General features: G+C 41.8%; 1 protein-coding gene across 3 annotated transcripts; it reads left to right on the top strand.

Annotated features, from left to right (window-relative positions):
• Positions 1-45,275: 45,275 nt before the first annotated feature.
• On the top strand, positions 45,276-121,138 carry RB1CC1 (RB1 inducible coiled-coil 1). 3 transcript variants are annotated; one of them, XM_080646351.1, is made up of 24 exons: positions 45,276-45,652; positions 62,342-62,453; positions 63,786-63,907; positions 65,206-65,332; positions 65,513-65,683; positions 69,459-69,661; positions 71,290-71,704; positions 73,891-74,061; positions 81,394-81,578; positions 81,710-81,896; positions 81,981-82,062; positions 82,334-82,395; positions 87,444-87,547; positions 88,201-88,327; positions 88,417-90,317; positions 104,261-104,426; positions 105,924-106,032; positions 106,133-106,373; positions 108,584-108,638; positions 109,829-109,876; positions 110,820-110,878; positions 115,053-115,180; positions 118,696-118,766; positions 119,740-121,138. In XM_080646351.1, the coding sequence occupies exons 3-24, from the start codon at positions 63,837-63,839 to the stop codon at positions 119,815-119,817; spliced, it is 4,761 nt and encodes a 1,586-aa protein (XP_080502477.1). In that variant the 5' UTR covers positions 45,276-45,652; positions 62,342-62,453; positions 63,786-63,836; the 3' UTR covers positions 119,818-121,138. The 3 variants fall into 3 exon arrangements, with proteins under 3 accessions (XP_080502477.1, XP_080502476.1, XP_080502478.1); XM_080646350.1 differs by having other exon boundaries at positions 115,053-115,189; XM_080646352.1 differs by lacking the exons at positions 45,276-45,652; positions 62,342-62,453; positions 65,206-65,332 and having other exon boundaries at positions 63,805-63,907; positions 115,053-115,189.
• The last annotated feature ends 23,041 nt before the right edge of the window (positions 121,139-144,179 follow it).

Genomic DNA, 144,179 nt, shown 5'->3' with positions numbered 1-144,179 from the left:
CCGAGTTGTGGACTTGATCCCCAGAAGGGGGCATGCAGAAGGCAGCTGATTGACGTTTCTCTCTCATCAATGTCACTATCTGTCTATCTTCTCTCTAAAATCAATAAAAACATATTAAAAAGTATATGTGTGTATGTATGTTTCCATAGACATAATTATATGCAAGTGTGTATAATTATAAAAGGATATACATCAAGATGTATTTCAATAGGATATGGGTTTGGCCATTTCATTTTCTTTGCACTTTTCTGTCTTTTCAAAACTTTTGTATAATGAAGATATATTACTTTTGTAATAGTAAAAAACATATTTATAAAAACTAGGGTCATGAAATACTACTGAAAAGAAATTAACTATAGATAAGGACGTTATTTCTTTCAGCACTTGTGAAATTACTACAATCACAAAAAATAGTGAATACATAGATATGTAAAATATACAGTATATTTACATAGAAAACATACCTTATATACTCTGAAGTCTACCCACAACATTACCAAACAGATATTTCCAATTGCAGTTTGTACTGCTTTAACCAATTTATTTTTTTTAAAAAATATGTTTTTATTGATTTTTAGAGAGATAGGAAGGGAAGAGGATGGAGAGATAGAAACATCGATGAGATTGACTGGCTACCTCCTGCACACCCCCTATTAGGGATCTAGCCTGCAACCCGGGCATGTGCCTCACTGGAAGTGAACTGTGACTGCCTGGTTCATAGGTCAATGCTCAACCACTGAGCCACACCAGCCGGCCAGCATTCACTTTATAGTTGTTGAAATGATCAGCAATATATTTGTTTCTGTGTATTCAGTTATGATCATATACGGTAGTTGTAGACTTGGAAAGCGATTTTATATTTAAAAATTTTACTTTTGCAGGAAGGCAAATGACATTGACATCTTGATTTTGAAAGTTTTAGCAAAATACATTACAATTTACATGGAAATATGTTTACATTATTATATTAAGTTGCAATAAATTCTATGCCACCAAAGGATGTTGAGGGTGAAGTGTTTAATAGTTTTCAGATCATTGGTCTGCGGGTTCACCTTTTCTATGATTGCTGGCATTTTTCTGAAGGTTACAGAGGGAACAGTTCTTAAAAATAAAGTTAATGAGCCCTCAAAAGGAAAGTGAGACTGTTTGCCAGTTTTAATGACAATCGACCTGCCTTGTAAAGAGACAGTTAAAGGTAATGTGCCCTCCTCATCATGCAGGCTTTTGACTGGTTAGCTACTGACCTTCTGAGCAGCTTTGAGACAATCAGGGAGAGGTCCATCCAACAGTATTTTCATCTCTCGTCCTTTAGGTCACTACATGTAAGCCCATATCTTGACATTTACTTTAAAGGTGTTACCTACAACATCCTGTCATTAATTTGATCAAAATAAAGTTCTTATTTTAATGGGCACATTTTGGCCTTAGCATCTCCATCACATAACTGTTTTCAAGTGAGTCACAGATGAAAAAAGGTAGAGGAAAACTGACTTCTCCATTGTAACTTTATTGAAGTCACCATCATTTATTGAGCACTCACTATACTGTGGTTGCTGCACTAGGTAGGTCGCTTTCTCCAACTCCCACTTTTTATTTTTATTTTTTTAAAATATATTTTATTGATTTTTTACAGAGAGGAAGGGAGAGGGATAGAGAGTTAGAACCATAGATGAGAGAGAAACATCGATCAGCTACTTCTTGCACACCCCCTACTGGGGATGTGCCCGCAACCAAGGTACATGCCCTTAACCGGAATCGAACCTGGGACCCTTGAGTCTGCAGGTCGATGCTCTATCCACTGAGCCAAACCGGTTAGGGCTCCCACTTTTTATTTTATTGAGATATAATTAACATATCCCAACAGACAATCTCATCATTTGCCCCCATAAAAGGGCTCTTCTTTCTATATTTTCAACTCAATGAAACCACCATGGAAATGATCCTTGTTTACTCTCCCCAGCATCTACATCTGATCAATTACCAGGGCATGCTGATCTTCTCAAATTCCTTGTCTTCTCTCCAACCAAACTACCCACACTCAGGCCTGATCTACTACAAAGGCTTTATTATCCTTCTTTTGGCCATCAGACTTGTCCTGCTTAACTCTGGCCTTCACACAAGTCCCAGAGTCATCAGCATAATTGCCACTGTCCTTCAGCCACCCTTCCAGGGTGTGGCATCAGCTACTCGGTCAGGGCGGCTTAGCCACAGGCAATGCCTCTTTGACAGGAACTCGTTATTCTACTGCTTCCAGGCTCACTTCAAGCTTCACACCGCCAAAAGACTGGTAGTTTTCTGTACAAATCATGCTGTTTTTCACTTCATTCATTCACTCATTCATTCATTCAGAACTATTTATTAAGCTATCTACTTTGTACAAGGCTGAAAATGTAATGGTGAACTAACAGTCTAGTGGACTCTTCTAAAAATCCCATGTTCTCCCAATCCAGATGAATTTTACTCATTCTTAGGCAGCACCCTCTGGAAGAAACTTCTCACCAACCAAGCTCTCAGGCCCCCACCTACTTCATACCTGTTTCTTCCCCTGAATGAATAGCTCTGCTCTCAAAGACCTTATAATCGGTGGGAGAAGAAATATGTACATGTCCCCCATACAAATGCAGAGAGCAATTGGGGGAACAAGTATCTCTGTATTACAAAAGGGAGACATTACTTCAAGAAACATTCCCTGAGTACCTGGTGAGAACTGTGCTTGGAGATGAGAGGAGGAAACAATGGTCCACACATTTGAGAAAATCATTGAATAACATGGGAGTCAGGAAATTCCATGGGAAGGATGCATTTGACATGGGGAGAATTTTCACAAAAGACAGTGAGGAAAGGAAGAACATTCTAGGCATAAACAAATATAAGTAAACTAGAGACCCGGTGCACGAAATTTGTGCACGGGGGTGTGTGTCCCTTATCCCAGCCTGCACCCTCTCCAATCTGGGATTCCTCTCACAATCCAAGACTGCTGGCTCCCAACTGCTCACCTGCCTGCCTTCCTGATTGCCCCTAACCGCTTCTGCCTGCCAGCCTGATCACCCTCTAACCACTCCCCTGCCAGCCTGATTGATGCCTAACTGCTCCCCTGCCAGCCTGTTTGCCCCTAACTGCCCTCCCCTGCAGGCCTGGTCACCCCCAACTTCCCTCCTCTGCCGGCCTGGTCACCCCTAACTGCCCTCCCCTGCAGGCCTGGTTCCCCCCAACTGCTCTCCCCTGCAGGCCTGGGTCCCCCACAACTGCCCTTCCTTGCAGGCCTGGTCGCTCCCAACTTCCTCCTCTGCTGGCCTGGTCACCCTTAACTGCCCTCCCCTGCAGGCTTGACAGCCCCCAACTGCCCTTTCTTGCAGGCCTGGTTCCTCCAACTGCCCTCCCTTGCAGGCCTGATCCCTCCTAACTGCCCTTCCCTGCCGGCCATCTTGTGGCGGCCATCTTGTGTCCACATGGGGGCAGCCATCTTTGACCACATGGGGCAGCCATCTTGTGTGTTGGAGTGATGGTCAGTTTGCATATTACTCTTTTATTAGATAGGAAGACATAAAATGATAAAGATAAAAGCTGAACTCAATGAAGAAGTTGCATAACCTATTGATGATCTATGGGCAAGAAGAAGAAAGAAAAACAACAATGGAAATCAACAAGCCAAAAAAATTGATGTTGAAACAGTAACATGGACAACATTTTAATTAGGTTTATCAAGAAAAGAACCCACAATTAGGCAATATCGAGATGCAGTGTCTTCTTTATCATTGTAAAATGTCCATCATTATCTCTTGTTACCTTTGTTATCTTGAAATCTATTTTGTCAGATATACGTATGTCTACATCTGCTTTTCTGTGAATGCTATTTTTCACCCTTTCACTTTGAGTCCAACTTTGCCTTTGCAGCTTAAATGTGTCTTCTGAAGACAACATATGGTTTGGTTTATTTTTTTTGATCCAATCTGCTACTCTGTGCCACTTTATTGGTTAATTCAGTCCATTTAAGTAATCATTGATGTATGAGGATTTCCTATAGCTATTTTATATTTTGTTTTCTGGTAGCTCTGTGCCTCTATTGGATTTTTTTCCATTGTGTTCTGTCTGTTGTTTTCATTTGATGGTATTTCATACTTTTTTCTCTTTCTTTAGCTATATGTTTCAGTTTTTTTTTTTAAATATATTTTATTGATTTTTTACAGAGAGGAAGGGAGAGGGATAGAGAGTTAGAAACATCGATGAGAGAGAGACATCGATCAGCTGCCTCCTGCACACCCCCCACTGGGGACGTGCCCGCAACCCAGGTACATGCCCTTGACCGGAATCGAACCTGGGACCCTTCAGTCCGCAGGCTGACGCTCTATCCACTGAGCCAAACCGGTTTCGGCTGTTTCAGTTTTTTTAAAAAAATATATTTTATTGATTTTTTACAGAGAGGAAGGGAGAGGAATAGAGAGCCAGAAACATCGAAGAAAGAGAAACATCAATCAGCTGCCTCTTGCACACCCCCTACTGGGGATGTGCCTGCAACCAAGGTACATGCCCTTGACCAGAATTGAACCTGGGACTCTTGAGTCTGCAGGCCGACGCTCTATCTACTGAGCCAAATGGGCCAGGTCAGTTTGTTTTGTTTTTGTCTGTGGTTACTATTAGGCTAAGAAAAAGAAAGTTTCATATATAAAGTAGTCCTTCTTCTTTTCTTTTTTTAAAGATATATTTTATTGACTTTTTACAGAGAGGAAGGGAGAGGAATAGAGAGTTAGAATCATCGATCAGCTGCTTCCTGCACACCTCCTACTGGGATGTGCCCGCAACCAAGGTACATGCCCTTGACCAGAATTGAACCTGGGACCTTTCAGTCCGCAGGCCAACACTCTATCCACTGAGCCAAACCAGTTAGGGCAAGTCCTTTTTCTTTTGAATGCATCTGATTTCCATCCTTCTTTACAAACAGACCTTCCCTTCCTCCCTTTTATGTTTTTGTTGTCCCTGTTTATGCTGTAAGTTGGTGATCTTACTCATAGTTTTGTGATCTTCTGTTCTTTGTTTCAGGTAGAAAAAACCCCCTTGAGTGTTTTCTGTAATGGAGGTCTTCTGGTGATAAATTCCCTCAGCTTCTGTATGTCTGGGAAAGTCTTTATTTCTCCTTCATATTTAAAGGATAACTTTGATGGATATATTATTCTGGCTGGTAATTTCTCTCTTTCAGTAGTTTGAATATTTGGTTCCACTGTCTTCTAGCTGGTAGAGTTTATGCTGGGAACTCTGCTGATAATCTACTGGGTTTTCCTTTAAAGGTTATTTTCTTCTTTTCTCGGGCTGCCTTGAGAAAAAGAAAAGAAGGAAAATATGCAAAACTGGAGAGATTCTTGTAGTTGCCTCTACTCTACAACATATGTAATAAAATTTAAACAATTTTATTCAACCAACAGAAACATTTTCACATTATATTTTTAAAATGTCTCTCTTCATCAATCTTACCTCTGCTATAAATCACACTATCTCTAATCCATCTCTTATTTCAACTTTGTTCTAATTTTATTCCAAAGAATGTGATGACTTTTACTGACATGCATTGTTTATTGCAACCCATGTATGACTACTTCACCAGATTGCAAAGTACCACTTTCTATTTCTTTTGTTTATGTCATAGGATATAGCACATTAATTAATAATTCTATCTGGAATCAGATTATTATCAGATTTCTGATAATACATTGATATGAGGCCATGCTGATATGGTAAAGAAGAGATATCTATGCATTGAAATATTTTAATTAAGGAGAAACCATGAAGACATAGATTAAAAAGTTTATTTTTATCTTCCTTCCCATTAATACTTTACCAAATCCTCTAAAGAGTACAAAATTGACTGGCTGAGGATTTACCTGCCAGCCCTATCAGGTACAATTAGTAAATGTTTTAAAATAGAGGTGAAACCTAAGAGGAAAGGCAGTGGCCCTGGATAATCTCCAAAGTGAATAATCAGCAATCCTTAAAAGGCATCTTAGTTGCTTCATTGCCTTTGCCAGTCGCTAGCTGCCTGACCTTTGACAGGCTACCAGCCTGTCTGGGCCTCAATTTCTTCATGAGAGTAAAAATAGAGCCTCCAGTTTTAAAGCTCCATAACTCTGTCTCAGCATAACAACATTAGTGTCATTCAGAGCAGTCTTTGAGGTTCTATGTGAGTAAATTCCATTTTTGCATATATATTTTTAAACTCAGATCATCATTCTTATATTCAGACTTGACACTTTTGGCAGTTTTACTTCCCAGTACCCTTATTCTCTATGCAAATGGTTGATGCATAGAGGTACTGAACTGATGTGACATGGTTGGATTGTTACATGCAGGGAATACTCAAATATTTACATCTTTCTCTTCTTCCCCAGAAATATTACATTCAGAAGATTTACTAATAGCAAAGGACTATTGCACCTAACAGTCATGAGCACAGAAATAGTGACCTTGTCCCCCAGGGGCCTCCAGGGGCTATAGCATGAAATGAAATGCTTAGATTGCTCTTCCAGCAAAGGGATCCTAAATAAAATATTTCAAGCTCTGACTATTGATGTAGCAGAGCTGAAAGAAAATCAAATAAAAATGAAACAGAAACTCATTACAGGTGAAAGGCATTAGATGAAGGTATTTTTGCCCTTCAGAAAAACATAACAAAAGGCAGCTGCATCGTTTATAAGCATTTCCTTTTCTTGTGAAATAAGATAAAAAACACAGCACATAAAAATGCAAATGAGCCCTCCAGGACAACAGAAATCTGAAGAAAGATCAATGTTGGCTTTCAAATTGTCATTAGCTGTCAGAAAGTATTTATTACCAAAAATGGCAAACCACTATTTTGCCTAGCACTGTTAAGAAATAGCTTAACAAGGTTGAAAGGCAGTTTCACTATGCCCACACTCTGCTAGGCACTAAGAAAGGATTCAGGCTCCATCATGAGCAAAACAGAAAGTGCTGGGTAGTCTTCACTTGTGGGGTAGAACATGACTCATATTAACAACAAACATATCATCTGTTTATAGATGAGGAGTTAAAGCTCCTAACAGAGAGAAACCAAGATGGCGGCATAGGTAAACACCTGAACTTGCTGCCTCGCACAACAACTTCAAAACTACAACTAAAAGACAAAACAGACATCTTTCAGAACCACAGGAAGGCTGGCTGAGTGGAAATTCTACAACTGGAAGGGAAGAGAAAAGCACACTAAGACTCAGAGGAGGTGTGGAAGTAAAGTACAGAGGTATGGAGGCACGCGTGCGCGTGGAGAGGGCTGGCAACTGAGTACGCAGCTGGCTTTTTCAAGTGGGAGGGAGACACAAGCTCCCTACTGCTCTGAACTCCAGTTCCGGGCGAGACTCTGGGGACCCAGACTCATTTGGGGAGAAACTGGACTGTCTGGCAGCGGGCGGAACGTGAGGGCGGCTTTCTCTCAGAGGTGCTTGCAGTGATTACCAAGGGACACTGAGATTCGGGGGCCTCTTAGGGCAGGGCTGATGGGAAGCCATTGCTGTTTGCTCCTCCCTGAGACTCCTCCCCATCCAAGCTGTGTGCAGAGGCTTTTGCATATGAATGGCCTGGTCCTTTGAAATCTAAACTTACCTAACAAACTGCAGCTGAGTCAGAGAGACCCAGAACATCCAAAAGAAGGCCCAAGGCCCCACAGCAGCTTGCATTGCTTCACAGCTGGGCCTCATCTGGGCACCTCCAAAACCCAAACAAAGAAGAGGAATCTGCAGATATCTCCATAGCTCCTGCTGGGTAGCCTCAGGCAGAGGCTAAATTAGCACCTCCTTGGAGATCCAAGAGCCAGGTGTCAGAGTAAGACCATCCAGATTACAACTCCTCAGATCCATAAGGGACACACTCAGGGGGCAGACTCAGTGAGCACCAAAGCCCCACTGAAGCAAGTCTTGCCCCATAAGGGTGTCTCCAGCACAGAAGTTCTCCCATTGTAGACACAGCTGATCCTCACAGCCAACTGGCCTGGAGGTCAATTCCTTCCAGTGATACCAACAACAATCAAGGCTTAACTACAACAAGACTGTGCACACAGCCCACAAAAGGGTGCACCAAGAGTGTCCACCTCAGGTAACTGGAGAGGCTGAGCCACTAGGCACTATAGGACACCTAGCACACAAAGCCGCTCCATCAACTCAAGGAAGCAGCCAAAATGCAGAGACAAAGAATAAGATCACAAATGAAAAAAATGGAGGAAAGCAAACTACTGGATATAGAGTTCAAAACCACGGTTATAAGGTTTTTCAAGAATTTTCTAGAAAAGGCCAATGAATTTAGTGAGACCCTCAAGGATATGAAAAAGGACCAACTAGAAATTAAACATACACTGACTGAAATAAAAAATATTATACAGAGACCCAACAGCAGACTAGAGGAATGCAAGAATCAAGTCAAAGATTTGAAATACAAAGAAGCAAAAAACACCCAACCAGAAAAGCAAAAAGAAAAAAGAATCCAAAAATATGAAGACAGTGTAAGGAGTCTCTGGGACAACTTCAAGCGTACCAACATCAGAATTATGGGGGTGCCAGAAGAAGAGAGAGAGCAAGATACTGAAAACCTATTTGAAGAAATAATGACAGAAAACTTCCCCCACCTGGTGAAAGAAATAGACTTACAAGTCCAGGAAGAGCACAGAACCTCAAACAAAAGGAATCCAAAGAGGACCACACCAAGACACATCATTATTAAAATGCCAAGAGCAAAAGACAAAGAAAGACTATTAAAAGCAGCAAGACAAAAACAGTTATTTACCTACAAGGGAGCACCCATATGACTGTCAGCGGATTTCTCAACAGAAACTATGCAGGCCAGACGGAAGTGGCAAGAAATATTCAAAGTGATGAATAGCAAGAACCTACAACCAAGATTACTCTACCCAGCAAAGCTATCATTCAGAATTGAAGGGCAGATAAAGAGCTTCACAGATAAGAAAAAGCTAAAGGAGTTCATCACCGCCAAACCAGTATTATATGAAATGCTGAAAGGTATTCTTTAAGAAGAGGAAGAAGAAGAAAAAGGTAAAGATAAAAAATATGAACAACAAATACATATCTATCAACAAGTGAATCTAAAAATCAAGTGAATAAAAAATCTGATGAACAGAATAAACTGGTGAATATAATAGAATCGGGGGCATAGAAAGGGAGTGGACTGATAATTCTCAGGGGGAAAGGGTGTGGGGTGTGCAGGAAGAGACTGGACAAAAATCGTTCACCTATGGATGAGGACAGTGGCGGGGAGGTAAGGGCAGAGGGTGGGATGGGAACCAGGTGGAGGGGAACTATGGGGGAAAGAAAGGGGAACAATTGTAATAATCTGAACAATAAAGATTTATTTAAAAAAAAAGAAGAAGTGAAGGCTATGTTTCAAAATAAACAATGCAAGATGAGGAGGAAAGGACTCAAGAGGTAGTGGTCCAGAGATGGGCAAAGAAGCCCATGGATACATGAGACCCCAAGGAAGAGAGCAAAGCACAGACCAATAGTATAAGTGTAATTCAAGAAAATGTTCCTGGAAGAAGAAAAACCTCTTGAAAATATATATGAAAGCAAGTGCATCGCCCAGCCGGCATGGCTCAGTGGTTGAACATCACCCTGGAGATCACAGTTCGATTCCTGGTCAGGGCACATGCCTGGGTTGCCAGCTCCATCCCCAATGTGGGGCGTGCAGGAGGCAGCCAATTAACAATTCTCTCTCATCATTGATGTTTCTCTCTCTCTCTCTCTCTCTCTCTCTCTCTCTCTCTCTCTCTCTTCCTCTGTGAAATAAATAAAAATATATATTTTTAAAAAATAAATAAAGCTTCTAAAATATCTATGCCATTTAAATATTTATAATGAACTTGATAGATATTTAATCATTAATTCAATACAACATTTGTTGAGTGCTTGTGATGTTCTGGCTCTTTATAAGACACTAGTGACCCAGTGCATGGATTTGTGCACATTAAAAGGAAATTAATTAGAAGGTGGTTATCAGGGCAGGACTGGGCGAGATGTGCCGGACATGCCCTGGAGCCAACCTTCTGCTGTCCCTCCCAGGCCGGCCACACCTGGGGTGGTGCTGGGACTCAAAGGGCGTCTGGGGAGTGGGTGGGGTCCCTCGGCCTGACCTGTGGGGATTGAGCCGAAACCAGCTCTCCAACATCCCCCGAGGGGTCCTGGAGTGTGAGTGGGCACTCTGCAAAATTGCTGTCATACAGGGTGTGGAACGCAAACGCAAGTGTGCAGTAAGCCAGATTTGGAGCCGACAGTGCCCCAGTAACAACATAACCCTCTGCCAAAGGTAGAATCACGTGGCCCCATGAGGAATCAGGCTCCCTCCTCTCTGGTTTGGGGCTGTGTCACCCAAGAACCACCACTGCCAAGTCACTGCAGCTCAGCAACTTCTGGGTTGAGCGTCTACCCCCTGGTGGTCAGTGCACGTCATAGCTACCGGTCAGACAGGCAGAGGGATACTTATCATATAAGCCTTTTATATATATAGACTAGGGCAGTGGTCGGCAAACCGCAGCTCACGAGCCACATGCAGCTTGCGAGCCGTGGTTTGCCGCTCTGTTGACTAATGAGTTTGCCGACCACTGGACTAGGGAAGCAGTGATGAATTAGATGAGCAAGGCCATTATCCTTGGAGAGTTGACAGGACAAGTGTTCAGACCAGCTTAGCAGAGTGAGCATTCTTGTCCACAACTTACAGAGAAAGAAATTGGTAGGCCAGAGTCAAGACTTAAATTCAGGCCTTCTGATTCCAAGGCCAGAACAACTTACAATAGATGTGAAAGGCAGACCAGGTGTCGAAACAACACCAGCGAGAGTTAAGAAACAAGTTTACACAACAAAGTTTGCAGTGTGACTTTGATGACTATGCCTCATGTACAGTCAGGGCTGAGTCTAGCGAGGCTCTCCGTAGTGTGGCCGAAAAGGGGCCACATGCTAAACCTGACAAGCTCGGGGGAGGCCAAATCATATAGGCATGCAGGAAGCTGCCGTTCAGACGCATGCCCAGTAAAGTCTAGGTGACAAAGGGAAGGTACTTGCCTGTTAATCACCCCTGGAAACAGGTCATTGGCCAGAGTAGACGTGGCCACTGCAAGCACGGGAAGATGTGAGAAACGAAGGAGTTTGCTGTTTTGTGCTCTTGCACTCTTCTGCTCCTGGTTTCTCGGGGGCTCTCACACTCCTGCATTCACCCACATGTCCCAGAGCCACGTGGACCCCACACACAGTGGATTAATGGACTGTAACTAGTCTGACGCTGCACCGGACCCAGCTCCGCCATGGAATGGAGAATCTGGGCACTGGTTTTGCTTCTAGTTCTGCTGAACTCCCAGCGGCACATCTTCCAGGACTGGATTAAGGGAAATGGTACTGTGTAAACCAAAGGATGTAATTCCTTGGGACTAAAGCTTTCTACCACATCTCCTCCTCCAGTGGGGGCCTCCAGAAATGCTTAGTCCAACGGTACCCCAAGAATCCCACTCCCACTAGCAACAGAGAAAGGCAATCCACACAATTCTCTGATAATAAAATGTCACAAGGGTTTATTGCTGAGAGACAAGGAGGCAACACAACTTCCCCGTGTGTGTGTGAATTAGGTAACAGGGCTCAGTAACCCGTCACTGACCGATTTTGAAAGGTGTGATGTGATCAGATTTGTTATTTGTGTACTGTGTGCATTGAAGAACTCGCAGCTGAATTTGTCCTTTATCCAGTTACTCACAGGTAACGTATCGTGATGACTGAAATGTTAACAATGTTATTGGGGGACTGGTGTAGTAAACTAAGCTGTGGTAACTAAAAATTCCTGCGTATTGAACCAAGCAAAACAAGGACTGCCTGTTTTTATTTTTGACTTGCATATGCCAGTAACTTGGAGAATCTTGGGGAGATAATAGTATCTAATCCCCACCTTCTGTGTCCTGTTTCTGTGCAAAATCTTCACCAGCTTGCCATAGTAGCTAGAATTCCACTGACGGTCAGCCATCCCTTGGTGTTAGTACATTGCCACATTTGAGTTTTTACTGTTCTATGAGCAAGGAATATAGTGGGAAACAGGGAGAAATGGCCCTTGCCAGATGGAGCTTACAGTCCAATAGAGAGAGTCAAAAAACCACAATTGCCCGAACCCATTTGGCTCAGTGGATAGAGCGTCGGCCTGCGGACTGAAGGGTCCCGGGTTCAATTCCGGTCAAGGGCATGTACCTTGGTTGCGGGCACATCCCCAGTAGGGGGTGTGCAGGAGGCAGCTGATCGATGTTTCTCTCTCATCGATGTTTCTAGCTCTCTATCCCTCGCCCCTCCTCTCTGTAAAAAATCAATAAAATATATTAAAAACAACAACAACAACAAAAAAAAAACAACCACAATTAACAAATCTAAAGCATGACTTCTGACCTTTCCAAAAAAAAGGGTGATGTGATAAAACTGAAGCTGACATGGATGGGGAAGATACCATCTAAGGGTGAAGGTGAGCAAGGGCTCCTTTGAGATTTCAAATGAGCTGAGCCCTGATGGTGAGAAGGAACCAGGTTACAGCAAATGCCAGGTTACAGCCAATGAAAATGAGTTTGGAGTGTTTGAGAATGATCAAGGCGCTGGCTCCCAAGAGTGAGGAAAGGAGTAATGAGACATGAAATGGGAGAGCTGGGCCAGATCACATAAGACCTTGTATTCTAATTACAATGGGAAAATATTGAACATTTTTATGCAAAGGGCTGGCACGGTAAGAACTTCGTTAAGATGGAAATGTATCTGAGAAGGATGACAAGTTGCCGGCAGTTGGAAATGGAAATGATAATTCTGTAGAGGAGGAGAGAGGAATCAGTTTGGATGATGGGTGCCAGCCACATTGAGTTAGGCTAACTGGAACCCCACAGTGCAGGGAGGGAAATGCTGCAGGGGCCAAGAGTCAGCATGAAGACAATAGTCACCTTCAGGCAGGAGGCAGAAATACACAGCCAATTTCCTGTCCCAGCTGGGTGATCTTGGCCAACGCCATCACTGTACTAGAGGCATAGATACTTCCTACCAGAAATGGCACTTTTGCTGCCCTGAAGGTTACTGCCTGTCATTGCTTTTTTCATTTTGTATCTATTACCGCTAAGCCAGGTCCCCTTTACTAAACAGAAATAGGAGGTAGTCAAGAAATAAAGTCGATGCAATAATAAGAGACAAGTGAAATTATTACTTAACTGTGTTTCCAAAATCTCTGAAGGAAGTTGAATCTTTCCCTAAAGTTTGAGGTCCAGAAAGTAAATGTGGAGTTCTTTAAACTTGAAAGAAATCAGACAGGATCTCTTGTTAGTGGAACCTGTGTGGGTTGGGTGATGGAATGAAGTTAGTCAGGCTCAGATTCAAATTCCATGGATAAATCATTTCATTTCTTTGAACCTCAACTTCCTATTTGTATCAAAAATGGGTTGTTATGGGCTGGCACCATTTTGGAGCTCAGCCCATCTGGTCTCCAGGTGACCTAATAAATTGATAATCCCTTACCCCCAAAAGTGGGTATTATGATCATACTGACCCCACATGTCCCTCTGAAGATTAATTTGAGGCAAATATATATGAAAATCCATGACACATAATGAGTGTTAAATAAATATTTAATGCCTGAAATATGTAACATATGAAAATTCCTGCCACCTAATAAGTGCTCAGATTTATCGTCTTTCTCCCTCCTTCATTCCTCTTCTTCTCCTCTTTCCCTGGAATGGGATGCATGTCAGGCCCAGACTATTACACCAAATTTCTTCAGTATTAAAATATGATTATAAGGTGCTAGAATATTTTTTAAAAAAATTAGAAACTCAACAGAAACATCCAACTTTGAGCAGTTCTGGGGGAGCAGGGAGAAGATCCAATCAATATACCTCTTCTCTCACTGTTTTGTGGCAGAATATGCAGCAGTTTGTTACAATGATGGCTGTCGCATTCAACCCTGCCCCGGCCCTGCAGCACTAGTAGTCAATCCCATATGCACAGCGCACTTGGGTGCAGATGTTCTGTGAACTGAATGGGGGAAGAGGGCCCTCCAGGCAGGCTCATGAAAACATTCTGAACTGTTTGAAAGATCAAATGAATGTAAATCGTGTTGAATGTGAAAATTAGAGTGGCAAGTTAGAAATGAATCTCGAATGGTCATCCTGCTAATTTCTTTGTCTTTTATCCAAAACTAGAGGCCCAGTGCACAAAATTCGTGCACTCAGGCATGTCCCTTAGCCCCAACCTGCACCCTCTTGCAGTCCGGGAGCCCTGGGGGATTGTCTGACTGACGGCAGTCGGTCATCCTTAGCGCTGCAGCAGAGGCAGGAGAGGCTCCCGCCACCGCTGCTGCACTTGCCAGTCATGAACCTGGCTTCTGTCTGAGTGGCACTACCCCTGTGGGAGCTCACTGATCACCAGGGGGCAGCTCCTGTGTTGAGCGTCTGCCCCCTGGTGGTCAGTGTGCATCCTAGCAACAGGTCATTCCGCTGTTCGGTTGATTTGCATATTAGCCTTTTATTATATAGACTAGAGGCCCGGTGCATGAAATTCGTGCATGGGAGGGGGCGTCCCTCAGCCCAGCCTGCACCCTCTTCAATCTGGGACCCCTCGAGGGATGTCCGACTGCCCGTTTAGGCCCAATCCCAATCCAGGACTGCTGGCTCCCAACTGCTCACCTGCTTGCCTTACTGATTGCCCCTAACCGCTTTTGCCTGCCAGCCTGATCACCCCCTAACCACTCTCCTGCCAGCCTGATTGATGCCTAACTGCTCCCCTGCCAGCCTGTTTGCCCCTAACTGCCTTCCCCTGCAGGCCTGGTCACCCCTAACTGCCCTCCCCTGCAGGACTGGTCACCGCTAACTGCCCTCCCCTGCAGGCCTGGCACCCCCCAAATGCTCTCCCCTGCAGGCCTGGGTCCCCCCCAATTGCCCTTCCCTGCAGACCCAGTCACCCCCAACTTCCCTCCTCTGCTGGCCAGGTCACCCCTAACTGCCCTACCAAGCAGGCTTGATCACCCCCAACTGCCCTCCCTTACAGGCCTGGTCCCTCCCAACTGCCCTCCCCTGCTGGCCATCTTGTGTCCACATGGGGGCAGGATCTTTGACCACATGGGGGCAGCCATGTGGTTGGCCACATCCCCCAGCGACCCAAGCAGAGGCCCTGGGATCTGGGATTTATTTATCTTCTATAATTGAAACTTTGTAGCCTTAAGCAGAGGCCAAAGCAGGCCAGGGCTGCAGAAGCTTGGCTTCCTCCATTGCGGCAGGCAACCCTAGCCTCCTGCTCTCTCCAGCTCCATGGCTGCCACCATTTCTGTTGGGATATATTTATTTTTTTTTAATTTAATAAATCTTTATTGTTCAGATTATTACAATTTTTTCTCCTTTTTCCCCCCATAGCTCCCCTCCACCCGGTTCCCACCCCACCCTCTGCCCTTACCTCCCTGCCACTGTCCTCATCCATAGGTGTATGATTTTTGTCCAGTCTCTTCCCGTCTCCCCCACACCCTTTTCTCCCTGAGAATTATCAATCCACTCCCATGCTATGCCCCCAATTCTATTATATTCACCAGTTTATTCTGTTCATCAGATTTTTTATTCACTTGATTTTTAGATTCATTTGTTGATAGATATGTATTTGTTGTTCATAATTTTTATCTTTACCTTTTTTCTTCTTCTTCCTCTTCTTAAAGAATACCTTTCAGCATTTCATATAATACTGGTTTGGTGGTAATGAACTCCTTTAGCTCTTTCTTACCTGTGAAGCTCTTTATTGGACCTTCAATTCTGAATGATAGCTTTGCTGGGTAGAGTAATCTTGGTTGTAGGTTCTTGCTATTCATCACTTTGAATATTTCTTGCCACCCCCATCTGGCCTGCATAGTTTCTGTTGAGAAATCAGCTGATAATCATATGGGTGCTCCCTTTTAGGTAATTAACTGTTTTTGTCTTGCTGCTTTTAATATTCTCTCTTTGTCTTTTGCTCTTGGCATTTTAATAATGATGTGTCTTGGTGTGGTCCTCTTTGGATTCCTTTTGTTTGGGGTTCTGTGCGCTTCCTGGACTTGTAAGTCTATTTCTTTCACCAGGTGGGGGAAGTTTTCGGTCATTATTTCTTCAAATAGGTTTTCAGTATCTTGCTCTCTGTCTTCTTCTGGCACCTCCATAATTCTGATGTTGGTACGCTTGAAGCTGTCCCAGAGGCTTCTTACACTATCTTCTTATTTTTGGATTGTTTTTTCTTTTTGCTTTTCTGGTTGAGTGTTTTTTCTTCTTTGTATTTCAAATCTTTGACTTGATTCTTGCATTCCTCTAGTCTGATGTTGGGTCTCTGTATAATATTTTTTATTTCAGTCAGTGTATGTTTAATTTCTAGTTGGTCCTTTTTCATATCCTCGAGGGTCTCGTTAAATTTATCGGCCTTTTCTAGGAAATTCTTGAAAAACCTTATAACCGTGGTTTTGGACTCTATATCCAGTCGTTTGTTTTCCTCCATTTCTTTCATTTGTGATCTGTTTCTTTGTCTCTGCATTTTGGATGCTTCCCTGAGTTGGTAGGGTGGCTTTGTGTGCTAGGTGTCCTATATGGCCCAGTAGGTGGGCCTCCCAGTTACCTGAGGTGGACACTCTTGGTGCATCCCTTTGTGGACTGTGTGTACAGCCTTGTTGTAGTTAAATCTTGATTGTTGTTGGTGTCACTGGGAGGAATTGACCCTCCAGGCCAATTGGCTGTGAGGACCCACTGTGTCTATAATGGAAGAACTGCTGTGCTAGAGACACGCTTATGGGGCAGGACTTGTTTCAGTGGGGCTTCGGTGCTCACTGAGTCTGCCTCTTGAATGTGTCACCTATGGATGTGAGTAGTTGAAATCTGGTGTCTTCTCACACTGACCACTATATACACTGGCTTCTGGATCTCCAATGGGGTGCAGGTCAGCTACTGTCTGAGGCCACCCAGCAGGAGCTATAGCGAGAAGTACAGTTTTCTCCTCTTTGCTTGGGGTTTGGAGGTTTTGGAGCTGTCTGACCAGAGCTGCAGTTTGTTAGGTTAAGCTGAGATAGGGCAGGCCATTTATATACAAAAGCCGCTGTGTGGAGCTTGGGTGGGTTTGTAGATTGTGCGGGGAGGGGTCTCAGGGAGTCACTCAGCTAGGGTGTGGCAAACAGTGATGTCTGCCAGTCAGCCGTCTCTGCATTTCCGTGTTTCCAAGTCCTTGCGTCCCGCACCCCAGCGCAGTAAACAATGATTGCTGGGTGCACCTCTCAAAGAAAGTCACCCTCACTTTCCAACCCGATGGCAGACAGTCCAGCTTCTCCCTGTAGGAGTTTGGGTCCCCAGCGTCTCCCCAGAAACTGGAGTTCAGAGTAATCGGGAGCTTATCTCCCTTCGGGTTGAAAAAAGCAGTGCACCCAGTCGCCCGCTGCCAGCCCGATTTGCGCGCCTCCGTACCTCAGCTGCTCAGCGCTTGTGCACGTCTCAATGCTCTTTTCTCTTTTCTTCTAGTTGTAGAACTTCCACTCAGCCAGCTTTCCCATGGTTCTGGGTGATAGACGTTTTGTCTTTTAGTTGTAGTTTTGAAATTGTTGTGCGAGGCAGCAGTTTAGGTGTTTACCTATGTCGCCATCTTGGTTTCTCCTATTTATCTTCTATAATTGAAACTTTGTAGCATTGAGTGGAGGCCTGGGCCGGCAAGGGCAGGCAGAAAGCTTGGCTTCCTCCATTGCCAGGGAAACCCAAGCCTCCCTCATGCTCTCTGTGGCTGCAGCCATCTTGGTTGGGTTTATTTGCATATTCCCTCCTGATTGGCTGGTGGGCGTAGCGGAGGTATGGTCAATTTGCATATTACTCTTTCATTAGATAGGATAGGAAAGACCTCCCCCCCCCCCAGATCAATGACATTCAACTTAACTAGTTATTAACATACGTACTATATTCTAGATACCAAGCTAGGCAGCAAGATTACACAGATGAGTGTATACAATGGGAAAAAGTTTATAAATGTCCGATAATGGACTGCTTTTTCACTTAATAATTCTTGGTCAAATGGTCTCAGACCCCTTTGTCCCAGAATAGAGAAAGGCCAGTAATGACCTCTGTTGTAGGAATACTGTAGGCATTTAAAGACAGATTCTAAGCTGGTTTCAAACTGTTGTCCCTAACAAACAAGGCAGATAAGTAGAAGAGACGGTATCAAATTTCAAACTTTTTGTGTCTCACAAAACATACTTCATATATATATTTGGACACACTAGGGAGATGTTTCCAGGAAAATAAAAAATTAATCTCTTTAGAACTAGTTAACTAGCCTACTAGCCTAGGCTAAACAAACTCTTGTCTTACGTGTATGCCTGTAATTTGTGTAATATGAATATAAATTCTGCCTGATTTAGAGGCAAATCTTATTTTTTGAAAAAGCGGGATTGAAATGGAATTGAAATCAATTAGTTCTCCCTCTGGTTTATAATTTATTTCCATTTTCGTTCTAAGTTTGAGTTATTCAGACAAATGTCATGCATTCTTGATGTCAAAGAGGCAAGAATCAAAAGAGAAAATAATATTAAGATTATCTCAGATTTACTAAGGGAAATTGGCAAACTGGGATAGGGTAGGAATCTTGAGGTTAAAACCCACCCAGGCTCAGAAGTTTTCATTTATATTTGAGTCAGATAGCTTTTTATTCTATTGTTATCATTCTTGGGTAAGAACTATAGTAGAATTGGTAAAAGAAATATACAAAATCTTTCATGTTCAATTTCTCATTCTTTTATTATAAGAAGTTTCAAATATATAGAAAATTTGAAAGAACTATAAAAATTGGAGTTTGGTCAAGATTGTGGCATACGTAAATATGGTATTCAAAACCTCCCATAACCACATTAAAATTACAACTAAAATGAAAAATAACCATCATTCAGAACACCTGAAATCTAGCTAAACAGAAGAATATAACTAAGAATATAAAGAAGCCACATCGGGACTGGTGGGAGCAGAAACATTGAACAGACTGGCCCCACACCCATCTGTGGTGGTTAAATACTGGGAGGGCCCTCGCTGGTTTGGCTCAGTGGATAGAGCGTCTGCCTGTGGACTGAAGGGTTCCGGGTTTGATTCCAGTCAAGGGCATGTACCTCAGTTACAGGTTCCTGGGCCCTTGTTGGCCTGTGTGTAGGAAGCAACCAATCAATGTGTCTCTCTCACATTGATGTTTCTCTGTCTCTCCCTCTCCCACTCTCTCTAAAAATCAATGGAAAAATATCCTCGGATGAGGATTAACCAAAAATAATAAATAAAATAAAATAAAATCGCTACAATTAAAACAAAATTGGGAGGGATATGTCGGCTGCAGAGGCCCCAATAAGGAACGATGGGTCTGGTCCAACATCAGCACCCTCACAGCTCAGGGCTGGGAAGAGAAGTCCCCATAACTTTTGTCTGTAAAATCCAGTGAGCCCTAGCCGGTGTGGCTCAGTGGATAGAGCATCGGCCTGCGGACTCAAGGGTCCCAGATTCGATTCCGGTCAGGGCATGTACCTTGGTTGTGGGCACATACCCGGTAGGGAATGTGCAGGAGGCAGCTGATCGATGTTTCTCTCTCATCGATATTTCTAACTCTCTATCCATCTCCCTTCCTCTCTGTAAAAAATCAATAAAATATATTTAAAAAAAAATTGGGAGGGATATCTCGGCTGCAGAGGCCCCACTAAGGAACGATGGGTCTAGTCCAACATCAGCACCCTCACAGCTCAGGGCTGGAAGAGAAGTCCCCATAACTTTTGTCTGTAAAAGCCAGTGAGCCCTAGCTGGTGTGGCTCAGTGGATAGAGTGTCGGCCTGGGGACTGAAGGGTCCCAGGTTCGATTCTGGTCAAGGGCACATGCCTGGGTTGCAGGCTCGATACCCAGTAAGGGGTGTGCAGGAGGCAGCCTACCAATGATCCTCTCTTATCATTGATGTTTCTATCTCCCTCTCCCTTCCTCTCTGAAATCAATAAAAATATATATTTTAAAAAAGCCAGTGAGATGGGGGGCTGCTGGAGTCCCAGGCAATCCTCTTAGAGGCCCATGCCTAGACTTAGTCAAACTCACCTTGAGATAGGCTGGTGAGCCAGGACAAATGGAATAGGGAAACTGAGACAGATAATTAAATAGCCAAGTAGTTTACAGCCACCCAATTGGCGCTAATTGGGTTTCTGCTATCTATCTCCCTAAGTAGGATGAATTAAGCTATTTACCTTCTGATTAGGAAGAAGTATAAACCATTTACTCTTAAGTGTCCTTGGTTAGGGAACTGAAACGAACTCATAGAGAACATGTTGATGGTTGCCAGAGGGGAGAAAGGGGAGGAAATGCAAGAAAAGGGTGGAGAAATTTAGAAGTACAATTGGTAGTTACAGAATAGTGACAGGGAGGTGAAGTACTGGGAATATAGTACTGGTGAAGTCACAGGGAACAGAGTAATATTGTAATAACTATATATGGCATTGCTATTGGTGGAAGTGAGTTATCCCTTTCCCCACTGAGTGCTTGGGGTGGGGGGCTTATGTATCTCCAGAAAAAGAATTTTCTGAGACTCATACAGGAGGATGAATGATTTTTAAAAAATATATTTTTATTGATTTCAGAGAGGAAGGGAGAGGGAGAGAGATAGAAACATCAATAATGAGAATCATTGATCGACTGCCTCCTGCACACCCCTACTGGAGATCAAGCCCACAACCTGGGCATGTGGCCTTGGCCGGAACCAAACCCAGGATCCTTCAGTCCGTAGGCTAATGCTTTATCCACCGAGCCAAACCAGCCAGGGCCAGGCACTCCTTTTTATATTACATAGTTCATTTTCTTCACATACATGTGCTCTATACTGTATTCAAATCTGTTAAGAGGCATCATGGATTATTATTGATCATGCCTCCATCTTCAATGTTCTTTTTTTTTTTTATGTTCTTTTTGAAACCACATACTTTTCAATCTTCCACTCTTACCCCCAAACCAGAGCTGTGGGCTTTCCATGGCTATTTACCATGTCTGATTTCTGCACCGAGGGTGGGAAATAGCAGTCTTTTGATTGGTCAGTAGCTGGCTTGTTTGCCTAATTTTAACACATCATATCACGATTATTTTTAGACCCATAACTTTTTCAACCAGCAGGTACCTTACACACCAGATGGCTCCCTGCTCCTGCTTTTTTCAACAGGATCTTTTAATGAAACCATTATATGGCTTGCTTATGGTATCACAATTAGTTAGAAGTAAAATGAAGAGAGAAACCAGGCCTGATTTCACAAAGGCCCTTCTAGTTAGTGCCCAGGCATCTCAGTTATCTTACTTAATCTCATTTTTAAAAGTTGCCTGAATGTGACTAATTTAGACAGTATAAATATTATTTCAATGGTTATTTGTGGAAATAATGTTTTATGGGAACACTTTACTTTATTATCTTATAAGGCACAACAGGGTTTCTGTGTGGTTAGAAGGCTGGGTGTCTGCTCGCCCACAAAAGTTATTAGAAGAAATCAAATAGTCTGAATGCCAACAGACAGGAGCCATTAGGCTTCTTAGATGAATAGCCTTGGGTGGGGTGGAAAGAGTCAGATATGTGAGGAGGAGAAGGAGGAGGGAGTAGAATAATGAAAATGAGATTAGACCTGTACTGGAGTATTTTTTTCTATAATTCTATAATGTTGAAATGCTATCTTATTAATGACCACGAGCCCTGTCTCAGAAGATTCCACAACTCTCCCTACTCTAGTATTTCAAAGACAATTTTGAATGTGAATTCAGACATTCTCTGAGAGACTCTGAAGAGAGCCCTGTCTGGCAGAAAGGCCCACCACCATTACCCATGCCTCCACTCGGGCTACAGCAATTGAAATGATAATCCTAGCATTCTCATGCGGCTTCTGTCTTTCCTTTAGAACACACGCACCATCTGTCAATCCGTTCCATTGGTTCCTATCAAATCTACTTTCTACAGTGAACAGTCTTATCTCTATCTTTGGGATGTATCACATTTATTGATTTTCGGATATTGAACCATCCTTGCATTCCTGGGATAAACCCTACTTGGTCATGGTGTATGATCTTTCTGATGTACTGCTGGATTTATCTCTATCTTTGGTCTCTTTCCTCTTCACTTATCACATTCGTGTAAATGTATTTTTTTTTTTTTTTCTGAAGGGTTTAGGACAAAAGAAGCAACAGTGGAGAGATTGGGTGGGGCTGCTTTGGCTCTCTAGAAACTATGGAAAAGAAGTGAGCCCAGGAGGGGCTGCTGAGGCTCGCTGGAGAGTCAGAGAAAAGGGGGCCTTGGAGACAGATTCAGGAAGTTAACCCGGGATGAGCTGCCACTGCCCATTGTTCCCCTGGTTGTGAGTCTCACGGAGTCTCTTAGAGTTCAGGAGATGCATGCCTGTGGGGGAAGAAGTGGGAGGAGGGAAAGTCACAAGCATGTTCCTGCGAGGAGAGTGAACTAAACATGATTTTCAATAGGCCTGTTCTCCTGGACCATTCCTTACTTTGACTAATTCTTTTTTTTTAATAATATATATTTTCATTGACTTCAGAGAGGAAGGGAGAGGGAGAAAGAGACAGAAACATCAATGATGAGAGAGAACCACCTATCGGCTATCTCCCGCACGCCCCCACTGGGGACCGAGCCCAAAACCTGGGCATGTGCCCTTGGCCCAAATTGAACCTGGGACCCTTCAGTCCCCAGGCTGGCACTCTATCCACTGAGCCAAATCGGCTAGAGCTTGACTAATTCTTTACATTATACCTTACTCCCTTATAATAATAATGCCCATTTTTTTTTTTTACCTTAGACCCTTGTTTCCCTGACATATTTCCATCACTTTAGCTATTGGTATTCACATAGTTATTCATACGTTCCTGTCTCTTTCCTCATTGTTGTGATCTACTAACCCTGTGGACAAGAGCACACATTGATATAGGGATTCATGATATAAGGAAAAGAACACTGAACCTGGAATCAGAAGACTAGCTCATCTCTTGACTCAGCCTCTTACTATATGGGTGGCTTTGAAAAATGCACAACCTGTTTCATTTCTCAAGAGAGAAATAATATTTCTGCCATTGTCTCAGAGTTATCCTGATGGTCAAATGACAAAATATTTGTTAATTAGTTTGCATTTCCCCTTGTGCAGACTGAGACAAGGATTCAAATGCAAGGAGTTTATTAAGAAGGTTCTGGAGGGGACTCTTCCTCCTCCCTGCGTGGGAGTCAGTTCTGGGGGACTCTTCCATCTCCCTAGGTGGGAGTCTGTACTTGTTCTTCAATAAATTTCCACTTTCATTATACGAAAAAAAAAAAAAAAAAGGAAGGTTCTAGAGCCTGGTGTGGCTCAGTGGTTGAGTGTCAACTGTGTCAACCCATGAACCAAGAGGTCACTGGTTCAATTCCTGGTCAGGGCACATGCCTGGGTTTCAAGCTCAATTCCCAGTGGGGGGCTTGTGGGAGGCAGCTGACCAATGAATGCATAAATACCATATTAGTAAGCAGAACAACAAATCAATGTTTCTCTCCCTTCCTCACTCTCTCTAAAATCGACCAATAAATAAAAATTTCTTTAAAACCTTCAATGGCTTTCCCTAATAAGTCAGTGTCTCTAACTTGTCATAAAATAATTTCACAGTCTTGACTCAGTTTACTTTTCCCTTAATCTCATGCCTTTGTTTACTACACTCTCTAAACTTCAAATTCTCAGCTGCCATAACAGTATTCATATCCTCTTTCCCTTGCTGGCCTTGGGCTTTCGCCAACACTGACTCTTAGCCTGGGGATGTGGGAGAAAGAGGAGGGCCTTTCTTCCCCACGGCCAGATTCTCTGGCTTATCTTTCTCTTATTCAGAGAAATAGCTTCCCAAATCTCTTGGCTAACTGCCCTCTCCCTACACTTTGTTTTACCTCCAAGTCATTGTCCAGGGCAATGCCTCTCCTGAGATCGCGCAGCTATCCAGAGCTGTTTGTGCACATGCAGCACTTGCCACACTGAATGGTAATGGCACCTCAACAGTTGACTTAACACTCTTTTCCCCAAGGCTATAAGTTCTTTGAGGACAAAACCTGGTCTGGTAGGATTTTAAAAAAATATTTCTAGCCCTAGCTGGTTTGGCTCAGTGGATAGAGCGTAGGTCCGCGGGCTGAAGGGTCCCAGGTTCGATTCTGGTCAAGGGCACGTACCTTGGTTGCAGGTTCCCTGGCCCTGGTCCGGGTGCATGCAGGAGGCAACCAATCAATGTGTCTCTCTCACATTGATGCTCCTGTCTGTCTGTCTCTCCCTCTCCCTTTCCACTCTCTCTAAAAATCAATGGAAAAATAACCTAGGGTGCAGATTAACCAAAGAACAAGCAAAAAACAAAAACCAAAACATTTCTAGTGCCTACTACTGCCTGGGACAAACGAGGGACCCAAAAACTAGGAACTGAAATAATGAATTAATCTCATTTATTATAGCATAGAACTTGATGACAGTCTCACAAAATTCCACAAGGGAAGGTTGTCTCCTGGGATAAATCTCTATCTTATCTCCTCAGAGACTTAAGTAACTGTTCCTGAAGATCAAAGGATCTTTTTTCTTCTTTTAAATTTAAATTAGATGGCCAGAGATAAGATAATGCGTAAGTATGCCCAGGAGAATTTAAAGAAGATCTGTGAATTTACTCGGGACGTTTCTGCAATAGTTGCTGTTCTTCTGCGGTTCACCTCTGCCAGGAGAAGGTGAGTGGGGTTGGATTTTTAAAATGTAACTGGGACACTTTTTCCAATTGCTTTTTATTTCAAACAAAAAGTACTGAATTTGTTTCTTGCCAGCAACGAAGTGAAATAGTTCAGTCATTTTTTAGCACTTAGTTTGTTATTAAACCAAATGAACTGGAAGAAAAGGTAACTATTTAAAAAACAGTTTCCATGTGGATTATTCTACTTAAATGCTAATTAAATGTTTTCCTTTTTTGTATTTTATTTATTTATTTTTATTTTTTCATCACCACTTATTCCCTAAATAATTTTCAAATAAAAATGTTTATTTGTTGAATGTGAAAACTGATCAAGCTTTCAGTTAAAAACACCTTCAAAATAAAATTAGCATCTGCATGGTCTTTGTACAAACCTGAAGGTAAAACAAAGATAAATTTTTCTTATAGAATAGCTTTTTAAAAAACTATATTTTTATTGATTTCAGAGAGGAAGGGAGAGAGAGAGAAAAATAGAATCATGGATTGGCTGCCTTCTCCACATGCCCAACTGAGGATTGAGCCCACAACTTGGGCATGTGCCCTTGACCAGAATCGAACCCAGGACCCTTCAGTCCGTAGGCCAACGCTCTATCCACTGAACCAAACCGGCCAGGGCAGAAGAATAGCTTTTAGTGGGAATGTATTTTGCACTGAGAAATTGGAAGAATTTTGACAATTTATTTTTTATCTTATCCTCATCCAAGGATATTTTTTTCCAATGATTTTTAGAGAGAGTCGAAGGGAGAGGGAGAGACAGTGAGAAACACCGATGTGAGAGAAACACATCGATTGGTTGCCTCCTGCACACCCCAACCAGGGCTGGGGATCCAGCCTGCAACCAAGGTACGTGCCCTTGACCAGAATCAAACCCGGGACCCTTCAGTCTATAGGCTGCTGCTCTATCCACTGAGCAAACTGCCTAGGGCAGAATTTTGACAGTTGAAATACATTTTCCTGATGGCGATATGCATTTTATTGATTTCAGAGAGGAAGGGAGAGGGGGAGTGAGATAGGAACATCAATGGTGAGAGAGAATCATTGATCGGCTGCCTCCTTCACGCCCCACACTGGTGATGGAACCTACAACCCTGGTATGTGCTCGAGCAGAAATCAAACTGTGACCACCCCCCTCCCCCCCCCCCCCCCCCCCCGGTCATACAAGAGGTGCTTTACAGGTCAATGCTCAACTGAGCCATGCCAGCCAGGCTGCAATATGTATTTCCAAGTTGCTTTGGTTATCCTGTGCTGAGTGATTTCCCAGTCCTTCCATGTGTCTGTATGGGTAGGCAAACATACACAGGCATGTCTTATTGGTAAACTTCTTTCAAGCAACAAATAAGAGAGTCTATGGAACCGGTTTATTCCAGTAAAATAAGCTGTTGTGAGTTAGACTTCGTAACTGTCAAAAGCAGTCACTCTTAGGCTTGTTCTTAGCCTATTAACTGTTCCCAAAAGCAGTGCTGTCCGGTTCTCTGAGACGTGCAATGCTAAGTTATCCTTAAATCATTGACTCAGTAGAGTGTCTGAAGAAAGGCAGCATGCTTACCTTGAACATTATTTAAAGCTTATTAATGTTTTAATCCAAATGTTTGTGAATACTCTTAGGAGAGTGTGTTTGAAGGAAATGTGCCATGAGCTAGTGGTTCAAGTCTTTACACTTTCTGTAATGGCATTTCAGCTCTTTGTATTTCCAATTACTGTACTTCTTTCCCAAAAATTTGCTAAATTGTCATGATCTACTTGGCAGTGCTCCCAAGAACTCAAGGGATCTCTTTCCCCCTTCTCTGCCCTATGCCTCACAGAACACATTTACCCTCTTCTGCCATCCTTACGTTGTAGGCGGCGGAAAGGCACCTGGTATCTGACCCATGAGATCAGACCAAACCCGGATTCAGCAACCTAGGTACTTGGGTTCTGGCTAGGAAAGAATTCAGAGCCAAGACCCAAACTCTTAGAGAACATTTATTGGTTAAATTACAGAGGTAGGAGCGGTAATTCCTAGAAGAAATGGGCTTAGCAAACAAGTTCTAGAGATAAAGGAAGGGCCCTAGGAGCTTGGGAGTGAGGAAGCTAACGGTGACGTTGGGGCAGGGAGGAGGCGGAGGAAGGAGAAGGGGAAGGAAAGAGAAAGGCCCTGGCATGCTCCTGGGCGGGAGAGTGCCCTGGGCCCCCCTTCCTAAGAGTTCTAAGGGTGGAGATTTGAGGGGAGGTCTGTCAATATCCTATTGACAGACTATTCAGCAGTTTTCCAGGTGTATCCTTTCAGGGTTGTGGCCTCCACTGATGGGTTGGTGCCAGGGCAAGGGGTCATTAGTCAGTGCAGCTGGTTCTGAGGGCAGCCCTGGGGTTGCTGGTCTGGTTTTGTTGCCTTTCTGGACCTGGAGCTGAAATACAACAAGGCCTAAATGTTATCTGTAGGGAGGGTATGCTCCCTAGAGGTCAGTGATGTGCTAGTAGAAGAAAGGTCACCGGGGGCAAGGTCCCACCCTACTATTTTTTTTCCCCACCCTACAATTGTCATTTGCTGGGCACCCAGAACTTTCCACCCTGGTGACCTTTTGTGCCTGGTCCATCGTCCTTGCTCTGCTTAAGTCTAACTGCCGACCGTAAGTAGGAGTTAACAAACTCTGCTTCACCCTGTGTTATCACCCTAGTGTTAATGTAAAAAACATTCAAACCTGTAAAGAATTTTTGTGAGTTTATTTGAGCCAAACTGTTGACAATTGCTGGGAAGCAGGATCTCAACATATGGAGATGGTGCTTCAGAGAATTGGTTTTTTTCACCTTGCTTTATACATTACAATCAAAGGAGGAGACTTAAGTGGGTTATATGAAATCCACTGGTGATTGATTAGGGAGGGAAAACAAAATAAAATGATACACACATACTTTTACATAGGTGGGTACAGGATAGTTAACAGTCAACAAGATAACTAACAATGAGGGAATTTGTGGTCTGCCCTTGGCACCATTGGATGTACCCTGAGAGGTCTGGAAAAAGGGAAGTTACAAGTGACTCTGACATTCCACAGGTGTGTTATGTTACATGCAAACTGTAAAGATCAAAGTTGATCTTTGTCAGGGAAGATACTGGCCTAGGACATGACTACCCACTGTAAACTGCCTTTTAATTAAAAGGTTTTAATTTCAGACCACCCTTTGTGGTTACTGTAGGTCCCTTGAGTTTGCAAGGCCATCATGCAGGCCTTCCCTGAGTTAGTCAGGTTAGCATGTGGCCCTTTTTCGTCCACACTTGCAACAGAGCAGTGGTTTTCCGTCTCAGCCTCAGTATCTCACTAGTGCTTCAGAGCAAGCACTCCTCATAGATTTCAGATCCCACTTTGTTTTTCCCCATTCTGTTTGTTAGCATAGCTTCAGGGATATTCTTTCACTCTGGCTTTGATCGGCTGTGATTTACAAGACATAGAACACACCAGTTTTACATGGATAGTTCGATGTTAACAGATATATACCGTCTTGTAAGTGCCACCCAAAGTGTGATCTAAAGTAAGTCCATCATTTCAGACAGTTTCTTTGTATTCTTTTCAAATCAGTTTTCTCCCCCAACCCCTGGGACCCACTGATCAGCTTTCTGTCACTGTGGTTTAACATTTCTAGAATGTTACAGAAGTGGAACCTTATAGTCATTTTTAAAAAAACAAACTTGTTTTTCTTTAGTGCTATTTATTTATTGATTTCAGAGAGGAAGGGAGACTGAGAGAGGGACGAAACATCAATGATGAGAGAGAATCATTGATCAGCTGCCTCTGGCACCCCTCCTACTGAGGATCGAACCTGCAACTCCAGCATTACCCTTGACTGGAATCGAACCCGGGACCCTAAAGTCTGCAGGCTCTATCTACTGAGCCAAGACTCGATTCCAATAATTACAGGCTGTTGTTGTTCTTTGTGATTAAGCCCCTAGCCTAGGGCATAGTAATTTTTTGTCAGGAATAGTGAGGAATAGTGTGAGGGGAGTGCTTTTGTGACTGACCTTCACTTAACATAATGCTTTTGACATTCTTCTGCCTTGTTGCCTGAATCTTTAGTTTGATCCTTGCTATTGCCAAATCCATTAAATGGCTATACCATAATTCATTCACTCACCTATTGATAGACATAGAGTTGTTTCTAGTTTTTGTTTGTTATCAGTAAAGCTGCTTTAAAGATGGGCTGTATTAGTCTTGGTGTGGACATAGCAATGTATTTCTCATGGCTACATATAACAGTGGATTACTGAGAGGTATGTAAGCATTTAATTTTATATGACTTTACACTTTCTAAATTGTACCATATTACATTCCTACCCAAAATGAGTGAGAGTTGCTTTATATCTTTGCCAACATTTTGTATTGGAAGTCTTTAATTTTATCATTATTGGGTATAAAGTGGTGGTTCAGTATGATTTAAATTTAATTTCCCTCGTAACAAATAATTATGAGCATCTTTTCATGTGCTAATTTGCCATTTAAGTCTTAGTGAGATATGCTTGGTTGTGTTTATTTTCCTGTTTGTTTTTTTTGTTGTTGTTGTTGTTTTTACCTGGGATGTGTTGAGCGTTGATCTGTTGGTTTATAGTTTTCAAACATGGCAAATATTCAGCCATTGTTTCTTCAAATAATTTTGTCTGAACAGAAAGTCCAACCCTTCCTTTCTGAGACTCAATTATATTATTATGTATTTTAGGCCATATTATGTTGCTTGATTTATTTAAAAAGAAAACTGTTCTTCTGAGCTGGATTTTAAAAAATATATATTTTTTTATTGATTTAAGAGAGGAAGGGAGAGGGAGAGAGAGAAACATCAATAATGAGAGAATCATTGATTGGCTGCCTCCTGCACGCTCCACACTGGGGATCTAGCCTGCAACCTGGGTGTGTGCCCTGACCAGGAATTGAACCATGACCTCCTGGTTCATAGATCAATGCTTCATAGGTTGCACTCAACCACTGAGCCACGCTGGCTGGGCTAAAGTGTATTTTTTTTTTTAAGTAATTGATTTATTTTAAATATTTATTGTTGAAAGTATTACATATGTCCCCTTATTTCCCCATCGACCCCCTCCAGCCCACCTGTACCCCTCCACCACCGGCCCTAACCACCCCATTGTCTGAGTCCATGGGTTATGCATGTATGCATACAAGGTTATTTTAATGTCTCATCTGCTGATTGTATTGACTGTTTCATATTTAGCTCTGTGTCTTGTTTTTTTTCCTCTTGGTGTTGAAATATGTTTTGCTGTTTATTTGTATGCCTGGTAATTTATGATTAGATGCCAGTGTCAATTTTATGTTATTGAATGTTGGGCTTTTTGTATTGCTTTCAATATTTTTAGGTTTTAGTTCTAAAATGCAAGTAAATTATTTGAAACCCATTTGATACTTTTGAGGTATACTTTAGTTTTCTTAGGGCAGGCCTGAGGTGGAAATCCATCCAGAATCCTTGTTGATAGCAGCTCTCTCAGGCCTTCTCTGGACAAAAACTTTACAGCTTATCACACCATTCCTTAACAAGCCAGATCATTTTGCCACAAAACCAAGCATAAAACAGATAATACTGAATGGTAGCTAAGGGTTTCTGAAATGATTCAGACTTGGTTTAGTTGTAAATATAAGTATACTAGTATTTTTAATGCCTACACTGATAGTAGGCACTGAGGACAACACAGTGGTGAAAAAACCCCAACAATATCCAGTTAGACAAACTCAAGTATTTCCCCTCTTCATTCCCACTCCCACCTCCTTAGTTTCCATGGGTACTTCCTGTGTCTGTTAATTTATTCCTCAAACGCCAGAGCAATTTTCCAAAAAGCCAAATCTGATTCTGCCAGTCTGCTTAAAAGCCCTAAATAAGTCCTTCAAGATAAAGTTTAAACAGTTTATCTTGACTTTATCTATATCCCACTTCTTTACCCTTATGTGGTCACTCCCTAAGTCCCACAAATTTTGCATACAAATTATTTCCTGGGGTGTTGGGAACATTTTAAATATCTTTTCTATTTAAACAATTTTTTCTTTAGTTAATTAATATCATTGTCCTCTTTAATAGAGTGTAAACTTCTTAAGACCTGAATCTAAGTCACTGTAGTCAATTTAGTGGTCAATTTTTGACCAATGTTTAAAAATAAGTATAATAGGAGTTTTTGAAGTTTGGACTCCAAAATGTATCACTTACATCACACAATCTTGGTGCTCATGACACTGCATTACATTTACCAGCTGTTTTCCCTGAGCTGCAGGCTGGCTGAAATCTGCAGGAGGAAGATGGCCTTGTTTATATTGTACTAGAGGCCCAGTGCATGAATTCGTGCACCAGTGGGGTTCCTCGGCCTGGCCTGTGGGATTGGGCTGAAACTGGCTCTCTGACATCCCCCGAGGGGTCCCAGATTGCAAGAGGGCACAGGCCAGGCCGAGGGACCCCACTGGTGCATGATCCAGGCTGGGGAGGGACTTGGGAGGTTGGCCAGCTGGGGAGGGACCATGGGAGGGCTCCAGGGCGTATCCGGCCCATCTCACTCAGTCCTGATTGGCTGGACCCCAACAGCAAGCTAACCTACCAGTCAGAGTGTCTGGCCCCTGGTGGCCAGTGCATATCATAGTGAGCAGTTGAGCAGCCTTAGCATATCATTAGCATATTATGCTTTAATTGGTTGAACAGCTGACCGGATGACTGGACACTTAGCATATTAGGCTTTTATTATATAGGATTCCTAGTGGTGTCACTGTGTCAGGCACATATTTCAAACTACAGAAAAGTATTAAAAAGTGAAAAAAAGAGCTCTCTATCCAACCCCAAATATCCTGTTCTACTCCTTGGCATTAACCACTGTTAGCAGTTCAGTATGTATCCTTTCATACTTTTTCTCATTTAATTATTTCCCTGACCATTTGATTGAGATTTAATTGACACATAACATTGTATTACTTGTATTTTTTTAAAAATGTATTTTTATTGATTTCAGAGGAAGGGACAGGGAGAGAGAGATAGAAACATCAATGATGAGAGAGAATCATTGATCAGCTGCCTCCTTCATACCCCACACTGGGGATCGAGCCCCCAACCCAGGCATGTGCCCTGACCGGGAATTGAACCGTGATCTCCTGGTTCATAGGTCGACACTCAACCACAGAGCCACCCCAGCCAGGCTTGTATTACTTTTAGGTATATGGAAAGCAAGGGTTTTGGGAAGTAGGACTGGTTTAAGCAAAGGTTGGAGAAATTTGAGGCTATGGCTGAAAGCAACCCAAAGAAGTCCCGTAAAGCCCCTGGTTCAAGACCTTGACATAGAAAAACACTTCACTGATTGGCTTGTGTGTGTCTGAAGGAGTGTTGGAGAGGTGAGGCTAACCTCATGTTGGTGGGGAAAGGAGTTACACAGGATTCAATTAAGTTGAGACTGAGATATGTGTGAACATGATCTGAAGGAAACCAAAAGGCTGCCTGGAGATTTGGTTGTTTTCAAGGAGAGAACTTAGGTTTGTCTTGTATGGTAGAGAATCCCAGAACCGTCTCTTATTTAGATATTTAGATCTCTAAAATAGCCCTACATCTCATTCTGTCTTCCCCCAGGCCTGTACTTAAACAAAGTGGTCGTCCAGGAGCATGAGTAAAGTTCTGTGACCTTCTGTATAGTATAAAATACTTAAATCAATAGGTAGTTCAAGTTTAAGTATGTCATTACAAAACGATAAGCTGGATAGGATCTTAGAAGTCATCTAACCTAGTCTCTTCCTAACACAGGGATGTTTAGGCAGAAAGATATTACATGCAGCAAAGTAAAAAAATGTAGCTTTATATCATACTTTTTTTTTTTCTGGAGAAAAAAGTATTTCCAACATTCTTAGAAGTATAACACTTTGTCATGTTGATCTGATTGTGACAGTGCTTATGAAAAATAAAGAGTTTTTATTTTCAGTTGAATTAAATTTGGACAGTTAGAATGAAGCATCCATCTTATATAAAACTGCTGTTTGAAATTGTAACCCTGCTATTTTGGCTTCTGTAAATGCTTGCTTGCTTAAACAATAAGGAAAATAAGACTACTCCAGAGAGGCCATAAACATTCCCCAGACGAAGTTATCAGTGCTGGCGCCAGGCCAAGCCTTTGGTCGAGGTCTCTAAGCCCCAGCACATAGGGCTCTTTAAGAACTTGCAAAGGGGACCGGAAACACCCCATATTTGGGAGACAAAGAAGGTAAAACATATAAATAGGTAAAGTTCCTCCATGTTGGGGCCCAGAATTTGAAATACAGTTTTCTCTCGGCCCGCCGTAATAATAAAGTGTAACTCCATCTCTTTAAGCGTTGCTTGGTTCTTCTCCGGTTTTCTGTAACAAGAAGATGATTGAAACTAATATGGGCCATTAGGAAGGAAAGCAGAGATTTTAAAACGTGTCACCAACAAACAAGTATTCAAATAAAAATCATGTGATCAGCATTAACAACATTTTCAAACATGTATGAAGTTTTCTAGCTTACAGTGACCCCTGGTGTTATTTTGAAAATATGCAGTATATTATTTTTAAACAAAAACCTTTGAGACCGAAAATTGTCCTGAAAGAGTTTATTGCTTTTGAACTGTGTGTTTTTTCAATTTTCATTAATAACCTAAATCATCAGTTAATCAAAGAAATAGTATACATCAAGGATAATTTCTCTATTTTTAAATGTAAACAGCACCTCATTAGTCATCTTTTGAATTTTAGAGACACACCCAGCTGGCTAAGGGCCACCACACCCTGTCTATATTTACTGAACAAAGAATAAATATTGCTAGGTTGCTATAATGTTAAAAGAACAGACTAATTATTTAAAGCTCAAGTTTAAGTTCATATATTCTGATTCCTCAGTTGGTTTTCATATCATGACAAGGGGCAGCTTCCACTGACAGCAAGTACTGGCATAGGACAGTACTTAATAATTGAGTATGATGCATTTTGTGGCTGGGGCAAAGGAGCACTTAATGTGGTTAATTTTACTGAGGCCATGCTTAGAAATTTCACGCTTAGAAAAATGCCACACATACTACCTCCTGGTATTTAGCTTTCTATCTGATATTTAGAATTTAACTCCAAAAGTTTACAACTGTAGATATGAAAGAACGTTTTGTGAATATTTTAAAAGATTCTAGCTTTCTTCCTGTGCTATGTTTTAGGCTAGGGCTTATCTTAATAATTCTACCTCCTAATTATTTATCTGTCATTCAAATTAAAATTGTGCATCGAGGCTTTGCTGATTGAGACATTTCTGGACAATTTTTTCTTTGAGCCGACTTCATGTTGATTAAGCTATGGACTTAATACAGTATTTATTCAAAAAGGGTTAATTAAATGCACAGCACAAGACAGGATCTACTAGAGATAGAAGTACTTATGTCTAAAATGTCCCTTTTAAAATGTATGCATATACTAATAGTTCCATAACTTGGGACAGTAGTCTTGCCATGAAGCATACTAATGTCCTGGAAAGGAATTCTTATTAAATTAATACTTAACAAATGTGCCAAGTTTAAAAGTTATGTACTAATTATATTACGACTAGAGGCCCGGTGCAGGAAATTTGTGCACTTGGGGGGGCGGTCCCCCAGCCTGGCCTGTGCCCTCTCACAGTGCGGGAGCCCCACGATCGATCTCCTCAAAGAGGTAGGCCCTGCCCACCCATCCAGGGCTCCTCAGATGGATTGCCCCAAAGAGGTAGGCTGGAGCTGGGGGTCCCACCTGGCTGCAGGATCCCCAGGCCTTGCTTCACGGAGCCACCGGGACCTGCCTCCATGCCACATACACAGCTTCAAGTCCCCGCCCACCCGTGCATGCCTCCTGGTGATGGATCGTGACGATGTGAGGGTGTGACGACCATTTTCATATTAGCTCTATTATATTGGATAGCCAAGACATGGAAACAACTGTGTTTGTCTATGGATGAATGGATAAAGGAAATGTGGCATGTATACACAATGAAATACCATTCAGCCATACAAAAGAAGGAAACCTTGTCATTTGCAACAACAGAGAAAGGCAAATATTAAACGCTAGAGACCCGATGCACGAAATTTGTGCATGGGGGTGTGTGTCCCTCAGCCCAGCCTGCACCCTCTCCAATCTGGGACCCCTTGAGGGATGTCCGACTGCCCGTTTAGGATCGGGCCTAAACAGGCAGTCGGACATCCCTCTCACAATCCAGGACTGCTGGCTCCCAACTGCTCCCCTGCCTGCCTTCCTGATTGCCCCTAACCACTCCCCTGCCAGCCTGATTGATGCCTAACTGCTCCTCTGCCAGCCTGATTGCCCCTAACTGCCCTCCCTGCAGGCCTGGTCATCCCTAACTGCCCTCCCCTGCAGGCCTGGTCCCCCCCAACTGCCCTCCCCTGCTGGCCATCTTGTGGTAGCCATCTTGTGTCCACATGGGGGCAGGATCTTTGACAAGATGGGGGCAGCCATCTTGTGTGTTGGAGTGATGGTCAATCTGCATATTACTCTTTTATTAGATAGGATAGAGGCCTGGTGCACGGGTGGGAGCTGGCTGGTTTGCCCTGAAGCGTGTCCCGGATCACGGTAGGGGTTCTCTTGGGGCATGGGGTGGCCTGGGCGAGGGGCCTGTGGTGGTTTGCAGGCTGGCCACGCCCCCCGGTGGCCCAAGCAGAGGACCTGGGATCTGGGATTTATTTATCTTCTATAATTGAAACTTTGTAGCCTTGAGTGGAGGCCAGGGCAGGCCAGGAAGTTTGGCTTCCTCCATCACCGGGGAAACCCAAGCCTCCTGTTTGCTCCATGGCTGCAGCCATTTTTGTTGGGATTTATTTATCTTCTATAATTGAAACTTTGTAGCCTTGAGCGGAGGCCAGGGCTGGCCAGAGCAGGCGGAAAGCTTGGCTTCCATTGCCAAGCCTCCTGCTCACTCGGTAGCCGGGTGCCATCTTGGTTGGGTTAATTTGCATACTCACTCCTGATTGGCTGGTGGGCATGGCTTGTGGGTGTAGTGGAGGTATGGTCAATTTGCATGTTTCTCTTTTATTAGTGTAGACTATATGATCTCACTTATACATGGAATCTAAAAAACCAAAACAAAACATAAAATTATTTTATTTAAAAATATTTTTATTGATTTCAGAGATGAAGGGGGGAGAGAGAGATAGAAACATCAATGATGAGGGAGAATCATTGATTGGCTGCCTCCTGCACACCCCACACTGGGGATCGACCCCCCAACTTGGGCATGTGCCCTGACTATGGAATTGAACCATGACCTCCTGGTTCATAAGTTGACGTTCAACCATCGAGCCACACCAGCTGGGCCAAAATTCACCATTTTAAAGTGTACCATTCAGTGTTTTTTAGGATATTCATAAGGTTGTGTAATCATCACCATTATCTAATTTCAGAACACTTTCACCATATTCTAAAGAAACCTCCTGCCCAGCCCTAACCGGTTTGGCTCAGTGGATAGAGCATCGACCTGCGGACTCAAGGGTCCCGGGTTCGATTCTGGTCAAGGGCATGTGCCTTGGTTGTGGGCATATACCCAGTGGGGAGTGTGCAGGAGGCAGCTGATCGATGTTTCTAGCTCTCTATCCCTCTCCCTTCCTCTCTGTAAAAAAAATCAATAAAATATATTAAAAAAAAAAAAAAAAAGAAACCTCCTGCCCATTAGCAGTCATATCCCATTTTCCCAGACCTTGACAACCACTAATCCACTTTCTGTCTAGGAATTTGTCTATTCTAGACCTTTCATATAAGCGGAATCATAGCGTATGATGTGGCTTTTTGCTGACTAGCTTCTTTCACTTAGTGTGTTTCCTTGGTTCATCCATGTTGTACCACGTGTCAGTACTTTCCTTTTCTTTTAAATATTTTTTATTTATTTATATATTTTATTGATTTTTTACAGAGAGGAAGGGAGAAGTATAGAGAGTCAGAAACATCGATGAGAGAGAAACATCGATCAGCTGCCCCCTGCACACTCCCCACTGGGTATGTGCCTCAACCAAGGTACATGCCCTTGGCCGGAATCGAACCTGGGACCCTTGAGTCCGCAGGCCGACGCTCTATCCACTGAGCCAAACCGGTTAGGGTAGTACTTTCCTTTTCATTGCCAGACAATATTCCAGTGTATGGATAGGCCACACTTGGTTTATTCATTCATCAGTTGATATTTGGGTCTCTTTCTTCCTTTTTTTTTTTTTTACTAAGAATGCTGCTATGAACATTTTTGACTGGACATACATTTTTGTTTAGACATACATTTTTAATCCTCTTGAAGTAGAATTCTCTTGAAGTACAACCTAGGAATAGAATTGCTGGGCCATATACTAGTAGTAATACTGTTTATTAAGAAACTGAAATTCTTGCTTCACATAATATTCTGAGACCCAGCCACATTACGGTTATCCATTGATCAGTTGACATAAGGATTGTTTTCACTTTAGCTGTATGAATAACTCAGTTATGAACATTTGTGTACAAGTGTTTGCAGACATGTTTTTATTTCTCTAAGAGTGTAATTGTGGGCTATGTGATAACTGTTGAAACTTTTGAGAAACTGCCAATCTGTTTTCCAAAGTGGCTGCTCCACTTTACAATCTCACCATCAATATATTAAGAGTTCCAACTTCTCCACATCTTTGTTATCATATTTGAAAATTAGTAGAAACCTGATAGGGCTATTAAGGCAACTAAATAGGTTTATAAATGTAGAGCCCATATTTGGCCTCTAATGTTTCATGGGATTCAGTTAGGTTATCCTTTTTAAAAATAAACATATCAAAAACTTTACCATTGTGGGATGCCACTAAAAAAGGGGGTGGAAGCCACTAATGGAAATAATACTAGGAGCAAAGATTCTCAAGGTTTGGGACCTTTTATTGAATGTAATGTCTTTCAAGCCATTAGAGGGTGGTAAAATCAATTTAGTGGGTTGGAAAATTTACTAGCATTGGAAAAAATAGAATAAAAAACATCAGAGTACATCACAAGCAGTAAGTGCTTTTTCATAAAATATGGTTTTATTGCTAGAGGCATGACCCAGGTCACAGTGTTAAAATGTACTTCTTTTATATATATGTACAAATAGATATTTTATTGATTTCAGAGAGGAAGGGAGAGGGAGAGAGAGAGAAACAATGAGAGAGAATCATCTTTCAGCTGCCTCCTATAAACATCCCACTACAGATTGAACCTGCAACCCGGGCATGTGCCCTTGACAGGAATTGAATCAGGACCCTTCAGTCTGCAGGCCGATGCTGAGCAAAACCAGCTAGGGCAAAATGTATTTCTTTTCCTTTTTTTTTTAAAAAAAATATTTTTATTGATTTAAGAGAGGAAGGGAGAGGGAGCGAGAGATAGAAACATCAATGATGGGAGAGAATCATTGATTGGCTGCCTCTTGCACGGCCCCTACTGGGATTGAGCCCACAACCGGGGCACATGCCCTTGACCAGAATTGAACCCGGGACCCTTCAGTCCGCAGGCCGACGCTCTATCCACTGAGCCAAACCAGCTAGGGTGCAAAATGTATTTCTTAATGTGGGTCACAGTCAAAGAAGCACCTGAAGTCCAACTACCACTTGCTGTTTGAATCCAATCCACAGCTGTATCTGTAGGATTGTAAGTTTCTGATTTAAGACATTCCAGCTATAGTTTTGGACATTTTGCTGGGAAGCTTTTCTTCAAAATAATGAAAAACAGAACACAAAAAATGCTTTGTCTCAATCTGTTGGTTTAAATCTTTTGGAAAATGAAGCATGCTGAAAGTATGTTCTTGTATGTGTTGCCGCATTAGAAACATCATTACTCAGAAGCTCATCACTGGCTTTGAAGGTAGTCACTCATAAGTTAACTACCATTATCATTAATAATATGTGAGTATCAACACACCAACTGAGTAGGGCAGTTTTAAGGTCTGTAAATACTACTAAAAATATTAACTTATAATCATAGTGGCAGAAGCCTTAGTGTGTAGGACCATATTTTACAACCAAATTAGCTATGATCTTAAAAACAAAGTACAAAACTTAAAAAAGGGGGTTAACCTTCAAAAATGAAAAATTGCGATTCATACTTTGAAAAGTCAAATTATGTCAATCATGGTTGCTGACTGTTTAAACACAACCTAAAAGAAAATCAGGGTAGTGACACTAGGTTGAGAAATATCTACTACATATGCAGAATGAAATCTCAAATCAGGTCGTTAAAATAGCATGTATACCATGATCTTTTCAATATCCTGATGTACAGTTGGCCCTCCATATCTTTTGAGTTTATCATCTGTAGATTCAACCAATCACAGATTGTAATATTAAAAAGTTAGGTTGTGGCTGATGTGTACTATGTAGTTAGGGCTACAGTGGCTGGGTCTGTGCCGAACATGTACACTTCTTCCTTGTCATTATTCCCTAAATAACACAGTATAACAACTCTGCATAGTATTTACATTGTCTTAGGTATCATAAGTACTCTACAGATGATTTAAAGTATGTATGGATATGCATAGGTTATGTGAAAATATGCTATTTTATATTAGGGACTTAAGCATTGCAGACTTTGGTGTCCATGGAGGTGGGGGAAGGTATCCGGGAACCAATTCCCCCAAGGATACAGAGAAGACTATCATATAAACTTGTCATTACAATGATTTTTTTAAAAATACATTTTTATTGATTTTTTACAGAGAGGAAGGGAGAGGGATAGAGAGTTAGAAACATTGATGAGAGAGAAACATCAATCAACTGCCTCCTGCACACCTCCTACTTGGGATGTGCCTGCACCAAGGTACATGCCCTTGACTGGAATCGAACCTGGGACCTAGTCCGCAGGCTGACGCTCTATCCACTGAGCTAAACCAGTTAGAGCTAAACTTTTTATTCTTATTACAATGACTTTTTAAAAAAATATATTTTATTGATTTTTTACAGAGAGGAAGGGAGAGAGATAGAGAGTTAGAAACATCGATGAGAGAGAAACATCGATCAGCTGCCTCCTGCACACCTCCTACTGGGGATGTGCCCACAACCAAGGTACGTGCCCTCTACCGGAATCGAACCTGGGACCTTTCAGTCCACAGGCTGACACTCTATCCACTGAGCAAAACCGGTTTCGGCTACAATGACTTTTTAAATATATTTTTTTATTGATTTCAAAGGACGGGAGAGGGAGAGATAGAAACATCAATGATGAGAATCCCGTTAACGTGGGCATGTGCCCTGACAGGAATCGAACTGTGATGTCCTGGTTCATAGGTCCATAGGTTGATGCTCAACCACTGAGCCATGTCAGATGAGCTACAATGATTTTTTTAATGGTCCCTGTATGAGATTTTTGAGGGCATGAATTTCCCACTGTAACTTATCTACTTGGCCTTCAATATTTGCCGAATTTATTATATTCAAATAGATTAATTACTATGTGTCAAGCTCTATGAAGTTCTAGGAACTTAGACCTGGATAGAGTTCCTAATCTTATCGGTTTCACACTTAGAGGGGAAACAAACATTTACAGTAGTGTGATATGGAGCAGCACTACATTGTCTAGCAGTTAAAAGCTGGCTAATGGCCCTAACCAGTTTGGCTCAGTGGATAGCGCATCAGCCTGTGGACTGAAAGGTCCCAGGTTCGATTCCAGTTAAGGGCATGTACCTGGGATGCGGACACATCCCCAGTAGGAGGTGTGCAGGAGGCAGCTGATCGATGTTTCTCTCTCATCGATGTTTCTAACTATCCCTCTCCCTTCCTCTCTGTAAAAATCAATAAAATATATTAAAAAAAAAAAGCTGGCTAATGTCGAAGATGTTTTAAGGGATGACTTTGAAAGGTGAGCAAGAGGGAACTGGATGAGGAAACTCATATAAGGCACATGCAAAGGGAAAAACTGCGGGAAGATACAGGGGGTGGGCAAAAGTAGGTTTATAGTTGTTTGTAAGGAAAATAATACAATAATATAAGAATAAACTCTTGTTTTGCATATTCACAACTGTAAACCTATTTTGCCCACCCCTGGAAAGATGGGTGGTACCTAAGATTCTTACGCTATGTTTCGAAGTTTATATTTTATCTAATATACAAAACAAGACCAGGGAAGGTTGTAAGCCGGGAAAAGACATGATCAGATTAGTTTTGGGAGAGATAGAAACATCAATGATAAGAATCCAGTAAGAGACTAGTTGGGAAGTGAGTTGAGCTATAAATTAAAGGCCTTAAAAAGGTGTAGGGCACTGTCAACAAATGTTTGAGTATACACTACTATACACAGGTATTGGGAAAATAGTTCCTCTATTAAAAAAGGACTTACATTTTTAGCAGGTTAGACAGACACTTATATAACATAAGAATCTAGGTGAACTATGGATGTGTTAGGAAAGGATTCCCTGAGAAAGTGACATTAAAGTTGAGACCTGAAGGAAAAATATGATTTTAAAGATTGAAACTAATTTGAAGTACTTATTCCTACATATTCCTCTGAAAGAGAACCAATTTCTTTTGCCCACACTATAAATCTAACTAAGAACCTAAAAGTTTATTAAGAAATCAATGCGATGAGGACAAGATTAACTCTTTCTTGTCTATTCTCCCATAGTATCTTATCTATCTATATAATAGAGGAATATGCAAATTAGCCAGGATGCCCTAATGTCATGACTGAACAGCAGGGACCTGAGGCTGCATGGCGCCTGGTGAGAGCGAGGGACCTCAGGCCACGCCCCCTTACCCCGTGGGGCTTGATAGGGGACCTCAGGCCATGTCCCATGCTCGGAGGGGCTTGACGGGGACCTCAGGTCGTGCCCCTTGCCTGGTGGGGCTTGACGGGGGACTTCAGGCCACAGCCCCCGCCCGGCGGGGCTTGACGGGGGACCTCAGGCCATGCCCCCTGCCCCGGCGCTGGGCTGAGGGACCTGAGGCTGAACCCCCTACCTGGAGGGGCTCAACAGGGGTGGGGCCAGCTGAGTCTGGGTCTCACCCAATGGGGGTGGAGCCAGCTGGGTGTGGGTCTCCTGTGTTTTCAAAGCACATGTTGTAGGTGGGCGGGGACTTGACTCTAGGTCCCGCAGCGTGCCCCAGACTCTGACAGGAGGGAGATTTTCATATACATTTTACTAATTTTCTTTCATCTCTGACACTTCTATTATAAAGGGCAAATAGCAATATTAAAATATTTTCTCTAATTAATTCCCTTTTAATGTGCATGAATTTCATGCACTGGGCCACTAGTCTATAATAATAAAAGTGTAATATGCTAATTAGACCAGACGTCCTTTTGGACAAAGCTGGGGCTGCGAGGGAAGCCCGGGTCCCAGTTGCCAAAGGGAAGCTGGTGCCGGCAGCCGAGGGAAGGAAGGCCTACTCTTGCACGAATTTCGTGCATTGGGCCTCTAGTCTATATAATAAAAGCCTAAGTGACTATTATGACAGAATGACCAGTTGATGTACACTGACCACCAGGGGGCAGACGCTCAATGCAGGAGCTGTCCCCTGGTGATCAGTGTGCTCCCACAGGGGGAGTGCCGCTCAGCCAGAAGCCCAGCTCACGGCTGGCTAGCACAGTGGCGGTGGCGGGAGCCTCTCCTGCCTCTGTGGCAGAGCTAAGGAGCGAGGGGTCCTGGACTGTGAGAGGGATGTCCACCGGCTGACCTAGGGGGCCTAAGCTGGCAGGCGGACATCCCCCAAGTGGTCCTGGGCTGCGAGAGCGCAGGCTGGGCTGAGGAACCCCCTCTCCCCCCCCAGTGCACAAATTTCATGCACCAGGCCTCTAGTATTTGTATAATTTGCACTGTGTTGAGAATTCAGAAGAGGAACAAATAAAAGTACAGATTAAAAAAAATGTATTTAAATTGATTTCAGAGAGGGAGAGGGAGATAGAAACATCAATGATGAGAATCACTGATTGGCTGCCTCCTGCACACTCCCTACTGTGGATGGAACCATGACCTCCTGGTTCTAGGTCGATGCTCAACTACTGAGCCGGAACTGCCAGGCAAAAGGTCAGATTTAAGAGCCAAGAGATACTACAAAAGAAAAGGGGGAGATAAAAAGATTAATTAAAAATGGCAAATGCCTTAGAATGTTCAAAGACTCAGAATTGTCCATTTTTTTAAAAAAAATATATTTTATTGCCGAAACCGGTTTGGCTCAGTGGATAGAGCGTCGGCCTGCGGACTGAAAGGTCCCAGGTTCGATTCCGGTCAAGGGCATGTACCTTGGTTGCGGGCACATCCCCAGTGGGAGGTGTGCAGGAGGCAGCTGATCGATGTTTCTCTCCCATCGATGTTTCTAACTCTCTATCCCTCTCCCTTCCTCTCTGTAAAAAAATCAATAAAATATATTTTTAATAAAAAAAAATATATATATATATATTTTATTGATATTTTACAGAGAGGAAAGGAGAGGGATAGAAAGCCAGAAACATCGATGAGAAACATCGATCAGCTGCCTCCTGCACACCTCCCACTGGGGATGTGCCCGCAACCAAGGTACATGCCCTTGACCGGAATCGAACCCGGGACCCTTCAGTCCGCAGGCCGACGCTCTATCCACTGAGCCAAACCGGTTTCGGCCAGAATTGTCCATTTAACACAATAATTTGGAGGTCCCTCCTAACATGTAATTTCAGTCAGAAAAGCACAGTAAGTGAAAATGAGACTTCCTATAAAGAAGCTTGCTTGAGAAGTAATGCTCATGAGGGTTTTTTGTTTGTTCTTGTTTTTATTTATTAAGGAAGAATGCAGAGGGTTTCCAATATCCTTGTTTGAAGGAAAATGCCACTTTCTGAAACATTACTATGGACACATGGTTTTATCAACTTGTGTTGGTACCTCCTCTAGATTCCTGCCTATATATAAAAGAATGCTAATACATTTTCACTTATCACTAGGAAAGAACATGAGGTGCATAAACACTCTTAACATTTATGCTTTGGAGAAGGTGTAAATCTGTAAGGTATGACCCAATCACTTCTGATCATTTCTTCCAGCCTATGACTAAGAGAGAAGATGAGGAATACAATATTTCTTTTTTTCCCAAAGAAAGAGGTCAGAGAGACAAGTAACATTTAAAACATTTTATTATTTATCACATTGTCACTGGCACATCCCAGTGATGCTTTTACATTCCAAGTTGTATTTGTAACTATGAATGTCACTGATAACTAAGGGGACAGTCACGCACCAATATACTCTTTAGAGGCCTAATAGTGCTGTATTTTGCTTACCAATTTTCTGGTTAAATCCCTTTTCACCACGTTATTTTCTGCGTGCTGATTACTATGCTATTCCTAAAAAAATCAGTTCATATCTTCCTCCAACGCATAACAACCTTTTAGTCTTACTTTTCACTTCTCTGCTATGTCTTGCTGGGGTGGTGTAATAAAATTGCAGCTTGAAACAAAAAACAACAAAATACCTAAAGTAAAATGACTTGATCTCTCTGCAATACATAGGAATAGAAAATTAAAAACAAAGTGGTAAAAATAATAGTTCTTTTCAAACTTAACTTTCAGGTACCAGGTCAGGGTGATGAAAACGTAAAATCCCTAATGCTTACCAGTTGGTTCAATGTGCTTTTTGTGTGTGTTTGTTAAAAATCAGTTTCCACCATGACAAATGAAGGATTGCACACTATTTTCTAATAGTATTTGTTCAGTTTTGGTGCCCTTGAAAAGGGTGGTAATTATTTTTATGAAACACAACTCAAAAGCCCTCTGATGACTTAGTGGTGACACCGCTAAGCTTACTTGTACCAGACATTCCTGGATATAAAGGGTATTTAAAATGTCACACAATTTTTCTATATGTAACTTCTCAGATTTTTAATACTCCCAGCCTGTGGCTTCAAGTCATTGCCTGTGAATGCTGGTGAATGCTCATCTTCTCAATCGGGATTCCCCTTTCTGATCGAGTTCAGTACTCATGCTATAACTAGAGAAATCAGTATTGATAAAGTCGAGGAGTGGTGGCCGCGGCGTCGCGCTTTCATCTCCATCCCAATCGACCGCGCCTTGTCTCTCTTCCCTGTCGGATGTTTTCTTAGCCTTACCTGGTCTGAAAACACTGTGCCGTCCCCACCTGCAGACACTGGTCAGCCGCTGGGAGTCCAGGCCCTCTGGGATGTGGTGGGGGTGGGGATGGCAGCCTAGCCCCAGCCCGCCGGCCCACAGCCCTTCAGGCCCCTCGTCCTCTAACACGCGGGCAGCCCAGCGGGCAGGTGACCTGGGCAGGAGACAAGACCCCGACCCAGGCTGGCCCCGCTCCTCCGCGATAGGCTGAGAGACGAGCCCTTTCACCTGGAGCTGACCCAGACTTCCGCAGGGTCCACCTAGCTCAGGCCAGCTCGCTGTGGCAGGGAAGGTCAAGTTCACCTTGCGTGAATGCGCGCCGGACCGCGGCTACAGCACCCAGGCCGCCCAGCCCAGTCTCCCAGGTCAGGAGAGGACAGCGCCGCCGGCCGACTCCTCCCCTTTCCCGGCAGGCCTCCGACTTCCGGACCTGCGCGCCGCCCCTCTGCGCCGCCGGGCCGCCCCTCCCCCGCCCGCCGACTCCCGGCATGCTCCGCGGAGGAAGGGACGGAGTCGACAATAACAAACCCTGCCGCGGCCGTGTCCGCGGCCCTGACGAAGCCCCGGCGCTGCCTCAGAGTCCTCCTGTCGCCACGGCCCCTCGGCTCTGACGGGCCGCGGTCCCCTTTCCTCCGGCCCCCGACGCAGAGCCGAGGGGCCTGACCGCGTCCCTTCTCCGCCCGGACCCCTCCCTCCCGCCCGGAGTTCGGGGCCGCGGCCGGCACCGGGACGCCGGCGATTGTGTCGGTTGGCAGAGCCGGATGGGCGGTTGGTAGTCGCCGCCGAGGACGAGGCGGCGGCGGAAGATGGTGCCAGGGGCTGCCGACTCTGCTGCTGTCGCCGACGGAGGAGGTGCTGCCAGGTGGGTGCTGTCGCCGCCCGTGTCCTCTTCCTCCATCTGGCCCCGCGGCCGCGCTGGGCCCGGGCACCGGGGTCCGGCAGGGCTGGAGCGCCGCCCGCGCACAGGTGTGAGCCCGCGGGCCCCGCGCCGCCGGTCCCTGCAGGTGTTGCCTGGCGGTCGCCTCCAAACACCACAGCACCTGTGCCAACAGGGCTCCTCTGAAGCCTCACTGGGCTGCGGGAGGTGTGGGGTGGGCTCGCTCGGCCGGGCTTGCCTGGGCTTCCTCCGACGGGGCCCCCAGGATGCCTGCCTGTCTGGACGCGCCTCTGGCAGCCTTGCGGGAGTGGCGGACGGGGAGAGACGCCCGAACCTACCGGGACGCATCCTCACTCGTTGTCACTCCTGCTGGGCTCAGCCCTAATGGTGCCTTTGACTTGAGAAACCCGAGAGTGGAATTGGGCCGAGGCCGAACTAAACGTACAGAGGGAGAAACGGAGAGAGACGTCTTTGTCCCGACCCCGGAGTTCGAGGATTGGTATAAAGTTTCTCCTAGGAATGACTCAGCCCCTGCCCGCCCCACTGATAGATTTGGGATGGAGTATTTATGCGGATTTCACAACTTCCTTGGTAGAAACAGAACAACAGGAGAAATGGCAGCTTCTCGGAACATCATTATAGTTTCTTCCACTGCCTGGTGGATGTGCTTTGTTTGTTTACAGTTTCATAATCTCGTCTTCTCCATCATGACTCTAGTGTGGTCACACCACAAAGTGATGTGGGCCTGAGTGCCAAGGAAGACTGATATGCTTACTCTTGATAGAGCCACGTTACTACAAGACATTAAGCTAGATAGGAATGTTCGCCTTCTGTCTACTAGACATGGAGCTGTGATTTGGGCCATATGAAAATGTGTCTGTATTGCTAATCACTTTATTGCATAGTTTGCAGTGTGTGTGTGTGCATGGTGCTTGAATGGTTTATCCCAAGGATTGGAAGGTTAGCAATTAAGGCAACTATTTTTAATTTAACAAGACAACTCTGGGTTTAATGGAGAATCTCCTTATTGTATTTCGCTATTTGATACAAAAAGGGTCCTCCTTCCAATGCTGATATTACTATGAGAAGCAGAAGGACCACCGAGTAAGGTGGTTGATGTAATTTTTGAGAGGTTATTTGATCTGTAAGTAGACCATTGCTAAGGATGTGAAGATACTTTGCTTTCTGTTATTTAATGTGACAGAATATGGCCTGAATGAACATATTTTCTCAGAAATAATTTATGTCATGGTTTTATTTTAGTATTTTTCTTTCTTTCTTTTTTTTTTTTTGATTAATCCTCACCTGAGGATATTTTTCTGTCCATTGTTTTAGAGAGTGGAAGGGAGGAGGAGAGATGGAGAGAGAGAAACCTGGATGTGAGAGAGACAGTGATTGGTTGCCTCCTGCAAGGCTGGCCAGGGCTGGGGATTGAGCCTGCAACGCCCTGCAACAGGCACGTACCCTTAACAGGAATGGAACCGGGACTGTGGGCCCACTCTATCCACTGGGCCAAACTGGCTAGGGCTACATAGTGTTTTAAAACCTAGATGTTGATAAATGTTTGTTAATAAATATCTGATGATGGAAATTGGATATGGACTCAGACCATTTTTTTTTTAAAATATATTTTATTGATATTTTACAGAGAGGAAGGGAGAGGGATAGAGAGCTAGAAACATCGATGAGAGAGAAACATCGATCAGCTGCCTCCTGCACACTCCCCACTGGGGATGTGCCCGCAACCACAGTACATGCCCTTGACCGGAATCGAACCTGGGACCCTTGAGTCCGCAGGCCGACGCTCTATCCACTGAGCCAAACCGGTTTCGGCTCAGACCATTTTTTAAAAGTAATTTTATTTAGTCTACTTTGAATCTTTTATGTTAGTTTACATTAGGATTAGTTATTGGCCTAATTATTTTTTTAATTTAATTTTTAAATGTCTTTATTGTTGAAAGTACTACATATGTCTCCCTTTTTCCCCCATTTGACCCCCTCCAGCTCACCCCCAACCCCCGCCCCAGGCCTTCACCACCCTATTGTCTGTGCCCATGGGGTATGCCTATATGTATACAAGGTCTTTAGTTGATTACCTCCCACCCACCCATCCTCCCCCGCCTTCCTTCTGAGATTCCGCACTCTGTTCCATGCTTCCATGTCTCTGGATCCACTCATTCATCAGTTTATTTTGTTAATTAGATTCCACATACAAGAGAGATCATGTGATACTTGTCTTTCTCTGACTTATTTCACTTAGCATGATACTCTCCAGGCCCCTCCATGTTGTCTCAAAGGTTAAGAGATTCTTCTTTTTTACTGCTGCATAGTATTCATGGTGTAAATGTACCACAGCGTTTTTATTCACTTATCTACTGATGGACACTTGGGCTGTTTCCAGATCTTACCTATTGCAAATTGTGCTGCTATGAACATAGGTTGCATATATTCTTTCTGATTGGTGTTTTGGGTTTCTTAGGATATATTCCTACAAGTGGGATCAGTGGGTCAAATGGCAGTTCCATATTTATTTTTTTGAGGAAACTCCATCCTGTTTCCATAATGGCTGCACCAGTCTGCGTTCCCACCAGCCGTGTACTAGCGTTCCCTTTTTTCTATATCCTTGCCAGCACTTGTCATTTGTTGGTTTGTTGATGGTAGCCATTCTGATGGGTGTGAGGTGATACCTCATTGTCGTTTTAACTTGCATCTCTCTATTCGCCTAATTCTTATATGCTGTTATTGGATAACAGGAAAGACAATGGAGGTAGTATTCTTGTCGTTTGAGAAAATTTTTGTGACACTTGCTAACAAGCACAAAGTTGGAATGCCTGGCAGATTGACTTTTTAGTAAATCAAATTCATAAAGTCCGAAAGGGCAGAGGACACAAGACCTTTGTTCTTGAAAAGCCATACTTGAACCTGAACGGTTATTATGTAATCTTGAGAAGAGCTTTATTTGGCTTCTGAGTTTGAGAATTTCACGCATTCAGCCAATGTTGAAGCACCTAGATGCTTTACATTGCAAATGTGTATAACTTATTAATTTTTTAAAAAAGGAATGGTTAGTAAAATTTTCTCATTTAGGTAATACTATTCTCTAACCCCAATTAAGCTTTTCTTATGTACTACAGAAAATACTGGTTCAAAAAACTTGTGAAAAATCTAGCAGTTCCTTTCCACACACATTCATTCCTACAGTTACTTACCACAGACCATTGAACCAGTTACTGTGAGAAATATAAGAATGTGTAAGAAAGTATTCTTGCCTTATAAAAGAAAATTGGAGCTCTGTATAAAAATAATTATAATTGAGCATTCTTGGAAATTTGAAGAAAATATACTGAAGGCATTTGGGCTTTTATGGAGTAGGGTATTTCTAGGAGAAGAAAAAGAATGATAGGACATGGATAAGTCACTGTTTCTCTTTATTTTTTTATCTTTATTTTTGAGAATATTACAGATGTCCCTCCCCCCCTCCCATTGCCCTCCTCCACCCATTTGGTTAGTAATTATTCAGACTGTTGAAATTTTTTATATATATATATATATATACACATATATATGTATATATATGTATATATGTATATATGTATATATATATGTGTGTATACACACACACACACACACAAACATGTTAGGCCAGTGGTCGGCAAACGGTTTGCCGCTCTGTTCACTAATGAGTTTGTCGACCACTGGACTAGACTAAATGTTACCGAGTAGTTGGAAGTTGTGAGGATTAGGCAATTGTGGCATATTGTGTGCAAAGAGGTAAAGGGTAGTATATGACAGTGGTCGGCAAACTCATTAGTCAACAGAGCAACAAACGGCGGCTTGGGCTCGTGAGCCGTGGTTTGCCGACCACTGAGTTAGGTGAACTTGAGGAATTAAAAAAACCAGAATTCACATTTAAAGGAAGTGTCACAATTTGATTTTGCTATTCTTTAACAATTATACCATACACAGCTCTGGGGGTCATACCCCAGTTGGTTATAGTAATGTAGGAAAAATAGCTGTGAGTTCCTTACTTGGTATGCTTTGAAGGTAGGAGAGATATTTTGTAGTAGACTTGACTTAAATTCATTTTAATGGTTCTTTTGAGTCTTTGTTAAACAGAAGCTGTCAAATGATATGCTATACATGAAAAAAATGAAACAATAATACTAATTCAAAATGACAAAGTCTGATGATATTCTTAATTGGGATAACTGTTTTTCAGATTGCTTACTTACTAACATTTCCAAAGTTAAATGATCTTTGTTGAGCATTATACATAATTTTATGAATGTCAGACATCAGTTCAAATAAGTTGTATAGTGGTATGTATGATGTTATTTCACTTTTATAAAACCAAACTGTCTGTATACACAAGTATTTCCTGTATACATAGGAAAAAACTCTGAAGGACACACTTCAAACTATTAAAAGGTATTCCTGTTATATGGCCTTTCTTTTGGTGCTGTTCTTATATGAAGATATTAGTTTAGTTGTAGGCAAGACATTCATTTATCAGGCTCTGAACCTCTATGGAAAGGTTCTCTTTGGGGGAATACTCTGCCTAAGACTGAATGTGTTGGCCAGCCAATACAGGTTGCGGGCTCGATCCCCAGTAGGGGGCGTGCAGGAGGCAGCCAATCAGTGATTCTCATCATTAATGCTTCTCTCTCTCTCCCTCTCCCTTCCTCTCTGAAATCAATAAAAATACATAAAAAAGACAGAATGTGTTCAGTTTGGGGTGTCAGAAAATGTCACTGGGAATTTTTCCCTTTGTTCTCCCCATATAAAGAAGCTAATTCTAAAATTTGAATATGTTAGATTATCTCACAGTAAGCTGGAATGACCTACCTAATCATTATGGTGGTAATCTTTCAAAGAGGAAATTGTAAATTATTCTCCAATTGGTAAATTGGTTAGACATTTATTTATGAGCATAAGAGATGCTTTCTTGTTCTTTTCCTTATGTCCAGTTGTAACCCCTGTATATTTGGGAATCAGTGCATTGGAGTCAATATTTTAAAACATACATCCCCCCCATTTTTAGCAGACTGTATCCCAGAAGGGTCCTTGAGGAACAAATGTCCTTTTGTTATTGGAAGATTGCACAGGTGGGATTTCTCCATTGCTAGTGGAGTGGGTTGTCCCTTTCCCACTGGGAGCTGGAGGTCTGGTTCTTGTGATATCTTGAGAAAGAATTTTCTAAGACTTGCGTGGGAGAATGAGATGTGGTAGAAAGGTGTATTTGTGCGAAATTATATCCCTCAGTTTCCAAAGTGCCATATCCCTTAAATCAGTCCTGGGAAATGTGCAGCTGGGACTTCAGCAGAGCTAGAAGCAAAGCCACTGTCCAGAGTTTCCGTTCCATGTTGAAATTGAGTCAGGTCCCACATGGCTGTGGGAGCGTGCCCCCTGCAACAGGAGAGCCAGGAGTGCAAGAGGGCCAAGAGAGCAAACTTCGTTTGTTCAGGAGCTTATGTATCTCAGATTTTCCACCCTTGCAGTGCCCCATGTCTGTTCTGGCCAATGTCCTGTTCCCAGGTGTGACTGACAGGTAATCACCTTTTCTGTATTACCTACCAGGGGTCCTCAAACTTTTTAAACAGGGGGCCAGTTCACTGTCCCTCAGACCGTTGGAGGGCCGGACTATAGTTTAAAAAAAAACTATGAACAAATTCCTATGCTGGGATAGGCCCTGGGAGGGCCGCATGTGGCCCGCGGGCCATAGTTTGAGGACGCCTGATAGACCTCACTGGGTATGCATCTATTGTCCTGGCTCTTCCTCCAGCAATCTGAGGAGAACACACCTGGAGAGTGTTAAATTGCAGCTTTCTGGCAAAGCTGTACAAATGGCATGCCTATATTATCTGGCCTTCTCTTTACTCCTTTCCTGTTAATTAATAACCAGGTTATTACATTGGTATCACTTTGATATGAAATCTCCTCCCCTCCCCACATAATTGATATTACCTCTATAGTTAGTTAAGAGCTCTGTAAGTTCAGAAGTGGGGAAAAGAATACTGTGGGCCACTACCTGTGATTAGGGAAGACTTCCCAGAAGTGCTAGGAGGACCATTCTTGGATGAGTAAAATTTAGATAGTAAAAATGGTGGAGATTTTATCTGGCAGGATTGTGTAAAGTGAGAGTATAGGTTTTTTGTAGTGGATTAGTTGGAGATAACTTGTATAAATATAAACGGGTTAATTATTAAGTCCTTGAATGTTGGAGTTAAAGTTATAATTGCTACCATTTTTAAAGCGTTACAGTTTTCTTTGCATTGTGAACGAATCCGAAGTACATTATTTCTATCCCTCTTATCCATTCTGTAAAAGGTAATATTTCAGTTTATAGATGGTAAACTGTTGTGTAAAGGTTATCTGAACCTCATTGGGAGAGATTAGACTTGCCCCCAAATCTGCCATTATAATGCTAATCTAGTTTTATGCCAGAGATGGCAAATTTACTTGCTTCAAGGGGCAAGCAGATAATGAAATTAAGTGAAACCATCTGGGTACTGAACTGAGGTCAGGAGAGATAGCTGCAAAGAAACAAGCCAGTAGAGCAGGGCACGCCATTGGTTTGTGGCCTCTGTGGGCAACAGTGAGGCTCTAGGGAAGAGACTCGAGGAGGAAGCAGCCTGACTACCAGGGTTGTAACTGGTAAGTGTTCAGGAAGGGCTGGAGAAGGCTGGAGGCTTAAAGGCATTTGCAGGCTCTAAAATAAGGGTAATGTCATTTGAAATGAGGGATTGGATTATGAAGGAAAAAAATGGATAGGATTTAAATAAAAATAACAAGTTTTGAGTAAATAACAAGTTAGGTTTTGTTGACAAAAGAAGTTAGGGAATAGTTTTAAAGGAAAAGCACTGAATTGAAATTGGGACATGATGAGTTTGAAGTAACAGGATGACTTCTACTTGGAGATATTTAGCATCAGCTGAGTTCAGGACACTGATCTGGATTAGTTAATAATAGTAACTGATGTTTGTATTGCACGTTAGTTTGCATCGCTCTTCCATATATGTGTAGATGTTTTACTTCCTCACAATAAGCTTATGAGATACAGATAGTTTCTTTCCTTTTTGTAATCAAAATAATTTGTTAAATAAGGCCAGTCAGGGTCACAAAGTCAAATAGTGGGGGCAGGACTTGAATTAATGGATCTTCTGATTCCAAAACTCATGTTCTTTCCACATTCTGTTCTCCATTTTATGTATACATAAAGTAACAGTTGGAGCCCTGGCCAGGCTCATTTGGGTGGAGTGCCATCCTTTACACTGAAAGGTTATGGGTTCAATTCCTGGACAGGGCACATATCCAGGTTGTGCGTTTCCATCCCTGGTCCAGACCCTCATGGGAGGCAACTGATCACGTTTCTCTCCCACATTGATGTTTCTCTATCCCTTTCCCTTCCCCTCTCTCTAAAATCAATAAATACATATCCTCAGGTGAGGATTAAAAGATAACAACTGGAGAACTAAATATAAATGACTAGTGAAGACAAGTAGAATGGTAGGGGGGAGGAGGGGGAGGCAGATCTCCACTGGGACATCACATTGGAGGCCAGAATGGGGACTGCAGATGAGGATAATTGTCTTGCTCTCTGAGTTGGATCCACTCTTCTAGGGCAGCATGTTCAGGCTCTATTTTTTTTTCTTTTTAAAAATATATCTATATTGATTTCAGAGAAGAGAGAGGGAGAGAGAGAGATAGAATCATCAATGATGAGAGAGAATCATTGATTGGCTGCCTCCTGCACGTCCCCACTGGGGATCGGGCCACAACCCAGGCATGTGCCCTTGACTGGAATTGAACCTGCAGGCTAACCCTCTATCCACTGAGCCAAACCGGCTAGGGCGAACTGTTTCTTATAGTCAACATCAGATGAAGAGATGGTGTTTGTTTGAATAAATGCACACAGTAGCTGCTACAGCTTATCAGTTTCCTTCATTTATTGTAAGTATTATGGAACAGGGGAATGCACTTAGGTCATTTTTACTCTTTAATAATTTCTAAAGCCTCTGTTGGATTGTGAGCATTATTGCCCCAGATCATGAAAAGAAAGATTGATAGACTGTTCCAGAATGAAGGAGAGTGAATATATTTTATAACTAAATGCAATATATGATCCTGAATTGGTCCCTAGATAGGGGGGGAACACTGTAAAAGATATTATTGGAGTAATAATTTGCATATGGACTATGAATCCTATATAATCCTATATAATAAAAGCATAATATGCAAATTGACCGAACGGTGACCATCTGGGACCACGCTATGACACCCGCTGGACCCAGGCTAGCCAAGGTGATGCGATGCGATTGGTTGGGGCCCAGCCATCGCCCCACAGAGGGAGTCCCAGGCCACTGGCCAGCGGGGCCATCAATCGGGGGGCTCCACAATCACCCCAAAGAAGGAGGCCCAGGCCACCGACCAGTGGGCTGTGGCGGGTGGGCAAGGCCTCTCTCAGTGAGGGAAGCCCGGGTCCTGGGTGCTGGCAGCCGGAAGAAAGCCCGGGTCCCAGGTGCTGGAGGAAGCCAGTGCTGGCATCTGGGGGAAGGAAGGCCTACTCTTGCACGAATTTCGTGCATCGGGCCTCTAGTTAGATAATAATGTTGCATCACTTTTAAATTTGATGATTGGATAACGTACTTTGGTTATATATGAGAAAATCCTGGCTGTTAGTAAACAACATATTCCAAGTATTTATGGATAAAGAGACATCTATCTGCAAATTGCTTTCAAGTAGTTCAGGGGAAATACGTAGATGTATGGGGCACAAAGTGGCTGAAATGATAAAGCAAATGGTGCACAATGTACACAGTTGGTGAATCTGGGTAGAAGATACAAGGAAGTTCTTTGTACTATTATAACTTTTCTGTAAGTGTGAAATTATATCAAGGCAAGAAAGGTAAACTATTTAAAAGGAAACAAGAAAACACTTAGAATAATATAGTGATTATTAAATGGTTAGTATTACAGAAATGTGCCTTCTTGTACTGCTTTATTCCACCTTTGCAGGGCAGGTCTTTTCTCATCCCCTATGACATTGTTTGACTATAACCCACATAGAAGTGTATTTTGATCAGCCAAATATAAAGGAGGACCTCCTTCATGCCCACTCTTCTTTCATGGCATTTATTACATCTTTTTTTATTTTTTATTTTTAATGCCTTTTTCTCCTTCAAGACTGAACTCCATCAGGGCAAAGATCATGTCTGTTTTGTTCACAGAATACCCAGTCCTGCCCTGACCGCTTTGGCTCAGTGGATAGAGCGTCGGCCTGTGGACTAAAGGGTCCCAGGTTCGATTCCGGTCAAGGGCATGTACCTTGGTTTCAGGCACATCCCCAGTAGGGGGTGTGCAGGAGGCAGCTGATCGATGTTTCTCTCTCATCGATGTTTCTAACTCTCTATCCCTCTCCCTTCCTCTCTGTAAAAAATCAATAAAATATATTAAAAAAAAAAAAGAATACCCAGTCTTGGCAAAAAAGCTCAATAAGTGTTTGTTCAATTTGGATGAATGGATTTATTAGTCACTAGTATTCCTTCTATGTTAGTTAGCATCCTTTTACTTGCCTAATCCTTCAGAAAAAAAAGATGACTTCCTTTTAACCAATCTATTTAATCCTTCACTCATCAAGCCTTTATTGAGTACAGTCATGTGATTCCCTGCTCATCTGGCTAGCTTCCTCTCTTGACAGCTTCTCTCAGATCTGCATGCCCTTTCTGGTGATGCACCCTCTGTTTACTCTTGTCAATACAAGTGCCTTGTATATTTTCCTCTCTGTACACTTCTTAGAAAGTATCATGTTTATATGCCTACTTTTCCTGACTGCAGATATCACAACTTCCCCCCATTATTTTTATATTTATAATCCCTAGCACATGAATGTACAAATTGTGTTTATTGAATACATTTTATTGAGTGCTTGTATTAGGCATTGTGATGGGTGCCATATATATGTTGTCCTCTTTAATTTATAAGCTAACCCTATAAGATAGGAACTTCATTCTTCCTGGTAATTTGAGTTCAATGTAGTCCTGGGACTACTGATCATATACACTGAGTGGCCAGATTATTATGATCTCTGAATGCATAATAATCTGGCCACTCAGTGTATATCTAATATAATAAAAGGCTAATATGCAAATTGACCCCTCAACCAGGAGTTAGACCAGCAGGCAGGCCAGCCAACTGCCCATGTTCCCTCTTCCTGGCCAGGCTGGCTGGACCCCACTCATGCACGAATTCATGCACCGGGCCTCTACTACTACTACTACTACTACTACTACTACTACGCGCGTGCGCGTGCGCGCGCGCGCGCGCACACACACACACACACACACACACACACACACAGAGTGGCCAGATTATTATGCGTTCAGAGATCAGAATAATCTGGCCACTCAGTGTATACTACTAGAGGCACGGTGCACGAAATTCGTGCACTGGGGGGGAGTTTCCTCAGCCCACCCTGTGCCCTCTCACAGTCCAGGACCCCTCTGTCCTTACTGCCCACCTGCTTACTGCTCCTTACTGCTCGGCTCGCTGCTCCTTAGTGCTGCCGTGGAGGTGGGGGAGGCTCCTGCTACCACCGTTGCACTTGCCAGCTGTGAGCCAGCTTCTGGCTGAGCGGTGCTCTCCCTGTGGGAGTGCACTGACCACCAGGGGGCAACTCCTGCGTTGAGCGTCTGCCCCCTCGTGGTCAGTGCGCATCATAGTGACCGGTCATTGTGCTGTTTGGTCTATTTGCATATTAGGCTTTTATTATAGGATTACATTCTATCTCTAATATAGTGCATGATATACAGTAGGCAATCTGGGAATGAATAAAGTTACAACTCAGTAATAATCAAAGACAGTTTTTAAATATAAAATAAATATTAGCAAACATGTAAAAATATGATATTAAAAGGATGTAGTCAACTGGTTGACTAAATATATTGCCTGAGGAGTATAAATTGGTAAAGGAATCAATCTCCTAATAGCCTTAAAATATTTGAATTTTTTGACCCAGCAGTTTTACTTCTATAAATCTACTTTATGAAAATAATCATAAGCATAAGAAAAAAAGTATATCTGTGAGATAGTAAGTATTAAGTTATGGTGAATTCACAAGTTGGAATGCTTTTTGGCCATTAATATTTATGAACCATCCTATATAATAAAGAGGTAATATGCAAATTGACCATCACTCCAACACACAAGATGGCCGCTCTCAGGTGGTCAAAGATGGCCGTCCCCATGTGGACACAAGATGGCCGCCACAAGATGGCCAGCAGGGGAGGGCAGTTGTGAGCGATCAGGCCAGCAGGGGAGGGCAGTTGGGAGGGACCAGGCCTGAAAGGGAGGGCAGTTGGGGGTGATCAGGCTTGCAGGGGAGGGCAGTTAGGGGTGACCGGGCCGGCAGAGGAGGGAAGTTGGGGGGCGACCAGGCCTGCAGGGGAGGACAGTTGGGGGGGACCCAGGTCTGTAGGGGAGGGCAGTTGGGGGGCGGGTCTGTAGGGAAGAACAGTTGGGGGGAACCAGTCCTGCAGGGGAGGACACTTGGGGGCGACCAGGCCAGCAGGGGAGGGCAGTTGGGAGAGACCAGGTCTGCAGGGGAGGGCAGTTGGGGGCGACCGGGCTGGCAGGGGAGGACAGTTAGGGGCAACCGGGCCTGCAGGGGAGGGCAGTTAGGGGCAATTGGGCCGGCAGGGGAGGGCAGTTAGGGGCGGCCAGGCCAACAAGGGAGGGAAGTTAGGGGTGACCGGGCCAGCAGGGGAGGGCAGTTGGGGGCGACCAGGCCTGCAGGGGAGGGCAGTTAGGGGCAACCAGGCCTGCAGGGGAGGGCAGTTAGGGGTGACCAGGCCGGCAGGGGAGGGCAGTTAGGGGCAATCGGGCCAGCAGGGGAGCAGTTAGGTGTCAATCAGGCTGGCAGGGGAGTAGTTAGGGAGTGATCAGGCTGGCAGGCTGAAGCAGTTAGGGGCAATCAGGCAGGCTGCCAGGCAAGCTGTTGGGAGCCAGCAGTCCTGGATTGTGAGAGGGATGTCCGACTGCCCTTGAGGGGTCCCAGATTGGAGAGAGTGCAGGCTGGGTTGTGGGGGACACGGACACACACACACACACACACACACACACACACACACACCTGTGCACGAATTTTGTGCACCGGGTCTCTAATTTGTAATAATGTGGAAAGATGATTAAGTGAAAGACAAGTAATATAAATGAGGATATACTGGTCACGGTCTGGTATGAAATACTCAAACTTTTAGTGACTTAAATTTATTTTATTAATTTTTTTATTAGAGAAATGTTCATTTGTTGTTCTATTTATTTATGCATTCATTCATTGGTTGATTCTTGAATGTGCCCTTGGAGTATCAGGGTGATATTCTAAACAACTGAGCTACCCAGCCAGTGTGTTTTAGTGACTTTTAGCAAATAGTTTTGGCAGAGGACCTTGCTTATTGTTACTCACCCAAGGATCTAGCTCTGTTACTTGGAGGCTCTGATAATCAACTATATTTGTTACTTTTAATCTGTTGGCTTCCTAGTCACTTCGTTATATTCATTAAAAGATTTGGTGCTAATCTGTAGTATAACAGTGACATATATCTTAGCTAAGTAGAACTTGAGTATCTGTTTGTTGGACCAATTCATTGTCAAGTATTTGAATGGTAGTGGTGGGCTGATGAGTGAAATGGAGCCTATTGTCACGGAGATAATGATGTTGGAAAATCTAGGGATCTTTCTTTGAGAACAACCTGAAGAAATTCTGTGATCAAAGTCAAGCATGTGACTTAACAGTCTTTACAAGGATATAGAATAATCCTTTACTAGTATAGAATTATTCATTTTTATTTAGACATGTTTCAGAACTAGTTCCCAGGAATGCACAGTCCTTGTTTTAAAGAAGCTTGCTAGTCAGTAGAAGTGTGAAATATGAATAGAAACATCAAAATATATGCAAGCATAGAAAGACAGTACATAGTTAGATATTGTGATTAAATCTGTGAAAGGAAGTGTGGGGCTTGAGAGTAGGGCAAGGGGGAGGGAGTAATAATAGCAGGTAGAGAAAGGAGGATTTTAGATAGGGAAAACAGCTCTGATGACTCAGAGACTTTTTACAGGAGTTTAAGTGTGTGAGTGGGAATTGTGAGGAGGATGAGGATGGTAGGTTGTGGTGGAAAGGAAGCAGCCATATAATGTTTGCTGTCTTATTGGATATTTTTGTACTGGTTAAAGGGTTGAGAAGGTACAATTGGTCCTTAATTAACTCTTAGTTTTTAATCTATAAAATGAGGATGGTAATATGTGCCTACCACAAGGATTCTTGTGAGGATCAAATGTAAGAATTTTATTTAACAAAACATTTAGAGTAGTTGTCTAGAATATAGCAAATTCTCATAAATGGTAGCTGCCGTAAAAATAATAATCACAGCTGGTTTAAAGCAGCATAAAACTTTATTAGCCTAGCATTTAGAATGGTTTTTTGAAGGTAGTGTGGAGGTTGGTGGACTAGGGATAGAGGAGATATGGAGCAGGTTGTAAAAGCTTTTGTAAAATTCCAGAAATCACTGAGGGCCTGATTAAGGCAGTAGCAATAGGAATAGTAATAGATAGTAAATATCTGTGTTAGAATCAACTAGATTTAAGTACTTAACTGTTGTGTGTGTTTATGTATATGTATGTGTGTGTGTGTGTATATATATATATACACACACACACACACACACACACATACATACACTAGAGGCCCGGTACACGAAATTCGTGCACGGGGGTGTGTGTTCCTCAGCCCAGCCTGCATCCTCTCCAATCTGGGACCCCTCAAGGGATGTCCGACTGCCCTCTCACAATCCAGGACTGCTGGCTCCCAACTGCTCGCCTGCCTGCCTTCCTGATTGCCCTTAACTGCTTCTGCCTGCCAGCCTGATCACCCCCTAACCACTGCCCTGCCAGCCTGATTGATGCCTAACTGCCCTCCCCTGCCAGCCTGATTGCCCCTAATTGCCCTCCCCTGCAGGCCTGGTCACCCCTAACTGCCCTCCCCTGCAGGCCTGGTTACCCCTAACTGCCCTCCCCTGAAGGCCTGGTCACCCCTAACTGCCCTTTCCTGCAGACCTGGTCGCCCCCAACTTCCCTCCTCTGCCAGCCTGGTCACCCCTAACTGCCGTCCCCTGCAGGCTTGATCATCCCCAACTGTCCACCCTTGCAGGCCTGGTCCCTCCCAACTGCCCTCCCCTGCTGGCCATTTTGTGGCAGCCATCTTGTGTCCACATGGGGGCAGGATCTTTGACCACATGGGGGCAGCCATCTTGTGTGTTGGAGTGATGGCCAATCTGCATATTACTCTTTTATTAGATAGGATAATCTGAGAAATAGGATAGCACTTGAGAGACTGGCTCAATGTAGACCCATCAACAGAAAGAAACAGTTGAAAAGTGAGTGGGTTAGGAGGGAGAAAAAAAAAAGAGCTTAGTTTTAGAAATAATAATAATGAAATGCATATGGGAAAATTGGGTTTGTTGAGTTTGAGAGGAGTTAGGTAAATGACCCAGGTCTGGAGAGGGGTTTGGGTTGGGTTTAGGAATCAGCAGTGGTGGTAAGCTGCAGCCATGGGAGCATGTGAGCTGCTATGAAAGGGGGAAGAAGGTTGGTTGAGATTTCACCCAAACACTGGAGAGTTAGCAGAGGGAGAGGTGCCCCAAAAGGGGTGCTTGGGTTATTTATTGAATTCTTATTATCTGTTAAGCACCATAAATACATTAACTCCCCTCTCCCCCCACTTAATTGTTGTAGTAACCCTATGATGTACAATACCCCAATCTTAGCTGTTTAAAACAACACAAATCTATTATTTCACAATTTCTAGGCATGGTTTGACTTATTCCTCTGCTTCAGGGTCTCTTACAGGCTGCAGTAACTGTGTTGGCTAGGGCTAGGGTCTTGTGTAAGGTTTGATTGAGGAATGATCTGTTTCCAAGCTCTCGGTGGTTGTCTAGATCCAGCTCTTTGCAGGACTGAGGCCTTCAACTTCATGCTGGCTTTTGGCCAGAGCCCAACTTCATTTTCTTGCCACGTGAGCCTCTCCATATGGCAACTCATTTACTTCATCATGCTGGTAAGGGAGGGAGTCAGTTGGCATGGTGGAAGGTATAATCCTCTTATCTAATAAAAGAGTAATATGCAGATTGGCCACCACTCCAACACACAAGATGGCTGCCCCCATGTGGACACAAGATGGCTACCACAAGATGGCTGGCAGGGGAGTGCAGTTGGGAGGGACCAGGCCTTCAAGGGAGGGCAGTTGGTGGTGACCCAGGCCTGCAGGAGAGAGCATTTGTGGGGGACCAGGCCTGCAGGGGAGGGCAGTTGGGGGGGGACCAGGCCTGCAGGGGAGGCCAGTTGGGAGGGACCAGGCCTGCAGGGGAGGCCAGTTGGGGAGACCAGGCCTGCAGGGGAGGGCAGTTGGGGGGACCAGGCCTGCAGGGGAGGGCAGTTGGGGGGGACCAGGCCTGCAAGGGAGGCCAGTTGGGGAGGACCAGGCCTGCAGGGGAGGGCAGTTGGGGGGGACCAGGCCTGCATGGGAGGCCAGTTGGGGTACCAGGCCTGCAGGGGAGGGCAGTTGGGGGGACCAGGCCTGCAGGGGAGGGCAGTTGGTGAAGGCCAGGCCGGCAAGGGAGGGCAGTTAGGGGTGACCGGGCTAGCAGGGGAGGGCAGTTGGGGGCAATTGGGCTGGCAGGGAGCAGTTAGGCGTTGATCTGGCTGGTAGGGGAGTGGTTAGGGGGTGATCAGGCTGGCAGGCAGAAGCAGTTAGGGGCAATCAGGCAGGTGAGCAGTTGGGAGCCAGCAGTCCTGGTTTGTGAGAGGGATGTTCAACTGCCCTTTTAGGACCGATCCTGGTTGGGCCTAAACGGGCAGTCGAACATCCCTTGAGGGGTCCCATATTGGAGAGGGTGCTGCCTGGGCTGAGGGACACAAACCTCCCCCCTTCCCCGCCCCGTGCCTGAATTTTGTGCACTGGGCCTCTAGTCTCATATAATCTCAGTAGCAATCATGTGAAATTTCATCACCTTTGCCAGATTTCGTTGATTAGAAACAGATCATAGGCCCAGCCCACACCCAAGGGTTGGTTGGGGTAGTGGGGAGGAGACAGGAGGTGGTGATGGTAGTGGTGATGGTGGTGGTGGTGGTGTCAGGATGTCACTGAAGTGTGGAGGTGGAGGGCTCTCTAAGGCAGTGGTCGCCGACCTTTCGGACCTCATGGACCACTGGTTGGCAACCGCTGCTCTAAGGTACCATTTTAATTCCTATTTTATATGTATAAAAAAAGAAACTAAAATAGCTAAGTAACTTGTTCAAGATCATGTACAAATGGGGCCAGAATTATTCAGGCAATCTGGCTCCACAACTCTGGGCTCTTGTACCGTTATATTGTAAAGACTGAGAAATGCTGTAGGGTTTAGCAGTTTGGGGGAGTTCTTTGGAGACTTTTTGTTTGATATCTTTTAATGGAGTGGTATGGGTCCAAGTCACATGTGGTTTCATTGAATGTGCAGGTAGGAAAAGACTGAGTAGGGATTACTCTTTCAGAAGGTAATTTTAAAAGGAAGAGAACAGTAACCATATATTGTCATCACATACTGAATTATTTTTCTTTATAGTAACCCAGACATTTTTCTTTTTCAGTTCACCGAGTTTAACCAGTAATGCCATTCAGTTGCCAATATCAAGCAAAGCAAACATAAGCCAGTTTTAATCTTTCTAAGAAAAGTGGTAGTCCTTTTCACAGTGCCTGACGGTAAGTCACAGTTCCTGCCTTTATAATAGAGTTTTTAATAGATCTAAGACATTTAGAAGAATGATTTTGGATGCATTCATTTTAAAACCTTATTTGCCTTTTCTTTCTTTCCTAATAATTTTACTGTAGAGGCCATGTGGAAAGAATATAAAGATACTGGTTTCTGGCAATTTATTGTTATTTTTCATTAATCTTAGGGATTTTTTTACCTCCAGTTGTTTAAAAAAAAGCTAAACATTAAATCTGTCTCTTTATTTCCGGGGTGGGGAACGTCCAGCCTGCGGGCTGCACAAGGCCTAAGAAATCATTTGGTTTGGCGCTGCCAAGGCATTAGGGGTGAGTTAATTAGCAGGCTAATTTTTAAGTTAATAATTTTGTATAGTCCGGGAATGATGTTATAAATATCCAAATGGCCCTTGGCAGAAAAAAGGCTCCCCACCCTGCTTTATTTTATAGATGTTTTACATATATATGAGGTTTTGACTTCAAATAGTTAGTGGCAAAGCTATTTTAAATATTCTGATTTCCACACTCTACTGTTCACGAGGTGATAAAACTATTAGAGCCTGAGTTTCTTTTTTCTTCTTTTTTTTAATATATATTTTTATTGTTTCAAAATATATTTTTTATTGATTTCAGAGAGGAGAAGGGACAGGGAGAGGGAGAGAGAAATATCAATGATGAGAGAGAATTATTGATCCGCTGCCTTCTACATGCCCCACACTGGAGATCAAGCCTGCTACCCAGGCATGTGCCCTTGATCTGAATTGAACCTGGGACCCTTCAGTCCACAGGCTGACGCTTTATCCACTGAGACAAACTGGCCAGGGCAGGGTCCGAGTTTCTTCTGTGAAATATTTCTAACTCAGTGCAGATGGAACTCAGGCAGCTCAGGAGAAGGAATTGGAACTAACTTATTTCCCCTGACTTGCAAGTTAGTGGCAATTTTTACTTGTTCTTTGTAAGTTTAACCTTAAGACTTTATCGTTATGAGGAAAAAGTGGAGTTAAAAAGATGTTTGATCAAATTTTTAATTTTTGTTTGTTTTATTTTGAATGTAGAACAGTGTGACATTAACACATAACTTTTTTAACCGCTGGCCTTTTTGTTTAAATTATGTTTTAATGGTAAAACAGTTATGCATTTTACTCATCTCATTACTATTTGTTTTTAGGCAACAAGTTGAGTAAATTGTCCAGTTAGCCATTTTAAACATAAAAACCTATGTTATTTGGTGGTGGTGTTATTTATCTAATACAGTTGTGCTGTGCTTTATGTGATGGTATTTGTATGTGTTTAAATTTGACCACTTTTCTTGTCTCTTTCTTTTAGTAACTATATCAGAGTGTGAGGTATAAGCCCACAGAATCCAGAGAAGTCATCATGAAGTTATATGTATTTCTGGTGAACACTGGAACTACCCTGACATTTGACACTGAACTTACAGTGCAAACGTGAGCTGTATTTCATTTGTTTGCATCAGCTTTGCATTTTATACATGCAAAAGCTTAACAGGAACAATTTGATTTGTGAAAACTATTGCTTTGTTAAATAAGAGTAGTGATATACAAGTCTTAAATGCAATATTTCATCCCAGCATATTGTTATCTTTCTCTGAAATGCTAAAGTTAAAATCATTAAGTTGTGCTTTATTCTATTTGTGTGACTATATTATTCACAAGAAAAAACTCACCCACAAACATACTGATTTCAACCCAAGTTTTCAACTAGAAGTAAGTTTTCATAGCTGATTTCTATTCTAAGTTTCACAGTACACTGATAAGGGGATTATTGCTAGCTATATAAAGCAACATATATCAATCCCATGTTTTTTAGTGATTTTTAAAAAATTCCCTCATATGATTAAAGGCAATATTTGACTTTTAGCCGAATTAGTGGAAATCATGTGTCTAATAATTCTTCAGCTATGCAAGGGTTTCAAATATTTGACTAATAAATGTCCTCTTATATTTATAAAAATGGGGAGAAGTCTCAGGGGAAGAAAGATGTATTTTGAGGCTAAATGGAGGGGAATAGAAATAGCAAATACGGAGGGGAGGGGCAAAAGTAGGTTTACAGTAGTGAGTACAGTAAACAAAAGTTTTTTCTTGTATTATTATTATTGGTTATTTTTCATATGGATAACTATAAATCTACTTTTGCCGCACCCTGTATTTCTAAATCTGTTTATATTTTTATAGTGGCCATAATAGCAAAGACTTGATAACAAAAAAGAATTTTGACACTGAAAATATTATAATTTATGGACTTAATAATCTTAAAAATGGAACTGTGAAATTATTAACTTAAAAAATTTTTAGTTTTATAAAATATGATTTTACCTGTAAAGGAATGATTTTTGAAAGATAGGAAAAGGATATAATTTTCACATGGTTTAGATTTAATATATGGTTGTGTAATGTGATGTGGAGCTTTTATCTTACATCCTATGCTTTGAGGATTTTAACAGACCTGATGCTAATGTGAGCATATTCCTTTGCTACATTATATAAAGAGCACAAAAATAAATGTCTGCTGTCTGTATTTCATAGACTCACTTTTAGATGTGGCACATGGCTTGACTTACTCACCTAAGATTAATTATGAAATTAATTATGAAATTCAATTAATTTTGAAATCCAATTCCAGAAATAAGAAGCTTATATCAGATACTTTACATAGTATTACATTGATAATAAGCATATTTGTCATGGGGCTAATGTAAATAACTGACTTTTTACCTTTTTATTAGTGTTACAGATCTTAAGCATGCTATTCATAGCAAATACAAGATCGCTATTCAGCACCAGGTGCTGGTGGTCAATGGAGGAGAGTGTATGGCTGCAGATAGAAGAGTGTGCACCTACAGTGCTGGGACGGTAGGTGTCCTAGCAGCCCTTGTACTCAAACATGCTCCAGCTTCCTCAGATAGGGCATGGGGAACTCGGCGTTCAGAAGTAAGGCTTATCTGCTTCATGTATTGAGCGCAATGTGCATGTTTACTATTTGTAATATTTTACTTCAGTGTTGTTTTTTTCTTTGCATTTTTACTTTCATAGGACACAAATCCAATTTTTCTTTTTAACAAAGAAATGATCTTATGTGAACTCCCACCTGCTATTCCTAAAACTACCTTTTCAACAGAAAATGACATGGAAATAAAAGTTGAAGAGTCACTAATGATGCCTGCAGTTTTTCACACTGTTGCTTCAAGAACACAGCTTGCAGTGGTAAGATATAAGTATATTTTGAGATGCAATAATACTTAGTTACATCTAGTACAACTTAAAAAGTTAACAACTGGTGCTTTTAACAAAATGAAGTCTTACACATATACTTGGTAATATTTTCAAGAATTATTTTATTTATTTTATTTTTTAAAAATATATTTTATTGATATTTTACAGAGAGGAAGGGAGAGGGACAGAGAGCTAGAAACATCGATGAGAGAGAAACATAGATCAGCTGCCTCCTGCACACCTCCCACTGGGGATGTGCCCGCAACCAAGGCACGTGCCCTTGACCGGAATCGAACCTGGGACCCTTCAGTCCACAGACCGACGCTCTATCCACTGAGCCAAACCGGTTTCGGCATTTTCATGAATTATTATTAGTCATTTGTGAACATTCTAACATTTATTACTTCTAAAGCATTCAAGTCTAAATAGCAAGGTATGTGGCTCAGTTGGAGTGTCATCTCATACACCAGAAGGTGGCAGGTTCGATTCCCAGTCAGGGCACATGTCTAGATTGTGGGTCAGTGTTTCTCCTGTGTTTTCTCTTCTCATCTCTCTCTTCTCTTCACTTTTCTATTCTCCCTCACATCACACCCTTCCTAAAATCAATTTAGAAAAAAAGAATATTAACTTATGAATCCAATACCCTTAACTTTAAATTTAATGCTGTATGTTGATTTTTCCATATCAGTATCATATATAAAAATATCTCATCTTATGCTACTACATACATTTCATTGTATTGGCACAAATTATTTATGATAGACATTGAGGTTCTTTGCATTTTATTTCATAGTATTGAAATAAAAAAAACGATTAAGCTCTTTTTAAAAAAAATATTTTTATTGATTTCAGAGAGGAAAGGAGAGGGAGAGAGAAGAAAATATCAGTGAGAGAGAATCATTGATTGGTTGCCTTCTGCATGCCCCACACTGGGGATTGAGCTGGCAACCTGGGCATGTGCCCTGGCCTGGAATCAAACCATGACCTCTGGCTCATAGGTCGAGGCTCAACCACTGAACCACACCACCTGGACCCATTTTACTTTTTTTTTAAAATTTAATAAATCTTTATTGTTCAGATTATTACAATTGTTCCTCTTTTTTCCCCCCCATAGCTCCCCTCCACCCGGTTCCCACCCCACCCTCTGCCCTTACCTCACCCCCACTGTCCTCATCCATAGCTGTATGATTTTTGTCCAGTCTCTTCCTGCACCCCCCACACCCCTTTCCCCCTGAGAATTGTCAGTCCACTTCCTTTCTGTGCCCCTGATTCTATTATATTCACCAGTTTATTCTGTTCATCAGATTTTTTAAAAAAATATATTTTATTGATATTTTACAGAGAGGAAGGGAGAGGGATAGAGAGTTAGAAACATCGATGAGAGAGAAACATCGATCAGCTGCCTCCTGCACACCCCCACCGGGGATGTGCCCGCAACCGAGGTACATGCCCTTGACCGGAATCGAACCTGGGACCCTTCAGTCCGCAAGCCGACGCTCTATCCACTGAGCCAAACCGGTTTTGGCTGTTCATCAGATTTTATTATTCACTTGATTTTTAGGTTCACTTGTTGATAGATATGTATTTGTTGTTCATAATTTTTATCTTTACTTTTTCTTCTTCTTCCTCTTCTTAAAGAATACCTTTCAGCATTTCATATAATACTGGTTTGGTGGTGATGAACTCCTTTAGCTTTTTCTTATCTATGAAGCTCTTTATCTGACCTTCAATTCTGAATGATAACTTTGCTGGGTAGAGTAATATTGGTTGTACGTTCTTGCTATTCATCACTTTGAATATTTCTTGCCACTCCCGTCTGGCCTGCATAGTTTCTGTTGAGAAATCAGCTGACAATCGTATGGGTGCTCCTTTTAGGTAATTAACTGTTTTTCTCTTGCTGCTTTTAATATTTCTTCTTTGTCTTTTGCTCTTGGCATTTTAATTATGATGTGTCTTGGTGTGGTCCTCTTTGGATTCCTTTTGTTTGGGGTTCTGTGCACTTTGTGGACTTGTAAGTCTATTTCTTTCACCAGGTGGGGGAAGTTTTCTGTCATTATTTCTTCAAATAGGTTTTCAGTATTTTGCTCTCTCTCTTCTGGCACCCCCATAATTCTGATGTTGGTATGCTTGAAGTTGTCCCAGAGGCTTCTTACACTATCTTCAACTTTTTGGATTCTTTTTTCATTTTGCTTTTCCGGTTGAGTGTTTTTTGCTTCTTTGTATTTCAAATCTTTGACTTGATTCTTGCGATTCTCTAGTCTGCTGTTGGGTCTCTGTATAATATTTTTTATTTCAGTCAGTGTATGTTTAATTTCTAGTTGGTCCTTTTTCATATCTTCAAGGGTCTCGCTAAATTTATCGGCCTTTTCTAGGAAATTCTTGAAAAGCCTTATAACCGTGGTTTTGAACTCTATATCCAGTTGTTTGTTTTCCTCCATTTCTTTCGTTTGTGATCTGTTTCTTTGTCTCCGCATTTTGGCTGCTTCCCTGAGTTGATAGCTTTGTGTGCTAGGTTTCCTATATGGCCCAGTGGGTCTGCCTCCCCAGTTAACCTGAGGTGGACACTCTTGGTGCACCCCCTTGTGGGCTGTGTGCACAGTCTTGTTGTAGTTAAGCCTTGATTGTTGTTGGTATCACTGGGAGGAATTGACCTCCAGGCCAGTTGGCTGTGAGGATCAGCTGTGTCTATGCTGGGAGAAGTTCGGTGCTGGAGACAGCCTTATAGGATCAGACTTGCAAAATTGCAAAAGCCTCTGTGCTCAGCTTGGATGGGGCGGAGTCTCAGGGTGGAGCAGACAGTCTTGGCTTCCTGTCAGCCCTGCCCTTGTGCGGGTGCCTCCAGACCTCTGCCTTCCGCAGCTCCCCTGAGTTCCTGCCTGACAGTCCAGATTCCCCCCGTAAGAGCATAGGTCCCCAGGGGCTCGCCTGGAACTGGGGTTCAGTGCAGTCGGAACTGGGGTTCAGTGCAGTCAGGAGCTTCTGACTCCCTTCCGCTAGGGAAAGCCTGCGGCAACCTCCGCATTCAGTCTTCTCTGCGAGCACTTGCGCGTGCGCACCTCCAGACCCCTGCCCGCCGCGGCTCCCCCGAGTCTCCGTGTGCCTTTCTCTATACCTGACAGTCCAGACTCCCCCTGTATGAGCCTGGGTCCACGGGGTTTTGCCCGGAACTGGGGTTCAGTGCAGTCGGAACTGGGGTTCAGTGCAGTCGGAACTGGGGTTCAGTGCAGTCGGCGGCTTCCTTCCCCCTCCTGCCAGAGAAAGTCAGCCAGGCACTCAGCCGCCCTTCCTCTCTGAGCGTGTGTGCGTGTGTCTCCGTACCTCAGCCCTTTGCCGCTCCTCTGAATCTCTGTGAGCTTTTCTCTTTCCTTCTAGTTGTAGAATTTCCACTCAGCCAGTCTTCCTGTGGTTCTGGATGATGTCCGTTCTGTCTTTTAGCTGTAGTTTTGAAATTGTTGTGCGAGGCAGCAGTTTAGGTGCTTACCTATGCCGCCATCTTGGTTCCCTCCCCATTTTACTTTTGATAGTTATTGCTGAGTTGCCCTCAGTAGATGCTTTACCAGTATATACTTCCAGCAGCAATGAGTTAGGTGTTTTTCTTCGTCCACTATTATAATAAACAGGCACAAGATAAACTAAAGCATTCCCTTAACAATGCTTTCTTTAAAATGTGTTCAGAATGCATTCATGCACACATGGAAGTACATATATATAGATATGCGCACAGGAAACATTATCTTTTTTTACTGTTTTTTCTTTTTCAATGTAGGAAATGTATGAAGTTGCCAAGAAACTTAGCTCCTTCTGTGAAAGTCTGGTCCATGATGAACACCTTCAACACCAGGGCTGGGCTGCAATAATGGCCAATCTGGAGGACTGTTCAAATTCATACCAAAAGCTACTTTTCAAGTTTGAAAACATTTATTCAAATTATCTGCAATCCATAGAAGACATCAAGCTAAAACTTACTCAGTATGTGTGCCATTAAAATGGATAATAAGATGTTTAGAATATCTTTGCAATGTATCAGTAGTTTTTTTAGTAATTAATATTTAAAGTAGGACATAATCAATTCATTTTTTGAGACTTTTATTATGATACCGTTTTAATTTTTAAAAGAAACATTTTTATTGATTTCAGAGAGGAAGGGAGAGGGAGAGACAGAAACATCAGTGATGAGAATAATTGATTGGCTGCCTCATGTATACTCCCTACTGGGGGTCAAGCCTGCAACCGGGCATATGGCCTGACCAGGAATCGAACCATGACCTCCTGGTTCATAGGTGGAACTCGAGCACTGAGCCACACTGGCTGGCCAATGATGCCTTTTATAGACTCCAAAATAATGGTCAGTTTTCCTCACCACATATTTACAGATCTCCCACATTTCTTGTTCTTGTGTTGTTTTCTTTATGTAAAAGACTTAAAATACTTTTGGCACCCAAGAATCTTTGCATCCTCTCAGCTTGCTAACAACTTTCCAATAAAGTAAAGGTAACATAAAGAAAATAACATACCTAATGGAAATGGGAAAAATTTCAAAACATTAACCAATCAAGGAAAATGTAATTTCTTTTTAAAATGTGGCCATATGATTTAGGCTTGCTAAGATGGAAAAAAGCCAATGTGTTCTAGCTCTTGTTTAGATGGTTTTCTGGTTCTTTGTATATAAGCACACCTGATACCCATTGCTTCTTTTTTAAAAAAGGGCTATAATGAATATGAAAATATAGCAATATTTTCTATTATATAGAAAATATTGTGTGTGTGTGTGTGTGTGTGTGTGTGTGTGTGTGTATATATGCTTTCAATTTTTTGTGTTTGTTTAGTATTTTATTGCCTTGAATTGGGATTTTTTTTCATTCATTCATTAATTCAAGTGAACCTTTAATAAAATAAAGTTTCTGTTTTGTGGGCTAAATCTTTAGAAGATTTGGCCTCAAGTTGATGATGGGACAAATCTTGGGAAGGAAAGGGAATCATTAATTAAGACTTGAAATATCTTTTAAAAGTTTATATAAAAACCTTTTCAAGTAACTATTTTTTAGAGAGTCACTTAGATATGTTAATTTAATGTAGGACCCGGGATCATTTTACATATATTTTTACAGAAGACACATCATCAAGATTTTATCTTTTACCTATGGCTTTTGACAACATATGTCTATTTTATTTTCAGGGTCTGATGAATGTAAGAGTTACCTTAATCTTTATTAAGATTGTTAATTTTATCCTGTGCTTTCAGTATGTCAAAAATACTTGATTGACTTAAAGATAAAAATTATCCTAAGGGATTGCTATGGTAAATCTTTCCTGTAAGTTTGAATTTCTTATATTTTAGGTTTGATAAAAACCAGGTGTTCACTTATTTAGTGTGAACTGACAAACTTTACTTTAGAATAGAATTTAAATGTGTTGATACCTTTCTCTCCATCTAACTAGGTTTCATTTAAAGAACACCTCCTAGGTTGCTTTACATATGTATAACATAATAGAAAGGTGGTAAGATTTGTGTAATAATTAAATGCTAATCTTTCAAAATGTTGATCTCTAATTAGAGTAGTCCTGTCATTTTCCTAACAGAACTTTTATATTTTAAGTTTAGGAACTGCGGTTTCAGTAATGGCCAAGATTCCGCTGTTGGAGTGCCTAACCAGACATAGTTACAGGGAATGTTTGGGAAGAGTGGATTCTTTACCTGAACATGAAGGCTCAGAAAAGGCTGAGATGAAAACTTCCACTGAACTGGTGCTCTCTCCCGATACGCCTAGGACAACTAACAAATCCTTATTAACCTCATTTCACAAGTCAGTGGAACATGTAGCCCCAGATACCACAGATGTTGAAATTGGGGAAACTTGTCAAAGTACTGCTCAGCAGGATGAAACTTCTGTAGATGCTAAAGACAGAGATCTGCCTTTTTTTAATGTTTCTTTGTTAGACTGGATAAATGTTCAAGATAGACCTAATGACGTGGAATCATTAGTTAGGAAGTGCTTTGATTCAATGAGCAGGGTAAGTAATGTTAATTTGATATTTTTTATTATTGAAATTATATTATTTATACTAAGTATTTTATGAAATGGGAGAATGGGTATTGTGTTAAAATAGAAATAATGAGTTTTGGAGTAAAAGAAAATTTTGTTTTTTATAGGTTTTATTTACACTGATGATTTACATTCAATGAAATACACACATTCTTGAGTAGTTAATTCTATGTATAGTTTTAATTTTGCCCAAGTTGAAAATTTGAATCTATTTCAGTCATCTCTTTTTAGCCCTTTATCACCCTAATGATTTACAGCTAGTCTTTGGTTTGTACAATACTTTAGATTGGAAATGTGTGCACATTGGACTCAGTTACCATGAAATTGAGAAAAGTGAGAAGATGTTCACATTTGCACAAGTTTCAGTACAAGGAAGTGCTGCTTATATTTAAATAATGTCTGTTTCCTTTTTTGTGGTGTCACAAATGGTATCCTCATATTAATTACACTAGAGGCCTGGTTCATGGGATTCGTGCACTAGTGGGGGGGGCGTGGCTGGCTGTGGGGGCGCCACTCATCTGGGTCAGCTGAACGGCGCTCCCACTGTGGGGGAGTGCACTGACCACCAGAGGTCAGCTTCTGCATTGCGTGTCTGCCCCTCTGGTGGTCAGTGTGCGTCATAGTGACTGGTCAACCGGTCGTTCTGGCCATTTCATCGTTCGGTCACTAGGCTTTTATTATATAGGGTAGGATTGTATTCGTGATAATAACATTAGAATGGTTTATTTTTAACTATTTTTGTATATTATCTGTGAACCAGAAGCTGTTCATAAAACAAATAATTTACAGTCCTTTTGACTGTGTAGAGATCATGAAAGGCATCATGAAGGAGGTAGTATTTGTCTATGACCCTTACAGAGAGGCAGCGATGGGCTTTAAAAGCTAGGCGGTACAATCAAAGTGAACCAAGGTCAGAAGTAGAGAAGCACAGGGTTTGTGTGGATATAGTAGGCAATTCAGTTTCAAAAGAAGGTAGGTCTGGAAAGTATTATTGGTATCAGATCACAGAAGCCTTTACTGTATTCTGTGTTTTTGGATGTCATTGTGGGTTGAAAGAAACCATTTAGGGATTTCCACAGGAAACATGAGCTAGTAATAGAACATATCATAGTTGATATCCATACATAGGGATTAACAAGCAGTCAGAAACACTGGATGAAAACGTATAAGGATCAGGGATTAAAAAAGGGATGGGAGTTAGCTCTATAGAAGTTACGCTGAAGTGATGTAAAGAAGAGTAAAAATGGCCTAATAAGCACTGAGTGCTTCTGGTTCATCTGTGTTTATGGATTAGGTAGGAAAAGGAGCCAGAAAAGTGTATGTGAAGGAACTCCTGAGGTAATGCCAAAAGCTTTAAAATTTGGAAAAGGCTGTCTTCAGTGCTTAATGTAAAAGAGCCTCAACGGAAACACGGTCATTGGTGATCTTTGGCTTAATGGTTTTATGGAGAGTGCATGCAGAAAGCCTGCCCGTGTAAAGTATTACAAGAGAAAGGGGGACTGTAGTTGATCCAGCTCCTTGAGGAGCTAGCGATTGAGAACAGAGATCTCTCCAGGAGGGAAGTAAATTTGAAGATGTTATGTTTTAGAGAGAAGTGGGATTGATAAGATAGTCAATGACCAAAGAATGTGTTTTAGACCTTGAAAATTACATTTTATTTGGGATAGTAACAGTTGAATAGTTTGTGGCATTGATTGAAATGTGTAATTCCTGGAAACATTCTTTTTTGTTACTGTTGTTAGCCTCACCCGAGGATATTTTTCCATTGACTTTTTTAGAGAGAGTGGAAGGGAGGGGAAGAGATACAAGAGAGAAACATTGATGTGAGAGAGACACACTGATTGGTTGCCTCTTGCACACGCCCTGACCAGGGCCTGGGACCAAGCTTGCAGCCAAGGTACATACATGTCCTTGACCGGAATCGAGCCTGGGACCCTTTAGTCTGCATGACAATGCTCTATTGAGCCAAACTGGCTAGGGCTATATTCTTAATTATGTATTTCCATATAATCAGTAGTACTTGTGTTTTATTAACATAATTATCCTATTCTTGACCTTCTTCTGAAAATAAAATCTCAGATTCCTCTTGTATTTTTCTCTGAAGCTGTATCAAACTATTTGATGACAATTTATTCATGTGTCCTTGTCATTTAGCTTGATCCAAGGATTATTCGACCATTTATAGTAGAATGCCGTCAAACTATTGCCAAACTTGATAATCAGAATATGAAAGCCATTAAAGGACTCGAAGATCGGTTGTATGCCCTGGATCAGATGATTGCTAGCTGTGGCCGACTGGTGAATGAGCAGAAAGAACTTGCTCAGGTGCTTATTTCAAACTTCTCTCAGGAAAAGGAATTTGTAACTTTTCTATGAAGTTATTTTATGTGCAATATCAATTTGATATGCACCATGTTTTCACTTCACCCTTGAATATTGTGAAGGCAGTATTATTGTTTCCATGTAATAAATCATGTTCTTAATATTTTGGTTTGATAAAATAAATTGAGCTTAGACTGTTTTAGATGACAACTGAAAGATAAACAATGAAAATGCTGTGAGCAGCTGAAAAAAAGGTGTTGAGAGAACATATCAAGCAGTCATTGTACTAAACATGTGAATACGTCCTGCTCTCCTCTCAAAAAAAGTACACAGAAAAAATGAAATTTATAAAGGACAGAAGGAAAATATAAAATCTTAAAGAATTGACCAATACTTAGGCTTTTAGGTTTAATTTAATGCAGTGTTCCAAGAATTCTGTCAAATCGGGTTTATCACACACACAAAAGAGGGATTAACTAACCTAGACATTTCCTTCCATACAAGTGACTGCAGATCATCACAGCGTTGTCCTCCATGTACCCTGGCAGGCACTCTGGCGAAACAGTCTGTAGCAAGAGTTGACTTTTAAACATGCTTTTCCAGTGGTCTGAGTATGTTCTTTCATTAGAACATACGAATGAGTAATCATTTTAATGGGCACAAATGTATAATTTACTGATGGAATTTACCTTGTAATTTCTACACTCTCTCCTTTTCTCTCGTGATTTAGGATTCAGGCACTGTGCTGTGAACTGAATTCTTTTATTTTGTCTTTTTTGCACTAATTGGACCACCAATACAGTGCTGCAATAGTGTGAGTTCTTGTTTAATTCCTGATCTATAGAAAGTGGCCAACATTTCAAAGTTTTAATGTTTATAGTAGGTTTTTTTCTCTCCTTGTTTCAGTAGATACCCTTTCTCAGATTATGAAAGTTACATTTAAGTTCTAATTTTTAAAAATATTTTTAATTGATTTTAGATAGGAAGGAAGAGGGAGAGACAGAGAGATAGAAACATCAATGATGAGAGAGAATCATTGATTGGCTGCCTCCTGCATGCCTCCCACTGGGAATCGAGCCCACAACCTGGGTATGTGCCCTGACTGGGAATCGAACTGTGATCTCCTGGTTCATAGGTCAACCCTCAACCACTGAGCCACGCAGATGGGCAGTTCTAATTTTGAACCATATTCAGATTCGTGGAATTAACTCTGTGTCACCATAATACATTGTCTTTTTTATGTATATCTGGATTTAGAGTAATATATTGGCAAATTGAATTATATTAAGTTGTATGTGTGTAGTTTTTATTTGTTATGTATTTGTCAGAGTTTTGGCATCAAAGTTATAGCTTCAAAGTTAAGTTGAGAAATCTTTTAATTGGAACATTTAGTCTGCTTATTTGTTGTAAATACTGAATATTTGCCTTTAAATCAATAATTTCTAATTTTTCTTTTAGTTGTATGTCCTTTTTGTCTCTCTGATTTTTGCCTTTTGGATTATTTTTATTTTAAAATTTTGTTTTTTAATTCATATTAGCTTTTTTCCTTTTAAGTAATATTTGGTGTATAATATACATGGAAATGTCCTTTATTTCCTTTTAGTGACAAATTCAGTTTTTGTCATTTGAAAATCTCTTTAAATCACCTTTATTTCTGAAGGATATTTTCTTGATAGAGAATTCTAGGCTGTTAGCGATTTGCTTTTAGCACTTTACTTTTGGTTTGGTTTTTAGCAGTTTTACTATAATAGGACAAAATGTGGCTTTCTTTGTATTTCTCCTGCATTGTGCTTGTAGTACTACTTGAATTTGTGGCTTTCAATCAGTTCCTCTTCAGATCTTGATTTTGTATCTCTCCCTTCTCCTTCATTGATGCTAATTACACATGTATTAGACCTTTCACCTCATCCTTTCCATTTACCCTTTTCTGTATTTTGTATGATTATATCCATCTGAACTTTGTTTGGGATATTTTCTTTTTACCTATCAGTTCAAATTAGCTTTCAGGTTTTTTTTTCAGGTGTGAATAGCTATTAAACTATTGATTTGATATTCTCTGTTAATCTTAGCTCTAAACACTATTTTTTTATTTATATAGCTTCTATTTATATAGCTTATTATCTACCAAAACATCTAGTCTTATCCATTATCTCTTTGAATTCATTAAGCATATAGTAATTAAAGGCTATATCTGTTAACACCTTTATCTGTGCCTGTGTGTCTATGAATATTTTCTGTTGTTTCTTACAGATTTCTAGAGAGAATTCGTTTGCTTTTGGCATATGATGGGGCGATTACAAATTTAGATCATCACCTTAATCCTGTTTCAGAGATTTAGATGGGAAGTTGGTTTTCCAGTCCTTGTGATGCTTAGTCTATCAATTTCTTAGGATACTAGTGACCCAGTGCCTGGATTCGTGCACATTGAGAGGAAATTAATTAGAAGGTGGCCAGTGGGGCGGGACCAAGCGAGATGGGCCAGACACACCCTGGAGCCAACCTCCCATGGTCCCTCCTCGGCGTAGCTCGAAGGACGTCTGTGGCGTGATCGGGGTCCCTCCAACAGCTGGGGTCCCTTGGCCTGGCCTGTGGGGTTCTCCAACATCCCCTGAGGGGTCCCGGAGTGCGAGAGGGCACTCTGCAAAGTTGCTGTCGTACTGGGTGTGGAACGCAAACACAAGTGTGCAGTAAACTAGATGTGGGGCTGATAGTGCCTCAGCAACAACATAACCCACAGCTGAAGGTGGAACCTCACGGCCCCACGAGGAATCAGGCTCCCTCTTCTCTGGTTCAGGGGTGCGTCACCGAGAATTGCTGCTGTCAAGTCACTGCAGCTCGGCAGCTCCTGCATTGAGCGTCTGCCCCCTGGTGGTCAGTGTGCATCATAGATTCCGGTTGGACGGACACTTAGCCTTTTATACATATAGATATCTTTTTGGGGGTGTGTTCCATCGTCATTTTCTTTGGCTGGCACTGGTGTCTGATTTTTTATTTTCTAGCTCCACGAGGAACTCTCAGAAGGATTGCTAACCCATTCTTAGCCTTGGGTTCTTCTTCAGGCACCGGCAATTGTCTCTAGGGCAAAGCATTCCCAGTTGCCTAACTCACCTCTCCAGGTCTCCTCCTCTTCCTAAATCCTGGCGCCTTCAATATGTCTGACTCCTTCACTGCTTTCTTGGATATCTAATAACTAATGCCATGGGAAGGTTGGTTTACATTACAGTTACATCACAGTCTGCCATCACTAGAGGCAGAACTTTGAATTCTTGATCTTTTGTTTCTTCTCCATTGTCATTCTTTTAACCCTCCATAGGATGAATCAAACAATTTATTTAACTGTACTTCTTTTGGTAGTTATTTAGATTATTTCCGTTTTTTCTTATTATAAACATTGTTTTTTAAAATTTATTTATTTTTTTAATTTAATAAATCTTTATTGTCAGATTATTAGAATTGTTCCTCCCCCCCACCCCCCCCCCGCCAGCTCCCCTCCACCCGGTTCCCACCCCACCCTCTGCCCTAACTGCCCTCATCCATAGGTATACAATTTTTGTCCAGTCTCTTCCCCCACCTCCCACACACCTTTCCCCCCGACAATTGTCAGTCCACTCCCTTTCTATGCCCCTGATTCTATTATATTCACTAATTTATTCTGTTCCTCAGATTTTTTTATTCACTTGATTTTTAGATTCACTTGTTGATAGATATGTATTTGTTGTTCATAATTTTTATCTTTACCTTTTTCGTCTTCCTCTTCTTAAAGCATACCTTTCAGCATTTCATATAATACTGGTTTGGTGGTGATGAACTCCTTTAGCTTTTTCTTATCTGTGAAGCTCTTTATCTGCCCTTCAATTCTGAATGATAACTTTGCTGGGTAGAGTAATCTTGGTTGTAGGTTCTTGCTATTCATCACTTTGAATATTTCTTGCCACTCCTGTCTGGCCTGCATAGTTTCTGTTGAGAAATCAGCTGACAGTCATATGGGTGCTCCTTTTTAGGTAATTAATTGTTTTTCTCTTGCTGCTTTTAATATTCTCTCTTTGTCTTTTGCTCTGGGCATTTTAATAATGATGTGTCTTGGTGTGGTTCTCTTTGGATTCCTTTTGATTGGGGTTCTGTGCGCTTCCTGGACTTGTAAGTCTATTTCTTTCACCAGGTGGGGGAAGTTTTTTGTCATTATTTCTTCAAATAGGTTTTCAGTATCTTGCTCTCTCTCTTCTTCTGGCACCCCCATAATTCTGATGTTGGTACACTTGAAGTTGTCCCAGAGGCTCCTTACACTATCTTCATATTTTTGGATTCTTATTTCTTTTTGCTGTTCCGGTTGAGTGTTTTTTGCTTCTTTGTATTTCAAATCTTTGACTTGATTCTTGCTATCCTCTAGTCTGCTGTTAGATCTCTGTATAATATTTTGTATTTCAGTCAGTGTATGCTTAATTTCTAGTTGGTCCTTTTTCATATCCTCAAGGGTCTCGCTAAATTTATCGGCCTTTTCTAGGATATTCTTGAAAAACCTTATAACCGTGGTTTTGAACTCTATATCCAGTCATTTGCTTTCCTCCATTTCCTTCATTTGTGATCTGTTTCTTTGTCTTCGCATTTTGGTTGCTTCCTTGAGTTGATAGAGTGGCTTTGTGTGCTAGGTGTCCTATAGTGCCTAGTGGCCCAGCCTCCCCAGTTACCTGAGGTGGACACTCTCGGTGCACCCTTTGTGGGCTGTGTGCACAGTCTTGTTGTAGTTAAGCCTTGATTGTTGTTGGTATCACTGGGAGGAATTGACCTCCAGGCCAATTGGCTGTGAGGATCAGCTGTGTCTACGCTGGGAGAACTTCTGTGCTGGAGACAACCTTATGGGAGAAGACTTGCAAAAGCCTCTGTGCTCAGCTTGAATGGGGCGGAGTCTCAGGGTGGAGCAGACAGCATTGGTTTCCTGTCAGCCCTGCCCTAAGAGACCCCTGTGTCTCAGTGTCCCGTGGTAATTGCTGCAAGAGAGAAAGCCGCCCTTGAGTTTCGCCCACTGCTGGACAGTCCAGTTTCTCCCCAAATGAGTCTGGGTGCCCAGAGTCTCGCCCGGAACTGGAGTTCAGAGCAGTTGGGAGCTTTTGTCTCCCTCCCATGTACTGAGCCAGCTGCGTACTCAGTTGCCTGCCCTCTCCGTGAACGCGCCTCGGTACCTCTGCTTTCCACAGTTCCTCTGAGTCTCAGTGCGCTTTTCTCTTTCCTTCTAGTTGTAGAATTTCCACTCAGCCAGCCTTCCTGTGGTTCTGGATGATGTCTGTTTTGTCTTTTAGTTGTAGTTTTGAAATTGTTGTGCGAGGCAGCAGTTTAGGTGTTTATGCCGCCACCTTGGTTTCTCCAAACATTGTTTTAATGTCTCAGTTATCTGTCTTTATGTGCATATTCTAGTATTTCTTTAGTTTATTTTTTTAATATTTTTTAAAATTGATTTTGGAGAGGAGGGGAGAGGGAGAGAGAGATAGAAACATCAATGATGAGAGAGAATCATTGATCGTTTGCCTCCTGCACACCCTTCCCCCCCTCTGGAGATCGAGCCCACAACCCAGGCATGTGTCCTTGACCAGAATTGAACTTGGGGACCTTTCAGTCCACTGGCTGATGCTGTATCCACTGAGCCAAACTGGCTAGGGCTTTTTTAGTTTATTTTTAATTTTTCTGTTGACATTCAGTATATTAGTATTTCTTTTAATATATTTTTATTGATTTCAGAGAGGAAGAGAGGGGAGAGAGAGAGAGAGAGAGAGCGAAAGAGAAACATCAATGATGAGAGAGAATCATTGATCAGCTACCTCCTGCATGCCCCACACATGCCCTCAACCTGGGCATGTGCCCTCACTGGGCATAGGTCGACGCTCAACCACTTAGCCATGCCGGTCGGGCTATATTAGTATTTCTTTAGGCACAGCCTAAAGGACTGAAACATTGCCCAGGCACGCTTTTTTTTGATCTTTCGGTCTTGATTGGATCAGGGGTTATTTTCTCTCAGTGTGCTGTATTACAAATAATGTCGTTTTGGTGTCAGGAAATCCTTTATCAATGGTCCAAAATATTGATTGGGGATTCTATATTTTTCTTGGATTCAGTAAAAAGTAATTAAAAACCTATTAAGACTAACAGGAGATAAAAGCAGTACGTTATTTTGAAATGGATTAAGTTACAGAAAAAGTATAGCCACATTTGAATATATTTCATTTTGAAAAAAAAGTAAGATAAAATTACTATTGAAATTGTCTTAATTTTATGTATAAACTGTTTTGACTTAATTTTAAATACACATCATTTAAATTTAAGTATGTTCATGATGTTTAGAATAAGATGAAATGGAGAGAACTACTAGAAATTTCGAAGACACATTTGCTGTTCTTTGCTGATCATTATGGTTAAATCCCTAGAAAGATAATCATTTATACAGTAAGTATGGCAGTCAGATGGATGTTTAAATCTGAAATCTTCTGTAATGTGTTATCTAGTAAGTAGAATAGGAAAAGAACCCTATTAAACACAATAAAAATACTTAGTAATAACCTCATCAAGAGATTATAATTATAACCTCTGAACATTTTTTTAAGTGTTTGCTGTTGGGCTTTCATTTGGCTGGTTGTTTGAACAAAAGAATACTTTTACATAGGGCACATCTGTCTAAATTTATAGCCTAAAGACAATCCCTTCCCTACTTAACAAAATGATGTAAAGTTCACCTATGAAAATAAATGAGGATAGCTAAGAAAAAGTTTTTTTCTACCAAATAATAAAATATACTGTAAAATTGTACAGTTTAGTCATTGCTCTAAAGTTAGCACAAAACATGATCTGTCAGTGGAACAAAAGATAGTCCAGAAATACTGAGAGGAATGGCTTTTCAATAAAAAGTGCAAAGTTAATTGTTTTTTTTTTTATGAGGAAGTATACAATATACAATTAAATATCATTGGTCAAGATTAAATCAGCTACTCTTTCATGGCTTTAAATCATTGACCGTGTTTCATTTAATATCATGCTCTTACTGACATGTGTAGTAGGTGTTCTAGAAACATACTTTCTAGTTGTAATTAAGTTATTAAATGTATCTGGATAAGTGACTATCTCCCTGAGCTTAACTTTTTTTTCTAGCATGACAGTGAAATAGATTAGAATATAGACTTCTTAAAAACTGAATCTTTTGTTGTGACCACATGTTCCACATTCAAAAGAGTAGATTTTACAATCTTTGAAAGTAAGACAGTTCTTGTTTAACATAAATATATTCCTCTTAAGTGAATGTTCATGTCTCTCATGTAACCAAGTTAATACCTTTTAAAATATTTTCTCTCAAAGGGATTTTTAGCTAATCAGATGAGAGCTGAAAACTTGAAGGATGCATCTGTATTACCTGATTTATGCCTGAGTCATGCAAACCAGTTGATGATTATGTTGCAAAATCATAGAAAACTGTTGGATATTAAACAGAAGTGTACCACTGCCAAACAAGAGCTAGCAACTAACCTCCATGTCAGATTGAAGTAAGGGATTCCGTTATCTTATTTAGAATGTTTAGAATTGATGTTTGATTACTCCCAAGTGGTGGAGTGTTTTTTCTTGCCACTATATTGAAATTAGATTATTTTTATAGTTTGTACATTTCATTCTATAGGTGGTGTTGCTTTGTAATGCTTCATGCTGATCAAGATGGAGAGAAATTGCAAGCTTTACTTCGCCTCGTAATAGAGCTGTTAGAAAGAGTCAAAATTGTTGAAGCTCTTAGTACAGTTCCTCAGATGTACTGCTTAGCTGTTGTTGAAGTTGTAAGGAGAAAAATGTTCATAAAACACTACAGGGAGGTATGCAAGTTGAATTTTGTTTTAATTGTGTATGAGTCTTAATGAATTGTTGAGTGATATTAACATAAGCTTTCCTCCTTTTAGTGGGCTGGTGCTTTAGTCAAAGATGGAAAGCGATTATATGAAGCTGAAAAGTCAAAAAGGGAATCCTTTGGGAAATTATTTAGTAAGTGTTCTTCATTAATAACTTGTTTATTTTTTTAAGTAAAAAAATGCTGTTTTTAGTCTGTAAATACGAACACAGCATTATATAGCATGTATATGATTTTAATTAGTATTGAAATCCATAGAAACATTTAAGGACTGTAGAGTTGAATCCATTATTAATTTTAAACTTGAAGTATTGTCAATTCGTTTTTTTTCACAAACCAGAGGGTTTTTTTGTTGTTGTTTGTTTTTTATCTCAAAGTTATAACTGTATTAATTTCTTTATACAGGGAAGTCTTTTTTAAGAAATCGCCTATTTAGAGGATTGGATTCCTGGCCTCCGTCCTTTTGTGTATGTATTTCCTAACCATGACAAAATTTTGTTTGTGTTCAAACCTTTATCTCAGAAGTAGAGGTATTTATCAGAATGGTAGTGGCCTGGTGCACGAATTCATGCACATTGAAAGGAAATTAATTAGAAATATTTTAATATTACTCTTCGGCGGTTCTCTATAGTAGAAGTGTCAACCAAATTCACTATTGACAATGACAGATGGAAACACGCATGTGATTGGTGCCAGCGAGAGCTTTATATGTACCGTGTATAGGCGAGTCAACTTAGCCTTTTATAGATATAGAATAAACTTGCTTAATTATACCTGATTTCTGATTTAGCTAAACTTTTTTCAGCCCAGTGAAGCACCCCAACTTCTCTTTCAGGTAATTGTCAGCAACAGAGCAGTAAATATGAACATGAAGCAGATTATTATTGTAGATCACACAGGGAGAACAAAGGGTAAAATATTTAACTGCAGCTGTGTTTGACTATATTCTGCACAGTGAGAAAACCTGAAGTCATTTTCAAGGTCCACCATTTCTTCTTTTCAGTCAGGTCAAGTTTTTAAGCTTTCTAAATCTCCGTTTTCCGGCTAATGAAAAAAAAAAAAATAGGATTCCACCAAGTCTTGTATCTACCTACTCTAGGACTTCTGTGAGGATCAAATGAGATGAGGCACAGGAAAACGCTTCACAGACATTTGGTTACAGTCTAAAATGTTTCCACCTGGTTATAAAGCAAGTAGTGTTCCTGGGCTGAAGAAACTCCAAGGAGCTCATTGCTAGGGAGAGGAAGCCAGATGTTGCTTCGTGATGTCATTACCTGGACAGACACTTAGCATATTAGCCTTTTATATATATAGATTTTATCAACATAAAAAAGCTTTTGGCTTTAAAAACACCAGTTGCTATAAAGCTTTAAAATATATTTATAGTTTATTTATTTATTTATTTTTAATTTTATTTATTTATTTATTTATTTATTTATTTTTTAATAAATCTTTATTCAGATTATTAAAATTGTTTCTCCTTTTCCCCCACATAGCTCCCCTCCACCCGGTTCCCACCCCACCTTCTGCCCTTACCTCCCTGCCACTGTCCTCATCCATAGGTGTATGATTTTTGTCCAGTCTCTTCCTGAACCCCCCAAACCCCTCTCCCCCTGAGAATTATCAGTCCACTCCCTTTCTATGCCCCTGATTCTATTATATTCACCAGTTTATTCTGTTCATCAGATTTTTTATTCACTTGATTTTTAGATTCACTCGTTGATAGACATGTATTGTTCATAATTTTTATCTTTACCTTTTTCTTCTTCTTCCTCTTCTTAAAGAATACCTTTCAGCATTTCATATAATACTGGTTTGGTGGTGATGAACTCCTTTAGCTTTTTCTTATCTGTGAAGCTCTTTATCTTCCCTTCAATTCTGAATGATAGCTTTGCTGGGTAGAGTAATCTTGGTTGTAGGTTCTTGCTATTCATCACATTGAAAATTTCTTGCCACTCCCTCTGGCCTGCATAGTTTCTGTTGAGAAATCAGCTGACAGTCGTATGGGTGCTCCCTTGTAGGTAATTAACTGTTTTTCTCTTGCTGCTTTTAATATTCTCTCTTTGTCTTTTGCTCTTGGCATTTTAATTATAATGTGTCTTGGTGTGGTCCTCTTTGGATTCCTTTTGTTTGGGGTTCTGTGCGCTTCCTGGACTTGTAAGTCTATTTCTTTCACCAGGTGAAAGGTTTTCAGTATCTTGCTCTCTCTCTTCTTCTGGCACCCCCATAATTCTGATGTTGGTACGCTTGAAGTTGTCCCAGAGTCTTCTTACACTATCTTCAACTTTTTGGATTTTTTTTTTTGCTTTTTGCTTTTCCGGTTGAGTGTTTTTTGCTTCTTTGTTTTTCAATTCTTTGACTTGATTTTTGTGTTCCTCTTGTCTGTTTTTGGGTCTCTGTATAATATTTTTTATTTCAGTCAGTGTATGTTTAATTTCTAGTTGGTCCTTTTTCATATCTTCGAGGGTCTCGTTATATTTATCGGCCTTTTCTAGGATATTCTTAAAAAGCCTTATAACCGAGGTTTTGAATTCTATATCCAGTCGTTTGTTTTCCTCCATTTCTTTCGTTTGTGATCTGATTCTTTGACGCCGCATTTTCACTGCTTCCCTGAGTTGGTAAGGTAGATTTGTGTGCTAGGTTTCCAATATGGCCCAGTGGGTCTGCCTCCCCAGTTAACCTGAGGTGGACACTCTTGGTGCACCCCTTTGTGGACTGTGTGTACAGCCTTGTTGTAATTAAGTCTTTATTGTTGTTGGTATCACTGGGAAGAATTGACCACCAGGCCAGTTGGCTGTAAGGATCAGCTGTGTCTATGCTGGGAGAAGTTCGGTGCTGGAGACAGCCTTATAGGATTAGACTTGCCAAATTGCAATAGGCTCTGTGCTCAGCTTGGATGGGGTGGAGTCTCAGTCTTGGCTTCCTGTCAGCCTTACCCTTGCGCGCACGTGCGCGCCTTCAGACCTCTACCTTCCCTGGCTCCTGAGTCTCTGCCCGAGAGTCCAGACTCCCCCCACAAGAGCGTGGGTCCCCAGGGGCTCGCCTGGAACCGGGGTTCAGTGCAGTCAGAAACCTCCGACTCCCTTCCACTAGGGAAAGCCTGTGGCAACTTCCGCAGCCTTTGTGCACACTAGCGTGCGCGCGCGCGCTTTCAGTCCTCCGCCTTCCCCGGCTCCGGAGTCTCCGCCCGAGAGTCCAGACTCCCCCCACAAGAGCGTGGGTCCCCAGGGGCTCGCCTGGAACTGGGGTTCACTGCAGTCAGAACTGGGGCCCAGTGGAGTCAGGAACCTCCGACTCCCTTCCACTAGGGAAAGCCTGTGGCAACCTCCGCAGCCTTTGTGCACACTAGCGTGCGCGCGCGCGCTTTCAGTCCTCCGCCTTCCCCGGCTCCGGAGTCTCCGCCCGAGAGTCCAGACTCCCCCCACAAGAGCGTGGGTCCCCAGGGGCTCGCCTGGAACCGGGGTTCAGTGCAGTCAGAAACCTCCGACTCCCTTCCACTAGGGAAAGCCTGTGGCAACTTCCGCAGCCTTTGTGCATACTGGCGTGCGCGCGCGCGCGCTTTCAGTCCTCCGCCTTCGCCGACTCCGGAGTCTCCGCCCGAGAGTCCAGACTCCCCCCGCAAGAGCGTGGGTCCCCAGGGGCTCGCCTGGAACTGGGGTTCACTGCAGTCAGAACTGGGGCTCAGTGCATTCAGGAGCCTCTAACTCCTTTCCACTAGGGAAAGCCTGTGGCAACCTCCGCAGCCTTTGTGCGCACTGGCACGCCGCGCCTTCAGACTTCTGCCTTCCCGGCTCCTGAGTCTCCGCCTGAGAGTCCAGACTCCCCCCGTAAGAGCGTGGGTCCCCAGGGGCTCGCCTGGAACTGGGGTTCAGTGCAGTCAGAACTGGGGTTCAGTGCGGTCGGGGGCTTCCTTCCCCCTTCCGCCAGAGAAAGTCAGCCAGGCTCTCAGCCGCCCTTCCTCTCTGCGCGCACAAAGACCCTTTGCCGTATCTCCAATTCTCTGTGGGCTTTTCTCTTTCCTTCTAGTTGTAGAATTTTCACTCAGCCAGCTTTCCTGTGGTTCTGGATGGTGTCCATTCTGTCTTTTAGTTGTAGTTTTGAAATTGTTGTGCGAGGCAGCAGTTTAGGTGCTTACCTATGCCGCCATCTTGGTTTCTCCCCTATAGTTTTTTATTTATTGTCTTTATAACTCAAAGGGATGTCTTACTACACTGTAAAGATTGGTAGGACTAGATTCTCTTAATTGTATTTTGTCTTTCTCCTCTTTACCTTTTTCTTCCTTCTCTCACTTCTTTCTGCCTTTTCTTTTTCTCCTGTCCTCACCTATTTTCTTCCTCTCTTTATTCTCTTACCCATCAACCCCCTTTCTTTCATTTATGTTTCAACAAATCAGAATAGGGTGACTCTTCAAGTGGCTTTAATTGAAACCATGAAAAATAAGTTTGGTATATTTCTAAACCAAACTTCACGGTCAAAGAAGTTTAGGAAGTGCTGTAGGTTCCCCCTCTCCCCCCTTTCACCTCCCAGACATTCTGCTTAGCTATTAAACGATTTTCTGTGCTGCAGGCTTTCTTAGGGCTTTAAATGCATGTGTTTTTGAATTTCAAGAATGAGTGATTTAATAGGATTCCCACACTTATTTATCTAGGAAACTCTGTTTAATGAAGAGCATCTTGACACTTCTAGATCTACTTAGGGTAATGATGGAAACAAATTGAGTTATTTTTAAAGGTACATTTATTGGCCATATTATAAAGAAATGGTAGCACTTATCAGAAATTTTTTTAATTGATTAAGGGTTTGTATTTTTTTAAAATATATTTTTATTGATTTTCGAGAGGATAGGAGAGAGAGAGAGAAAAACATCAATGATGAGAGAGAGTTATTGATTGGCTGCCTCCTGCATGCTCTCTACTGGGGATTGAGACTGCAACCTGGGCATGTGCCCCTGACTGGAATCGAACCTCGGATTCTACAGTCTGAAGGCTGATGCTCTATCCACTGAGCCAAATGGGCTAGGGCTAAGGGTTTGTATTCCAAAAAATGGCAAGGAAGGAAGTGTTACATGGGTAAAAATGATTTTTACCAAGTTAAAACAACAAGGTATGCTAACAGGTGACAGGAGTAGATATAGATAGGGCTAGGGCCAGATAGAGCTTCATGATCATTTTATAGGTCAAGGAAAAATTTGGAAATAATCTATGTGCTAGTGAAACAAATGATTCCTTTGATGTTGATGAAAATGTTAGAATTCCCATAAAAAGATGCTGAAAACAAAAGGGCAGGAACAAATACACCAGTTGATTACCAACAACTGTATCCTAGTTATTTAAGACTCAAAAAACTAGTACATCATGTCATTGACTAGTTCTTCATATTCATTATTTTTTTTATTAAGTGTGAGTAGATTACTTGAAGCATTTTTAACTGTTTTACTCAATTTGATTATAGTAAGAGACCACTTATTAATTTATTTGTATATTTTGTGGTGAATTATTATTACTATTTTGTACAGACACAGAAACCTCGAAAGTTTGACTGTGAGCTTCCAGATATTTCATTAAAAGATTTACAGTTTCTGCAATCATTTTGTCCTTCAGAAGTTCAGCCATTCCTCAGGTAAATGTCATTAGTATTTTTAACTGTAGATATCACCTTACTCTGTTTTCGGAGCTGTGGAAAGTAGCAACAGCCCTGCTAGGAGATGCCAGAATAGAGAACTGTTTTATGATAGGCTGACCCTCCTATGACTACTTTAGGAAATTTCTGGGGAATATTAAAATGAACAGAAAATAAGGAAATTAATGTCTTATGTGCAGTAAATTTTTTTCAAGTAGTCATTCTGACTTTGCATACTGTGGGAGATTTCTAATACTTTAATGATGATGGCTTAGGTTTCTTGAGCTTTTTCTGGTAATGATTTTAAAAGGATGTTAATGCAGTAGTGTTTTTTTTTAATTGAAAATATTTTTATTGATTTCAGAGAGGAAGGGAGAGGGAGAGAGAGATAGAAACATCAGTGATGAGAGAGAATCATTGATTGGCTACCTCCTGCACGCCCCCTACTGGGGATCAAGCCTGGAATCTGGGCATGTGCCCTTAACCGGAATAGAATCCGGGACCCTTCAGTCCACAGGCTGACTCTCTACCCACTGAGCCAAACCGGCTAGAGCTGCTGTAGTGATTTTTGACATAGGTTAAAATATTTGGTTGTACTTACTCATCTTTTAATTAAGAAATCAGAAATCTAATTTGATTATATTTTGTTTCAGGGTCCCCTTACTTTGTGACTTTGAACCTCTACACCAGCATGTACTTTCTCTACATAATTTGGTAAAAGCAGCACAAAGTTTGGATGAAATGTCACAGACCATTACAGATCTACTGAGTGAACAAAAGGCAAATTAAGTTCTTTCAAATGGTTCACTTTATTAGTGTAAAATGTTGATATTGCTGCAGCTGTATAAGCCTGTCTCTCTCTTTTCCAGGCATCCATGAGTCAGACATCCCCACAGTCGACTTCCTCACCAAGAGTAGAAAGTGCAACAGGAATTACAACAACTACCTCACCAAGAACTCCTCCTCCACTCACTGTTCAGGATCCCTTATGTCCTGCAGTATGTCCCTTAGAAGAATTGTCTCCAGATAGCATTGATGCACATACATTTGATTTTGAAACTATCCCCCATCCAAACAGAGAACAGACTATTCACCAAGTTTCATTAGATTTGGATTTATTAGCAGAAAGTCCTGAATCAGATTTTATGTCTGCTGTGAATGAGTTTGTAATAGAAGAAAATTTATCATCTCCTAATCCTATAAGTGATCCACAAAGTCCAGAAATGATGGTGGAATCACTTTATTCATCAGTTATCAATGCAATAGACAGTAGACGTATGCAGGATACCAATATATGTGGTAAAGAGGAATCAGGAGATCATGTGTCTCTAAATGTCCAGTTGGAAAAATGTAGAGTTGTTGCGCAAGACTCACAATTAACTATACAAACCATCAAGGAAGACCTTTGCCACTTCAGAACATTTGTACAAAGAGAACAGTGTGACTTCTCGAATTCTTTAAAGTGTATAGCATTAGAAATAAGAAACATTATTGAAAAGGTAAAATACTCTGTGGAAATAACACTAAATGAAAAACATCAAAAAGAATTACAGTCTTTAAAAACTGATTATGAAGACAAACTTGATGCACTAATCAAAGACAGTGAAGAAAATGAAAACAAAATTAAAAAGCTTAAAGGAGACTTAGTATGCCTTGAGGAGGTGTTACAAAATAAAGATAATGAATTTGCTTTGGTTAAGCATGAAAAAGAAGCTATCATCTGCCTGCAGAATGAAAAGGACCAGAAGTTGTTAGAAATGGAAAACGTAATGCACACTCAAAATTGTGAAATTAAAGAACTGAAGGAGTCACGAGAGAAAGTGTTAAAAGACTTTAAAAAGCTCCACGTTGAAAATGATGAGAAGATCCAGTTGTTGAGGACAGAACTACAGAGCTTAGAGCAAAGTCATTTAAAGGAATTAGAGGACACCCTGCATGTCAGGCACACACAGGAGTTCGAGAAAGTTATGACAGACCACAAAGATTCTTTGGAGAAATTAAAAAATGAAAATCAACAAAGAATTGATCAGATAAAAGAGTCCCATGCCACAATTATCCAGGAAAAAGAGCGACAGCTACAGGAGCTAAAACTCAAGGTTTCTGATTTGTCAGATACGAGATGTAAATTAGAGGTTGAACTTGCATTGAAGGAAGCGGAAACTGATGAAATAAAAATTTTGCTGGAAGAAAGCAGAGCCCAGCAGAATGAGACCTTAAAATCTCTCCTTGAACAAGAGACGGAAAATTTGAGAACAGAGATAAGTAAACTAAACCAAAAGATTCAGGATAATAATGAAAATTATCAGGTGGGCTTGGCAGAGCTAAGAACTTTAATGACAATTGAAAAAGATCAATGTATTTCAGAGTTGATTAGTAGACATGAAGAAGAATCTAACATGCTTAAAGCTGAATTAAACCAAGTAACAGCATTGCATCATCAAGCATTTGAAATAGAAAGAAACCTGAAAGAAGAAATAGTTGAACTGCAGGGTAAATTGGACTCTGCATTGAGTGCGCTTGAAAAACAAAAAGCTGAAAAACTCACCCAACAAGAAGAGAAATATGAAGCTGTTATCCAGAAACTTGAGAAAGACAAAGAGAAATTCATAATGAACCAGGAACAAGACAGAGAAGAGTTAATTCAGAAGCTTAATAGTGAAAAAGAAGAAGCTATTCAGACGGCCCTAAATGAATTTAAATTGGAGAGAGAAGCTGTTGAGAAAGAGTTATTAGAAAAAGTTAAACATCTTGAGAATCAAATAGGAGAAAGGTAAGAACTTTAGTCTGTGATTATAAAATAAAAATATTGGTGATTCAAATGTCAATTTTGTGTGTAAGTAAGCATAGTACCTTGATTTATTCATTTATCTTAGGTAAATGTAGCAATTGAGATATATTTATGAAATTAAAACTTTTACTTTTTAAATGTTTATTGTAAACATTTTGAAAATCTATAGTGGATTTTAACAATGGATTAGTTTTGGATTTCTAGAGAAAATTTTTTTTTGAAAATTTCAAAATACTTTCAAGAGCTTGTTTTTCCTTTCTTACAAATTTCTTTTTTTGTTAATCTTCACTCGAGGATATTTTTCCATTGATTTTTAGAGAGAGTGCAGGGGAGGGGGAAAGACGGATAGAGAGAAATATCAACTGGTTGCCTCCCGCACCCGCCGCGACCAGGGCCAAGGATCAAGCCTGCCACCAAGGCATGTGCCCTTGACTGGAGTCGAACCCGGGACTCTTTAGTCCTCAGGCCAACTCTCTATCCACTAAGCCAAACTGGTTAGGGTATAAATTTCTTTCTTTGAAGTTTTTTTCCCTAAATTCTTCAATTGAAAATTATTTATTTATTTTTTTAAAATTGTGTATGTATGTATAAAAGATAACATTTTTTTCTGAGCAGTGTTTAGTAAAGGCTGAATTCTAGTTTGGGCTATATAGTTTCATCATTGTTATTTTCTTGATATTACAACTTCATTTATTTCTTCGGTGGTTCAAAAGATGTTTTTAAATCCCAGGTTTTATATAGTGCATTTTTTGTACATTTATTGTTACTAATACCACTTTTTATTAGAGAAAATGTTCCTCAGGTTTTCTATTCCTTAAAATTTATTGAGGGGTTTTATAGCTTAATAAAAAGTTTCTAGAACATTATCGATTAGTTCTATCGTTACTTCTTCCAGGTGAATATATTTATAGTTATATGTACATTATATTTGAATTTCTGTTTCTCGCCTTACCACTTTTACACAGTCACTTGTGATTGACTCTCTGCTGTGTAATATATATTGGTGTACAGTTAAACCTCTTCTGTATTCTGTGGGAATTAGAGGGTGCAATATAGGAGTTAGAACCTGCATGAAATGTTTTATAAAACGGGCAGTAAGGCCAAGGTAGTCACTACTGAAGGCCAGGAGAATTCTGAGTGAAATATGAGGAAAAGAGACATTAAGCACACACCAAAGCTCATGGTTTCCATGGCTCACTGGGAAGCTGCTGCAACATTCAAGAATCTCTTCAAGCCCAATGATGTGGCTCCATCTGCAGCACACAATGGGTAGTTCTCATTTCCTTGGCAGGAGGCTCCTGTGAAACTGCATCTGGAGACAGCCACCCCTGGAGAGTTAGCCGGGGCTGCTTTTCTACTCTCCAAACTTGTACGTGTTCTTTTCATTGGCAAACTTGAAGTTATAAAGGGGATTCTGGGAAATATAGAATCTGCTTTACATTGCAGATGAGAAAAGAGGTGAGAGCAATGGCAAGATGACGACAGTCTAGCACTGTATACCTCGTTTTAAACAAATCTCTTTTACCCGTATTGAACTTCCAAATAAAGATACTTGCAATGTTATGTTTCTGTCTAACGTGATTGAGCTTATATGTCTCATATCTCCTCAGATTACCGAACCCTGTCTTCAAAAGGTGAGAGTCAAATTTAGGCCATTCTAGCCATCTCAGAGATATCCATTCATTTTTCACACAGCTACATCTCTTTTTGATATTCTGCAAGTTGAATGCTGAAATATAGGGTTAACTACGATTATCACAACACATGTTACGTACTAGGGACATGGGAGAAGGAAAAAAGATGAAGATTGATTGATTTATGCAATCTTAAGTCCTATAGTCGTTATTGCTATAATTAGCCTTGTAATTCTAGTAGGTATTTACAGCTTGCTTCTATTACACACCCACTTTTTACCTTAGACATTACCTCAGCTGGTTTTACTTGTTGATCTGAGGAGACTGTCATTAATGGTCCATCCTGTAATATAGTTCCTTGTAGTTTTTCATTTGACTCTTATTTATTTTTTGGTAATCCTCACTTGAGGATATTTTTTCCATTTATTTATTAGAGAGAGTGGTGGTGGGGGGGAGAGAAACATCGATGTGAGAGAGACACATTGATTGGTTGCCGCCTGTTCGCACCCCGACTGGGTCCAGGGATCAATCCTGCAACCGAGGTAGGTGCCCTTGACTGGGAATTAAATTCGTGACCCTTGGGTCCTTGGGTGGATGCTCTAACCACTGACCCCAACTGGCTAGGGCTCATTTGACTCTTTATTATTGGACATGGCAGTGCCAAGAGACACATTGGAAAAGCCCCTGACTTCCAGTAATATTCCTCTCTGCCCTCATATAGGAGAAACTGTTTCCCAGAGATAACTGAATTCAGTTATATTGATGCAGCCTCCTCCTTTGCCTGTTGGTTCAGTGGCCTGAGGAGCCCTAATTAGCCAAGTGGTAGTTTAAGCTTCAGTTTAGTGAGACCCTGGCTGTATCTCTTGGTAAAGGATTTTCTTTTTTTTTCTTTTTTTTCTTTTTTTTTTTTTTTGTGGGAGGTTAGGGGGACTATATCTGCTCTATAAATCAGTGTGGGCCCAAATTGTAGGGACAAGAAGCAAAATTTTTGTGAATATATTTAGGGATAATAGAGTAGCTACTCCTTAATTTCTATGCCCAGTTCTCCAACTCATGTATTCTAACTATGGGAGAATTAGTCTCACAGAGTGGTGTCTGGTTCAGAGCATGTATGCATTCTTTACTCTAGCCATGCAAAATGTCACCCATTTAGTGCTATAACTGAGTTTTCAGTAGTTTGGTCCACAGTTGTGTCAGGCCAGCTGCTTTAGGGATTGGCATACGTGGTGAGATTAGTGACTCCCAGGGGCATGAGTCTATGGCTGCACATCTTCCACTATAAAGTAAAATCCCTTCTTCAGAAGCAATTCTAGTGGAATACCATAGCAGTGAATAAGGCATTTTGTAAGTTCAGGAATGGTTTTTCTTGCAGAAACATTGTGGGCACGGAAAAATAAATCTATATAGAGAATAATGGACTGTTTTTGTGAGAACGGATTACTTTTCATGATGGAAATGGTCAAGGGTAGTTGACCTGTCACCAAGTGTCTGGCTCGTCTCCCAAGGAAGTGCTGCAATATTGGGGGCTCAGTGTTAGTGACAGCCCCCATTGCTGAGCCCAATACGTAACCTCACTTTCTGCATGTCATTAGCATTTTGAACAGGACTGGTGTGGCTAAAGAATTTGACTGATACAGAATGTTCAACTTGCCCATCTGATTGTTATGGATTCCTCAAAGTGGGACATAATATACTTAGAGGACTTACAGATCCTTATCCTTTGTGCCCATTTTCAAGAGGTTCAACTGTATTTCTCTTCTGCAAATCTTGTCACCAGATCTCAGTCTAGTTTCTTCCAAGTCCCTCGCTGTCCATTCAAGTCTTTGGCTAGTATCCATGAATCACTGTTGATTTGTAGCCCTAGCCATTTCTCCTAGGCCAGTGGTCGGCAAACTGTTGACTAATAAGTTTGCTGACCACTGTCCTAGGCAACTCCAAGTACACTGCTTGATGTACTGCTGCTGGGAAGATTTTCCTTCACTGCTGTTCTTCAGGATCACTTCTCAGTGGGGCTCTAGTACTTGAGCTGTGCTTTTGAATGGTGTCAGCATATTGTGCAGAATTATGAGGAAACCAGGTTGGTCGGTTTCCGCTCCACCCTCATATTGAATGCCATACTTGTGATGGAGAGAAAAGAAGCAATGTAGCTGGAGTGAGAATCTTGGGAACCTGAACCTCTTGGACCTTACTTGTGCCATCAGGATTTGTTTAAGCTCCAGCCCATACATGCCACATCTATTTGATGATGGAGTGTCTCATCGGTTAATGAGTTAGTATCTACTTTATGATGGACAACTCAGGTAACATGGTAACTTGGGAGACCATGTGAAGTCTCTCAGTTTCTGTATAGACGCAGTTGCCAGCCATTTACCAGAGGAAAATTGTTACCAGCTCCAAAAATCCCAAGGGTCTCAACTGATTGTCTTATAGGACTGGCTAACAGTTTCATACAGTATTCATTCCTGCTGCAGACACTTCAAGTATCTGCTGGTAAATATGGCGCAAGGGGCCCTAACCGGTTTGGCTCAGTGGATAGAGCGTCGGCCTGCGGACTGAAAGGCCCCGGGTTCGATTCCGGTCAAGGGCATGTACCTTGGTTGCGGGCACATCCCCAGTAGGAGGTGTGCAGGAGGCAGCTGATCGATGTTTCTCTCTCATCGATGTTTCTAACTCGCTATCCCTCTCCCTTCCTCTCTGTAAAAAATCAATAAAATATATTTAAAAAAATATGGCGCAAGGGGTAAAGCAGCTTGCCTGATAGTTTGTGGACTATTGCAAGAGTGTCTCTTGCTGTGGACCTTACACAGAACAGGCCGCCTTAAAAGTTATTTGGTAAGTGAGTCACAGCAGCATACCCAAATGTACTATATATTGCACCCAGAATTCAGGGATGCTCACCTAATGGCAGCTTGCTTGTTCCCCATGGAGGGAACATCTCATGCCCAGACCCCGGGATACTTAGAAATTTTTCTGTGCTGACCAGCTCCTAACTTTTCATGGGCTTAATTGCTCACTCTGGTAATAAACGTGTCTTTCCCTGGTTAGCTCACTTAGTTATTTCTTCCTTGTTACTAGGTTTAAGAAGCATATTGCCATAAATATATAATGTGGTATCTTGAGGACTGGCAAGAAAACCAACTAGATTTTAACAGAGGACTGGAGAGTTGGTATAACCCAGAGATAAGACAGTGAAAGTATATTGCTGTCTCTGTAGGTAAAATCAAACTGCTGCTTGTGGTCTACACCAGCGGTTGACAAACCATGCCTGTGGGAGTGCAACCCGCTGCTTGTTTTTGTCAGTACAGCCATATTGGAACACAGAGATGCTTGTTCCTTTCCCTCTGCCTGTGGCTGCTTTTGGCCGAGTTGAGTAGTTGTGACAGAGATCACCTGGCTAACATTTTTAATTATTGCCTGCCCCCCTCAAAAAAAAAAAAAAAGTTTGTCAACCCCTGAATTATACTAATAGGTATAGATGGGGAAGAAATCACCAAATCAGTAGCTACATGTCAGGCCACTAGGCCTTGTTGATTTGCTCCAGGAAAGAGATCATATGTGAAACAGCAGATTTACTGGAGTCACTGCCTGATTAAATTTATGATCTGTTGCATGCTTTTATACGTTTTATTCAGGACATATACTTAGGTCAAATAAAAATGTGATAGAAATCTCTTCCCCTGGTTTGAAGTGAGAGAGAGTTTTAGGGATTTTACTTGGTCCTGATTCTATGACTTAGGAGACCAATAGCGATTCCCCATCAGTTGCTTTTACTGCAGATTCTGTATATAAGGATATATCTCTTACCTCTGATGAGGGACCCACTGGGCCCAGACTTCTCTATCATCAAGTAATAGATCTCAGTGGCATTAGAATCCCCTCAGAGCCAGCTCAGTAATCCCCCAAAATTGGTTAAGTACCTTCCCTGAATACATACTCACCTGGAAAATTGCCACAGATGCTTTTGGTGAGGGCTAGAAAAAAAGACAACTATAAAATTTTGGCATTGTCGTTGGTGACCAGCTCAGATAGTGGAGTTGAGTCAGGAATAGTGAGTCTTTTGATTTAAGTTAGCGCTCTGCACACCAGATACCAAGTTTTTAAAAAACATATCGACCCATTCTGTTTGTAACCTTAGAGATAGCCACTGCCACAGACTTCTGGGTCAAACCTGAGTACTGCTCTGTGCTGTCTATAATGGCACCACATCATGTCTCTGGTTAAGGGTCAGTAATTGGCCTCAGCCACTCCAGAATCCTGGTATTCCATTGAAATTCATAGAATTTTGGTGGTTTTATCTCCCTCTGCCATCCCTGTCCTGCAGAGAGCCTTTTGAGGTGTTTCTCGAAGCTGTGCTGAAGGGAGTGTTCTCTGGCCTCTCCCAGGTGTGTAATAATTCCCAGTACACCTGTTACCATCACTCTTTGTGTGCCTTGCTGTAGACTAAGGGCCAGGAAATTTGTTCTTTAAAGGGACATATAGTAAATATGTTAGGATTTGCTGGTCACATGTAGACTTCATCATATTTCTCTGTGTGTGTGCACACTTTGTGTGTGTGTTAGCCTTTAAATATGTAGAAACCAAGAGTAAGTCGTTCTTACTTTGGTCTCAGTACCCTTTTACATACTCAAAAATTATTAAGGACTCCAAAGTGATTTTGCTTATATGGGTTATCAATATTTTCTGTATTAGAAATGGAAATAAGAAAGTATATGGAAAATCCAGCCTTTTACTTATATGAAATTGGAAAGAGGGATATTTAAATAGCTTTCCTGATAATTGTGGATATTTTTCCTTGATACTAAATCAGAATGCAACAACTGATAATTTAAGCATTAGTTTCATTGTGGAATATGAATCCACGTCAATGGATTTTTAAGGTAAACTTTATGCTAATATTCATTGAACTATCACTTTGGATATTTTACTCATGCATGATTTTGTAGCATAATAAAGTGGTCATTTGTAAAACACTGGTTCATTGTAGTGCAGATCTTGTAGATGTGGATACATTTTATTAACAGAAATCACATTTGTTATATACTTGTGCATTTTACAAGACGGATCTTAGGTACTGGTAAGCTCTCAAGTTCATAGTGGCAGATACAAACTTCCTTTTTAAAGAGTCACATTTTTTCCATTGGTAACAAGTTTGTCAGTTGTTCATTAAAATAATAGGCTCAATTTGATATTTTCTCAAAATTATCTGCCAAAAACCCAAGTCTGAATAACCAAAGATGGTCATTTTTCAGATGTATGCCATGAAAAAAGCAGCCAATTCTGCATACAGCCAAAACAATTACATAGGTATGTTTCCATGGGACAGACATACTTCGTAAGTGGCAGAAGTGCTTTACATATGCTTGTCATTTGGTCACATAGAATATTAAAAAAAATTGTATGCTTAATGGCTGGGATTCAATAATTTTAGTACATCAGTATATTTCAAAATAAACCTGCTGTCTTTTTCATTTTGAGTGTCTTGAAGTAAAGGATATAATGATTAAAAGTTCAGTTTGGTGTTACTGTCTTCAATTTATGTGAAGGTGTCAGCAGTTTTATCACCTGTGCAAATGTCAACAAGGTATAAAAGACAAATATCATCTTAGTATTATGATGAAAATAGTTTTGACCTTACTGATCCCCTGAATGTGTTCTAGTTACCCCAGATTGTTCTGTGGATCAGTCACACTTTGGGAATCATTGGGATAGACTTGTCTACACTGTAGAGAATGGTTGGCACACTTTCTGTAAAGGGCCACATTGTAAATGTTTTAGGCTCTGTGGGCCAGATGGTCTCTGTCTTAGCTACTTAGCTTTACTGTTGTAGCAAAACAGGAGTGAGACAATATAAATGGGTTTCACTACGTTCCAACAGAACTTTACTTACCCAAAGAGGTAATAGGTTAGACCTGGCCTGTGGTACTCTAACGTATCTCATCTTGGCCTCTCATTTTTGTTTAATATTGGCCATTGGTTCCAGGTTTCAGGCAGCCAACCTTGCAAACTGTTAAAAGGTAACATTTGATCTAGAATCTCGGGTCATTACATTTATACAAATGATTTTGGCTTGTCTAAACATTCTGTTTGTCTAACTCCCATTGGATCTATTTCCAATGTTTCTTTAAAAATAAATGGAACCTCTTGGAATTGCAGTTCCTCCTTTAACTTCTCTTAGAACATGGGATTTGAATGTAGCAGTGGGTCTGGGAGTAATGAAATGGTGGAGAGGTTGAGAATGATCAGCTTGTTGAGAAGGGGACCTCAGGTAAGGTGACACTAATCTATAATAATAAAAGCATAATATGCTAATTAGACCGGAAAGCTGAAAGACCTTCTGGACATCAATCTGGACGAAGCCGCGGTGGCAGGGGCTGAGGCAGAGGTGGTTAGGGGCGATCAGGCAGGCAGGCGAGCAGTTAGGGGCGATCAGGCAGGCAGGCGAGCAGTTAGGGGCAATCAGGCAGGCAGGCAGAGGCGGTTAGGGGTGATCAGACAGGCAGGTGAGCGGTTAAGGGCAATCAGGCAGGCAGGCAGAGGCGGTTAGGGGCTATCAGGCAGGCGAGTGGTAAGGGGTGATCAGGCAGGCAGGCAGGCAGGTGAGCGGTTAGGAGCTAGTGGTTCTGGATTGTGAGAGGGAAGTCCAACTGCCAGTTTAGGCCCGATTCTGCAGGGGGATAGGGTCTAAACCTGCAGTCGGACATCCCCTAAGGCAGTGGTCGGCAAACTCATTAGTCAACAGAGCCAAATATCAACAGTACAACAATTGGAATTTCTTTTGAGAGCCAAATTTTTTAAACTTAAACTTCTTCTAATGCCACTTCTTCAAAATAGACTCCCCCAGGCCCTAGTATTTTGTGGAAGAGCCACACTCCAGGGGCCAAAGAGCCGCATGTGGCTCGCGAGCCACGGTTTGCCAACCACTGCCCTAAGGGGTCCTGGATTGCCAGAGGGTGCAGGATGGGCTAAAGAGACCCCCCTCCAGTGCACGAATTTCGTGCACTGGGCCTCTAGTCTCAAGGAAGAAAGGCTGCTGCTGGTAAGGGAGGCTTAGTGGGATTTGGAGGGACAACTGGAACATCTCCAAAACCTTGCCTTTAGCCAGTTGATCCCAGATAACTACAGTTGTTAGTGGTTCTGCTTTGAATGCCCTGGTCTACTAAAGTTCCATTTTGCACTGGTGGTAAGGTCATTACTGCCTTCAGATCAAAACATTAGAGAATTCCAGATTCCCATCTATCTCTGGATTGAGTTTAGAAATAAAACCTATTTTATTTTTTTAAATCCTCACATGAAGATACGTTTTTGTGGCTTTTTTATTGCTTTTAGAGAGAGAGGAAAGGAGAGGGGAGAGAGAGAGAGACATCCATGTGAGAGAAGCATCAATTGGTTGCCTCCCTTCGGCACCTGACCAGGGATTGAACCATGATCTGGGTATGTTCCCTGATTAGGAATTGAATCCGTGACCTTTCGGTGTATAGGACAACGCTCCAACCAACTGAGCCATACTGGCCATCGTCAGAACCTCTTTTAAATATTTCAAGACTAGGGGCCCAGTGCACGAATTCGTGTACCTTGAAAGGAGCTGTGGGCTGCAAGGTTGTGGTGGGTCTCAGCCCATCCTGCTGTGGCCCCCGGCCCCCTCTTTGCCAGCAGCCCTGCTCCTGCTGCTCTGACGCGCTGATGGCGCCAGCCCCGCTCGTATCCGCTGATGGTGCGGAGCAATTGGGGCTGGTACCAGCAGTAGGAACGAGCGGGGCCGGCGCAGTCGGCGGGTGTGAGCAGCGGCTTCTGCCCCAATTGCCCCCCAGGAGCAGGGGCAGGTGGAGAAGCCCTCAGGGGCAATCAGGGCCAGCAGCTGCCACTTGCACCCGCTGACGGTGTTGAGCAATTGGGACTGGCACCAGTTGCCAGCAGCAGGTGCGAGCGGCGGTTCTGGCACTGGCTGCGGGTGCGAGTGGCGGCTCTAGCGCCGGCAGTGGGCGAGACTGCGGCATGCTGGAGCAAAGAATTTTCAGTAACCACCAGAGGCTTGCCCCGATGACAGTGACGGGTGCCCCGCCTTGGTCTGGTGCCCCCACTCACCTGCTCCACCATCCTGCCGCACCCAACGCCTGCCATGTTCCGCGCACGCCCCCTGTGGTCAGTGCATGTCATAGCGACCGGTTCGATTCTGGTTGTTCGGCCATTCAGTCTATTTGCATATTAGCCTTTTATTATATAGGATTAAAGGAGTTAATATTAGAATTAGAACTTAATGAACTTCAGGGAGAGGTGGGTGGTGGAAGGGAAGAGTAAGGGAGTCAATATCCTGGAGGTCTATAGCAGGCGTCCTCAAACTACGGCCCACGGGCCACATGTGGCCCCCCGAGGACATTTATCCGGCCCGCTGGGTGCCACTGCCTGTCCTGCTTAGCAGCCGACTTGTCCCGGGCCCGCAGTGCGCATAGGAATTTGTTTATAGTTTTTCTTTTAAACTATAGTCCGGCCCTCCAACGTTCTGAGGGACAGTGAACTGGCCCCCTGTTTAAAAAGTTTGAGGACTCCTGGTCTATAGGTTCAAAGTCATCTGAAGCACCAAAGTGTTGGCTAATTAGGAAACCTACAATTTTTTAAAAATATATCTTTATTGATTTCGGAGAGGAAGGGAGGGGGTGAGAAAGAAACATCAGTGATGAGAGGGAATCATTGATTGGCTGCCTTCTGCAAGCCCCCCATTGAGGATCAAGCCCACAACCCGGGCATGTGCCCTTGACTGGAATCGAACCTGGGACCCTTCAGTCTGCAGGCTGACACTCCATCCACTGAGCCAAACCAGCTCGGGCAGGAAACCTACAATTTTTAGGAAATTTCTACTAATTGTCTACTGAGACACCAATACAGATAGTTTGCTTAGAAACCCCTTGTGAATCTTAAGTTGCCCACATGTCAGAGCACAGCCATCTCTGGAGAAACATAGACTCTCCTTAGCACTCCAGATTTTGTGTGGGTATCTTTTGTTGACAAACTTGAACCTCCCAGAACTTACTGGGATGAGGATTTTACATAATGTAGTTCTCAGTTTCTCTTTCATGCAGAGGAAAGAATACTTTCATTAGTCAAATTTTTTGTTTGTTAATCCTCACTCGATATTTTTTCCATTGATACTTAGAATGGAAGGAAGGGCGGGTGGGTAGGGTGTGGAGAGAGGGAGAGAAGAGAGAGAGACACACCGATTGGTTGCCTCCCTCACATGCCCAACCAGGGCCAGGGATCGAACGTGCAACAGAGATATGTGCCCTTGGCTGGTAATGGAACCCGCAACCCTTCAGTGCCCAGACTGACGCTCTAATTGGTGAGCCACACTGCCCAGGGCCACACGTCAGTTTTAAGAAGGGTACAGTTCATTAGATAAATGAGCGGTGGATATGAATAGACAGAAAATAGAATATGAATAGCCTATATGTGAATAGCTATTCAGTCTACTTGAGGTTAAAGAAATGCAAAATTAAAATAACTTTCCTATATAACCAGTAAAATTAAATCAATAGTATACATTATTTAGAGAATTTTTGGGAAAGGGGCTATCTTTTTTTTTCTTTTCAAATCTTTAGAAAGTGGGCTTTCTTATACGCCTGTGTATAAAGAAGATGAATGTAAACTATATGTGTATAGTTTCCATGTATCTGAAAATCTACCTCTATACTGTTCATAGTCATGCTTCTAAGGAATAGTTGATACAGATCAGGGAGAGTATGGAACATAAAAATTTTTAAATTTTAATCTCAAAAGAGTTTCAAAAACCCATGACAAACAATTGTTTATTAGACCAAGTCAAATATAGTTAAATAGAGGCCCAATGCACGAAGATTCGTGCAAGAATGGGCCTTCCCCTGGCTGCTGGCACTGCCTTTGCTCCAGCCCGGAGCTACCTTTCCGCCTTCCCACGCTGCCCAGAGGCCTGGAGCTGCTGGGGTGCGGAATGCCTGCGTCGTCACCATGGCGCCTTAGTATGCAAATTAACTCACCATCTTTGTTGGATTAATTTGCATACTCCTGATTGGCTTGTGGGCATCGCGAAGGTATGGTCAATTTGCATATTTCTCTTATTAGGATAGAGTGCAAGCATTAAGACAACCTAGTTTGTATTCAATGAGGATTTCCTAGTTACTAGAAATATGAAGGATAATACAACCTTTTGCTACATACATAGTTTATTAATAATGGTGGGGGAACTATCAATCAGAGGTGCTTTATTTCAAGTTCTGGGTATAATAGTATGGAAAATCCCAACTGAACAAATGTATCAGCTTTTTTGAGTTTTAATTTCCAGGCTTGTTAGGGTGTTGATATATGCAAAGGTGGGAGTATGTAATTTTCTTGTGTGTGTACGCGCACATGTGCTCCTTTACTGATAAAAACAAAGTATCATTTAAAAATTTGAGCTTCTTTATCCACTCATCTGCTGATGGGCACTTGGGTTGTTTCCAAATGTTAGCTATTGTAAATATTGCTGCTATGGACATAGGGGTGCATATATTTTTTCTGATTGGTGTTTCGGGTTTCTTAGGATATATTCCTAGAAGTGGGATCACTGGGTGAAACGGGAGTTCCATTTTTAATTTTTTGAGGAAACTCCATACTGTTTTCCACAGTGGCTGCACCAGTCTACATTCCCACCAGCAGTGTATGAGGGTTCCCTTTTCTCCACATCCTTGCCAACAGTTACCCATTGTTGATTTGTTGATGGTAGCTATTCCGATAGGTGTGAGGTGATACCTCATTGTCATTTTAATTTTTATCTCTCTGATGATCAGTGACTTGAGCATTTTTTCGTATATCGCTTGGCCGCCTGTATGTCACTTTGGAGAAGTGACTATTTAGGTCCTTTGCCCATTTTTAAATTGGATTATTTGTCTTTTTGTTAAGTATGAATTCCTTATATATTTTGGAAATTAACCCCTTATCAGATGTATCATTGCCAAATATATTCTCCCATACAGTGGGATTCCTTTTCATTTTTTAAAAAAAATATATTTTATTGACTTTTTACAGAGAGGAAGGGAGAGGGATAGAGAGTTAGAAACATTGATGAGAGAGAAACATCGATCAGCTGCCTCCTGCTCATTCCCTACTGGGGATGTGCTGGCAAGCAAGGTACATGCCCTTGACCGGAATTGAACCTGGGACCCTTCAGTCCACAGGCTGACGCTCTATCCACTGAGCCAAACTGGTTACGGCATTTTGTTGATGGTTTCTTTTGCTGTGCAGAAGCTTTTTATTTTGATGTAGTCCCATTTATTTTCTCCTTTGTTTCCTTTGCCCTAGAAGATGTATCGGCAAAGGTATTGCTACGAGAGATGCCTGAGATTTTGCTACCTATGGTTTCTTCTAGGATTATTATGGTCTCATGACTTACATTTAAGTCTCTTATCCATTTTGAGTTTATTTTTGTGTCTGGTGTAAGTTGGTGGTCTAGATTCATTTTTTTGCATGTGTCTGCCCAATTTTCCCAACACGACTTATTGAAGAGACTGTCTTGACCCCATTATATGCTGTTGCCTCCTTTGTCAGATATTGAGCATAATGGCTTGGGTCAATTTCTGGGTTCTCTGTTCTTTTCCCTTGATCTATATGCCTGTTCTGTGACAGTACCAGGCTGTTTTGTAGTATAACTTGATATTGGTATTGTGATTCCTCCAACTTTGTTCTTCTTTATTAAGATTGCTGTGTCTATTTGGGGTCTTTTTTGGTTCCATACAAATTTTTGGAGTATTTGTTCTAGGTCTGTGAAATATGCTGTTGACACTTTAATAGGGATTGCATTGAATCTATAGATTGCTTTGGGAAGTATGGACACTTTAATGATGTTGATTCTACCAACTCATGAACACGCTATTTTCTTCCACTTGTTTATAACTTCCTCCATCTCTTTTTTCAACTTCTTATAGTTTTCTGAGTACGTCTTTTACCTCCTTGGTTAAGTTTATTCCTAAGTATCTTAATTTTTTTGTTGCAATAGTAAATGGGATTGTTTTTGTTTTTAGTTTCTCTTTCAGAGTTCATTATTGGTATACAAAAATGCCATAGATTTCTGGGAGTTAATTTTGTATCCTGCTACATTGCCGAATTCCTTTATTAAATCTAGTAGTTTTTTGGTGGAGTTTTTAGGCTTTTCTGTGTACAGTGTCATATTATTTGTGAATAATGATAGTAACCACTGTTAGATTTGAAGATATATAACTTTTCTGATGTCAGCTAGTTATAGTATTCGGTATATTTGAAAAAAAAGCAATACTATATTTAATTTTCAAGTTCTGCCATTGAATCTACCAGAGAAGATTCTTCAAGCCTGGTTGCTGAACTTCAAGAAAAGCTTCAGGAAGAAAAAGCTAAGTTTTTAGAACAACTTGAAGAACAAGAGAAAAGAAAGAATGAAGAAATGCAAAATGTTCGAACATCTTTGATTGCGGAACAGCAGGTATGTTCTCCTGCCCCATTTCATTATTTTAGGTTAAAGAAGGCAACATAAATTACAAAATATAATTTCTTTGTGCAGCTAATGTTTTATGATATTTTAGAAGTGATTTTCCTACATTGACCCTGTTAATATTTATTAAATACCTTCTTCATGATGAAAAGCATTTTCTTTTTACAAGTCATTATGTCACATGGACAGATGCTTCAAAATGAAACAGTCTTAGATTACAAATTAGGAAATGTAAATTATATTTCTAGTTTATTTTTTTTTAAATGTTATTTTAAAAAAATATATATTCTTACTGATTTCAGAGAGGAAGGGAGAGGGAGAGGGAGAGGGAGGGAGAGATAGAAACATGAATGATGAGAGAGAATCACTGATCGGCTGCCTCCTACACATCCCCTACTGGGGATCGAGCCAGCAACCCAGGCATGTGCCCTTGACTGGACTCGAACATGGGGCCCTTCAGTCCGCAGGCCAACACTCTATCCATTGAGCCAAATCAGCTAGGGCTATTTCTAGTTTCTTAACTACCTGTGTGATCTTAAGTACATCTCTTAATCTCTTCAAAACTCAGATAAGTTCCTTTGCAAAGTGAAAGTGTTTATACTATACTTAGATGATAATCTTTAAAATTTTATTTTTCTAAATTGCATCAGCACAAATTTTTTTTTTTTTTACTTTTTATAATTCTTATTCATGTTAGGCTGTTGGTAGATTACAGTTGATTGTTATTGAACATCGCTGATTCAGTTATTAATATTGATCAATAGTGAGTGGTAAAGCTTGTGAGATAAGCGGGGGCCAGACCATTAAGTCTGGCCATAAAGCAGATGTGCAGTGGCCATTGAAATATTCAGATAAGAGATGGAGGTGCAACAAAATCTCTCTTGAAATGTTATTGTGCTAACCAAGATTTAGCTAAAGACAGGAAGCTTCCAGAGGCAGGAAGATTACTAAAAGAATAGGTAAAATAGCACTTGCTGATTTGTTGATCATTTTCTTTTCCCCAAATTTTGCTTTTCCTCTGACAATAAATATGTGAACAATATTATCTTAATGTGAAACCAGGGAAATACAATAACATTGTATCTACTACAGTATAGCATTTTCATTAAAAAAACATTTGTATGTTGCACTTTTTTTTCCACATATAAATGTAACATGCAAACATATTTGCAAGGTTATTTTTTTAGCCCTAGCTTCTATGTGCATGCAGACAATTTTTTAAAAAATAGATATTTTATTGATTTTTTTTTTTTTTTTTTTTTTTACAGAGAGGAAGGGAGAGGGATAGAGAGTTAGAAACATCAATGAGAGAGAAACATCGATCAGCTGCCTCCTGCACACCCCCTACTGGGGATGTGCCCGCAACCAAGGTACATGCCCTTGACCGGAATCAAACCTGGGACCTTTCAGTCTACAGGCCAACGCTCTATCCACTGAGCCAAACCGATTAGGGTGACAATTTATGTACTTAATCATTTTGTCTTCCAGACCAACTTTAACACTGTTTTAACAAGAGAGAAAATGAGAAAAGAAAACATAATTAATGATCTTAGTGACAAGTTGAAAAGTACAATGCAGCAGCAAGAGCGAGATAAAGGTTGGTAAAGTTTTGAAATATGATTTTTAATTCCGTTTTAAAATTAGAAGTCATTTAAGAATATTCTGTAATGCTTAATTCAACATGGGGTGCCCCTCAGATTTGATAGAGTCCCTATCTGAAGATCGAGCTCGCTTGCTGGAAGAAAAGAAAAAACTTGAGGAAGAAGTCAGTAAGCTGCGTGGTAGCAGTTTTGTACCTTCACCGTATGTCGCGACAGCCCCAGAACTTTATGGAGCTTGTGCACCTGAACTCCCAGGTGAAACGGAGAAGTCAGCCATCGAAACACAAGATGAAGGAAGAGTGGACTCGGCAATGGAGACAAGCATGATGTCCGTACAGTAAGTACACCCTTTTCAACTGCCTCGGATATTAGGCTTTTAAGCCACTAGTGTGAACTAAAAGTTCTGGAGGTAGGAAATGTATTTAGCACTACTGGTTGATAGCTCATATGCCTAAAAGTTGTGCCATTTTAATTCCTAAGCTATAAACATGACAAATATTTTAATATGACTGATTGTGTGTCTTATGAATCACTCTGGCATATTTTCATAGACTACCAGGATAAGTGTCACTATAGTAGTATTAAGCTATTCTTATTTACAGGAGTGTTTAAACTTTGAGACCCATAACCTAGGAGGAAAAGGCATTAATCTAGTAGTGAATATATTCATTTTGGTGAGGGTGTATTGGGGAAAGGCAGAGGAGTCTTTTGAAAAGTAAAAACGAAGGTAGGTCTCTGTTTAGTTCAAAAGAAGGCACTAGAAACTGGTTAACCTTGAGAACCTGGAAAGGTATGAGGCTTAAGAATGTACGTGAAAAATAGAACAAATAAGTGTAATGTGAAAACAGGAAGCATAAACATATATAGAGACCATGGCATTAGAAAACATAAATGACAGAAACAAGTCGAAATGTATGTGAAAAAATAAACTAACCTCTCTACAAAACCTGTCTGGAAAGAAAGCATTCAACTGCATTCGATCAACAAAAAAAGCATCTAAAGAAAAATTAATACAGAACATTTTATTTAATGCAATTGAGAAAGATACATAAGGCAAATAATGAAAAAATATATATGCCACATAAAGGTAATGGTTTAGAAAAGTTAAATAGGAAATTTTATACATAGAGAGGACACTGTTCACAACAAACAATTGTTAATTTATAGGTGCTTTAAAATGTGACTAAATTAAATATGATTAAAACTGAAATGGAACTTTTAGAAAATACATATTTTTATTTGATTTCAGAGAGGAAGAAAGGGGGAGACAGAGATAGAAACATCAATGATGAGAGAGAACCATTGATCGGCTGCCTCCCACATGCCCCACACTGGGGATCGAGCCCACAACCCAGGCATATGCCCTGACAGGGAATTGAACTGTTATCTCTTGGTTCATAGGTCAACACTCAACCACTGAGCCACACCAGCAGGGCTAAAATGAAAACTTTTTTTTTTTTTAATATTTTTTTAATTGATTTTTTACAGAGAGGAAGGGAGAGGGATAGAGAGTTAGAAACATCGATGAGAGAGAAACACATCTATTGGTTGCCTCCTGCATAAGCGTTGACCAGGTCCAGGGCAGGGAAGGAGCCTGCAACCAAGGACGTGCCCTTGGCCGGAATTGAACCCAGTACCCTTTGATCCGCAGGCTGACTCTCTCTCCACTGAGCCAAACCAGCTAGGGAGTAAAATGAGAACATTTTATAGACATATTTAGGGTAGGACACTTCTTCCTCTCAGCAAAAAGTAAAAAAAATAAAGCAATAGACACAGTTACGAAAATTAACTACGTATCCTATATGATAAAAGCCTATTGGCCATGTGTATGTCCTCTGTGGAGATATATCCATTCAGGTCCTCTGCCCATTTTTTATTTGGATTGTTTATTTTTTGGTAAGTCAGCTCACATCTGTCAGAATGGCTCACATTAATGAAACAAGTGCTGGCAAGGATGTGGAGAAAAGGGAACCCTCAGACATTGTTGGTGGGATTACAGATTGGTGCAGCCACTATGGAAAAACAGTATGGAGGTTCCTAAAAAATTGGCTCAGTAGATAGAGCGTCGGCCTGCGGACTAAAAGGTCCTGGGTTTGATTGCAGTCAAGGGCATGTATCTTGGTTGTAGGCTTGCACCCGGGCCCTGGTTGGGGGCGTGCTACCAATCAATGTGTCTATCTCACTTCAATGTTTCTCTCTGTCTCTCCCCCTCCCTTCCACTCTTTCTAAAATATCAATGGAAAAATATCTTCGGGTGAGGATTAATAAATAAATAATAAAATAAAAGACATTATCCTAGGAAAAGGCATAAACCAATGTTTTGCTTATAATTTCAAAAGGTTTACAGGTCTAATTTCAGGAGCTTTGCTACAAAGAATGTACACCATTGAAATGTACCGTAACTTAAACAGGATGCTTTCTACAATTTAGTTCAGACCCTTAAATTTTAAAGTGCTTTGTAGTAATAGTTAAATTTCTAAAATTCTTTTAAAGAATGTAAAGTCCAGAATTTTTAGACTTAAACTAAAATAATTCATTATCTCTTAGAGAAAACATCCATATGCTATCTGAAGAAAAACAGAGGATAATGCTGTTAGAACGAGTAAGTAAATTATTTTCTTTAACTGCAATATTTGATATGTTCATTATGTGGATGCAGTTAAATATGTCTTATGCTGAAAACATGCCATGTTTTATAAATTAGATCTTTTAAAAAAATATATACTTGATTTCAGAGAGGAAGGGAGAGGGAGAGAAAGACAGAAACATCAATGATGAGAGAGAATCATTGATTGGCTGTCTCCTACACACCCCACACTGGGGATTGAGCCCCCAACTCAGTCATGTGCCCTCCTGGGAATCGAAATGTGACGTCCTCGTTCATAGGTTGATGTTCAACCACTGAGCCATGCTGGCTGGGGCAGATCTTTTTTTAATGGTTATTTTTGTAGTTAATATTTTGAGAAGTGGCTTAACAATTGGCAATATTATTTCAAGACTCTATTTGTTCATATGTTTCCAATAAATGAAGTCTATATTAGAGAAAAAGGTTAGTGGTCTTTATAAAATAACTATGTACAATAATAGTTTTATTCAGTAGCTCAGAATTCATTAAAACATAAGTATTTCAAAAACAAAGCATTTGAGTACTTCCCTTGATTGGGCAAAAATAGATTATGTGAATGATGAAGAAAAGTTGTTTTCTTTAATGGAGATTAATTGAAATGAACATTGGCAATAAGTAGTTTTCTCCCAATTGTTTTATAGAGCACTTCTCATTCCTTCGGTTTTTAAGATTTTCAGCAAAAAAAAAAAAAATTATTTTTTTCTCTTTACAAGCTTATAAGAACCTAGTAAAAATTGTTCGGCTTTGGTTTTAACCTGCATTTATTGTTGTTCTTGCTGCTATTGAAGTGTTGTATGATCACATATCAGAATCAACTGGGATATATGCAAATACCTCTTCTTAGGACAGACATACTCGCAGAGTCTTTGGGGATAGATCTCAGATATGTACTGCATACTTAAAAGTTCCACAAGTGATACGATTTTAATGCACATTAAACTTTTAGAATCGTTGTGTCAGGTAAATATACTAAAAATGTTCTCATTATTTTTCAATCCAGTAAATAATTAAAAACAGTGGGAAAAATCTATAAATAACATTTCCCACTAACTTTTGTACGGGAACCGAACGTAATCTGAAGTTTAAAAAATGTTGTCAATCATGTTTAGATTTGGGTAGGTACAAGGATAAACCAAACCACAGGTCTCTCTTATTTCCCCCTGCAGACATTACAATTAAAAGAAGAAGAAAACAAGCGGTTAAATCAAAGACTGGTAAGTTTTTTCTTCTTAATTGATCCAAGTCCTTATTTTAACAAATTTATCAAAAACTTAATCTTTTAAAAATATCTAAATAAAGTTGCGTGTGTTCTGAAAATGGATGGTCAAACTTAACTTTACTAGCAGCATGTAGACCATTTGGATGATTATGATAATCAGTTGCTATACAATTTTAGGCTTTTCTAGTCATTATTGTTGTAGTTTTTTTCTTTCTCTTTTGTTTTTAAACACTAACTGAGACCCTGCATTATTCAAGATAGTGTTCAGAGGGAAATGGAAGAAATTCTGAGCATCAAAATTAAACTTAATAAACAGAGATCTATTCATCTTTTGTTGATTTGTATAATCAGGGTTTGGGCCCACTCTGCTCGGGAAGTATACATGGCAATCTCTTTCCCTGTGAAATTTTTAAGATTAGGTATGTAATTGTAAATAAGATGTAATTCTAGCCCTGACTGGTTTGGCTCAGTGGATAGAGCATCGGCCTTCGGACTAAAGGGTCTCAGGTTCAATTCCAGTCAAGGGCATGTACCTTGGTTGCAGACACATCCCCAGTGGGGAGTGTGCAGGAGACAGCTGATCGATGTTTCTCTCTCATCAATGTTTCTAACTCTCTATCCCTCTCCCTTCTTCTCTGTAAAAAAATAAATAAAATATATTTTTAAGAAAAGATGTAATTCTATATTGTTTTTAATCCAGCCAAATTGGATTCAGAAAATAATAAAAAATAAAAATATAGGTAAATTTGTCCACTGAAAGTAATTGTTGAAGGAAAAGAATTACGTTATTATGAACCATATAAACTTTGACTCTTAAAAGCTGGGACAGAGACAGTGTGTATAACATTGAACAAAATTTTTGCAATAGGACCTAATAACTGTCATGCTTTAATTGTATGAGCTTTATGAACTGTTTATTTCTTTGTTGTTGTTTTTAGATGTCTCAGAGCATGTCTTCAGTATCCTCAAGGCATTCTGAAAAGATAGCTATTAGAGAGTAAGTATTTTATTTATATTTTGTGGGGTTTTTTTTCTGTGCCAAAAATTTTACTGAACTGAATAATTTTGAATTGTATTGGTGGTGAAAAAATTTTATTAAAAAGCATGGTTTTTCACGCAGCTGGCATGGCTCAGTGGTTGAGTATCAACCTATGAACCAAGAGGTCACAGGTTCGATTCTCAGTCAGGGCACACATGCCTGGGCTGTGGGCTTGATCCCCAGTGTGGGACATGCAGGAGGCAGCTGATCAATGGTTCTCTCTCATGATTGATGTTTCTATCTCTCTCTCTCTCTCTCTCTCTCTCCCTCTCCCTTCCTCTCTGAAATCAATAAAAATATACACTGAGTGGCCAGATTATTATGATCTCTGAACTCATAATAATCTGGCCACTCAGTGTGTGTATGTATGTATGAGTGTGATGTATGAGTGTGTGTGTGTGTGTGTGTGTGTGTGTGTGTGTATACACACACTCTAGAGGCCCATTGCACGAAGATTCATGCAATAGGCCTTCCTTCCCCTGGCTGCCGGCACCGGTTTTCCTCCTGCACCTGGGACCAAGGCCTTTGCTCTGGCTGCTGCCTTCCATCTTTGTTCCGGCCGGAGCCTTCAGTCTTGGCTCCAGCCAGAGTGCTGCTCCTGTAGCTCCCTCTGCCCACCACCCTCTCCCTCATAGCAGGTGTCCCGCCCCGCCCGGCTGCTCCACGCCTGCATGCATGCTGCCCAGAGTGCCTGGGGGGTGGGGCCGTCGCCATATTTGTTGTGTTAATTTGCATACCCACTCCTGATTGGCTGGTGGGCGTCACAAAGTGACAGTCAATTTGCATATTTCTCTTTTATTAGTGTAGATATATTGTAGAGGCCCAGTGCATGAATTCGTGCATGGGTGGGGCTCAGCCTGGCCAGGGGGAGGGGACATGGGTGGTTGGCTGGCCTGCCTGCTGGTCAAACTCCTGGTTGAGGGCACAATTTGCATATTAGCCTTTTATTATATAGGATTATTATATAGGATATACACTGAGTGGCCACATTATTATGCATTCAGAGATCATAATAATCTGGCCACTCAGTGTATATCATTTTAAAATAAGGTTTTTTATAAATGATTATTTCTTGTAACATTATTATTGAATTAGGAATGTCTCCTATTAGAGCTTTAATTACCTTTTCTCAGTGATTTGAAAGGGTGGTATCTGACTATACCTTCCAGCAGAGAGAGATGAACTTTAAAAAAAAGAAAGAAAACACTTCCTCAGAGTGCCCTGTTTTTTTAAAAATATCCTCACCCCAGTTGTGAGGATATTTAGAGAGAGTGGAAGGAGGGGGAAGGGGAAGAGAGAGAGGAGAGAGACACACATTAATTGGTTGCCTCCTGCTTGTGACCCGCCCAACTGATCCAGGGATTGCTAGGGATTGAACTGCAGCTGAGGTATATGCCCTTGACTGGGAATTGCACCTGGGGCTCTTTGGTCCGTGGGCCAACACTCTAACCATGGCGCCAAACTGCCCAGGGCCTCACCTATCTACCTTTTACAACTTATCTTCTGGTGTTTAGCCAAAGCACTACCTTCATATCTTGTTAGGTAGGCAACAGATATTTGCACGGTAAATAACTAATGAATAAGTGACTATTGTCATTTAAAAGCTTCCTCTGTGATTTTGCCCTGACTGGTTTGGCTCAGTGGATAGAGCGTCGGCCTGCGGACTCAAGGGTCCCAGGTTCGACTCTGTTCAAGGGCATGTACCTTGGTTGCGGGCACATACCCAGTGGGGAGTGTGCAGGAGGCAGCTGATCAATTGTTTTTCTCTCGTCGATGTTTCTTGCTCTCTATCCCTCTCCTTTTCTCTCTGTAAAAAATCAATAAAATATATTTAAAAGCTTCCTCTGTGATTTTGATGGTTTATTAGGTATAGGAACCACTAAATTAAATTATTTTGACAACTAAGGAATCTGAGAATAATTCTGAATGGCTCTTGATACTTTGAACATTTCTAAAAAAGACTCTGAAGAAACAGACACCACTTACAGCATGTTGACAAGTGGTACCATTACTTTGTTTTCTTGCTCCCTTCACCTGAAATTAGTAATTTCCATTGTTTAAATCTAATTAACAACAAGTCACTAGCTCAGTTGGCTTTTTCAAATTGAAGAGCACTATACTTAGAAATGGAGCATAGTATACAGTGTTCTTGCAACCGAGACTATAACTGTTGCTCCCTCTGAATTTGTGTTTCTTGTTGTAAAATGAAAGGTTGGGAAGAATACCTTCTTCCTATGACTAGATGAACTGTAGTGGACTTCTCTAGATAATATTACAATATTTATTTTTTAAAACTTTTGGTTTCTGACAGTCACTGGCATCATTCTTTGGACATCTTATATATATGACCAGCACTCCAATTAGGTGCTGGATAGGGTAATATATATATATTACCCGAAATTCGTGCACGGGGGTGTGTGTCCCTCAGCCCAGTCTGCACCCTCTCCAATCTGGGACCCCTCGAGGGATGTCCGACTGCCCGTATAGGCCCGATCCCTGCCTGCCTTCCTGATAGCCTCTAACCGCTTCTGCCTGCCAGCCTGATCACCCCCTAACCACTCCCCTGCCAGCCTGATTGATGCCTAACTGCTCCCCTGCCAGCCTGATTGCCCTGAACTTCGCTCCCCTGCAGGCCTGGTCACCCCCAACTGCCCTTCCCTGCAGGCCTGGTCATCCTTAACTGCCCTCCCCTGCAGGCCTGGTCCCCCCCAACTGCCCTTCCCTGCAGGCCCGATTGCCCCCAACTTCCCTCCTCTGCTGGCCTGGTCACCCCTAACTGCCTTCCCCTGCCCGCTTGATTGCCCCCAACTGCCCTCCCCTGCTGGCCATCTTGTGGTGGCCATCTTGTGTCCACATGGGGGCAGCCATCTTTGTGTGTTGGAGTGATGGTCAATTTGGATATTACTCTTTTATTAGGTAGGTATATACACATGCCCTATCTAATCAAGAGGGGAATATGCTAATTGACTGCCATGCCCTCAAAGATGGCGGCACCCCTAGCCACAAGATGGCGGCACCCAGTCCCCTCAACCCCCAGCTGCCCAGGGCCAGCCCGAGGTGCAGGCAAGCCTCGGATGGTGGCTGCCCAGCTGCTCAGGGCCTCCCGAGGCTTGTGCTGCTGGCAGTGACAGCAGCAGAGGTTTGATGGGGGCATCGCCTTCCCCTGATCACTGGGTCGCCTCCCGCCCCTGAGGGCTCCCGGACTGTGAGAGGGGGCAGGTAGGGCTGAGGGATCCCCCTCCTCTAGTGCATGAATTTTCATTCACCGGGCCTCTAATACTAAATAATAAAGAGCTAATATGCTAATTAGACCGAACAGCTGAATGACCTTCTGGACGTCCTTTTGGATGACCAGCAGGAGCTGTGAGGGCCTGCTGGGGCCGCAAGGGCCAAGCCCCTCGCATGAAATTCGTGCACTCAGGGGTGGGGTTCTCTCAGCCTGGCCTGCACCCTCTTGCAGTTCGGAAGCCCTCGGGGAATGTCTGACTGCCGACTTGGACCCGCTCCCTGCTCCCGCCACCGCCGCTGCGTTTGCCAGCTGTGAGCCTGGCTTCTGGCTGAGCGGCGCTCCCCCTGTGATCAGTGCACATCATAGCGACTGGTTGTTCCGCCTTCGGGCTGAAACCGGCTCTCTGACATCCCCCAAGGGGTGTCAGATTGTGAGAGGGTGCAGCCCAGGCCAAGGGATCCCACCAGTGCACAGTCGGGGCCGGGGAGGGATGTGGGAGGTTGGCCAGCTGGGGAGGGACCGCGGGAGGGCTGCAGGGCATATCCAGCCTGTCTTGCTCAGTCCCAATCGGCCGGACCCCAGCAGCAAGCTAACCTACCGGTTGGAGTGTTTCCCCTTGGTGGTCAGTGCACATCATAGCGAGCAGTTGAGCGGCCTTAACATTCATTAGCATATTATGCTTTGATTGGTTGAACGGACGACTGGACACTTAGCATATTAGGCTTTTAGTATATAGGAGATATATATATATATATATATATATATATAACATAGTAAATGTGAAAATTATATTGCATTTGTGGTATTTTCATATATAGTTGAATATTGCAGAATATATACTTAAAGTTTTCAGGATAGGGCGATAGTAATTTTTCAGGTCGATAATGACATTCCTTTATTTAGTTTTCAGGTGGGAGATTTGGTACTCATTATCCTAGACGAGCGCCACGACAATTATGTATTATTTACTGTTAGTCCAACTTTATATTTTCTGCATTCAGAGTCTTTGCCTGCCCTGGATCTCAAACCAGGTGAGGGTGGTAAGTGTCACATCCATAACTAAAATAATAAAACCTGGAATGGAGAGAATATATTACAGATTTTTATTTCCTGTCTAAATATGTCAGAATCTGTTTGTTTATAAAATCTGCAGTATCCAGGTTAATTTCCCGGATTCTACTGACAATTCTAAATCAACGTAGTTATTGCAAGTGGGCCAGGTATTTCATACCCTAGAAGTAGCAGAATTATGTTGTCATAATTCTTACATAAGTACAATCTATTTAAGCTTACATGCTTGTTAATAACATTACCCTTTTGACAAATTATAAAATGTCTTTTCTGTCTTTTTTTATCATCTCGTGTTTCTACTTTATTTTTTATTAAAATGTCAATTCTTAAACATTTTTAAAGGCAAAAATAAGTTTTAAAATATACTAAATTATAATGTCTATTATCTATTATTTTTAAAAATTATCTACCACATTTAAATAATTTGCAATTTTGCTGAAGGCTTTAGTAATTATGAGATGCATCTATGGACTAGTGATTTCTGAGTCTGATGTACTGAACTATTTTCAACAGTCAGGTATAAATCTTCTAAAATAATTTCTATACTAAATAGTCTAGCCCAAAATCAGGCTCAAAATAAATAGCTCGTTGCTGCCACAAGCTGTTTTGTGTCCTGTCTATCCCTCTCCCCCTCCCCCCACCTTTTATCTAGTACATATTTTCCTTCCTCAAAATAAGAGAAAGCTGATAATTGGGTAGGGAATTATTTTTCCAGTGACCTGCTATCACTATACTGATCAATATTAAGAAGCACTTTTCTTGCCAGTCCAATCTAGTTATCAATCCATTTAGGGAGGGAAAAGAATATACATGTATCCTACTCCACTCCCTCTCACACTGATTTTTTAATGATGGGTGGTACTTGTCCTCAGGTCTAGCTCCTCCTGTTCCCAGTCCTTAAGACAGGCTTTTGTTTGATTTGTGAAAACCATTGTCTGTGTTTCTGTATGTCAGCCTGCTGCTTGGCTGCATTCCTCTTCATAGCTATTCCTGTTCTCTCATTTGTTTATATTTGCATTTTTTTCTGCCCCCCTAGAGTTAATGAATATAAAATTTTAGATGCAATTGTGTTAGGACAAAGAGTTCACATTCTGCAGTAGTTCTGCCTATGGTTTTAACTGATTGTTTCATGCACTCATTAGTGGGCCATGATTTTTGTATTTGAAAAGCCTGTGGAGAAAAGTATTCACCGTTTAGAAGGAAAGTTTTTCAGCGTTAGGCTCATGGAACAGTGGTAAGGTAATCATTCAACAAGCTGGAGACTCAGGCAAGCGGGGTCTCTTCTCATCTTCATCCCCAGCTGGCCCCAGAGGGAGAGCATATAATTAGGCTGAAGTGGATACACAAAGATATATAGAGTGCTAGGCAAAGTGATCAGGGAAGGGATCCTCCCTTTATGCCCTATTACTTTTCCATTTTTTCTATTACTTGGAAGAATTACAAAAAACAGGATGATAGCCCGGGATACTTCACCTAAATAGAAAAACAAGAATGTATGTGTACTTAGATTGCTGTTTCTATTTGGAATGATGACCTGATCAAATACCGATTTCTGAAGTAGGCCAACATCACAATCACTCTTGTGGCTGTTGGTGGTGGGTTATATAGAATGTCCATAAATACGTGCATTTTTCATGTAACCATGAGAAATGAGTGGGCTTTGTACCTTGGAAACAATGAGTTTGATATTTTCTTCTGTGATTTTTTTTGTAGTTTTTTTGTTTTTTATTTGTTTAAGCTTTTCATTTGAAAAAAATTTAAATTTATCATAAAATAGCATAATAAGTATAGTGCAAAAAAACAAACAAACACCCCACCATATATCTTTACTCATATTCACCTTCTATTAACATTTGGTCCCATTTCTATTATTTCTATATGTGTATGTCTAAATGTACAAACACAAAAATATATACAGTGTTTTGTGTGCACATTTTTTGTTTCCAGAACCATATGAGGCAAAGTTATATCATGGTTCTTCTTTATCTTTAAATATTTTCAATGTGCATATCCTAAGGATAGGAAGGGAATTCAGTTTTTAATTTTGTAAACACTGACTGTATACTCAGATTCACAGTGCACAAATATCATTTTTAAGGCACTCAAGTCTGCAGAAAATAATTTAACAGTCTTTTTTTAAAATATATTTTTTATTGATTTTAGAGAGGAAGGGAGAGGGAGAAAGACATAGAAACATCAATGATGAGAGAGAATCATTGATTGGCTGCCTCCTACATGCCACCTACTAGGGATCAAGCCTGCAACCTGGGCATATGCCCTTGACCAGAATTGAACCTGGGACCCTTCAGTCCACAGGCTGACATTTTATCCACTGAGCCAAACTGGCTAGGGCAACAGTCTTAATTTACAATGGTACTCCACATCCTCCTTACACCCTCCCCCACCTCTTTTTTTGGGGGGTGGGGTGAGGATTAAAGAGCAGAGGATATAGTACCTCTGTGCCACTGTCCTAGGGATATGTGGACTAGCAGAGTGTTTGTATGCCTGAGACAGTGGGGACTTTTTAGTCCTCATACATAAAACATAAACATTTCATTTTAGAGTGAGTCTTTTCATAAACAATGAATTATCTGAAATGCTATATTACAGCATTTATAGTATTTTCCACATCCTGTGGTCCAAGGGCTTCTCTTTCTATTATGTGATAGTCGCTATGAATGTACATTTCTGATGGTTTTTCAGGATATCTTTTATTTATTTATTTATTTACATTTATGGCATACAAATTAATTTTGGCTTCTCTTGGGAATCTCAAAGGCTTATCTAAACAATAATTTATTGGCCAAAGAACTTTTGGAATCAACTTTTTATGAGACTTTCTGATGAATTTAAAGAGAATGAGTATTAGTTTGTCACACTTGGGCTCTGTGAGGCCAAGCCTTTTCATTCCGTCTCCTCCCACATTTTCCACCTCCCCTGTGCTCAAGCTCTACCCTTGAAGACTTGTCAGTTATTTATTGTGCACTGACTGTGTTCACCCCTTCCATGCACTGTGGGTACAGACAGGAGAAAGGTGCGGTTTCTGCCCCTGAGCATTGGTGCTAAAAGCAGTGCCTCTCAAAAAGCAGGGCTTTTCTTAGAATCTAGAAAATAAGTTTTGTCTGCATAACTTTGCCTATTTTCAGAATGGAAAAGGTCATCTTAGCACTTTCAGTAGATGGCACTGTTGAGCTAATTTAGAGAATTTCTAGATTTGTTTATAATTTATACTTCGATTATTTGTATATCTTTAACTTTGTTAGTTCTGTGATTTGACTTACTGCCTATATTTAATGAGTAAATAAAATCAAAATTTCTGGTTGAAAAGTAGACTGAATTCAGTGTTGTTTTGGAAATTGTTACACATTTTCGTGATTTCAGCAATCTTGCATTAGTCTGTTTTGATTCTGACAATTACATTTCATGATAATTATAACTGTACTTTGAAAAAGAAACTAATCTCTTGATTTAATAGCTTCAGGTGTATCTAGAAGACCCTGGGTTCTTGGAAAAGTAATGGAAAAGGAATACTGTCAAGCCAAAAAGGTAAAAAATATATGTTATAAACTTAGGAATTATGTAGAAAACTAGAGGCCTGGTGCACGAAATTCGTGCATGGGGGGGGGGGGTCGCCTCAGCCCAGCCTGCACCCTCTCACAATCCTGGACTGCTGGCTCCTAATCGCTCCCCTGCCTGCCTGCCTGGTCACCCCTAACTGCCCCCCACTGCCAGCCAGGTCGCCCCCAGCTGCCCCCCCTGTTGGCCTGGTCACCTGTTAACGACCCCCCCTCCCCCCTGTCCTGGTCACCCCATGTAGCCTGCTGTTCGGTCCTTTGGTCGTCCTTCACTAACCCCCCTGCCGGCCTGGTGGCCCCATGCAGCCTGCTTGTTCAGTTGTTTGGTTGTCCCTCACTAACCCCCCTGCCGGCCTGGTCATAGGCAGCCATCTTGTGAGGGTGTGAGTGTTAATTTGCATATTACCTCTTTATTCTATAGGATTCTTATAATACTTTATATAGAAATCTTGAATAGTGCTGTCTTGGTCTTTTTGCTCTCTTGAGTGAGACGTTTAATGGGAACCTAACTGCTGATTAGAAGCGAATCTATTTATAAATAGAGTTGATATTTGCTTATTTATTTTCATACTCTACTCCCATTGAAGAAAGATGGCTAAAAATGCACCTGACTGTTATGTTAGCAATGCCAGTACAATACAGTTAGTGAAATCTAGTGAGAATATTTCCTAACTCTGTAATTTTGGGCCCCTTTGCTCCAAAACACTTATAGAACTTAAACTGTGTAGTATTGAAGTTTCTTTGATACTTTAAAATAAGGACTTACGGCTCACTTTGTACTATATTCTTCCATCAGTATTAGTGGCTCAATATATTTTCACCTGGTGAGGGGAAGATCTTGTGTCGTTTGACGAAGAGCCCCTCTCTTCCCCTCCCCCCAATACTCTAGCATTGAGTAGTATGATATGATGGTACCTGTGTAATTTGGTTTCTTTTCTTCTTAGGCACAAAACAGATTTAAAGTTCCTTTGGGAACAAAGTTTTACAGAGTGAAAGCTGTGTCGTGGAATAAGAAAGTATAACTTGGAAGAAATTAATACATTCTGTGACACTTTCCTGATTTATCCTACAGTGTTCATTCATCACTCCAAAAACAGCAAGCCATCTTTTTATACAAAAGTCAGCGTGACAGTATGCTTCATTGGTGTACATCACTTACTTTTTAACTGGCTACATACCCTTTAGAACAATAAACTTAATAAGACATTTGGCTGAATTAAAATGGTTTTGGTTTTGGTTTTGTTTTTATCCAAACGAAATGCGGACCAAACTAGTTAATTTCTCAAAGGGCATACCCTGTGCATTGTGGCTTATGATTAGCCATATTAATTGCCTGTTACATATACATTAGCTTGAACTTAGATAGTAAATGTTAGTTGTTATTACCAGCATTTGTCCTTTTGTGAAATCAGTATCAAAAACTTGCACTCTGAACACATTCTTTATAAAATGTATAAATTCTTCAAATCTATTTAAAGAAAGAGGAGTGTTATTGCATGCAGATAATCATAATTTTGAGTTTGCCTCTGTAGATTACTAAAGCAAATTGTTTCATTTATTTTTTTAATGCCCTTTGATGTTTCAAAACAAAAAGGAACTCAATTTGATTGATTGATTTTTAAGATCAGCCATAATTATCAGTCTTTAAAAGCACTTTCAACAGATCGGTCGCCTGGGTTCTAAAGGGAAGAGTCTGTGCTATTGACACTTTAAATGCAGCACGGAAACCTTCCCAACTTCTTTATTATTCTGTTAAGAATAATTATATTGATGAAATTATAATTCATGGTTCAGTTTCAGAAAAAAACATATTCATTGTACATTAACCGTTTAGAGGTCATTTAAATAACAAAATATTGTATTGTAAAAGACATGTAGAATTTTAAAACAATAAAGATTTGAACCTGTAAATGTGTGTGCCTTTTAAGAAGGATACCTTTTTAATATATTTGAGTGCTTGCGGGATATGGGAAAAACTTGTTCTGTATGATATCAAAAGAAACATGTTAATTACAAAAATGTTCTTTAATTATATACTATGTAACAGGGTAAAACAGTGTTATGTAGAATAGAATTGTGTAAACTAAACTAGATCTTTAAACAAATTGCCATGGAGCAAAGGTATTTAAATGAGTTGAGTTGGATGAGACTTGTTTCAGGTTTGTTGCTAGAGAACAATAAATAAAATGATTTTCCCCCCAGAAAATATTTAATTTCTTCATAAAAATAAGTTAAATATTTTTTTAAATATGTATGTCTAATAGTACAGAAAATGGAATAAACACCATAGTGTATAGAAAACTGAATTTGACATATTAATGAATAAATGAACAAATGACTTCACATGTTTCTATTTAATCCTTTCATGACACCTTAATGCAAAGAGTACCAAAGCAATAATCCCTTGATATACAGAGTGGTTTTTCAAAGCAGATTTTTGGGGTCTAATTGAATCTTCCAGTCGGGCCATTTTTACTTAATTGGTGCCCTTCAAATGTAATATGTGGTCATTGTGCTGTGGAGTTACAGTGGGCTGACACCTGACATCACACCCATCATCTCATTAATGCTGCTCTTTAATTTTGTAGCTTATAGTTTTTCTTATGTCCACCTTGTCAATGTGCAGTTTTCTTAACAAAGAAAAAAAAAAAGAGCCCTAGCCAGTTTGGCTCAGTGGATAAGAGTGCCATCCCGGGTTTGACACTGGTCAGGGCACATGACCGGGTTTTGGGCTTGATCCCCACCCAGTAGGGGGCATGCAGGAGGCAGCCAATCAATGATTCATTATTGATGTTTCTATCTCCTCGTCCCCTGAAACCAATCTATATATATAAAATCCTAAGTGACAGTTCGACCGGTGGCTATGACGCACACTGACCACCAGGGGGAAGACGCTCAATGCACAGGTATGGAAACCTGGAACAGACTGATGACTCTCAGAGGGAAGGGGGGAGAGGGCAGGAAGAGATTAACTGAAGATCTCATGCATAATAGAGGTCTGGTGCACAGGTGGGGTCCCTCAGCCTGGCCTGTGCCCTCTCACAATCCGGGACCCCTTGGGAACTGCCAGTTTCAGCCCGATCCCCGCAGCCCAGGCCGAGGGACCCCACCGGTGCATGAATCTGTGCACCGAGCCTCTAGTAAAATAAAAAAGAAAGAAAAAAATGAAACCTGAAAATCAAAACTCATCAATTGTATCCTTTGGGTGATTAAGGAAAATGTACTGAGAGCTATGGCATCAGAGTGTTTGCACTCCAGATCTAGATTTAACTTGACTTGGGGCATAAAACTGAACCCAGTTTTCTCATGTATGAAATTGTGTAATAATAGGACCAACTTCATAGGGTTATTTTGAAGATTAAGTGATAAAAATTACAAATTTAAAGTGCTTCAAACAATTTCTAAAAACAGGCTAAGTACTCAGAAAATAGGAGCTATTGTAAAGCTTTCTTTAAAAATCTGTGAATTTCACTATTCAGGTTCTAATAGAAATGTAGTTTATTAAAAGGATGGATATTTAAATCATGTTTCACTGCAGAGAAAATGAGGTATATGTAAATTGTGGGAATAGTTTACTTCTTTTGGCAAATATGCCTGGATATATACTAAGAAGAGATGAGCAAAAATTAAACTTTTTTTTTGCATTTACTTAAAAAATTATCATGGTGTAAAAACAAATTTAGTATGCACCTAAGCCTTTGTCATATTTCCCAGTTTTGCCACCTAGAGATGATATTACTTGGCCATTTTTATCTTATGTTCCAAATTATATGACCATACTGCTGTTTGTTGATAATAACAATTTACATTATTGACTTTCTCCTTTTTTATTTTTATAAGAGAATGTTTATTTGGTTAATCACAGAGGTATAAAAAGTAATTCCTGGAAGAAATGGGTTTAGGAAACAACTTACAGAGGTGAAGGAAGGGCCCTTGGAGCTTGGGAGTGAGGGAACTAATGGTCTGACCTGCTTGGGGCAGAGAAAGGCATGGGTATGCTCCCCGGAGGAAGAGTGCCGCAGGTCCTCGTCCTAAGGGTTTTAGGGGCGGAGATTTTAGGGAGGTTCCAGGCAAAGAGCTCAGTAGAATATTCAGCAGTTTTCCAGGTGTGTCCTTTCAGGGTTGTGGTCTCCACTCACTGATTGGCTAGCACCGTGGTCGGCAAACCGGCTCGCGAGCCACATGCAGCTCTTTGGCCCCTTGAATGTGGCTCTTCCACAGAATACCACGGCCTGGGTGAGTCTATTTTGAAGAAGTGGCGTTAGAAGAAGTTTAAGTTTAAAAAATTTGGCTCTCAAAAGAAATTTCAATCGTTGTACTGTTGGTATTTGGCTCTGTTGACTAATGAGCTTGCTGACCACTGGTAGCACAAGGGCAGGGGGTCATTATTCAATGCAGCTGGTCCTGAGGTCAGCCTTGGGGTCACTGGTCTGATTTTGCTGCTTTTCTGGACCTGGAGCTGAAATACAACTTCCCATCCTGACTGGCGAAGTCGAGGCTGTGGGGTGCAGCCCAGTGCTGGGGACACCTAGTCGTCCTCCGACAGTGGCTGGCTTTGGACGCGCTGCGGCATCTCAAGGCCTTGGCCTGCTTCTCGGAGTCCCCACTCTCCAAGCTCCCGATCCTGAGGAAGAGCCACTGTTTGGCCTGGGGTGGTCCGACTTCAGAGACATGCCTGTGGCTGTGACCACCTCTCCAGCTAGCTGAATGAGGGCCTGGGTCACTGCCTGAGGCTAAAGCAAACAGCAGTTAGCATAAAAATGCAAAAAGGAACATTGGAAGACCTCCATCCGATGAAGGTCTGCATCCTCCTGCTCTTCCACGTCACGTCCAAAGGGAGGTGAAAATGTTCAGGCACAGTCCACCGTGGCTCCGCGCTGCAAGCCCTTGTGTCCATGTTCTCTTACCTTCTCGTGTGGTAGGAAGAGTTAATTATTTCATAAGAACTTCTTGGCTACCTCTGTTAACTTCCTAGTTGGTTCGTTAGCATTTATACTACGACTTTCTAAATATTGTCTGCTGAGCCAAGTCCTGAACTGTGATTACATTTCTTCTCTTGTACAGTCCATGGTCTTTATTGGAAGCCTTTTGTTGTTTTCTGTGCTATTGTCTTGTAATTACCATAGCTTTAATAATTTCAAATGCTTCTTCACGTTTTATTCCATCAAGTCATTTTCCTCAGAGACCTCATCTTGGAAACATTAGCTCTTCTGCTTCAAACTAACCATTGCTTTCTAAGCCTGCTATATCACATTCTAACCTTTTTTGTTAGAAAGCCATTGTTTCTTGTTTCTCTTGCTGGAGCTTATGGTCCTAGGGGGAAAAATAGTAGAAAATAAAATTTCTGAATCTCTGCTAATATAACAAATAGGCTCACACTTGACAGTTAACTGGGTATAGAATTTTTCAGAAATTAACTCCATTGTCTTTTACTTTCCAAGTTATTGTGAAAACAAATGCCATTTTGTTTGTGTTCTCTATAGTTTTTAGCCCACGTCTATGCTCCCTGGAAATCTTTAAGAGCCTTTTAGACCTAGAACTATAAAATGGCATGATAATGTCTTGCAGTTCCCTGTCTCCTTTCTTGCTGTTAATCAGTGAATCTTTTCAACCTAAGGATACACATCCTATAGGGGAAGCTTTATATATGATTGATTTCAAAGAGGAGGGAGAGGGAGAGAGAGAAACATCAGTGATGAGAGAATTGTTTATCGGCTGCCTCCTGCACACCACACTGGGGATGGAGCCCGCAACCCAGGCATGTGCCCTGACCAGGAATCAAACCATGACCTCTGGTTTGAAGCTCAACCACTCAGCCACTGTCTGAGGCTAAAGCAAACAGCAGTTAGCTACAGCCGTGGGCAAACTACGGCCCGCGGGCTGGATCCGGCTGTTCTATCCGGTTCTCTTGCTCTCCCCTCCCCTCCTTTACTTTGAATTTATATTAGTTCACACAAACACTCCATACATGCTTTTGTTCCGGCCCTCCGGTCCAGTTTAAGAACCCATTGTGGCCCTCGAGTCAAAAAGTTTGCCCACCCCTGAATTAGCATAAACATGCAAAAAGAAACATTGGAAGGCCAATGGACTTGGATAGTCAGCAGGGCTGAAAATGAGCATAAAACTGCCCTGCTGTGGGCGAAATGGCTCAAGGCAATTTCCTGATGTGATAATCCTTACATTGTTTACCAAACTTTACCTTTGATCTGCCTGTATACATTGCTAAAGGGCAAATTTGTATTCAAGTAAGTAAAAGGTGGACCAGGCCAGAACTCAGGGTGCCTCTTCCGGAAAGAGGTCTCCACCTGGCCCCCCAGTGCCTTCTAAGTTCATATTTATTGTATAGCATTTTCATTTGTGCATTGGCCCCTCCTTCAGAGCCTGAACCTAGCCGTGCAGGTCTCAACTAGTCACACCAGCTGGGCTAGGGGAAATTTTTAAATTTTTTTCTTTATTTCTCAAATGCATGTTAAACCTATTAGAGCTCCATTTCCCTTGTAGTCTGATTTCCTATTTTCTATCTGATTGATAAACTTCAGTCTTTTCTGAGAGTTTTCTCAATTTTAAACAATTTCATTGAATTTTTATGTTGACAATTATGGTTATAACTTTCAAGAGTGCTGATTATCTTTTGCTATAGGGTCCATTATCTTTTCACATTTCTCTGAAGATATAAATTGTTTTTCTTTAGTTCTCTTTTATGTCCTCTATTGTCTCCAAGGCATTTTTTTCTTATTAATTTTGTTTTTATTTCATGTCAGAAGTGTTCCTGAATTGTCTGGTGTTCCTTGTTTATCCTCAGTTTCAAGAGTGAGGCATTAAACAGCTGATGTCCAGTCCTGTTTTAAATCCCTCCTGTACCTCTATCTGGAAAATAGAGAAAAATTTAAAAACTTTATAAAATACTAGAGGCCCGATGCATGAAATTCGTGCAAGGGGCTCAGTCCTCGCAGCTGCAGTGGCAGCCTCGACCCTCGCAGCCCCAGCTTCGTCCGGAAGGTTGTTTGGAAGGATGTCCAGAAGGTCATTTGGCTGTCCAGTCTAATTAGCATATTATGCTTTTATTATTATAGATTGGAAATCATCTGGCTTACTTTACTCTTTTTTATTTTAATGTAAACAATCTTGATTTCTTTTTATGGATATAAATGGTGTTGGAAAAATTGGACAGATATGTGCAAAAAAATAAAGCTAGACACCTTCTTACCATATTTTTAAATTATATAGAAAACTCCAAACGTACTAAAGTAGAGGACTTGTATAGTGCAGGGGTGGGCAAACTTTTTGACTCGAGGGCCACAATGGGTTCTTAAACTGGACCGGAGGGCCGGAACAAAAGCATGGATGGAGTGTTTGTGTGAACTAATATAAATTCAAAGTAAAGGAGCGGAGGGGAGAGCAAGAGAACCCTCTGCTCTTTCGGCTCCGCGGGCCGTAGTTTGCCCAAGGCTGGTATAGTGTAAAGAATGCCTAGTCTTCACCACCCAGATTTAGTAATCATTGACATGCTTTCTCTATCTTTACCCTCTTCCCTCTGTTCCTGAGTTATTTTGAAGTGAAGTTCAGTCGCTTATTCAGTCACCGGCTCTGTAAGAGGCCACGGGCAGAGACCGTTCTGGAGCTCAGAGAACGCACTAGTGATGGGAGGTTGGAGAACCAGACTGGGAAACAGAATTGGGGGATTGGAGAGGTGTCGGTAGCAGACCCTTAGAGCCCAGGCACTGGAATCACCGCGTGGCACATGCCTTGGCCCTCTGTTCTGCTTGTAGATTCTAGGGAGGCTCGTCCTAAGTGTGGCCCTGTGTCCTGCCTTGGACACGGGAGGCTCCAAACTTGACTGACAGTTGTACTGACGCTGCTCAGTGGGGTGAGGTGATTCTCCTGAACTGTTTGGGTGCTATTATTGAAAGAAGATAGAATAAGGACGGGCAAGCCAAAGGGCTACAGGAGAGTGGAAATAGTCCTGGTGACAGCTTCCTGCTTCACTGAGGCAGTTAAGAAAAATAGGGAATGGAAAACAGAGGAACACTTTTTAAAAAATATATTTTTTAAAATGTATTTCAGAGAAGAAGGGAGAGAGAGAGCTAGTGTGAGAGAGAGACATCAATGATGAGAGAGAAATATTGGTCAGCTGCCTCCTGCAAGTTCCACACTGGGGATCCAGCCTGCAGCCTGTGCCCTGACTGCGACTGGAACCATAACGTGGCTCAACCACTGAGTCATGCGGCGGGGCTGGAGGGACACTTAAAAAAAAAAGTAATGGCTGAGGGTAAAATGGCAAGAAAAAGAGCTGAATACTGTAATGAAATGATGAGAGGTATCATTCCTTTTAATTGTGCTGAGAATTAAAAATACTACTTTTTTTTTTTTTTACCAATCTGGCCATGCATTCAAATTTTCAGCCTTTTTTCCTTACATTAATTATGAACAGCTAATTTGATGTGACTTGTGTTATCTTGCCATTTCTCAATTATTGATTCAACTTCTGAAAGAACAGACTTTTCAAAATAAGCTTTTTATCTTCGAATAATTTCAGTTGCAAAGATAGCATAGATTTCCCATATGTGCCCCTCAGGTGGTTTCCCCATCACTAAAATCTTACACACCATTTGTCAAACTGGAAAGTTAGCATCAGTGCGTACATTACTATTAATTTAATTTCAGACTTCATGTAGCTTTCACCCGATTTTTCGTGTCTTCTTCATGTTTCAGGATTCAGTAAAAGGAACCACATTGCATCTCATTATCATGGCCCCCTCATCTCCTCTGGTCGGGGACTCAGTCCTTTTCTCTCATCATCTTGACAGTCTTGAGGAGGGGCAGCCTGGGGCCCTACAGAGTGGTCCCCAACCTGGGTTTGTCTGCTGTTTTTCTCAAGATTAGACTGGAGTTGTCAGCATTTGGAATGAAGACCACAGAGATTAAGTGCCCTTCTCATCACATCATATCAGGGAATATATCACATCCCAGACACCACAGATGACATGCGCCTTCGTCACTGTGCACGCTGGTGTTTTCCAGGTCTCCACTGCAAAATCACCGTTTCCCCCTTTGTCTATTATTTGGAAACAAGACTCTAGTTCTAGTTCATGCTTAAGAGGTGGGATGGAGATTAAGCTCCACCTCTTGGACAAGGGAATATCTACATTATTTTGAATTTTTTTATAAGGAGGAGTTGTGAGAGAAGACTTTATAATTCCATTTTTTTAAATATTTAGAAAATGTTATATGTTTTGAGAACCTAGGCATTTGCCCAGTGGCCTCTGTGACCCTTTCATACCTCATCTCCATCACTGACTAGTGGTTAAAAAAGTTAAAGCCCCAGCCGGTTTGGCTCAGTGGATAGAGCCTCGGCCTGCTGACTAAAGGGTTCCAGGTTTGATTCTGGCCAAGGGCACATGCCCGGGTTGCGGGCTCAATACCCCCCAGTAGGGGGCGTGCAGGAGGCAGCCAATCAATGATTCTCATCATTGACGTTTCTCTCTCCCTTCCTCTCTGAAATCAATAATATATATATATATATATATATATATATATATATATATATATATGTATATATATATATATGTATATATATATATATATAGTTAAATTCATCAATAGTTTAAGGTCATTCAACATTATTTGTTATTAAATGACTCATATAAGTATTTATCATGGGTCATGTTTAAATGATACCATAAGAAGTGGCTAGAAAAAAAGTTGAAGAAGCCAACCTTCTGTAAGCACCAAAGCAATGAGTCTGGCTTACTTTTGGCCGAAACGAATTGACAGGTTGGTGCATTGTAGGTCATCCATAAAACACTGTTCACTGGAGAAGTCTGCCCGAGGTATTGCATCTCCTCAATCATGACACAGTCCACACCGCAAGAACCCTAGTTAGTGACTTTTTGTTGTTGTTGTTAAGTCTCACCTGAGGATATTTTAGAGAGAGAGGAAGGGATTTTTGAGAGAGAGAGAGAGAGACAGAGAGAAACATTGATGTAAGAGACACATTGATTGCTTGCCTCCTGCACGAGCCCGACCAGGGCCTGGGATGGAGCCTGTACGTGCCCTTGACCAGAATCAAACCTGGCACCCTTCAGTCCGTGGGCCAGTGCTATAGCCACTGAGCAAAACTGGCCAGGGCATGACTGTTTTCATTACAGTTTTCCGTATTTAACAGGTCATTTTAGATGTTGTCAGTCAGAGAGAGGAGAATGTTGTTATGACTGAAACTGTAAGCTATGTCTGACTTGCCTGTGTCTGGGACTTGAAGGTTTGTCAGACTGGAGGAGGATCTCCTGGCCATTCCCTCTCACGCTCAAGGCAGGGCTGGAATGACCAGCAGATTCACTGATGAGCATATTGACAAAAATCAGTGTTTCTTTTTAAATAATTATTTATTGTTGAAAGTACTACATGTGTCCCCTTTCCCCCCTATTGACCCCCTCCAGCCTGCCCTGCCCCCCGCCCCAGGCCTTCAGCACCCTATTGTCTGTGTCCATGGGTTGTGCATATATGCATTCAAGGTCTTTGGTTGAAAAATCAGTGTTTCTCCTGCATGCTGAGATTGGGCAGAAATGGAGTGTGGTGTTCCAGTAACCATCCAGGGTAATCAGGCATCAGGTTTGGTGAATCCATTGAAAGTGAAATACAAATACTTGCCTTCAAGTTTTTAAATGTTCTCAGTGTTTGTTCTCAAATGTGTCTCATGCTCACCTCTTAAGCTTAGCCCTGTGTGTGACAGCAAGCACGCCATTGGTCTCCATGGGATGGATGCTGTAGCCTCATTCTCGAGGTAGGACCAGTGAGAAGTTAAAAAAAGAGAGAGGGTGGGTTAAAAGTGTATTTCAAGTGACATTAAGTGGGGTCTTTTTTCCCAAAGAGAGATTTAAGTGCTTCAAAGACAACACCAAAAGAGAAGGAAACAGCAGATGGGGCCCTCTTGGAATTAAATCGGAACTTTCAACTGTATATAAAAAGGAAGGTGGTGGCTTATTATTGTTCTTCAAACTCTAGCATCAGAATCAGAATAATTTGGCTCAAAGTCTTGGCATCTGAAAAATTAATCAAACACCATTTTAAGCCTCAGAACACAGCTTGTGGTGATTTCTGATGCTGCTACACATTTAAATCTCCCTGAGGAAGACAAGGCACATATTTGTTGAACATTCCTTAAACACACACACATATTTACACTGACAAATTTACAAAGATGTAACATTATTATGACAATCGATTTATGTGATAAATAAGCAAGCTTTGACATACAGAAGTTGGCAGTGGAGAAAAACATAAAAGATTTTTCAAGTGGTAGGTATTCATAGAAGATAAATATTTTCAATAATACTTATGAAGACAGGTGAAATATCTGTACTAATAGCATTTCATAAAGACTAGTTAGAGTCCGGCTGGCGTGGCTCAGTGGTTGAGCATGGACGTACCAGCCAGGAGGCCACGGTTTGGTTCCAGGCAGGGCACACATCCGGGTTGCGGGATTGATCCCCAATGTGGGTCATGCCAAGGGCAGCCGATCAATGATTCTCTCCCGTTAGTGATGTTTTTATCTCTCTCTCCCTCTCCCTTCCTCTCTGAAATCAATAAAAATTTTTAAAAGACTAATTAGAGCTATAGATTCTATAGGCTTGGTGCTATTATTTTTGCAATCAGAATATCTGAATGATGTCCTTGTCTGAGAACACTTTGGCTGGCTCGCTCCCCAGCTCCTCAGAGCTTTCTCTGTTAGGTTGGGTGCTGCCCCATTCACGAATCATTGAATGAAGCCAGAAAGATCTTTAAAATTTCCTCAGTTGAATTTTGTGTTTTTTTTTGACATCTTTGCTTAATTTTATTTTTCAAAAACTTGGTTGTCTTTTACAAAGTATTTTTAGTCTATGACAGATTGGAGAAAAAATAAAGCAAAAAGCCCCCCAAACATTGCCCACTCCACAGGTCCTGTTACTTTCTTGAAATGCCCACGTTTGTCCACAAGATGTCACCTTACTGCCGGAGTCGGTCTCGCAAAGGATGGAGACAGCCCGCACATTGGCTTTACACCATGACACGGTTCCAGTTAAAGATTGGGAACACAGCATCCATCCTTAAACAACAAATGCTGATAGATTGCTCCTTGGTGCAATTCTTACTCTCATCAAGCGAACAGAAGGTATAATGCCACTGACAAATGAGCGGAATTTCTGAGAGCCGCTGTCTGTGTGGCCCCAGGTGCTGTAATACTAGGGGCAGTCATGCCAGCCTGTGAGGGCCTGGGGTGCCTGTGATCAAGAAGGCTGGTGTCATTGTTGTTGGCCTTCCAGAATAGAGGTGTTAGTACAGTTTATGGTAGTGGTTCTCAAACTGTAGCTCCTCAGAATCGCCTGGACGGCTTCTTAACCAGGGGTTCTGACTTGGCAGGGAATCTGATGTGACTGGCTCAGGGAACACACTTTGAGAACCTGTGCCCTGTGACAGAGTGCTTGAGCCTTGGAGTTAGACACTGGCTCAAATGCAGGCCCTGTCTCGGAGAACATGGAGTAACCTGGGCAGGAGACCTGGGCGTTCTAAGTCTCCATTTCCTTGTGTTTAAATTAAATGGAGATGCTGATGGTGGGAAGGAAAGGTTGGGACAGTCTATGTGGCAATTTCGCAGACAGCCTGGTGTCCAGGGAGAATCTGGATTTTGTGGACCCCGAAGCTTATACAAATTTGAGATGAAATACAAAGTTATAAAGGTAAAATTGGGTTAGAGTTATATATTTATTTAGAATGAGAAAATAAAGGCAAATTCAGATATCTAAAAAGCTGACCAATGTCACACTGTCAGAAAATATAGTAAATGGTCATCCTTTTATCAATTATTTGTCTGACACATCTTTTTAATAGTTATTCTTTTCTGCAATTTTGCCTTCATTTTTCATAATTACCTCTCCATAGGAGAAATACTCTGTACTGAAATGGTTTTCTATGCAGAAATTAGAAAGAACATTCACTCTTACCTTTAGTTTGATTGATCAAAGTCTGCGTTTTAAAAATTCTTATTCACAGTTAAAGAAATTCCCTTCAGCTTCATAAAGAGGATGATCGTCAAACAGGGGAAAGCCTCTATGCCTTGTCCTTTATAAATAAGCTATGAGGCTGAGGGCGTTTCAAGCTTCCCTGGGCAGAGCCTACAATTAAATGCTTTTTGAGTTTCGATTCTCTAACCACTTGTTGCCGTATTTCAAGTTTTATGGTGTTGCTTTGGTTTCCTGTTGCCCCTGTAGCAGGTTACTGCATACTTTGTGTTTAAAAACAGGTTAGAACTATTCTCTTACGAAGAGAAGTCCAAATGGGCCCTGGGGATTAAAATCAAGGTTTCAACAGGGCTCTGCTACTCCTGGAGGTCCCGGGACAGCCGGTTTCCCGTCCTTTCCCCGCTGCCAGCGACTGCCTGCATTCCTTGGCTGGGGTTCCCTTCCTCCATCTTCAAAGCCAGCAGCCTCGCATCTTCTTCAGATCTCTCTCTGCCTCTGCCCTGCTTCTCAGGACCCTAGTGATAACCCTGGGCTTCATCGGATAATCCAGGACACTCTCCCATCTCTAGGTCAGTTGATGAGCAACCTTCATTCCATCTGCAACCTTAATTCCCCTTTGCTATGTGACCTGGTGTAGTCATAGATTCTGGTGATTGGGCATGGACATCTCTGAATGTCCCATTCTGCCTACCACAGTTATCTTCATAAACGTTGATATTTTATGTCAAATAATAAAGCATGTAACTCTTTTTCAGTATTCTTGCAAGTTACTCCTCTACACAATGAAAGAGCTACTGGTTCATTATCTCTATTTGAAATTTATTTCTCTCTCTCTCTCTCTCTCTCTCTCTCTTTCTCTCTCTCTTTTAAATACTTTTTTATTGATTTCAGAGAGAAAGGGAGAGGGAGAGAGAGATAGAAACATCAATGATGAGAGAGAATCATTGATTGGCTGCCTCCTACATGCCCCGTTCTGGGGATCGAGCCTGCAACCCAGGCATGTGCCCTTCACCGAAATCAAATAGGGGACCCTTCAGTCCCGCAGGCTGGTGCTCTATCCACTGAGCCTAACCCACTAGGGCCCTTCTTATTGTCTTAATGGTGATTTTCAGTTATTTTCTTAGTGTTACCTTGAGAAGTACAATTAGTATCTTAAACTTAACCTAGTTTGAATGAATACCAAGTTAACGTCAGCAGCGTGTAAACATTTCGATCCTGTATATCTCTGTTCCTTTCTCTTGATGTTGTCATAGACGACATCTTTATACATTGCATGTCCGTTAACATAGATTTCCAATTATTGTTAGATGTATTTGTCTTTCAAATCAGAGCGGAAACGAAAAGGGAGTTACAAACCAAAAATACAGTAATGTTCGCCGTCACATTTCCCGTGGGCGACACTGTCTCAGTGCTCTCCGCCCTTCACCTGGCTCCGCAGCACTGCCTGGTGTCTTCACTCCGGCTTCAAGGACGCCCTTGAGCATTTCTCAGAGAGTAGGTCCTCCTGGCAATCACATCCCTCAGCTTCTGTTTATCTGAGAATCTCTTAAGAAAGCTAGCTTTGCCAGATACAGACTTTTGGGTTGACTTTTCTTTTATTGTCCTTGGGAGCGAGGTCCTCCTGGCCCCCTCCAGATCCAGGCACCCACACCGGGAACGCAGGTGGCTGTGTTTAAGACCTCCACAGCTGGGGTGGAGGGGAGGCCAGGCTAACACCACAAAGGCCTCCTACCTGTGACACTGTGAACACTGGCTGCGTGCGCCCTTGGTTGCTGTAAACCTTGCACTACTTTATGGAGTTGGGATAAGGTTGATTTCAGCTTTTCATGTTTCTGTGGAGGGATGGCCTCAGGTTGCCCCTTCTCGGCTCCTCTTGCTGGTATCACTCAGCATATGTTGAATAGTACTTTCACATCCGTTTCATAACCATGATTAAGTCTAGCATGCACTAAGCAAGCAGAGAGCCCAGCTTTACATGTTACTGGGGGAAGATCACTGAAGATCTGAATGAGGCCTGTACTCAGACACATGGCATTGCCAGTTCAGCTACAGGCATTAATATGGCTTCTGTCCTCTATTCCTAAGCCAATCACCATTTATTATTCATTTACTTAAACTGCCTTTTTTTCATTATCTGTTTGATTTACTTAATCTTCACATGGTCCCATGCAATGGACACGAACTCCCTCACCAGGAATCCACAGGAAGGAGAGAACGCATGGAAAGGCGGTGGGAAACGGCAGTCTCAGTGATTCAGGCTGCACACACCGGCCTGGAGGCCATGTGGAGTTTCCTTGCATTTGAAGCTCTATGAGAGCAGATGGCAGATTGTGTATTTCATCCTGTGTCATGTCCCTCCTTCAAGACACGCTCAGAGCCAAGCCTTGGATAAGAGACTTATTTATTTATTTACTCCTCACCCAAGGACATGTTTTTCATTGATGAGAGAGAGAGACAGAGAGAGAGACAGAGACAGAGACACACAGAGAAACATTGATCAGGTGCCTCCTGTACTCCTCCTGGCCAGGGATGAAAGCCTGCACCTGGGTATGTGCCCTGGCTGGGGATCGAGCGGCCACCTTTCGGTGTACAGGGCGACGCTCCAGCCAGCTGAGCCATCCCGGCCAGGGCTGGATACGAGGCTTGTTAAAGGCAAACCCTTTCCTTGAGAAATGTCCACGTTACATGGACTTGCTTTTCTGCCGTAACCCTATAAAGCAATAATAAAATGGAGAGCTTACGGAGCTGGAAGCCAGGACATTTGGGGTCCTGACTGTCACTAAGAAGTTCACCATGCCACGCCCCGTCTCAGGGTCAGGAGACATGAAGGTTTTCCGTTGGTCCACAACCTCTCTGAGGCAGGCATCATGCCTTCCGCTCCCCCCACCCCACCAGGTGCTTCCATCAGCGTTTCACAGTTAGTAGCTGTTCAGGAAACTCCCTGCGTGCCTGGATGTGCCTGGGTGTCCTCACTGGTAAAGAACAGAGTTTAGATTCAATGATCTCAGAGGTTTTTTCAGGTTCTAATTCCCTAACACAAAGTAAGGTTGTAAGCCAGTTATTTTAATTCGTTTGTTACACATTCAACAACATTACTAAAATTTATTGTCCTTTTATTTGCGAAACAGTGCTAACTGTTATTTTCAGGCAAGCGAGATCCAGACCACTGTCCCTGGAGTCAGGCCTGGCATTGAGTCCTGGTCCCCCCTTTCCTGCTGGGAGCTCTGGGAAAAGGTTAAGATCACACCTATCTTACAGTGTTGCTATATAGAGTAAACAACAACAGCAGCAAAAATAATAAAAACAATGGAATTTAAGCTTGTCCTGTAGGCCAGGAACCCGCCTCACACCATATGTTACATGCCTCACACAGTTATTCCGTGAGCGAGGACCAGTGTTACCCCAGTTTGCAAATGGGGTCACGGAGGCACCACTAATCGAAGCAACAGACCCAAGGTGGCAGCACTGGTGACGGTGAACGGAGGACTCTAACCCAGGCAGACTGACATGAGGCTGCGCGGCGCTGAGGATGCACACTCAGTGTGGACACTTGCAGGAGCAGCTGCCACACGTGGAAGGCATGGCAGCCGCGGTGGGGGCCGCACAGGACACAGTGCCCCTCTGTGTGTTTGTCCGGCTGAGTGCCTTCCCTTAAAGGGCTGGCAGGCTAATAGGGAAGTTCAACATTTAGACCCAAAATATGTTTGTGTTGTTTTTTTTTTTTTTTAATATGTTTTTATTGCTTTCAGAGAGGGGAAGGAAGAAGGAGAGAGAAACATCAAAGATGAGACAGAATCATCCATTGGCTGCCTCCTGCACGCCCCCTACTGGGGATTGAGACAGAAACCCGGGCTTGTGCCCTGACCCAAATCGAACCATGACCTCCTGGTTCATGGGTTGCCGCTCAACCACTGAGCCATGCCAGCCAGGCTGGGCCTAAAAGATGTAATCCTATCTAATAAAGAGGGAATATGCTAATTAACCATCACTCAGTCACAAAGATGGCTACACCCACAGCTGAGGCCAAGTTCCCTTAAGGAGCCTTAATGAGCAATCAGCAGGGACCTGAGGCTATGCCCTTCCCTGCCCCCGTAGGGCTTGACAGGGGACCTCAGGCCGTGCCCCCCACCCGGCAGGGCTTGATGGGGGACCTCAAGGTGTGCTTCCCGTCCTGGTGCTGGGCTAGGGAACCTCAGGCTGCTCCCCCTTCCCCAGCACCAGGCCCGGGGACCTCAGGCCATGCTCCCCACCAGGTGGGGCTTGACAGGGGACTTCAGGCTGTGCCCCCCGCCCCAGCACCGGGCCAGGGGACCTGAGGCTGCACCCTCCTGCCTGGCGGGGCTTGACAGGGGACCTCAGGTGCACCCCCAGTGGGGCTTGACAGGGGACCTCAAGGTGCACCCCCAGTACTGGGTTGGGGGAACTCAGGCCGTGCCCCCCGCCCAGTGGGGCTTGACGGGGGACCTGAGGCTGCACCTCCTCTGCTGGAGGGGCTTGACAGGGGGCCTGAGGCTGTGCCCCCTCTCGGTACTGGGCTGGGGGACCTGAGGCTGCGCACCCCCACCTGGCGGGGCTTAGAGGGGGACCTTAGGCCATGCCCCCCACCCAGCAGGGCTTGACAGGGGATCTCAGGCCATGCCCCCCACCCAGCATGGCTTGACAGGGGACCTCAGGCCACGCCCCCTGTCCTGGCACCAGGCCAGGGGACCTGAGGCTACGTCCCCTGCCCGGTGGGGCTTGACAAGGGTGGGAATGGCCGGGTCTGGATCTAGTCCAGTGGCGGGGTGGGTGGCCGGGCCTGGATCTCACGTGATTTTGAGGCAAATGTGGGTGGGTGGGGACTTGACTCTGGGTCCCATGGTGTGCTCCAGACTCTGACAGGAGGAAGGTTTTCATATACATTTTACTAATTTTCTTTCATCTCTGACACTTCTATTTTAGAGAAAGGGCAAATAGCAATATTAAATTATTTCCTCTAATTAATCCCCTTTTAATGTGCACGGATTTTGTGCACCGGGACACTAGTGAAGAAATAACTGAGTGCTGCTGGGGCACAGAAGAGAGTAATTTGGGCCGGTGAGGGGGTGAGAGGCGCTGCCCCAGGAAGTGGCCTCTCAGCAGACCCTGGGTGGGTTTTGGCAGGTGGACAGCAGGCAGCTCAGGTGGAGAGAGCGGAGCAGGTGGGCAAGCGTGTGTAGGGGACGGCCTGACCGTTACTTCAGGGAGTGTGGCTTCTAGGAAACGGCATGGCGGGGCCGGGGGGAACGGTTGTGTAAGGCTGGACTGTGGAGACCCCGAATGTCATGCTGAGGAGTTTGGATTTTGTCCTGCAGGTAATGAGGATTTCAGTGCCCATCTGCATAGCATCCTGTGTGCTTTCATGGAACGTCCTGCCTTTGGCTAGGTTGCATCCGCTGAAGCTATCGGCCTAAAATGTGACCTAAACAAATGGGTGTAGCACAGAAAATATCTGCCGGGACCCAGAGGCCCACACAGGACAGGAGAGGGAGCAGCTGCTCCTCCTTCATGCTCTAGCCGCCCCCTCCCTGGCCCCACAGTTTTAATACCAGAATCATTTGGTAGTGATTGCCACCTGCTGGGAAATCTCAACGTCAGGATGCGGTGCTTGCCCGCATCCCCTCTCCCCATCACTGCTCCGCAGGCCACTTGGCCTTGCAGAACCATTTTCAAAAATGTTTCTAATGTCTCACTACTGCCTGTTCCATCTGCTGCTCACGCGTGGAGGCCTGGCTCCTCTGCAAGGCCTGGAAGTCAGGCGCACGGCGCCAGGAAAGGTTAAAAATGCAGCTTTGCTTCCTCTCAGGCGTTCGTTCACTACCTTTCCATCCATTTGTTCCTCAGACATTGAATGCCATCTTTCCTTTGAATGAAACCTTGAGCTAATTCTCAAATTAAAAAAAAAATAGATGGACCATCTTACCATTAATATCAATGGGCCAGCACAAGATTGCTAATAAAGACAACCATAGGAACATACTAACACACACACACATACACATGTACACACACACACACACACACACACGTACTCACACACAGCAGTTCAAAATAAATTTCCCAGAGGTGTATTTTGCTAAAACTTTGCATGTGAGAGCATATATGTATACGTTATATTTTTCATAATAGATGCCAAGTTAAAATTATAATCATGAAAAACATTCTTAAGAGCTGGGAAGAGTCAATGCCGTCACCCTTGGAACATCGAGGCCATCTGAGGAAACACGATATGGGTGTGCAGGTGAGCTTTTGAATTCTGTTGAAGCATTTAGCAGGAACACATTTGATCAATATAGAAATGGAATATTTTTGAAATGAAAATATTTAATTGAAATTTTAAGAAAGTCTCATATTTATGTGCTCCTGTTAAAGTATATCATTCTTTTAATTTTTTTTGTATTTTTTTAAAAATAAATCTTTATTGTTCAGATTATTAAGGTGTTCCTCTTTTTTTCCCCCCATAGCTCCCCTCCACCTGATTCCTCACCCCACCCCATGCCCTTACCCCCCGCCACTGTCTTCATCCATAGGTGTAATATTTTTGTCCAATCTCTTCCTGAACCCCTCACACCCCCTTCCCCCTGAGAATTGTCAGTCCACTCCCTTTCTATGTCCCTGATTCTATTATATTCACCAGTCCATTCTGTTCTTCAGATTTTTTATTCACTTGATTTTTAGATTCACTTGTTGGTAGGTATGTATTTGATGTCATTTTATTGTTCATAATTTTTATCTTTACCTTTTTCTTCTTCTTCCTCTTCTTAAAGAATACCCTTCAGCATTTCATGTAATCCTGGTTTGGTGGTGATGAACTCCTTTAGCTCTTTCTTGTCTGTGAAGCTCTTTATCTGACCTTCAACTCTGAATGATAGCTTTGCTGGGTAGAGTAATCTTGGTTGTAGGTTCTTGCTGTTCATCACTTTGAATATTTCTTGCCACTCCCTTCTGGCCTGCATAGTTTCTGTTGAGAAATCAGCTGACAGTCATATGGGTGCTCCCTGGTAGGTAATTAATTGTTTTTCTCTTGCTGCTTTCAAGATTCTCTCTTTGTCTTTTGCCCTTGGCATTTTAATTATGATGTGTCTTGGTGTGGTCCTCTTTGGATTCCTCTTGTACGGGGTTCTGTGCGCTTCCTGAACTTGTAAGTCTATTTCTTTCACCAGGTAGGGAAAGTTTTCTGTCAATATTTCTTCTAATAGGTTTTCAATATTTTGCTCTCTGTATTCTTCTGGCACCCCAAAAATTCGGATGTTGGTACGCTTAAAGTTGTCCCAGAGGCTCCTTACACTATCTTCATATTTTTGGATTCTTTTTTCTTTTTGTTTTTCTGGTTGGGTGTTTTTTGTTTTCTCATATTTCAGATCTTTGGTTTGATTCTTGGGGTACGTTGATCTACAGTTGAGTTTCTGTATATTCTTTATTTCAGACAGTGTATGCTTAATTTCTGACTGGTCCTTTTCCATTTTTTTGGCATTCTCATTAAGGTCCTTGAAGGTCTCATCAAGTTTCTCGGCGGTTTTTAGAAGATTCTTGAGTAACCTTATAAATGTGGTTCTGAACTCTATGTCGTCCAGTAGTATGCTTTTCTCCACTTCTTTCATTCGTGACATGTTTCTTTGTCTCCACATTTTGCTGCTTCCCTGTGTTGATGGAGTGGCTTTGTGTGGTAGGTGACCTTTAGGGGCTAGTAGCTCAGCCTCCCCAATCACCTGAGGTGGACACTCTTGGTACACCCCTTTGTGGGCTGAGTGCAAAGTCTTGGTGTAGTTAAGCCTTGATTGCTGTTGGTACACTGGGAGGAATTGACCTCCAGGCCAATTGGCTGTGAGGACCCGCTGTGTCTATAATGGAAGAACTGCTGTGCTGGAGACACGCTTATGGTGCAGGACTTGTTTCAGTGGGGCTTTGGTGCTCACTGAGTCTGCCTCTTGAATGTGTCACTTATGGATGTGAGGAGTTGAAATCTGGTGTCTCACACTGACCACTAGGTACACTGGCTTCTGGATCTCCAATGGGGTGCAGGTCAGCTACTGTCTGAGGCCACCCAGCAGGAGCTACAGCGAGAACTACAGTTTTCTCCTCTTTGCTTGGGGTTTGGAGGTTTTGGAGCTGTCTGACCCGGGCTGCAAGTTTACTAGGTTAAGCTGCGATAGGGCAGGCCATTCATATGCTAAAGCTGCTGCTTGGAGCTTGGGTGGGTTTGTAGGTTGTGCAGGGCGGGGTCTCAGGGCGTCACTAGGCTAGGGCGTGGCAAACAGCAATGGCTGCCAGTTAGCCGGCTCTGCGTCTCCGCGTCCCGCGCCCCAGCACAGTAAACAATTATTCCTGCCCGTAGCCCTGTAAGCAAGCCTCACTCACTTTCCCACCCGATGGCAGACAGTCCAGCTTCTCCCCGTAGGAGTTTGGGTCCCCCGCGTCTCCCCAGAAACTGGAGTTCGGAGTAATCGGGAGCTTGTCTCCCTTCGGGTTGAAAAAAAGCAGCGCTCCCAGTCGCCAGTCGCCAGCCCGATTCGCACGCCCCCGTACCTCAGCTTTTCAGCGCTTGTGCACATCTTACTGCTCTTTTCTCTTTCCTTCTAGTTGTAGAACTTCCACTCAGCCAGCTTTCCTGTGGTTCTGGATGGTGTCCGTTCTGTCTTTTAGTTGTAGTTTTGAAATTGTTGTGCGAGGCAGCAGTTTAGGTGTTTACCTACGCCGCCATCTTGGATCCTCCTTCTATATCATTCTTTTAAAGACATCAGTCAATGTTTAATTGTCTGCAGATGTACATATTTTTTGCCTTAATCCAGATGGCAAAAAAAGTTTTATAAAAATTGTCCTACATTCCCATCTTGTTTCTTTGATTTAATAAACTTTCATTTAAATGTTTTTATATTTGGCATCTGCTGGCGATGGAGAGTGCATTTGGTTTGCCAACTGAAGCACACAGAAAAATGGAAGGAAAATACCATCGGCTCCCATCGGCAAATGGCAAGAGCGGTCTTTGTTTTATAGTTGTAGTAAGATCTCCCCCTAGTGGACTTTCTCAGAATTATTTACTACATTTGCAGAAAAAGGCATGAGGAAAATTAACCGCACAAAATCAATAAATCATAACAGCTGATATTTTTCACTAGTGGTACAGAAAAATCTTCCTTCTGCCTTTATGGAATAAATAGAAATAACTTATAAAGTACATAAAACAAGAATTGGTAATTAAAAAAACACCTAGATTCAATTTTTGGTTCTCTATCTTACATCTTACTATTTATTTGGGAAACAAATATCATTCTAATTATATTTAAAATATATTATATTATATTAATTATGTTATATTATAAAATATAGCTCTAATTATAGAATTCTAATTATAGAATAATAAATGAGACATTGTTTTAAAAGCCATATTCCTTTTTAAAAAAATATATTTATTGATTTCAGAGAGGAAGGGAGAGGGAGAGAGAGATAGAAACATCAATGATGAGAGAGAATTATTGATCAGCTGCCTCCTGCATGCCCCCTACTGGGAATTGAGCCTGCAACCCAGGCATGTGACCTTGGCTGGAATCCAACCCAGGACCCTTCAGTCCACAGGCCAATGCTCTATCCACTGAGCCAAACTAGAGCTATATTCCTTCAGTTAACCAAAAGGAAAAAGACTTTCCTTGGGGCACAGTACTTCCTTGTGTTGCTCTCACGAACAGATTAATTAGAGCACATAACATTACTACACGTTTGTAAGGTACATTCTTGACTCAAATTATTTCTTATTGGTAGTTCAAATGGTGCAAATGGCTTTCTGAAATAAAGGTTTCTGAGATTAATGCACCTCTATTATGCAATTCAGTGACCTCATTTTAATATATTTTTTATGACTAACTACAGCTCCTTTAATCATGAGACACCATTCTGTACGTGTAACATACTGGATGCACATATAGTTTATTAAGCATTACCATTTTGAAACCAAATGTTGGCTTATTACTGCTTACAAAGAACACACTCTTGTTTCCAGTATCTGAACAAATTTGTTACTTAATTTTTACCCATGGAATGTTAAAGGTAAAGTAAACAGCCCTAGCCGGTTTGGCTCAGTGGATAGAGCGTTGGCCTTCGGATTGAAGAGTCCCATGTTCAATTCCGGTCAAGGGCACATGCCCAAGTTGCGGACTGGATCTCCAGCAGGGGGCGTGCAAGAGGCAGCAGGTCAATGATTCTTTCTCATCATTGATGTTTCTATCTCTCCCTCTCCCATTGTCTCTGAAATCAATAAAAAAACTTTTTAAAAAAGGTAAACAAACACTGTAAAACATAACACTGTCTTACAGCGTCTGTATGTACCCGTCGTGATTTATTCTGACGGCTATATTTTATTTTATTTTTTGTTAACCCTCACCCGAGAACATTTTTCCATTGATTTTTAGAGAGAATGGAAGGGAGGGGGAGAGACACAGAGAGAGAGACATCGATTAAAGAAATACTACTGAGGGTCTGGTGTGCAGATAGCTCGTTCTGGAGCCTGCAGAGGGAGGTTGCAGGGCAGGCAGGGCTGTGAGATCCTGGCAGCTTCTGCAGGTCCCAGGTCCTCAGTTTCCCCACCTCTGAAATAGGTGAGGGAAACTTTTCATTGGAATCTCTTTTCACATTTAAACATAATCTAAAAATTCATTTTTACAAAATATCAAGAGAATTTTTACTGTAAGAAAGAATGTCCTTTCCAAGATTTAGTTTCTTCTCACGGAATTGGTATGAGTACCAAACACGAATGAGAGAATACAAATTAGTCACACCAGAGTCAGGTTTTTTTTTAAATTAAAGAAGTGGGTATTGGGAAAGGCAAAAGTTGTATTTTTATCTTTTTTGAAAAATATTTTTATTGATTTCAGAGAGGAAGAGAGATAGAAACATCAATGATGAGAGAGAATTGTTGATCGGCTGCCCCTTGCATGCCCCACACCGGGGATCGAGCCCTTAACCTGGGCATGTGCCCTGACAGGGAATCGAACCATGACCTCCCGTTTCATAGCTTGATGCTCAACCACTGAGCCACTCTGGCAAAAAGTTAGATTTTTAAATATTAAGTTTATTCTGACATATGAACATGAGAATAAAGATGCACAAGACACAGAAAATGGTGGGGAAGGTTTCTCCATTAACAAACAGCCGGTCAAACTTGCTGGCGTCTGTAGGCAAATGGGCAGCACCAGGTGTGCATAATTTATCCTTTGTCCCAGGTCCCGAGTGCTGTGCGGGAGTCCGCTCTTTAGAAATCCTCTTCTCACGTCCCATTGGCGCTGTGGTGGCCAGGTGCCCTGCGTCTGAAGTAATTACAACCCCCTCACTCTGCAGCAGAAACCGTCTCGAAAAACAATGCCAAGCTGTTAGCAAAGAAATGTTAAGAGTGGAGATAAAATAAAAAAGGTCTTTGTGAGGTAGGTTTTTAAGGGTTTGCATGCACAAAGGAAGTGATGCGCTATGATTACATGACCTCTTTGGCCCAGTGAGATGGCTGGTGGTCAGTTCTCCCTAAAGGGGAGACCAGGTGGCCGGCCCAGGAGATTGGGGGAGGCGGGTAGAGGGGGGAGGCCCCTGGAGGGGTGTTTGCACTATAAGGTGTCTCAGGGGGATGACATACAACCTATGGTGGCCATTTATGCTGCCTGAATATGTGAACACTGCTTGGCAATCTTATTTGGACAATGTGGTTTTACTAGTCTGGCAAGCTCTTCAGATATGAACTTTACCTAAGTAAATAAAGCCATCTGTCCAGTCCAAAGTTTTCTTTGTTTTGTATTGAAGTGGCTTCTTAGGAAAATGACTAAGGATTCAGCTGTTTCAGGAGAAACAAGAGACCCTGCTTTCTTTTCCTTTTTTTTTTCATGTTTAAGGAAAATAACCACTTTCAAATGGAAGATTAAAGAAAAATCTACAGAATTCAAGTTCAGCAGAGTGTAAATTTATTTTAAAGAGAATGCTAGGGTGGCTTGAGGTTTATAAAAAATTTGTTGAGTTTTTGAAGGGTTGTGCAACCTAAGGTAACTAAGAAAATCTATTTTTCTTTGCATATTTAATGAATAGCCATGCTATGTATAAGTTATCTATATCTGTATAAGCCTATATAACTACAATTAAACACATACATAATCATTTGCTCTACTCTGCCTGGCAAAATTAAAATTTCTCTCCCTGGAATAATGCATTTTAAAAAGCCTTAGGCCAGTTTGTGAAGTGACGGAGAGGTTGTTTTGCCAGTCCTCACTTAAATAGTTATCTAGTCACCAACATTGAGGGTATGTGTCATAGACTTAGTGAGGCCATAAGTCAAATAAAAAGCAGTTTTTCATGAAAAGTTTTCAGTTTCAAATTGAAATTACAGTAAATTTGGATTCAAA

This window comes from Plecotus auritus (genome assembly GCF_963455305.1).
Source record: "Plecotus auritus genome assembly, chromosome: 11".
Taxonomy (NCBI): Eukaryota; Metazoa; Chordata; class Mammalia; order Chiroptera; family Vespertilionidae; genus Plecotus; species Plecotus auritus.
Note: the sequence above shows the minus strand (reverse complement) of the source record. Positions and strands in the feature narration are given on the sequence as shown.

Coding starts and splice junctions, on each gene's coding strand:
- RB1CC1 (XM_080646350.1), top strand. CDS start 63,837: ATGAAGTTATATGTATTTCTGGTGAACACTGGAACTACCCTGACATTT. Junction 65,684..69,458: donor CAAGAACACAGCTTGCAGTG/GTAAGATATAAG, acceptor TTTTCAATGTAG/GAAATGTATGAAGTTGCCAA. Junction 106,033..106,132: donor GCAGCAAGAGCGAGATAAAG/GTTGGTAAAGTT, acceptor GGTGCCCCTCAG/ATTTGATAGAGTCCCTATCT.